This window comes from Passer montanus, unplaced genomic scaffold, assembly GCF_014805655.1.
Source record: "Passer montanus isolate IOZ18808 unplaced genomic scaffold, ASM1480565v1 scaffold13, whole genome shotgun sequence".
Taxonomy (NCBI): Eukaryota; Metazoa; Chordata; class Aves; order Passeriformes; family Passeridae; genus Passer; species Passer montanus.
The window spans coordinates 1,947,334-2,091,512 of record NW_024359832.1 but is presented as its reverse complement, the minus strand read 5'-3'; the positions used below and the strand labels follow the sequence as shown (position 1 = coordinate 2,091,512).

Sequence of the window (144,179 nt, the reverse complement as noted above, 5' to 3'; positions counted from 1 at the left end):
AATGTGGTTTGATAGTCTTAACAGGCAGATTTTACAGCCAGTGCAAAAACATATCACAGAGAAAAGGAATAAAAAGAAATTAAAGCTTCACACCTGTCTCTTTGAACACTATATTCTGTGACCTTGGGCTGCTGCTTTTTCATTCCTAGCATAACTTTCCAGACTATAACTTACCCTGTTAAATCTATAATTACTATAGCGACCACAAATAAAAGGTTTTGGTGCATGTAATCTTGAACTGAGCTCCGTTTTCTTTTTGAGCTTTGGTGCCTACATGTGCTGGGGTATGCATTGAGCTTTTGAGACAGGGAAGGGGAGATCATGGTAGGATTCTCTGTCATGTTTACATTGATATTCTTGCCTGCAGTTTGCTTTACATTGGGGTGCAATAGCAACAGTTAAACTTAAAGGTCACTCCGCGCAAAAAAAAAAACAAAAACAAAACAAAAAAAAAAAAAAAAACCAAAAAAACCCAGAAAAAATTCTAACCTAAGACATCAACCCTACCTGAGAATCCTGCAGTCTAAATGCACAAGACAAGCAGATTGGGAGGAAGAAAGCATGCTTGTTACTCACAGCATTTAGGAAATTTCTGAAGAATAAAATTTAAATCAGTGAAATGTCAGAACATTTTCTTGTTCTAAGGTATATTTGATCCATATTTTGCAAAGTGGTTGGAAATGTGGGGTATTTCTCCTCTCAGTCTCAGTTGATCCTGTGGAGTATCAATGGAGTGACACATTAAGTAAAACTGGTTTTCACAAGGCAGCAATGCTCAGATTAGCTTAAATAAATCCCCAGGTGAGCATCTGAAATAGCTCAGCTTGTCCCACCAGCGTTTTGATATTTACCAGTTCTGAATGTATTTCTTCCATGCCTGTTGATACTTACAGTATTAATATTTTACTGGGCTGGGCAAAGGTCACCTTGTTTGGTCTAAACTGCACTTGCAAGCTGCTGTCAGTAATGTGAAAAAAAATCCTGTCCTAACTTAGGAATGGTGCTGAAAACTCTGCTGTACATATAAGTCCACATTGAAACAGTTCTTTTGCTAGTGCAACTTATTTTAATTGGCAAAATAGTATGACATGAACTGATAGAAAGACTTTTTTTGGAACATAAGCTGACTTACAACAAGGAAGATGTACTGCTCTTATAAAACAAAATTAAATATTTTCAAACATAAACAGGGTTTGGAGGTCAAATGCATAAAGATGTCCAGCTACTCAACTCCACTGAAATTAGGCGGGGGAGTTGTTTAGCTCAGTTTCTGTCTACAAAGAAGCCGAAGAAGGCATGCCAAAGGTTATTTCTCCAACCACAAAATACTGGTAAGATAAAGATTGCAGCACACAATAGAAATTTAAGGACATTCATTAGGAGACCTTAAATCTTCTAACAACATCTGTTTTTTGAACTTGCAATATCCTTGCAGGATCCATTTATGTTTCTTTGCACCCTATTAAAGCATAACAAACTGAGTTTGCCTGATGGGAAGAATACTGTGGGTATCTGTGTAAATTTACCATAGTCCTGTTGATTCCTCTGCCTGTTCCTGCCCTAAGACTGCAGAAGCATTTACCCTTCTCTGTAACTGCAAGTCATGCTTCCTTCAGGGATGAATTTCAGGTAAAAACCTCACCCCCAAACCAGCATAAACCAGCAAACAGGGTAAGAAGAGGCAGTGCTTGTATGCTTGTAACTTTAAGTGTAGCTACGTGAGGATTAGTGGGCTGAGTGGAAATGCCACGTCTGCTGATTTCTGAATGCAGACAAGCATTTCCCCAGAATGGGCTCCTGCAGCCACATCTGGTTTGTCAGCCTTTTCACCAAAATTGCCTCCACACCTCGAGAGACTAAATAAACTCTAAACTAAGCAGGAAGGACTGAAATAGAGAAATGAGAGTAATCACGCACCGTGGCTAGGAAATCCTGGCTGAAGTTAGATCTGAGTTTATCCGATGACTCTCTGTTTTCAGTGTTCAAATGTAATTTAAATGGGGAAATGCAGGTACCTAAACACAATGCTTTTGGAGATGGCGGCAGTTGCTGGAGTCATCCAATGTGTTGGCAGCTTTGACACAGGATTTATGGCAGGATTTGTGCCCTGCTGGAGCAGCAGCTGCAAGCCAGACGGGCTTCTTGGAGCATCTAAAATGACATTAGACAGCTCTTCTTATATTTAGGCACCTGAATCTCTTTAAATGTTCCTTTCTTGGAAGTAAGTGTTTTAGCATCCATTCAATGCTACCTCTAAATTACAGGAATGGTACAGTTGTGTAATCAAATACAGAACAGAAAATTACTGAAAGAAGGGGCCTCAGGCAGTCTCAACATGTCTTCTTGCAAGTACGCATCTTGACACAGTCTGTAGGATATTGGATAATTTTCTGTAAAACCCACAATGCATTCAGTTTTTGGAAGGTCGATACTTATGCAAAACTTTCCACCTTTTAATTACTGTGTACCTTTCAGACTCTGAAGTGAATATGAAATTATTAATTTCCTCATGGCAAACTATTAATGAATACTAATGAACACAACTATACAGTGCCTTTCCCTGAAGAAAAAATTACCTCAGTTCCCAGTTTATTGTGGTAGACATGATGTCAAAATCTTAAAGTGGGAAAGGGAACAGACAGTGTGGGCAAAACACCTTGATACTCCACGTGGGTTGCATTCACATGGGTCTTGCTCAGAATACCCTGGGGTTCATAGATTAATACAAGCCTTGTCCAGTTAATGTGATTCACAGTTATATGCCACATGCTATTACAACAACTTAATGGTGGTTTCAAAAGGTGCTTTATGCCACATTATCCTAGGGAGGGGTACTGGTGGAAGGGGATGATAAAGTCCATTTAGTTACATTTACACTTGCAATGTAAGCAAATTAGGAGTGACGAGGCAAAATAGTGATATAAGAGTAAGGAGGGGAATAAATGATTCAGACGAGAGTAGGTAGGTAGGGAAAGGGGAGGACAGCAGATGAATTGCTGTGGAAATGCTTACTGCCCATTTCCACAGTCTGGACACACTGGAGGACTTTGTGGTGACACACACTGAAATGGTACAGAGAGAATGTTCTTAAGTGTAGAACAGTGCTCTGTTTAACCTCTGATTGGAATCTCTGTTTCCAATATTAAAATGATTAGTCCTAAAAGCCTAGCTTTGGGTCCAAAAACTGTCCTATACTTCATAGGCAGGGTGAGCCTCAGGGAAACTGGAGATGTTGAGGTGCAATCTCACAGCAGCAGCAGCAATGAATCAGCAGAGAGGGAACCTGAAGTGCCCACTCCTGGCAAAACAGGAAATCCTGCCTAGGATGGATGTTCCTGTGTTGTTGTCCTTGCTGCCACCAGCATGAGGGCTGGAGATAGTCTGCAAGCCCTGAGTGAACCCCGAGATGCCCCAAACATAGGGCCCAAGGATGGCAGACAAGCTTAGTACACACGTCTTAAATCCTTTGTAGACTCAGTCCCAGTCTTCTGGGCCACATTCAAGTGCCTCAGCTATAAGCCTGTCCTATTTGCCTGTAAACCAGTCTCCTTCATGATATGTCTTTACAGTATCTTTAGGGAATGAAATGGGCCCCAAGGGATTAAAAGAAAGTGTTGAAGAGACCAAGCATTAAAGTATGTGTGTAAATGAAGTCAAATGAAAGCTGCAAAAGAACTCTTAATTTTCCCATTTCCTAATTTGTCATAATGTGGTATTTGAAAGAAAAAAAAATCCATCTTCTGCTGTCACTCAAAGCCAAATCCAAACCACAGGAAAAAAAAATAATTCCATGACGTGACTCAGGCTTTACGCTTACCAGTGTGGTTGGAACATTTTTAGATCCATAGCAAGTCCTCTTCTGTTTCTACATTAAGGTGAAGGGTTTTGTCAGCCATCTGCACACCTCAGAGGCAGGAGGGCTGGAGGCTTTGCAAGGTGCCAGGGCCATTTACACCACCTGTAACCGTGCAGACAGAGAGAGACATCACAGATTGGTCTTGGAAATGTTCATGCTGCTTCCTGCTTTTAAAAAAGAACAGTGCTGGAGATGTATTTCCTGATGGCTTTTATCAGACTCCTCTTTAGAAGCTCAAAGAGCATACGAGTTCTTTAAAGCCACTGTGCATAGAGTTTGATACCTGCCTTAGCAATTTTTCACTTGGTCATGTGCTTCAGTGATTGCTGAGGATCTCCAGGGCTACTGCCAAGAGGACCTGGGAGCTAAACCACCTCCCAGTGCTTGCCTCAGCATCACGATATATATGAAATGATAGCTGCAGCTGCAAGGCTTGGCACGCACATCCCTGAGCAGTTGTGGGAACCCTTGATGTTAGGAGCTGAGCCAGCTTCCTCACCAGAGGCTGCAGCCTCACCATGGGGCTGCACATCCCTCTGGATCAAACTGCAGCCCTTTTGGTGGAGGAGGCTGAGCAAAGCCTGCTCCGGTCACCCTCTGCTCACGGTCAGTGTGGAGAGGTGGATGCACAATTCCCACCCAAAACAGGGTGGGGGTTTGAAGATAGAGATTCACTAGACTTGTACAAATAAAGTTCAGTTCCTTGCTGTCAGTTATGGATCTATTTAATCTAAAAGACAAAGTAGGAGAGGTTCTGTAGAAACTCGTTTTGGGCCTTTCCTGTGAAGTAGGGCTGTAGGCAACTTCTGGCAATTTATACATGACCACTGGGAAAATTGGCCCTGGCAAAAGCTGAATGTGGCTTTTGGCATATAAACTAGTAGATAAATAGGTAATAAAATCCAGTGGAAGGAAATTGGTGGTCTACTTGGTAAATCTTGAAATGTGGAAATTTTTAAAGGTGAAAGTGACTAATCACCAGAAAACCTTCTCAGAGGATTGGTGAAACCAAGCATAAGATTTTAAATTTCCTTTTTAGTCATGACTACCTGCTTTCTGAAAGGGATTCTTTAGTTCAAACTAAAAATTACTTTAAAACATCTGGTAGTTTGCTCTGGTAGGTTCCACAAGACACCAAGTCAGTTGATCAGAAGTGATCTTTGTTACCCTATGATTATTTCAGAAATGCACACTGCATACTTTATTATCTCTGCTGGGTTACAGACTAGCTGCTCTTTGCACCTTAAATGTTGCTGTGTGAACTCAGAGAGTGATTTGAATATAAGTATGCAAAATTGTGCTTGTATTTTCCTGGAAAATCTTTAGCACTTCCTTTTGAATATCCTTCCCTTAAGATAAAAGGCTATCAGCTGCCACTTATTACGTATAAATTCCACTCAGTTCTTGATAGTCAAAGTCTATCTCAATTACTGGCAATAGACGAGAATTTCTTCCTCTAAAAGAAGTCACAAAACTAATAGTGGAGAGCTCATGCCTTTAGGTTAAAAATGAGCAGACAGATTTCTAAATCTGATATGTTCCCCAACTTTGTAATTCTTCCTTAGACTGCAAAACTGAGCTATGTCTGTGAGCAAAGATGAACGTGTAATAGCTAAATTTGCTACAGATCAACTGATCAGACATCCATGTGTCATCATGTGAACCCATGAGGAATTTCCTGAGTAGGAAAGATACCATATCAAGCCACATTTATTATTTTGGTGAAATAGAAGTGTGATATATTTAGATACCTCCTTTTTTCCCCCCAGTAATGTAGTCCTGAATTTTATTATATGAAATGTCATTTTTATTTGCAACTGAGCTGATAAATTTTTATTTTTATTTTCTCTTTCTCCTTCAGTTCAAGTAATGGATTACTGCACATGCACAATCTCTGTTACTTAGCAAAATTGTACTTTATAATATTCGTAGTTCCATCTATAAAATTAAAGCAAACTCCATAATTTTGTGTGACATTTTTCATGACACTAATGAACAGCTGTACCACACCTGTTAATGTGTTAAATTCCACAGACCACACCTTCTCTCACATTAGAAACTGTCCTACTTATTTTCAGTCAGCCAGGTTTCCTTATCTACATCCAGTACAGTTCCAGGCCACGTGATAATTTCCATAGAGGTCTATGCATTATCTTTTTTTTTTTTTTTCATAGGACTGCTATTTACTTGAACCAAATGGTTAAAAAACAAATTGTAGCTCATGTTAGAGCACAGTTTAGGAAATAAACAATATCCACTGACCCCCTGGCTAATACGTGGCCATCATGGCTTATCAAAGAAAGTGCAAATTCCCAGCAGGCAGTACTAGCACAATCAGCTGATCATACTGGTTCTATTTGGTGTTGGTATACACCCCAATGCAGGACACACCATAGAAAGAAATGTCTAAACCATTTGATTAGTTTTCTTGCAGTCATGAAATTGCATTCAGAAATATACAAAGTTCCATCTTAAAACCCCTTTTCTCTTTCACATCAACTCAGTTGCTGGTAGAGGCTGTTGGAGAGCCTGTCTTTGCCAACGATCAGCTCTTCTTACTTCTTTTAGCATCTCCACTGGCCATCTTTGCCTAGCACAATTCAATGTGAATACTCTGATTGTTCCCATTTATTTTGTGTCACTTTGGTTCCTCAAAGGAAGTATGAGGAGGAAGTGAGGCGTGAGAAGGAACTTAAAGGGCAAACTCTGTTACAGATGTATCATAACACTTACGCATTGTTGGTCCAAGGTGCAAATATGAATATAGAGCATCATGGCATTCTGTGACAGCTGACACCACAAGGATAAAGAGCAGTTTACATGCTGCCAACTGCCAGACATCAGCTCTTTACTGTAACTGGGCTCTCCTTGTCACATTCCAAACAAACATTGCACCTAAGAGAGCACCTATTCTGCACCATGCCATATTGCTGTGTGGGGTAAAATGGCATGGAGGCATATTTTAAATCAACAGATTCCAGTTGGCTGCCCAGTAATGGGGCAGGCTGTTGGGTATGGTGAGATGTTGTCACCATTCCCAGCCCCAGGCCAGCAACACAGCGTGGGTGAGATACACAGCAGATATAGCAGGGTGTCCCAGCTGTGCTCAGAGACTCCATCCACTGCACTGCAGCATGAGAAGCAACAGGAGATTCCTGATTTCTTCATAAGTGCAAAAGAAAAGGATCAGAGTTGCCAAGGAGGCATCTCTCTATCCTCCCTACGTACCCTCAGATCTCCCCTTTCCTTCCTTCCTTCCTTGGACAACCCTGAACGACCATTCTGTTCACATCCCACGCTGAATTCCCTCCCAAGAAGAAGAGGTTGCAGAAGACAGTTTTGTCATCTTGGTACAGAAAGAATATACCACATCCAAGAGAGCTGCCCTCTTCACAGCTGGACTTTCTCCTCACTCTTGACAAAAAATATGTTTTCCCACCAATCCTACAGAAAACTTGTCCTTGACCACCTAGAGATACACTGGGAGTGGCTGCTGGCAAGGGTATCATACAGGGGCAGTACTGCTGAGGTTGTCTGTCTGTCCTCTATGTAGAAGAACAGGCTGCGGAAACTCTTCCACCCCTCAGAGCAGGCTGCAAAATCTCTTCTGCCCCTCTACCCCCCACATACTGCAGTAGGCATGACACAGGTACATCTAGAAGTCCATCCTGGAGGGCGAACTGCTGGAGTGAGAGGTGTTTTAGAGGAGAAAAAGCTGGAGGAGAGAGGCTAGGGGAACTGAGGCAGAAAAGGATCCTGTTTCTGTAGGGCTGACAGCACCTCCTGCCCGCTGGGTGACGGACCAGCAAGAGCCTGGAGAGGAGGTGTGAGGAGCAGCTCTTCCCCTGTTTCTCAGTTTGTAGCCTATGTTGCCTTCTAAAATTGTCTCCCTAGTAGACCTTAGGAGCTATGGACTACAGTGGTGCCCAGGATATGGAGTTTTTCCATTTAGTAATTCATGAATGTAATAAAAGTTGGATGAGAAGGCCACTCACTTCTCGATGGCCTTCTGTTTTTGCATGTGGCATGGATGCAGATTGTGTTCAAGAATATTTTGGGAAGCTAGTCCTTGATTTTTACTTTAACAGTTTTCTTCCATACATGTTGCTCTTTCTTTCATGCATCTGGGAAATCTTTTGCTGTGTTTTTTTAATATCCTTCACAAATCTGACTCAGCTTGACTTTTGGCAATACTCCTTTTATTGAACACAGATTTCTTTGCTGATCAAATGCTTTTGCAATACTTCTGAGCTCTCTGCTACTCTTCATGTGACTTCTGGGATGCTGACTCAGCTTGCTTAGTCTGGAGACCTTTCTGACAGATTTTCTGTTTCTGCTTGGGATATAAGTTGAAGATACTATGGCATTTTGGCTTTAATGCATTTCTTTCCATTCATGTCTTTTGTTTCTTCAGCTGTTAGAATTGATTTCATGACACAAAATTACCCTTTAGAAAATGAAAAACTTTAGTCTTCCAGTGAATTTAAGCAGAATCAAGTTGTAATAACAATAATAAACAATTTCATAACCAGAGAATATAGAGGATACTTTCTTCTTTTTTCTGAGAGCTTCTGTATTATATAAGCACCTTTCCAGAGCAAAATACTCCAGAGTCCCTTTCCTCCCTTCCTTCTTCCATTGCAAGTGGTCCAAGCTCCCCTGTGTTTTACTCAAGGGTGTGCCATGATCCTTTGCTTTTCACAGAAAATCCTGCCCATCAAAAATCCTGACAAAAAGCCAGCTGTCCCTTCCCTGGCTGTAAACTGTGAGATCTCTCATCTGCATGATGTCTCTTCATAACACATTTCCCAGCTGCAGGCTCCAGCTGCAATCCATACTTGCCTGCAGACCGGAGCCCCTTGGTCTTGGAGCACTGAGCTACAGGAGCTGCCTCGTTCCTCCCTGCAGGTCTCCAACCCAGACATACCCCTGCCCTGGCTTTTTCTGCTTGTTTACTGTAGTCCAGTCCAGTACAGCCAGGTACAGCTCTGAGGCAGGGCTGGAGCCAGGGCTGGGAAGCATTGAGGACAAGCACTCCAGCTGTAAGACAATGCTGAGGGCTCAGGACATTTTTATCTTATTTCCTGATGCATTTACTAAGTCCCAACGGAAGATTGTGATTCTGAGGATGATGTCTCATCATTAGCAAATTAGATGCTGTAATCTGCTTCTAAATGAATCTTCTTAGGGGGTATTACTCGGGGTCAGATTAAAATTAAGTGAGAGAAAGACTGATTAAAATGTAGGGTGAGCTTCCGTTTTCTGCTTCTAGCGGGTGCAACATGAAAACCTTGAAAGGGCAGAAGTATTCTTAAACCTTTTTTTTTTTTGTGGCCTACCCTGGAAGTGTCTCTGAATCTTGATGGCTCACAGATCCCATGGTGATGTGCATTTCCGTCTCTCTTCCGGGTGCCAGTGGGTGTCAGAGTGGGAGACCAGGTCTTCACTGCTGAATACAGCTGGTACTTTAACAGCTGCAGTAAACTCTTGTTCTGGGGGAGCAATCAGCAGGAGTCCTTCCCATACTTGTCTAGACATGGCAGGGTTGTGGGAACTTGGGCTAGCAAAGGGTTGTGGCTTACACTAGCAGTGTTTCCTTCAAAATACAGGATCCCAAGTTATATGCTTAGGGAGGAACAGCTCCAAATGTCTTCTTGGCCTAGATGTTCATTTGTTCAGTCCTACTCTGATTTCTGAGAGGGAAATAACCAAACCAGCAAACAAGAGTCTGTGAGAGACCAGTTGCACTTTACCAGGGACCCAGATTATCTGGTAGTGTTTAATTGCCATTTTTTTTGGTCCTTGCTTACATTAACCTTTATTTACCTTTTGTCATCTCAGATTAATTCTGTCCAGATTCAGATGTCATGCTGATGTCATTAGGGTAATATGGAGATCTGCAAATGGACCAATATAATGTACTTTGTTTTAATTTTTACTGAAATAAATGACTTAGCGAGCTACTATATATCAAAGCTTTGCTATGGCAGATCAAAACTGTCCTGTTAATTAGCTGCCATGTTAATTAACTGGACGTGTGTGAGCTGATGTTAGGTGCAGTCAAATAGCAGCGTATTTATTTTTCTCATGGTGTATAAATGGCATCACTGTTTTTAGTTTCTCATCTCAGAGCTGCTGCCTAATTTCATGACTGAACATGAAGGCTGTTTATGATGAATAGCGCTTTAAACTTTTCTGACATGCTCTCCTTTCTTCTTATTTTCCATCCAGAGCACCAGGTGCATGGGCTTTTTCTGCTCCATGCCCACTGCCTGCTCATGTGGCCCCAGTGCCACTGGATGGCCTCACAGAGTGTACCAAAGGGGAGCATCTCCAAATGCCTGAATACAGCCTCCTTTGCCCAAGGCACTCACCTCAGTGCTAAACTTTGCACAGAACAGTTTCAAGCTTGTGTTCCAGCTGCTAAAGCTCCTTGTAGTCTTGGTAACTGCAGGGGACATTGTCTCTCCTCGCGGCCGACTGGTCTGCACCGGGCTCTCCCGGCTGGTTACCACTGCTTTATTCAAAGCCCTCCTAATCTAATTAGGTGTCTCTTGTGAACACACTAACAACAAAGGCCACACATCCAGAACTATTATTTGATGCACTGAACAAAGTCCATTTGGTAATTTTTCTGTCAGGGCTTCTAATAGCCAAGCTCCATGTTTACTGCGTAATATATTTTAGGTTTTCATGCATGAGCCAATTCCTACTGGCGTCCATAAAAAGGCCCCTGCTGACATTTGGCTGGGGCTCAAGACCTACATCTTTATCAGAAGGCTTTGTTGTCTGCCAGCATTTTTGAGCCTAATGCACAAATACAGCCAAAAGCAGGGACAGCTGTGAGAACCATGCTAGTGAAACCAGACAGGTACATCCATAACCCAGCTTCAGTCTTTTTACCTGAATATCTGACACAACAGATTTTAGCCTTATCTTTGCAATATCTGAAAAACAGATTTAAAATCTGGCCAATTGTCTAGATATCACGACAAATTATCATTTATTTTCAGGCCAGAGACTAATGTTGTCACACTTAAGAAAAGACAAATTCTTAAACAATTTGTGTGTTGTCACTAGGTCTGAAGTGAGGCGTTAGAAAACAAAAGCAAGATCTTGCCAAGAAATGGTGATAGCTATTCAGGATGCAGTGTTTTATTCTCAGTTTGGTGGAAGTATTTATCTCCATTGGGAAGTGCTCAACAGCTTTTGACATTTCTGTTGCCTTTATTTATGAAGTTTTCTGTATCATAATCATGCATATACATACATAAAGTGCCCATAAGATGGGATCAGACATGAAACTAGCAGATGTAGAGGGTGTGTGTGTATAAGGGTGGGTGTGCTGTTGTGTGTTGGACATAAGTCTCTCTACAGCTCATTTTGAAGTATGAAAAAACACAGCACAGGGCTATCAACTATCAGGATAGGACAGGATGAGGGCAGTTTCAGATGAGCCTGTGCTCAGGGAAGTGGAGAACAAATGGAGTGGTCCAAGAGAGGCTGAACTCAAAAAGCAGAAAAGTAGTACTGGTTAATAATTTTAAACACATGAAGACCACTAAAAGCATAGTCACTGAACAAGTGGCTAGATAGTAAGGGTCCTATCTATTGTTAAAAGATAAAGAGGAAAGATAAAACTACTAGGCAGATACATTCAAAATCTTAAGAGAGAGGAGGAAATAAAGACTTTAGAAGGACACACTTTAGGAGAGTGCCAAATGAAGTCCAGAGTGGGCAGTTATATCCTGCCAGCTCTATGCAAAATGAATATAGCTTTGAAAAAAAGCTTGTTTCAGGTATTTTTTTAATCCTAGGTTTTTGTGAGTATATTGAAAAAGGCATTGGGAGAAAACATGCATGAAGCTTTCATGATCAGGTAATAAATGGTCCAGGATGAATTAATTCTGGTAAATGATTGGAAGGAGTTACGGATTGGCTCATCTTTGATTTCCACTGTTACAAAGTAAGAATTACTGCACAATTGTCAGTGGGATACATTAGTGAGAAAGGGAGAATTAACACCTCAAAAATGTTTTTCAGTTTCAACATCCTACTACATTTTAGCAGTGCTTTGGGATCCAGTGAGATAAAATGTGCTGTACAAATGTAGATGTGTCTTATTAAGTGTCTGCTAATTTTATTCAGGGAAATAACCCTTGCTGCTCTGAGTTCAGCAGAGATTTGCATAATCTCAGGTAAGTGAATCAAAAATGTCTTTTAAAAAGGAGACTCAACCCTAAAGAATTTAAAACTAGGAAGGACATTAAACTATTCAATTTAATCTGAATTTCTAGGTGATTTTCTTTATATTTTATCTTTCCAGGGGCATCTCAATGCAGCTGCGTGAAAGAAATGGAGGAGAGGGGAAGGTAAAAGACATAAACAAAACCCAGAACATTTGAAGGAGAAGTGGCATAAATGAAGATTGAAGAACTATGAAGTAAAAGAACACCTATGAGAAAAAGCATTTCTCAGTGAGTGTTTTAGTCTGTCACAGGGAAATTACATTTACAGTGTCACAGATAGATGGAGAATTTTTTTATATGCTAAAAATACAATCCTTGAGCTCCATTCTAATGCCATCTTTTTTTTTGCTTTGGAATGTTTTACATTTTTTTGAGCATAAATACACCTTGACCATTCTTCCAGGTTCTGCCTCTTTCTCTGAGATGTGTTGACTAACAACAATAAAAGTCAGAACACTGGAAAAAAACTTTGAAACCAAGTATGATACTCACCTTAACTTCACTGAAGCCAATATTTCATCCAGAGAGTAAGATTGTTGAACACAGCATAATCCTTCATATGCCCTGGGTGTTTCTGCCATCAACTAATTTCTTTGTATTGGTTTCTGCAAATTTTACAAATAACAAATACGAGCCATGAGAAGCCAGAAAAGAATTGTCTGGCTTCAAGTTTTTCTTCAATGGTCTTTTAGCCAAAAATCTCTCCAGAATTTGGGGTTTAGGTAAAGAAAGGCGTCCCTGTCTTGATGCTCAAAATAAGCAAGCCTGCTCTGTTGGGTTAGTTATTCCATCACTGACAAATACCTTCTTGACAACAAAATGCTGAGATTTCCCTTTTGCCTGTATTATTTTAAAAAGCATATGCAGGATGCACTGGGAAGCTGACTTCTGTCAACAACAGTAGTCACAACAAGCTCATTTTGAAAACCTTGGCCAATTTGCTTCCTGTCAACAACAGTAGTCACAACAAGTTTATTTTAAAAACCTTAGCCAATTGCTTCCTTACTCCAATCAGATAGGGCATTGGAGGCATTGAGAACTTACTTTTAATTCCCATTCCAAATTATTAATTGTCACTTTCCTGTCATTTGTCCTTGTGCCAGTGTTGTCATCTTACTTAAATAATTTTTAATTCTTTAATGACTGCCTGGTGATGAGCCATTTAACAGATACATACAGAGTGATTGTAACTCTATATTCTAGTCTAAACCACCCATGCTCTTTTTTTCTGTTCTTGTGAAATGAGAGCTCCACTTCTCCTTTCTTTTTAATGACCCTTTTTTGCCCTTCTTCCACCTGGAATTCATATTTTTGAGTATGAGCTTGTACAGAGTAGATGGGATTCTAACAGTCCCTTTACAATGGCACGCACACACCTCACAACTACAAGAAACACCGAGCTGATGTACCTCACAATTATGTCTTTATTTTCCTGACTGCCTTACATTGATTGATTGATTTCATCCTGTGATTGCCTAATACCCAGGACCTTTTTTCTCAGTCTCTTTACCCTGAAAGTTTTGTCTTTCCATGCCCAGTAACTTAATCAGGAATGACATGAGGTGTAAGCACACAGTGTGAAATCAGTGAGTTGGTTCCTTTCACACACATAACCTGCCAGTAATCCAAGTCTTGAGAGTTGAACCCAGCCTCAGAAGAAGCTCACCATAGAAGAATATCGAATCTTGTATTGTGGCTTCATCTCTCACAAAGATCAGACACATTTCCCATTTTCTGGAGTTGTACAAGGAGGAATCACACAACAGAAAATTTCTGTGATGGCTACTCCAGCTCTTCTTCCAGTCAGTGCAGCAGTGTCTCCTGATGCTTTTTTTTGATTGCACATAAAGTGTCTGGGGGGCTTCTTTGCAAGTGCTTGGTTATTCTGGCTCCTACTGTGCTAGACATGTAGCTCCACCAGGAGAACATCCATCTCCTGCACTTGCAAGCTTCCTTCCCCAGTGAAAGCCTCCTGTCCATCTAGCTTTGAGTAGTCTTGTCACTCACCCGTGTTTGTGGTTTTGGGTCCTAATGTAACTCCAAGAGGAGTTTGTTTTTATGACTGAAAAACACTTGTTATGGGAAACTGTAGGGATCAACCAGGTGTCACTTACCTTTCTCAAGGGAAGAAGCAGATTCCCTTTACTCAGAATGCTCTATCAAACCACATGTACCTAGACAGGTTTCACAAGACCATGAAGAACTGAACAGGATGTAGTATCAGGGTCTGCTGGTTATTTTAGAAGTTGTGCTGACACTCAACCTGCCATTGTGGAAGCCTGTGGCCGACTTTGGAGATGAATTCTGTCCTTAGACTAAGAAATAGGAGGGGGTTCTTGACTGTAAGACACTAGCAATGAGGTTGCTGTTTGTATGGATATCTCTGAGTCTGTTCACAGAGGTCAACCAAGTGCCTTACTTTGGGAGTGTTCACATTGTTTAAAACCACATACATGTAGTGCTTGCATGCTGTGCCTGTTAAAATCCCATGGCAGTGTCCCTGGGGCTGCAAGATACTTGGTTGCTCAAATATGTTTGAGAAGATTTCCTGTTATCATTCACCCTTGCTCCTGCTGTTTTGCCAACATGTTCTTAAGACACAGGAGGTTTCAGCTTTTAAAAAATTAAAGAAACCGTTATTAAATTTTGGAAAATGTCCAGCATCGCTTCTATGAATGTTATGTAGAGCAAGCCTCAGGAATCCAGTCCAATCCTAGTGTAAGTTAAGGGAAAGTCAGACCTAGCTGATGTACCAATGCAAAAACAAAACAGTAACTTGTAGTTAATGGCACACATGGTGAGGGTTGCAAAATATTGATGAAAAGGATAAGCTTGAGTTTCTTTAGCATAAATCTCGGTAAATGACAACCTTATCAGCCACAATCCAAAGCACAAATCTCAAAGGAATAGCTGCTGGTTTTTATAATATATTTTATTTATCCAGCCATTATAGGGACAGTAATGACAAAACAGAAATGATAATGCCTTCCACCTGCAGCAATGACAAGCATGAGTTAATGATAATGAATTTGATGGGAAGGCCATTTTGAAAGGAGCTTATGGATGGACAGGCCCATCTTGGGGCCCTTCCATCCATATGGAAAGATGGGGTCTAGAGTACCTTCCATATCAGAAATGAGTCCTCTGGTGTGGATTTTATATGATCAGATGTAGATAGCTACAATGAAAACACCTATGGCTGAGCTGGTTGTTGGAAGAAAATAATTACTTTGCATATATGAGCTTTTTTAATATTTAGGAAGATGTAAATAATGTTTCTGATCAATTACTCAAAAAAATCCCTGGTTTTACCAGTCAACTTTTAGGGGTTCCTAGACTGATGGCTAGAGGGAACAAACACATCTGTACTGGAGATATAAAGATACATGCACTCTCTGCTTGGTGAATAGTATGACCGTGGGACGTGTGCAAGCTCCTTCCACTGTTTCTGCTTCTCCTGCAAAAGGAGTGATGAGCTACAAGTCATCAGATACCACGACATAATTTATTAGTGTACTGTATCCAACATACTTTTCCATAACCCAGTAAGACAGTAATGTAAATTTTGTATTGGGGCGAAAGGAACAGACAATATGGGAAAGGCAAAAAGGAGTTTATGCAGCTTGAAATCAAAGCAGATCAACCGTATTTTGTGTTTAAGATGTGCACTTTTTCAAAGGATGTTATGCTTTTTTAAAACAGCATATTAGATGTAATTTAATTTAAGGAAATTGAGGTTAAAGATGTGACTCCACAGTACGTCAGGTTGCGTACTGCATGGAGAGGAAGTGCTGCACTGGGGTCACAGAACCATGTTCCTGGGTGGTGGTGTCAGTGCAAATCTACCATAAAACTTGCAGGGAAAGATCAAGTTACTCTCCTGCAGCACAAATCACAGAAACAGTCACACTCTTCAGCAGGCCAACTGTTACACTGAAGTCCAAAAGCACAGGTATCGAAGGTATTGCAACTTCTTGGGATTTGTAGTGCCTATCTCCATAAAGCAGCAGAGGCAAAAGAACACACATGTCCTACCAAAAGCATGTCATTAAGTGCTAATGGGAAAAGCAACTCACCACAAGAGAAATCCATACTGAAAAATACTGACTGCAGCTGAACAAGGGCACCTACACATACATGATTTGGGCATTGGGGAAGCTACTATACTGTGAACAAACCTAAGAGAAAATGAAACAGTTTTTTCTTTTCTCTCATTTGTTACAGATGCAGCAGGTAATGAAAGATACTTGTCTCTGAGCATGTAGTTTACTTTCCTTGCCTCGTTTTCCTTTTTCCCTGGATTTCCACTACATTTCAGAGTATATTTCTTCAAAACACAGCAATATTGGAGAAGTGTCCCTTGAAACTTTAAGCATAGAAAGAGAAGTGGGATTTTTTTGTACTGCTGAAATGGCACCACCTCAAAGTCAGATCATCAGTCAAAAAAGAGATGCTGCCCTTGCAAGAACAACATTGCAAGGGAGTCTTGGCAAAACTTGTTTCAGATGGTGAACAAACAGGTCTCCTATCAGCTGAACACACTCACTTGTCAGGAATGGACCAGCAGCAGAAGCAGGTGCTTGCAAACAGGGAGTATGGTGCCAAATCTTACCACAAAAAAAAAAAAAATTCAACAACAAAAAATTATAAAAATCTTCATACTGAGAGAAAAACAGTTGCTATAAAGAAAAAGAAGTGATGTTGAGAGGACACTGTCTTTGAGTTCCCAGTACCAGAAAAGCAGTGACATGTTTCTGACCAATGGTGTGCTTGATTACACAGGACAAACATTACCTATTCCCAAGTGCTACAGAGACATGAGGACCAAACTGACCCCAGCAGCCTCTGCCCCAGAAGTCGGGGTTCACCCACATGTCCATAGGCAGGACTGAGGCTTCACCAGGGGTACCACTCCAGTTGTTCCATCAACCCCAGAAGGTGAGAATGGCCTCATTTTTTGTGCTGTATGTGCTGAGGAAGCAACACCCAAACTGAGGGATTGCAAATAATCAGCTAAAAAATGACAAACAACCACTGATCTACCAGGAGCTATAAAATTAGGGCTCCTGTTTGTTATCCTCTTCTTTTCTACTCTTTGAGGATTACTGTACATGCACAGCCCATATTTGAGCTTTTATCTACAGCCATTAGGATTAGAACTTTTCTTTTTTAATGAATGCTGAGATTCTAACATAATGACAAGAGCTGTGGAAAGCATCAAATATCATGAGACACGTGAAAAACATCTTAAGTTGGCAGTACTGCACATAAAAAGAAACAGCTCTTGTCTTACAGAGCTACAGTCTAAACACAAGACAAAGAGTAGTAGAAAGTAGCACTACCACAATTTTACAGATACAGCAAGATTAAGGAAAAAATTTGTCAAAGGGGAAACTGAGGAAAAATCTGACACGTCTGTTTTTAGAGCCTTGGTAATAAGGATACATTTCTTCTTCACTATACAGCCTACAACTTAATTTTCATGGGGAAAATAAAATATTTTGCATGTTGCCAGAGGATTATGTTTTCCTTCCTAAAACAGGCAAATTAGGCTATTGTTGTGACAAATCATACTAACATATTGCTTCAGCAGGCCATAAGCTTTGCAAATAGAATTTGCTGTGCTCTGGCATATCTGTATTTTTCAATGAAATGAATGAAAACAAAGTTATGGCACCCATAAAAAGCAACTTTGAAATATATTCAGTGAGGATTTCTTGTGTTATTTGTGCAAGTTTATGTATGTGTGCAAAAGCAAACAAAATCTCATCCCCTGCAATTCCTCAAAGCATCAGGAAAGTGACAGACTGTGACACCTCTCCTTGCATTGCTCTGCAGAATATTATCACAGCACTGACCACAGAATTTCATGTAGTAAACAAATTTTACCCATCAAAGTGATGGCATCAGTTTTACTACAGGGTTAATTTGCTTCTGTTTGACAGATTATTTTAATCAGAAACCTAGCCAGTTCTCAGCTGTAGCTTATTCTGACAGTCAGTGCCAACAGAGCGTTCCTTCAAGTTGTGGGCACATTGATTGTGGTGGTTATGAGATGAGCTGAAGCCATACTCACTTGTTCTCGATTATTTAATGAGTCATTGAAATTAATAACTGCCATCTTCTTATCTTGCATTACAGTTGAGAAACACACTGGTTTTAGCCAAAAATAAGTTGAAAAGCTGGTTGTTTTGTTATTGGATCTGCTGCACTTGTGCACCGTGTAGTTGTCACTCAGTTCCCAGAATTTTACTGTCTTTGTGTTCTTTAAAAATTTCCCAGTATCCAGAGGCTATTTCATAAATACTAGATCATACCTTGTTTCAAGTTAATGGAAGTGTATGCATCTGTGCTAGTATTAACATAATTCAATTAATCATATTTAAATCTATTTGCTGGTATTTGCATGAAATAATGAATTGATTAACATGGCAGCATATGCTTTATTCATAAATTATTGACTTAAAAAATAAAACCAATACTGAAGGGAGACTTTGAAGCTTTAATTCAGTAAAAATGTCTGAGCATTTTATTGAATAACAATCTTGCAATAAAACTATTGAATCAAATACAACCTAACTCTAATTATACTGTAGCCCTTCATGACATGTGTAATTCTGGATTTGGTTGCATTCTGACCCTCTTCCACTGAAGGTTTTATTTTAAACATTAAATGATGAGTGTGTGAACTAAAACAATGCAATAATTACTTTGTGCTGCTTACCTTGTTCACATTGAAAAAATTGTGTTTTAGCGAATGGGGTGCCTGTGTCAGAGCCTGTGCTGTGGTGTATGAAATGCAGGGAATCTCCACTCCACCAGAAGCTTGGCCTGGGTGACACAAAGTCTCCTTTGATGTCTTCATTCAGGGGAATGTGATATTTTGAAATAGTCCATTGCCATATCTTTCCTTCATGTACTATCCTGCATGAGCAGGACTCATGGCTCCACTCCAGAGCCTCTGACAAAAGCATGTAGAGAAAGACTTTCAAAAATGATGGAGCACTTTTAAGTCCTTACTGAAGCTGGCTTTGTCTTTCTTTTTACATTTACTGGATAAGTACTTCTGAAAATGGTCTCCTCAGTTGCCATAGAAAAGTGCCATAAAAAATGCCCCACAGGTAAAGATAAGTTTATACCAGTGTTCACTTGCCCTCCCAATTTGTTCAGCCCATAGCTATTCCCTCCTCCCTGTCCCCTGTACACACAGCAATACTCTGGTTAGCCAGGAAATCTCATTGATACAAGTAGGCCAAAGAACTCACTTCCCTCAAGTTGTCAATCTGATTGATTTTCATTTCAGTGTCTACTGACACTGGACAAGGAATCTAGTGGAAGTCATTACCTCTGTGGTCTGACAGACAGAGAAATGCTTTCTGCAGCGGATCATCCCAGCCCTCCGAGGCAGCATGTATGGCACCAGAACTCACTCTGAATTTCTCACTCCACTTTACAGCTGGGGAGATCTCAGCACTTCTGTGGCTGATGGCATTGGCACAGCCCCATGGACAGCATCAGCTGGCAGCCAGGCACCCTCTCCTTCCCAAGTGCAGTGCTTTCCCACACCTGCAGCATCTATGCTAACATTTTTCCATGTCAGACTGCAGGTTGGATGTTTCCATCTTCAAGGTGTCCTGGTTCTGGCAGTGGGAGTAGCTTAGACGGGGCTGCTGCAGTGGCTGTTGTCAGATGTCTCCACGCTGTGTGCTGAAATGACATCTCGTCATCACATGCAGACAGGAAGCAGCAAGCAGGCGAGAAAGAAAATACAACAGAAAGTATTTCTCTGTCTGCCAAGGGAACAGTCCATGCACAAAATCCTGGCTGTTAAAAAGGCAGACAGCAGTGTCAGTAAATGATAGCTTTGGATTTTTAGTGCCATCTTCTTACCCAAATTTTTATTGCATATCTATTAACTAATAACATGTAGTTGAATGCAAATGTCATGTGAATATGTTTATAGGTTTCCACCAGTTTCCTCTTTCTAAACATTATAATATTTTTACTTTTATTTATGCATCTACATTTTAGCTACCTCTATCACACTCAAAGTACATCATAGCTTTTCTCTGTTTTTCAACAGATATATATTTTTAAAAAATAGGTACATTAAAAATCATCCCTTTTTTACAAGTGAAATAAAAATTCTTCTCCATTTATGTTTCACCCCTGGATCTAAATTCACACATTCCTCTTTTGCTCTTAAAAAAAAAAATAAATTCATAAATTTATTTGGTGGCAGTTGTAGTAAACTGTAGCACTTTAGAAAAGACCTTCTGTGTTTTCTTTTAACATGGTTCCTGTTCCCAGTAAGATTTATGCAGAGGCTAAAAAGAAAATCACGCTTTTTTTTTTTTGTTAAAATTTCCCTCTGATTTAAGCACTAAAGTGTTCATAGCCTGGAAACTTCTGAAAAATGAAAATCTCATGAGTTTTATCCAATTTACAGCCTTCCAAAAATGTTAGTATTTTTTTTAAGCAGCCACTTTTGAAAAAAAAACAACACCACCAAAATATCTGTGTAAAACTCCATTTTCCTGATGAAAAAGACTTGGAAGTTATGCTTTCACATGCTTATCCAGTTCCTCAGGCACATTAGAAAATTATTCCCTTTAGAGAGAAACACTGAAGGTTTGGGACAGGAATAAGCAATCCCACTGCAGAATACATTCAATGTGCTGGGGCTCAAGACTTTTCTCTAAGGAACACTTTGTGGTTTATGTTGCTTTCTTCTCTATCTCTACTCTTTATCTCCCTCATTTTATTTCAAGATTTATTTGAAGAGGATGTTTTAATCCCAAATAGATTTGTTTTGGTTTTTTGGGTTTTTTGCGGTGGGGGGGGAGGTGTTTTAGGAATAAGCAATCCCATTGCAGAATACACTCAATGTGCTGAGGCTCAAGACTTTTCTCTAAGGAACGCTTTGGGTGTTATGTTGCTTTCTTCTCTATCTCTACTCTCTATCTCCCTCATTTTATTTCAAGATTTATTTGAAGAGGATGTTTTAATCCCAAATAGATTCGTTTTGGTTTTTTGGGGTTTTTTTTGGGGGGAGGTGTTTTATTTTTTTTGGTGGTGTGGGCACAGTTCTCTTTCAGCTCCAGCTGGAAGACAGAAAATGCCATTTTGTTTAACACAGAGACATTCAGACATGATGAACACCCTAAGCTGGTGTCTGGCCAGGGAGCAAATCTGCAGCAGCAGCCATGCAGCACAGCAAGAGTGAGCCGCAAAGTAAATCAGTTCGGGCAGAGGACCTGATGTTTGTGATATGCAAGCTTTGGAAGGTTTCACTTCAGATTAGCTGTAGTAGTACCATGCTTTCGTGGATGGATGAACACCCTAAGCTGGTGTCTGGCCAGGGAGCAAATCTGCAGCAGCAGCCATGCAGCACAGCAAGAGTGAGCCGCAAAGTAAATCAGTTCGGGCAGAGGACCTGATGTTTGTGATATGCAAGCTTTCACTTCAGATTAGCTGTAGTAGTACCATCCCTTTCATGGATAGAAGAGTGCTCCTGATCTGCAGTGTCTGGTTTAGGTTAATCCCAGAAGAACCTAACTTGTGTTTTCCAACAGTGCTAAACTGGGACATGCAGTTGAAAAGGACTCCTGATCCAAACAGAAACACTAGTGAAGATCCATCCTGAGCTGCCCTGGGTTATACCTCAATGCAGAATTACTGGGACCACCAGAGGAGTCTGGATAGAATAGATTATTTTACTCATTTCAGTGATCCTGGGAAAAAGCACTCTCTCCTCCAAATTAAACGGTGCCTCTCTTCCTAGAGTTCATTAATACACAAGTGTAGCTCTGTTAGTGGCCACTTTCTTATGCAAGGAAAGATCCTTAGCAAACAGTGGTTTGTCTCCATCTCCAGTCTCCAGAGATACTCATAGGAAGCTGATATAAGGTGCCCAAGTACCTTTGTAGATCTCAGCACCCTTTGGCTGATGTTAGGTGCTGGCAGGCAGTGGTTAGAAAACTAGAGATGTAACCAACCCTAAATCTGGGCTTTTCAGACTCATTAAAAGTAAAATAATTTCCCGCCTTCATGGTGGTAACTCCCAGTCAAGGAGCAGAGCCTTTTAAGGCACCTTTGATCCACTGTGTCCATTTGACTGTATTTCATGGAGTCATCCACAGCAGGAAACAAAGGTATCGGCTAGTGAGAACTCTCAGCTGAGACTGAGGGGGTGATTGCTACACCCACAGGTTAATTAAATACAAATGCAATAAGACCATTTTCATTCTACATTAGAAAGTCCACACAGGATGAACTATAACTCATCTACTTTTCCAAATTTACAGGTCTGGTGAGTTTGGATCAATGTAAACCCAACATCTCTATAAATGCATGCACACAGGCTTTCTCCCATCCTCTTCAGTGAGACTGTGCTCATGCTAATTTCCTCTGCTTTCTCTGGCAGTGGGGAAATGCAGCCATTCTGCCACAAATTAAATGAATCCTTCACAGATAAGATAGTCATTGGAGCTTCCTGCATAGAGCCCGAAATTTTCATCCTGTTTAATAATCAGACACTGTAAAATGGCATTTTAAATGTATTCACAGCTTTCAAACATCTGGTGCATACTGCTGGTGTGCAGCAGATGACTAACTTGTATTTATTTTTGAGCATAATGTCATAGACTATTTAAGAGAGAATATATGAGAAAGAATATCCCAAAGAAAGGCTTATTTGAACTTACCTGCCACTGCCTTTACTCATTTGTTGGAACAGCATTTGCATATTTGCATAACTTGAGTTGCTTAGCAGTGATCAAAGCCATCACTATCCTGCTATCATTAGGTTTTTATGCCATTTATCCATTTGCATGGGTGAGCAATATGGGTATTACCTTTTCCTGTGTTTCAAAATTATTAGCAGAGGAGAGAAGGTTTTGTCAGAAGTGTTCAGTCTTTTTGGAACCCTTTCTATAGGTTTTGGCTAAGAAATCGGAATATTTATTTAAATTTTACAGTCTCAATCTAAAGATGAAATTTCTGATGATGTAGAGTTTCTGCAAAAGTAGTAGTACCATGTCATCTCCCTTTATTTTAATAACTTGTCTTCAGCAATGGTCAGTCTCATTACAAAAATATATTTTAGTTTGACAAGGTTTTGCTTTCTATAAACCAATTTTGATTTGAAACAGCTTTCTTTCTATCCTTAAAATCAAGTCCTAAACTCACAATTCAACATTTTGTTTTGCTTCCAAATAGTTCTGATATGCTTGTAATATCCAAGCTTCCTGCTACGGGTTTTTAAAATACTGACATGCCATTGACTTTCTTCCAGTCTTCTGGACACTGCTGGAAGTTTTCCGGTATGCGGAAAATCACCATCTTTGCTCCTTGGTTAGCTGTCTTAAAAATCACAGGTGCAGGTTATCCAGACCTGCTGATTTAAAATGTTTAATCTTTGTAGATGCTGTTCAACATCATCTAGATCCATGCTTGGAATGACAGTCTACAGAGGGAGTTGCGATGTAATCAGATTTTAAGTAGCACAAATTTGAAGACACACTGGCCCAAAAGGCTTTACCAGAGGCAGCCGTGTTTCAAGATAAAAAGCTTAGTGGTATTTCTCAGAGCTTAGACTAGGCTGGTACACTGACCTACAGAATGTATATATACATCTCAAAATCTAGCTGGTCCTTCATTTTTATAAATAAGTAAGGCTTTTGATGTAGGAGATGAAAAAAAAAAATCTTGTGAACACGAAATGGTTTAGTGCCTGAAGCTAAAGGAAGCCTTGGACAACTACTTGGAGAAACCAGAGGTATTTTTCTGTCATAAAATGTGAACTGTGATGGTGAGGAACACTAATCCTTATCTCAGCATGTATAATGAACTTGCTGTGGAAGAGGAAAGCCTACTTGACTTCTGTCAGAGTATTATTAAGAACTCTCTTGGCAGTACTTTCTATGAAGATTAGCCATGTATGAGTTATGTCCCCAGTGTACCTGACACAAAGCTCTGTCTCCCCTGGCACATTATCCAGCTGCCTACCAGCAAAGCAGTGACTTTGAGCAGGCATAGATGAACAATTTCAAATGTTGTGATTTGGAGAGGGTACCTCACTTTTACAAACTGTTTTTGATGGTGGTATGTTTTCACCTTCTCTTCCTGCTCGTCATGGCAGGTTCTCCTAGTTCTGGCCAGGACAGTGCTAATTTTTGCAGTAGGGAGGAAGGGGCATAGGTAGGATCTGGAGGTTATTCTGTACCATCTCACTCATTTTCTGGGGACAGGGGACAGGGTAGCCTGGTGGAAGGAGTAGCCAGTTGTTGGTGAGAACTCAACGCGTGAACCGTTCATTTCTTGTACATGCTTTTATTAGTATTGTTGCTGTAACTCTTTATATTCTTATCTCATTGCTCTTTCCAGTAATTTTTTCTTTTCTAAACCCAAGATATTTACCTTTTGTGCCTCCAATTTGCCTTTTCATCCCACCACAGGAGGCGGGGAGAAGGGAGCAAGGGAGCAGTGCATGGTTTGGGTTGTGTCAGTGGGAACACTAAACTGGAAAATGCCATTCCTAAATCAGGATGCAGGTGTATTTTCCTACAAGAGAATGTAGAAAATTGCACATGGCTCTCTTTACCTCTCCAGCCAGACCTCTATTTCCAACATAACATGAGAGTCAGCACGTGTCCAGAACAAGACATGTCCAGGTTTCCAGACTGAGATAAACACTCTTACAATCCAGCATGTCAACAGATAACACCCCACTTTCACCACACACACACACACACACACACTGTTTTATTTGCAAGCAAATACAGGGAGTTTAGTAAGTATATGGGTTTAAACACTACTCTAGACAGTCAACACTTTGATGACGCCACAGTTTATGGTAAGAAAAATAAAGATGGCTCTGGGTCACAGTTCAGGCAGTGCTAAATCTTACATACTCTTGATGGTTTTCTAGTTGCATGTGGTTTACCCATACTTAACACTGGGCATTATGTGCTGTGTACAACAACCATCCCCCCCCCCAGAATGACTCCTTTCAACATTTGAGGCAAGACATCTGACTTAGAAATTTCCCAGCATGCAGGTCTTTGGCACAGTGTTTGCCTTTGAAGTGAAAGAAAATTGCAGCTGACAGAGAATGCTTTGATGAAACAGTTTCTCATGAGAAAATGTGGATTCATAAACATGGAAAATTTTCATGGAAACACATGAGGCAAGAAGATAGCTTAGAGTGAGGATACATTCTGTGGTACAGGGAAACTCCCACAATGGTTGAAGTGTTGGCTGGGATGGGAGGGCTTTTAGGTTTTTTAGGTAGTATTCTCAAGTGCATCTCAGGCAGTAAATATGCTCAGGCACAGTCAGTGCAGTCAAGTGGTCATTCAGTGCTTGAAAATGGCAGTTAAAGTATCAGATGGAAAGTTATTCAGCACAGAATTGGCTTTAGGTGTTGTTGATCAGCAGTGGGTAAATTTGTGGGTCTCACAGCTGAAGTCTAGTAAGGGTATTATTGAGCATTTCCCATAGCTAAGTTGTTGTCCCCATGGTGTCTAGAAAAAATTGTCATGTCAGGGAGTGTTTGTCACCTGTTAGAAAGCAGCAATGCATTCCTTGTCTATGTTTGCAAGTCCTTCAATCACACATCACACCAAAAAGGCTGCATGTTACGGACCTGAAGACCATCAACCAGAATCACTGGAGGAAAGGTGTTCATGGAAAGACCTACAAATTAACAGCACCAAAGGTGCTGTGGAAAGCAAGGTGGGTAGAAGGGTCTTTGGATTTTGTCTTGCTCATCAAAACAAGTTTCTCCTCCAGCCAGGCTGCTGTCATACATGCTGGCTCAGCCCATGAGCTGCTTAGTTGTAGCCATAGAGGTGGCTCAGCATCAGAAGCACAGCCAGGACTGCACCAGAGCAAATGAGACTATTTGAAAGTCTAGCAGACGGCTGAATGACCTCGGTAGCTGAGTTTGGTTCTGTCCTGCCAGCCCTGGGTGCAGATGCAGCTAGAGTGTGACTGCTAGCTGGCAAGCCCACAGGCATCTGTGCAATGAGATCCTTCTGATAAATACTAGAGCCACAGAAAAGTCCATCTGCAAAGCTCTCCTCCAAGCCTTTTATCAATTATAATCAAAATAGGAAGCACCCAAGGGTGCACATTTGTGGAATCATGATTATAACAAGTCTTAGGCCTCATAAAACAGGCATAAAGCATATTGGTAAATTTTCTCATGGTTGGCTTTTATTCACATGAGATCTCACTGCTGAACAAACTTCAAATGAATACTAATAAACGTCTGTCCACATCTGAAAATCCATTGGTCACGGCAAACTCTCATTTCCTGAGATATGTCTATTGCCTGAGATGTTCCTGAGCAACATCCCTAATCTAAGCAGCCTGAGTTGGCTCACAGTGATGTTTCCAGGTGGGCAGAGGGAATGCAGCTTCATGTCCAGCCCCACCAAATTTGTCCTAAATCTTAACGATGGGCTCTCAGATAAGCTTAAAAAACTGAGCTGCTTCTGGAGGTCAAAAAGTCAGTCCCCAGACTCAGGAAGAGTTGACCCTTTTGGTCTCGGGGCCGTACAAAACAAGGGCAAAAGTATTGTCCTCCTGACAGCTTCCTTTCCTCTTTTTTTTTTTTTTTTTTTCCCTAAGAGGATGCCTGTTTAAGAACACAGTTTGTTTTCTCACCTCCCAAGACAAGGCAATTAGCCTTCTTTAGGTAAAGCCCCTTTAACTGGAAGCAGTTAACGTCAATCATTGTAACACTGTTAGAAGCCACCTTGCCTTTACCTGGCATTGGGAATTCTGTCACAGCCTGTACCAGAATGGACTGCTCACAATCCTTATAACTTCTTGCCTCACTTATTTACATTACAGAAGGGACTGAATAATTCTGAAAACTTTTCAAAGATGAGGAATATCCCCTTTATTTGCTGAAGTTGTGACTACTGTGCTGCAATGTATCACTGTCCAATACAGTGACACCTGAAAATACATATCTAATTTGATATACGTTCATAATAAAATGTATTTAACTAGAAAGACATATGTGTCTGAAGGTATACTTGCTATTGGAAGAACATCTGAGCCTTATTGCCACCGGCTCTAGAAATGCAGAAAATGCTCAACAGTCCAGTGACACAATTTTTTTTTTTTTTTTTTTTTTTTTTTTTTCCCGTAAGAGGATGCCGTTTAAGAACACAGTTTGTTTTCTCACCTCCCAAGACAAGGCAATTAGCCTTCTTTAGGTAAAGCCCCTTTAACTGGAAGCAGTTAACGTCAATCATTGTAACACTGTTAGAAGCCACCTTGCCTTTACCTGGCATTGGGAATTCTGTCACAGCCTGTACCAGAATGGACTGCTCACAATCCTTATAACTTCTTGCCTCACTTATTTACATTACAGAAGGGACTGAATAATTCTGAAAACTTTTCAAAGATGAGGAATATCCCCTTTATTTGCTGAAGTTGTGACTACTGTGCTGCAATGTATCACTGTCCAATACAGTGACACCTGAAAATACATATCTAATTTGATATACGTTCATAATAAAATGTATTTAACTAGAAAGACATATGTGTCTGAAGGTATACTTGCTATTGGAAGAACATCTGAGCCTTATTGCCACCGGCTCTAGAAATGCAGAAAATGCTCAACAGTCCAGTGACACAATATTGATTAATAATACCTGCATTTCTAAAGTACCTTTAGTATACTTCAAAGGGGGTTGCTGTAAAGGCTCTTCCTTTGAAAATTAGGGCTTCTCTTCCATCATGCAGACTGGAATAGAGGGGAGCATGTCTAAATACTTGGCACCCTATGCATAAAACTTATTTATTTATACTAATCATAAATGGTATCAAAAAGAATTCTATGCAATTAAAACAGGATCAAGCAAAGGAATCTGGCGTAGTGGATTTTGAAGCAGCAAAGAAAATTAATGGAAAAAAGCTGCATGTCTGTCAGGGAGCTAAAGACACTCCAAATAATAGAATCCTGGCAAGCCTAGAACTCCCAAGGGGTCAGGCAATATTGATCTGGCCGAATTTCATCATATAGGAAACCTTACTGGGCTGTACATCTTGAACAGTTGCAGAGCTGATAACATTTTCTAAGACTTGAGTTCTCATGTCTGGACCACAGCTCTATGAACAAAGATTTACTGTGTTTTGGAAAGTTTTTCCCATGGAGGACGAAAGGCTTTCTGGTTGTGAAAACTTTATAGATGTCCAGTTCGGTTATGCTTAAGGCTCACATTTTTTAAATTGCATAGCAATTTTTATGGCCAAGCTATTATAAATTAATTTTAAGAGCAAGGCTTTTCAAAGCACTGTATCAAATGTTGTTGCTGGTTTTAATTTGAATAACCCCTACCATGTTTTTTTCAGTTGCTAATTTATCAAAAGAATTAAGAGCCAACAAAGAAAAGCTATCAGGTCTCTCAAGCAAGATTTCATCTTTATGAGAAAATGCATGCATAAGTTTCATTCTTATTAAACACTTGTGAGCATCCAAAGATAATGAAAATTAGGCTATGTCTTCCTGATTTCAGATGTGTAACTCAGAGGCGAAAGGCGCTTTGAGGATGTATCAGAGGGAGACTAGATCTGTGAGCTTGACATTAATCGTATTTTTCATGTCATGCTTCACGCCTGCTGTATTGCTACATTATTTGCATTACGCAGTAAGCCTCAGTCATAAACAAATATATCTGAAAATCTGTATTGTGAAGGTTCAAGAACTGCTTGAAGACATAGCTCATACTGCAACACTTAAGTACATTGAAAACTGCTGGTAATTGCAGAAAACATTTTGAACTTTTTGGTAATCTCACTTTCCCCCCATCTTTTCACTTTCCCTTCTCTTTGATTGAAACACTTAATATTTTAGAGATAATATTTTTGCATTCTGCAAAAACTTATTATGAAGTTTTCCTACCAAACTAGGTTTGCTGGAAACATACAACATAGGCAAAGGAAAAGTTAAATTACAATCTGAATCCAAATACAACAGGTAGTGCCTGAGGAAGCTGTGAATGCCAGCAGGATCTTCCCCAGCACATTATGATGCTGGACATGTTTGAATCAGAAGTTCAGTGCCTTTTCCAGACAAGTGGAGGAGAAAGGTAACTTTAAGTTTCTTTAGGAATGAATACTTCTGGAGGAATTAGATGCTGCAGAATCAAGATGCCCCAGATGTATGACCTCTTAATTGGAAGGAAAATATAGGAATTCAGAAGCAAACCAAGCTTTTCTCAGGTCCTGTGTTATGCTGGACTTGGGGCTTGGTACTTTGCTGACAAGATCCAGAGAGCCAGAGGTCAGCCTTGAACAGCATCACATGCATCTACCAGAGCTGCAGCTGCAAGAAGGGTTTTTGGAAAGAGTCCCTCCTCAGTTTTTTCTTTCTAGGACTTCTGTCTTTCAAAACATGGCCTTTTTGGTGCAGGAGTTACTAGAAAAATGAGAGAAGACCCTACATGGTTCCCACGTACAAAGTATTGCCACCTCACCATGTATGCATCTCTACCAAGGGCAGTGGCCACTGGCTCATCTCGCTAAAGAGACACTGTAAAATTTAAATCAATTTGAGCAAGGGACATAAAAGCAATGTGCCTGCCCACAGGCTCCACGATCACATCTGGAGAAAAAGATGCAATTATTAGCTTCCTTTATTCCAACCTTTCACCAGGGGTATCAAAGGCCAGGACAAATAATCAGCAAGCCATCTACAGGACAGCGCTGCTTTCCAAGCTCGAGTGAGCTCGCAGCAGTGCTTTGCAGGGTCACCAAACCTGGCAGAAACTCAGCTGTTTATGCTAATATTTGGGCTTGCAGCAGGATTCCCATGGGGAAGCTCCCTCAGCTCTGTCATATGATAGTACCAATGAAACAAAAGCTGCTGTAGTGCATCAGCAGGAACAGCAGCTGCTAGAATAGCGATTTCTATAATCTGACATCAGTTTTAGTAAACTTTGTCTGTCTAATGTGCCCAGTGGGATTTTACAGAGGTTAAACCCTTCTCACACAAAACTGCAGCCTTGGGCTTTGCTTGCAATTAAAAAAAGTGGGACTAATGTAATATTTTTCTGACTGCCTCCTAAACATGTGAGCAGAAATTGCACCAGATACAGGTCTGTATTAGTATGATTGTAATTTTATTATGTTAATAAATTTGTTTTGGTTCTTTTCATCCAATTTGTGTGTTACCACTTTAAAATGTGTGCTATTAGTAGGCAACTTAATCTTTAGCACATTATCCATGAGATTTAAACACAATGCATGCTCTCTTAAGTTTGGTTATATCTTCTGTGACATTTATATTTACTTTCCCTTTTTCCTATGATGATAAGTTAAAGATGCCCTCAAGCATTTTTAGTTTATATCTGTGTATTTGTTTCCATGGAATTACACATTTCATGTTGCACAAAAATATGCTTATCTGGAGTCTGGGTTTTTGTTTCTTTTTATCTTGCAGATATCAATAAAACCAAATCTCTCTGTTTCTCTTCTAGGTTAATAAAAAAAAAAAAAAGTAATTCTCTTCCTGTTAATGAATGTTATTAGTGATGTTTTCAGTTTCCCAATTTAATAGTCACCTCCTGTGTTGACAACTCTTTCTTTCTTCACAGAACAAGGACACAAAGCATCTCATATAGGGAGAGCCTATGACAGATTGCCCCTTCACTAATGGGGGCTCCAGATATATGACTGAAACATTTACAGCAGAAATGGATTGCCTAGACCTAAGTTTTTCCCACTTCAAAGCCTGAGGGTGACCAGATCAATTCACAAATACATCTTTCTTCTTTCATTTCCTTACTGTGTCATCATCATGTGAAAGTCTTTAAGGGTTAGATCAGAAATAATTAGGAAATTTTTATTTATAATGGAGTATAGAAGGCGAAGGGAAGAAAAAAAAAAAAGAAAAGAAAAGATGAAAGAGACCAAAAGGAAACTGGGGGAAGTCCCAGTAAGTCTGCTTAATAGATAGGAAACAGGTCAAACAAAGAAAGTAATTTGTGTGTGTCTGGGAGAGATTTCCTAGGGTTAGCTGAGATGCTATTTCCTTGGCATATTAGAAAAAGTGGGATTTACTTTCTCCTCCTTGGATGCTCACAGTCTGGGTGGGGAGCAGAATCTCACATTCAGCTCAGTGCAGCATCCCATCCTGAACGCCTGCAGAGATGTTCCTAATTATCAAAAGTTGAAATAACTACTCACTATTTTAGCTTTCAGAAGTCATTATTGTCAGTGAGGCAGTGTGACAGGAGAAGGGGCTGGAGAGGTGGATGGGAGGGTAGGAATGAGAAAGGATAGGCTGGAAACAAAAAAATTACAATAACATGAGGCAAGGGGTGAAGAAGGAATTCTTAGCTCATAATCATCAGTGACATCAAAGTCTGAGCTCAGGTCATGCCCCACCAAGGAGCATGGCTCTCCATGACAGAGGTGGGAAAAGACATCTTCCTGCAGCAGGAGCTGTGGCGACCCAGTGCAAGGCAAGAGAGAGCTCAATGACCTTGTGAGTCTCCCCATGAGCCATGGAGAGTATTAAAGGTAGAGATCTAAGACTATGGTTTTAGACTTTGAATATTTGACTCTTTCTACAGTTAACCAAGCACGCTCATATGCCTCTCATTTAGCTCAAAGCCAGACTTTAATCAACACTGGCATCAAAGTTCCAGATACTACAGTCTTCCCCTGGGTCACAGGTAATGCTCCAGTTCTTTACTATTATCTGGGAGAGGAATTTTACACTTAGTCTTCTTGCATGCTGAGCATCGTTCTGAAGACAATACATCTCCAGGGCTGCAATTCTGTCCTGAGCTATCCGTGGCTAAAAAATCTGCACAATTTCTTGAGGATTTCAGTTAAATGAAGTTAAACCTTTCTGCGCCAAATGGGTGTAAAAACTGCAGTGCTGGTTGCAGGAAGAGCCACTGGTCATACACTATTAGTATGTCTACAAAATTGATAAAAAGTTGCTTAAAAAAACTTCCTATTTTGCCATGGGCTTTATTCTCAGAGAACAAAGATATGTATGAAGAAATGGCAAAGGTGTATGTATGTAAATTATATATATATATATATATATGCAGTGTGTGTCTCTTTAAAGGTGTACTGCAATGGAATTTAGGCCCAGCATGTAGTTGGAACATTGGTCTATTTACAAACTTAATATTCTATAAGGAAAATATACTTGTTGCATATTTTCTGCATACTGTTTCCATGTGTAAAACAGAATGTCACTTCTGTGCTAGCTCTCTTGGTTCATGCTCATAATCACAGCTTTAGCTGGGTCCAAAACTTTTGATGAAATAATGATGTCAAGGAGGAGTCAATAATACACAGCTCTCAAAAACACAGTCAGGCTTGCAAATGCTGCTGGGACGACAAAATTGTTTTTGGTATTGCTGCTTCTCTTCAGAAAACTGGAACAAGCTCTAGTGGGAAATCACTTTATTTTGGTGCAAGCAGTGATTCTTCATGAGGGTTTGCCAGGATTTCTTTAGAAATAAAAGCCCGCTTCTAACGTAGACAGAGACTTTGCAGTTGATTTTTTCTTTCTTTTTTTGGCAGAGATGTCTTACAATTCCACGTTGTATTTGCATGTCTTGACTCTAATGACATTCTAGTTAAAAGTAAAAACATTTCTGTTGCCTGGTTTGATTTAGCTCTGAAATTAGATACAGTTTGTTTTAAAAAGAACTTTTAATTGTAGCTCAAAATAGAGTGAAATGGCATAAAAACTGATGTCACGGTCCAAAAATACTATTCTATTTTGAACATCTAAAAGATGTCTGGTGTTATAAATGTTCAGATTATCATAAAAGTAAAAGAGAATCAGAAGAAAACTGAAAGTGCTCTTTTATAGATTGGGAAAATCTATAATTTGCGTAACAAAAAGATGCCCTCTAAAGATATGCTTGCTGTCAAAACTGAGATACTGTTGCATACTTGTTTAAAAAGGAGTTAGCAAATATTTTCCTTTTCATCCAGCTGCAGTCAATCAAATAGTGCAAGCAGGACATGAATGAATTAAAGTTGTTTGTGGGAAATACAACATGTAAATTGAGCATTTTGTTCCTCAGAATGTACCCAGGTCTACCAGCAACTTGTGCACAAAGAGTTTGTTTCCTTTTGAAACACAACAGTGCAGAGCTTCCCGAGTTCAGACCCTTGCTGCCACTGCAGAAAAGGTAATCCCATACTATCTCTGACTACTTGGGGAGCCTTCTCCACCCCCTCACCACCTCTTGCCCCAAAGTGCACACTGCCTGATGATGCTCCACAACTGGACAATAGATTCAGTGCAGATGAACTCAGAAGAGCATTCCCTGTCTGCCCTTTAGTTTGTCTGTGAAAAAGGAGATGCAATTTATCTCAAACATCTTCTGCAGAAGGAAATTAAATCTATATGAAACCACAGCCTAGCTAAAGAAGCTGAAAACAAGCAGTGGTCAGAATTTGCCAGTGCTAGGAAACAACAAAGACCTAGAATACAACTGCTGGGGCTGCAGCACACAGTGCTCCTCATCGACAGTGATGTAAATTTAATCAACCCTGTTCTCTACCTCCCTTTTTGTATTACAGTAATACTTCAGCTCAGCTAGTTCCCTGCCTAGATCCACAATGTGGCCCCACAGAGCTCTGCCTAGCACAAGGCAGGGGAGACAGGCAAGTCACAGACAAGGCAGCAGCAGCTTACTGACACCCAGCTATGCCCTGTCTCACTGGGTTACAAGCTCCCCTAGGGAACTGTGGCAGCGTGCACCAGTGGAGGAATTTACCTACAAAAAGAGTTGCTAGGCTTGCTGCCTCCATCAGGACATTCTGTTCAACCCACATCCCTGTAAATGGAAGGATGACTGTCAGGTAAGGTACTTTGGAAAGTACAGTGGGATGTTTCAGTGACAATGTGGCCCCACAGAGCTCTGCCTAGCACAAGGCAGGGGAGATGGGCAAGTCACAGACAAGGCAGCAGCAGCTTACTGACACCCAGCTATGCCCTGTCTCACTGGGTTACAAGCTCTCCTAGGGAACTGTAGCAGCGTGCACCAGTGGAGAAATTTACCTACAAAAAGAGTTGCTAGGCTTGCTGCCTCCATCAGGACATTCTGTTCAACACACATCCCTGTTAATGGAAGGACGACTGTCAGGTAAGGTACTTTGGGAAGTACAGTGGGATGTTTCAGTAGGAGAGGGCATCTGCAACCCGCAGTCTTTGTGCTGTGTTGGTTTTGATGCATAGAAAGCAGAGCAGCTGCAGAGAGGAGTATGTGTCACCCAGCTGAGGAGGCCCTCTGGAAAAGCCATGAGGCATACTGGAAATGAATGTAACACACTAGAGATGCTCAGAAAATGTTCTGGGAGGCTAATACCTAGCTACATTGCCCTCACTAGCCACAGAACACAAAGAAGATCAGTACATTTTATAGCTGGACACAGCATGGCACAGAGAAACTTCACCAAATTTCTCCAGTGGGGCAGGGCAAGTGGGGTCCAAAATCCCACTGCACAACCTGCATTTGCAGGTTCCTTTTTTTCCCACTCAGCAAGGAGACTTGCAGACCTGTTTAAGACTGTGCTGGCCACAGCTAAAAACAGCAAAGGGCTATGAAATGTAGCTGGTAGTGATAAAGATCTGGACAGATCTCTGCTTGTAACTGAGTCTCCATGTCCAAAGATTTGGTTTCTTTTGATTTAGATTTATTTGCAGGGAAAATTCATTGCTTGTATTTGTCCACTTTATTGGTTTTTAGACATTTAAAGGAAATGCCTGTTAACCTTTGGACTAAACAGCATATGCAACTTTCACATAATTTAAGCCACCTCAAAGTGAGATATCTGTCTAGACCAGTTGTCTACATTCCCTTTGAGGAGGAGAAAGACATCTCCAAAGGACAGTTCATCCCACCTGCAACAGGGTGGGTGACTGTCACTCCAGAGGTGCCTGCATTTCTGCACTAGATATAGACAGAAACAAGTTGTGTAGTTTAGACACAGGTGAATCTTAGCCACAGCTAGCTCATTTCAGTAGAGATCCTGCCTTAAGTAACAAAGAGAAGCAAAACTCAATGAGCTTTGAATCAATGACATTTTATCCGCTGTAGCTGACCACAGAGCAATATGACATAAATACAAAACAAATATGATGCTGAATTGATTTTTGCCTTTTTTCTTTTATATATTTTCTATATTCTTTACACATGTATTTGTAGCTCTGTAGCCTATCATACTATTAGTAGCTAGCATTTTACCTATTCTAGCAGACAGAAAGAAAAGATAAATTCCCCAGTGGCTCCAAGGTTAGATTCTCAGGGAAGGTTGAAACTAGCTCTCTGAGACACATTTTTATAAACAAAGATAAGTGCCTATCTAAAAGAGGGGGAATTCAAAGATAAAAATTGTATATGAGTTATGCTATGGGTGCATCTTCGGCCTTTTCCACCCGAATTGTGCACCTAAGGATCCTTATAAAGGTAAGCCTTTTTTATCATCTCACTGTGCCTGGCTCATGATTTTAGGACCAGCAAAAAGGCATCAAATGGACAGTTGATTTTCTGATCCAGGATCCTCTTATTGCTTTGAACGTAGGCTGCAGTTTTCTCCTGTACAGCAACTGATAGTATAACTTTTGTTAATTAGCCAAAGTATAACTTTTGTTAATTAGCCAAACTAACCCAAGGACTGTGATGTGTTGCTAGTTCTGGATATACTCAGTGTTTATTTGCAGGATTCCTGAAGTGATTGGAAAGCAACTTGACATGTTCATGTTCTTCCAGGCTTTTAAGGGTCAAAATGACATATCCTTGATCATATGATTATGTTAGAGAAACCAAGAAATCATCTGTTAAAGAAGATGAAAGAAAACTTCTAAATATTGTTTACATTTTGTGCATGTTTCTGCTTATCAGCTGAACAGTGGCTGTGCAGTGAGGATTATTAACATGGCATCAAAGTTCTACAGATAAAAATGTCCCAAGACTTGGCCACAGGTTGAGACTCTGACTCAGATTCAGCTAACAGCCCCTCTTAAATTTGCCTTTGAAAGGAGCTACCCTACCGTGTTATTTTGATTTCTTGTCACTGTCATAAATCCAGGGCATGTTGTCATAAACCATTGAGTGAGCATTTGCCACAGCCACATCCTAATTGCTATACTAATTTCATCTCCAAAGCCCCAACCCAAATGATCCACTTCTGACACAGGAACTTGAGCAAAATCTGGGAGGGAACTGCCGCCTGCTCTCTGAGGTGTAGCAAGAAAAGCAAGCAGTTCCTGGGCTGACATCTGTGTTAACAATGGGCCACATGCAGGCTGTACAGGGAGAGCTGGTAACACACCCGAGATCATGCATTTCACAGATTGTACCTATTACTGACACCTTGTATGACATTTAATGCAAAGATAAATAGAGGCAGCAGCCATTTGGACTGGGCACAAAACAATCAGCCAGCCAACCAAAGGCAAGGGAAACAGCTCCAAGACAACCAAAATAACCACTCCTCGGAGGAGCTGAGTGCTGCTTTCCATTGTTTCAACCACCCTGACTATTTAGGTGTGCACCTACAATGGGAAAATCACCTGCAAGGATCTTCACACCCAGCTTCAGATGGAGGAATTATGGCATTTACTTTGGTATTTTGGCTCCAGTAGAAAAAACCTGTTTGCTTGTATGAGATGCTACCTTTAGCAGCAAGCCAGTGTAATTTCCTTCTCACTGCTTGTTCTCATTGCTTTTCCTCCTTCAGTTTGGCAGTAGACTTTTTCACAAAGCCACACAGTAAACCAGATCACAAACTAGATTAGGGTGTAAAGTAGCCTTTTCTGTGGTTCCTCAAAATATCTGTGACAGCAAAACAAAGAGCTAGCAGGTTAAAGTGCCTCAAAAGGGGACAGAAATAGGGCAAGAAAGGTCAGGAACTTCCTAAGCCTATTTCATGGCCAGTTTCTCACAAAGCAATGTAACAAACACAGGTCTGAATGACACAGGAGTAGTTTTGGATGGACACAGACACAAAAACCATGCTATCAGCTGTGGAAACCCATCCCAGTGGATGCACCTCCCCTCAGCAAGAAAGGCCTGGAGGGGTAATGGGCTCACAGGATGCAAAGCTGACATTTACATTTGCATTATTTCCAACAAGGAGCAGATGGCAAAGGCATGCTCTGTAATTTCCATCTGAACCCTAAAGAATCCATAACCTCCATTTTAGTTGGACACTTCCAGGTCCTAAATCAGTGCTGTGTGCTGCCAGGTGACAACAGCTCCCTCCTCAAAGGCAGCTGCCTTTCAGCAGGGGATGGCTGTACAGGCAGTTAATTAGGGACCCTGGCTTTCAGATATAAATGTCTGTAAGATTTATAACAGGCAAGAGTGAAATCACGGCTTTTCCACTGCAGGTACAAAAGGCTGGTGAGATCTGAAAATACAACTTGGTACAGATGCTGGAGGCCACCTCCTAAGAGGTGAGTGTGGGAACCTATACACAATTTGTAGCTTGGCAGGGTGTCCACAACTGGGATCAGGGGTTTTCCAGCAGTGCTCTCGAATTCAGAAGCAGAAACAACACACAAGAGGGAACCAACTTAAAATACCATGACAAAAACAGATATGGTCTTCAGAATTTTTCTGCACTAATGCAGATATTGCATATCAGACAGATTTGTAGGGGAAAATGTTTAGAAATATCTAGATAAATTGAAGACCTAAGTAACCATCATTTTAATGTCAACTCCCTAGAAGAACTGAGATAAAATAGGAAAAGGATCACAGAAAACATATCCTGAAACTCATTTGTCTGAATTTGAGCATACTGAATTGATATGCCCTAGTAAACATCCTTAAACTCAGAAGAGGAGGAGGAAAAATGATGAGTAGCCATCCTATTTAACAGAATATCCAAATTCAAAAGTGGTCTAAATCTAGATGACTTCATTATAATGAAATCATATACAATTCCTGTCTTACAGGGACAAATACCATTTTTACTGCTGAGCATCTTCAATAACTGTTTTTTTCCTTCTGGTTATCCAGACAAACTAAGTCATCAAAATGCAAATTTATCAAGGTGCAATCCCTTGGTGCAGGCCTTTCCAAGTGCTGGTAAGCAAGCATTCATTGTGGAGCAAAGTGTCTGCAAAAGCTCACTTATGCTGCATAATGGGCTGCTGGCTGAAATTTCCATCTCTTTGCACCATCCCATTTTGAAAACTCTTATCAAAAAGACTGAAAAACCTTCTACAGGTGAAAAAAAGAGAGGACTGGATGACAAATGGGCATGACCTTCTTAATGAGGAGGCATTTTTGACAGCCCTCAACTCTACCAGTGTTGTGTATGTCTACCAGCTGTGGGCATGGGGTTTATAACATATACTGCATTCACAAACATACAGAGCTGAAAAAAAAAAATACCTCAAAGCCTCTGGCAGTACAAGATAGCTGTAGGAAAATGGAATAAGACTGATAGGAAAATAATCTCTTGGAGACTTTTGGTTACCAAGAACTGTGAAGGCAGATAGTAATAAAAGCCTAAATGCATACATAGCTGCTGTGTGGTCCCCTAAGACACCACAGCACTGCCTTGGTAAGGGTCAGCTACTCCAGAGAGAAGGGCAACAGCATTTACAGCATTTTAATTTAATAGGGATTACTCAAAAAACTTGCAAGTGCAGAAGTGAGAGGCAAATTTAGCTCTGTGGATACTTTACCCATCTGTAGCAAGCTGCAAGGATAGCTTTCATACTGGGAGTTACCCTCCCAAAGATGGAGATGCTAACTAATAAGTGTCTTGCTCTCGAATTAGTTCAGCTGCCCATAGTCATCCTGGGAACTGAACAAAACTGAGCAGAAACTGAGACAAGCTTTGTGGAGAGGTAGTCAAGAAGACCAGGCTTCTGGGTCTTTCCATGAAAAATAGCAAATGGGTCACATGTGCAGTCTGTTTAATATTCTAAGAACTGTCTTCTCTCAAATAAATACCAGCTGCTTTTAAGGCCAAGCACTGATATCCTTGTTCCAGACAAGGTGGTAGCATTGTGACAAATCCACCTTGCTTTGTACAAGGGGACAGGCAGAGCAGGCACTGCAGATGGGACGAGCATAGAGCAGGAGGCTCATATGATGCTCTTCTGACAGAGGCTGAAGGCTCCACAACACACACGTGAGAGCAGCACTAACTGGGGGAGTCAAAACAGGCTGCTTGCCCATAAAGTACAACCCAAGTTAGTAACAAGTTTTAATGCTGAATATGGGGAAACTGACACATTTCTTCAAACTACACAAAGCTATGAGCAAAATGGTACTGAAAGAGCTTTGAAGATACTTTGCAGGGAGAAATTGTATCCAAAAAGGAGTCAAGCAATTTATGATACACCTAAAGAATGCTAAATTAAAACAGGTACTTCGAGAAAGATAGTTTGAGAAGCAAGGTAACAAAAAAGACATGATAAAAATCCAAGCTTTTTAGTTCATCTACTCAGGCAACACAGGCAAGAGAAATACCCTCTTCTCCACACTGTGTTTTTGACATATATTATCTCAATCAAGGCAGTACCTTTGCTTTTGTTTTAGTTCTCTTCTTATTTGATCTCCAGATTTATAAGCAAAACAGTGCAATTTAGCAAATATGTCAAAGCAGTCAACTGGATCTCATGTGGCTTTAATCACCTCAGACAAAAATGCCTGACAAGCCGCTCTCTAGCCATTTATTTAGCTTGCAGACATGGCAAAGCACTGTAAGAAAACACAGAAGGACTCTTTATAAACCGCAAAGCAAAGTTAGTTCTTGTCACGAGATTCAGAGCCTGGATATGGTTTCAGCAGCCAAGGCATTAATATCCTGTGGGGAGCAGGCAGACAGGCAAGGACAAGGTCTCTGGGTCTGCAGCCCAGAGCAGACCCAAAGCTGCTGTACATGAGCAGGCCAGGGAAGAATGGATAGGGCAGCAAGCTGGGAAAGAAGAATACATTTGAGGAAGCCACATCAGCTGTTTCTCCACAATAATTTTGATATGCTCAACTTGTGAAAAAAAAACAAACCAAACAACAACCCAGCAACAAAATTAAGTAAGACAAAACAACACTTGAAAAGACCTAGGTTGCTGCACGGAGTCAATTCTCAACAGTGGCCTGTGCAAATAAAGCTGCAAGTGATAAAGGCAAGAACTACACTTGGCAGTTCATAAAGACAAATCTCTTTTCTCAGTAAGATTGCAGGCTAAACTAACAAAAAAATACTATCAAGAAGATTAGAGCCTTTATATTCTACTTAAGCTTGGACTGATAACACGGTGTTTACAATAGTGTGCTATGCATGTGATAATACGAGATGTCTTCAAAGCCAGCATATATTTCAAGCTTCAATGACGACCATTTCTAGGCTCTCATTGACTAGGCTCTCAATGACTAGGATTTCTAGGCTCTCATTGACATTCAATGCTGGAAAAATGTTCAATTAGCTAGGATGGCAATACTGGTTTAAGATCACAGGCACAATGGGATTTAGTGAGTATTCTCCACAATTGGATTAAAAGGGAATAAGATACACCTCTCACTTTAGTAATACTGAATGGATTCAGTTTGAAGATTCATATTCCAGGGGAATGAGACAAAGGTGTCCACTTTATCTGAATTTATTTTAGTGTCATCCCTCTAATAATAATACACGTTTCATCAGTTAAACTGCATGGAGACATTATAATCCTGCCATCTACAGATGAAGTCTTAAGACATGTGCCTATCAAATGCTACCAGTTTTCTCCACTTACCCACCCTAACATGTCAGTGTGAAGAACAGAAGACTAGAGATTAATTTAAAAAAGCAATGGGATATCCCAAAATCTCAAGGTCTCCAGAAAACAGGTCCAGCTGGATTATACCTTCCTGCACCAACAGTTTAGACCAGCAGACTTCACACACACTTTTTTTTTTTTTTTTTTTAATGAATAAAACAAGAGGCTGAGAAAATTCACAGCTATAGTTTTGTTGATTAGGATCAAGACACAGCAGAGTGCTGAGTATATATTTTTGCACAGTGGTCATATGACATCCCTAACAGTCACTCTTCAGAAATGATGTTTTAGATGAATGCACAGGGCAGAAATTGAACCACTTTTTACTTTTTAAAAGCCTAACAAACTTTTATGCCTGTGATTAGATAGGTTTTACAGCAACACTGGTAAATCAATATGTGTTTCAAACTCTCGTAATTTCTCAAAGCCTTCAGGAATCACAGAGGAGTTAATTCTGGAGCTGTCTGGCTTGCTGGGGCTGCCAGTTTATATGAAAGAGCCATGTTCCAGCCTAAAGTCTGTCAATCTGCAATTTAGGAAAAAGAAACTACAGCCTTGTAGAAAAAGTTGTTATCATGGGCTATCAGGAAGGATTCTAGCCAGCATTGATTGGCTGTATCAGAAGAGTATTTCCTCTCTTCTCAATAGATACATTTTGTCATAGATAAAAAGATTCTAAGATTATTTATGCTGTAAAAAAGGTTTTCATAGCTCTGACAAATAAATTGTTTTAAACCATCAAACTTGCTCATTTCCAAATGCATTCCCATTCAGATATAGAAATGACAAGCCCTTCTTTAGAGCTGCAGTTTTTTTATGACATTAGCTTAATCTTACCAATATTATTGACCTATTCAATGTTTACTTCAGCAAGCATTCCCATGGATATCTAAAAGCAATATTTTGAATTGACTTTTCAAAGGAGCTCGTCCACAAATTTTAAATCACTTTCAGGCTTTCAAGCTGAAGTGAACTTTTCAAATATAATTTCACATATTTTTCCAAGCTTATCACTCTTATCTCCAAATCTGTATCGTGTCCAAAGGCTGTAGATTTCTCTTGTCTCTCTCTTCATTCTATACTCTCCCAAATGTCAACCTTCAGTTGTCAAACTGAAGAGAGGAACACGCGAGGCTGGCTGCAAAGCCAAAGAAGAACCTTTCTGGTTTATGCTCACATATTTTGGACAAAGGTAGGCAAAAGACCTAAGAGAAACCTCCATTGCTTAAGAAACTTTCTTTTGCTTCTATAATGCAAACAGGATATAGTCAAGAGAACTTACAGCATTCAGTGCAATACACTGGAAAGGGCAACTGCATTTATCATTATAATTATTAAAAACATATGAAGGGGCAAGGTTAAAAGCAATTCACCTTTGTTTCGCGCTTACTGTTGCTATTTATAGTCAGTCAAAGCACGTGGAGAATACTGTTGCCACTTTGATTTTGAGATCTAACATTGAGCTAATGTTTGTGAAAATGAGGCATATGATGCAGAGCCACGCGGAGTTCGGATTCATGTGATCAGGGATGTGCAGGACCTAAAGGCAGGCCACTAACTGAAGGAGCACTAATCAAGGAGAACAGGGAAAAACCTGCCACAATAACAACATCACATGTTCCTTGATAATGCTTTAGTGAAAACCTCTTACAGTATACAGTGCCCTGCCTTTGCATTTTTAAGAAATTAAACGCTCCAAGTGTTTACATTAAAAAATTCCAGCTTACTTTTTTTTTCTCCTACAGAAACAAAATCCAGAGACACCCGGAAAATGAGGGGGACACAAATTAAATATTTCAGTAAATTTTTCCTCCCTAAGATTAATTTGATGAGGCTAGCACCTAGTAAGAAACATGATTTTATAATGTTATTTGATTTGGAAATTGTTGGTGTGCTAACAAAAAGTATTCCATTTTGCAGCAGAGGAAGGATTCACCTATCAAAAGAGACTGGCTGTCAGAGATGAAAGAGAGTAAAGAAATGGAAAGAGCCATTTTAAACATGTAAGACAAGACTTTCATCTCATACTGGACCATGTGGGACAGCGCTATTAACCTTGGGAAAAAATCTGACAGGAGTGAAAAAGAAAGGAAGATGAAGGAAAAAAAAGGGAATATTTTACCTTCAATAATTTTTCTGATCTGTACCGACACATTTCAAGAAGTCTACATTTATATTTTTTCAGGGGTGAAAGTTTTGCCATATGTCCTCTACATATTTCTGTACATCCAGAAGTGTTGTTACGGGTTTTGTGACAGTCCCTGTGTCCTTTGCCCACCTGCCTGTTCAGGTGCTGCCTGTGGATACCTTGTGCAGAGCATGGCTGGTGAATGCATGCATGACTCCTTTGCCTGGGTCACTTGTATACCTTTCTTCCACCTCAACAGTGTGTGACACTGACTGCCAAAGCAGTGTTAAAGCTAGACATTTGTGTAGCTTGGGTTATTTCTGCCTGCAGAGCAGCTCCACTCCAGTTCTGCAGCTACAGAAGTGAGTGCTCCCAGATCCTTGCAGTGGTCTCATCGGCGCTTAAAAAACCCCCTCTGCGGGATTCCACAACCCCTTCTCGCAACGCATTTGTAGTCTAAATCCTCCTTGCTCTTTGCTATTGCCTTCCTTACATTTAAGCGATTTTTTCCCCCTGAGAACTAAATGGGTAACTTTTTATCTTGCCCTTGAGGAACATGAAAAACAATCGCTCACAATCCTTTTCTTAAGGACCCTTTCCACGTTTAAGCTCCTTGTCAGTTTTCTCGTTTCCATACCAAACCAGCCACATCTTTCAAGTCTTCGCTTTGTGCCACAGCAGACACTTTTAAGTCTCACTCGAGGTGCCCTGGCCCTCAATAGGTGGTGGACCACAGTGGGCGGAATCGATCTCAGCAGTGGGAGCCAGGGCGGAGGCGATACCTTTGGTGCCTCCACAATCTGCTGTAACACCCCAGGAGCGATCAGTCAGGATTTCAAAGCTAGGCAAATGGCTCTGTACCTGCCCTTTAAGGGATGCTCTCCCCGTTTCCAGCTCCCGTGCCCAGCCCGGCCGCTCCCCCCCCACCTTTCTCCGGTCCACGTTCCACTCGGGCTTACGCAGCCCCGATGCCTCGTGTGCTCGGCACGGCAGAATGCTGCCCGTGAGGAGAGCGAGCTCTCCCCCACGACAGCACTGCGCGCACATTCAGCCACGGGGCTCTGTCCTTTTTTCTCACACCACTGTGTTCAGGGGCTTTAGGGCGAGCCCAAGGGAGGCACCCGGAGCGCTGCCCTTCCCGGGGGCGGGGGAGCTGCTCACCTGCGCCCATCCCCGCGGCGGGGCGGGGGCGCGGGGCGGGGCCGGCTCTACTCCGCTCCCTCCCGCGGGGGCTCGGGCATCTCCGCGCCGGGCGCTGCGAGCGGCGGCCGCGCCGGGATGGAGGGCGCGATCCTCGCCCGGGAGCTGGCGCACACCGTGCTGCTGCTGCTGAGCCTCTTCCCCGCAGGTGGGAGCCGCGGGCGCGGGCGGGCGCGGAGCCCCGCGGGGCCGGGGTCCGAGCGGGCGGCGGCAGGGAAAACTTCGGCGCTGGCGGCCCCTTGCACGGGGCAGCGCCGCGCCGGGGGTCGGGCGGCAGCCCGGGTGTGCCCGGCATCGCCCCGCGCTGCCCTTGTGGGACGCCCCGCCGGGGAAATAAAGTCCTTTGTTTGCCGTGCGCGGCTATCCGGGGCTGGCAGAGGGGCCGGCAGGGAACCCCTCCACCCCCCTCCGCCTCCCGGGCCGGGCTGTTTTGGCAATAAACTCTCCGGGGATCAGTACAAAATGTCCCCGCGGTTGAGTGCTCGTTGAACAATGGGCAGGAGCGAGCGGCCGGCGGCAGGTGTCCGCGCTGTGCCGCGGGGCAGCCTCCCGGCGGGCGGCCGGGCTCGCTGCGCTCGGCGCCCGCCCTGCCCCGGCTGCGGGGCTCGCCGCGGGACGGGGCACCAGGGCTCGTCTCCGGCGGCACTGACGGACCTTCGCGGTGGAGGAGGGCGATAGGAGCCTTTCAGGCCTTTGGGGGTCAGCTGGTGCTAAAACTTCGATGTGTTGTTGGCTCCCGTCCACTCCTTTCTAAAAAGGGAGTTTATTTGCGTGACCCCTGAGCCCTGGAGCACGGGTCTAAGGGTTTCAATACTGTATGGCTGCAGACCTGGGCGGCTTCCCACAGGCTTTCAGAGCCGCCGCGCATCTCTTTTCGAGGTTTGTGGGCTTAGGAGGCGTTTGACTGTGTCCAGGGAAGGTGCTGGAAAGGAGGTCGCTGCTAACCTGGGGAGGAATTTGGCCCTGGGCACTGAAGTCTGACAGGAGATAACGTGAAAGGTTCTTTCGCTGCTTATCTAAGAACGAGCTGAGGATCCAGGGAAGCGATGCACAGCGATAGGTGTTTAACGTCTGCTGCCACCAGCAGAGAGGAGCCTTGCAGAGCACCCTGTGTGACACAGACGGGCAGGGTTCCACCAGCCTCTGCCCAGGCGAGCAAATACCACTAAAACACCAGAAACCAACAGTAGTGACAATTTACACTTTTGTGTTGTAAACATTTTAGGATGCCTTGATGGTTTTGTCTAGGTAACTTTTTGTGTTTGCTGCCTTTTGTTTATTGGTGATCTGAGTAAGTGTGGTATCTGGCAATTTGGGCTTTCCTATTTAGAAGTACTCACATAAGGCTGCAAAATGCTTTGGCCAGAGGAGTGGAAAAGTCTCCTACCAATGAGTTATTCCTAGAAAGAAATTTTTTAAATGTTGAAATAGTTAATACCTGCCAACTTTCTTTACTTCATGAATTTCTTGCCTGCACTTTAAAGTTACCTTTCTTTAGTTTAACTGCCCTTAAGGAAAGCTTGGGAAACAGTTCACACTGGCAGCATGTCCTGGAATACAGAGGTGCAATTTCTAGAGTACTGGAGAACCAAGGAGAATCTTTCCCATTATCATTCTTTTCCTTCTGGGTTTGTACACTTACTTCTGGGAGACTTCAGGGACACATCAGGCAAAAATTTGTGTGAACAAAACCCCACCATGTTGTAAGAAATAACTTGGTACTTTAAAAGACAGCTGTCCTTTAGTATGTATGTGCATCATCTGTGTATCACACAGATGTAGGAGTATTCTGGGCTGGTTTTGTGGTGCTGGGCGAGGTATCATTGTGATGGTTCGAGTACTGGCAGCAGCATAGGAACATCAGAAGTGACAGGCAGGACAGAGCTGATGTGCTGTTCTGGATTGCTCCAGAGCTAGTTTGACCCTGTGCTACTTTGGTTTTTCCTCAGTGTAGACACTTGGCTGAGATGATCTCCCTGTTGAGACCTATCCTGTTTATCAGTATACAGGTTTATAATAAGTATCGTTTTTTGGCTGTTAGTCAAGAGCGTCTTCCTTTGGTTGCAAGCTGGGAAGGAGGATGTAGAAAACAGCTCAGTGTAGCTTCTCAAAGGGTAAAACATTCATGTTTTCTGTCCATAGTCCCTTCCTACTTTTTGTTTTTCTTGCAAACTAACATGCTTCCATACTTCCTTCCATTTGGACTTGCCTCATCCTCATTTTGATGCAATATTCTGGAATGATCTTTTCTTCTCCTGTCCTCCCTCAAGGCTTGCTTTGTCCCAATCATCCAGTACTCTGCCAGAGTCCCTTGTGTTTCCATCCTGCAGTCATGAAAGACTGGACATGGTTCCCTTCAGCATCCATCCATCAATGCAACCTTTTTTTTTCCCCCCCCACAATCAGCTGCACAGTAATAGGAGACTCTCCCTGTGCCCAGAGGGAAGAATGTCTGTTTTCATGATGCTCCCTGCTACCTGTCAGCCATAAGGCAGGAAGCTTGAAGGAGGAAGATTGAATTTGATGATGATTCTGATTGCTGTCATTCAGTCATTGCCTTGACCCTCCTCAAGCCATCTGAGCATCCTGCCCTCCCTACTCCCATTTCCATCTCTGCTCTCTCCTTCTCCTCCCTCCCCTGTGGCAGTGCAGAGTCTCCTGTGAAGAAATGTAGCCTAAGGCCACTGCCAGGAGCAGAATGGAAATGTCAAAGATTGCTCAATATTCAACTCTTTTTTCCTTGCACTGCCACTGGGAACCTTTTCCCTGCAAGTGTGTGAGTGATTTTTGTTCAGGCTTTATTATAAAGAATGTGACAAATTTGGCAAGAAGTGAGACTCCCATTTACATCCTGTTTAAATACCATTCATAGAGACTGAAGGCATTTCCATGTGCTTATTTTGCCAGAGAGAGCCTCTTGTCAACAGATGACTGCAGCTGTAGTACTGTTGGTTGTATTGGCTCTCCGTGGGCTTTCCATCTCGCTCCAGCTCTCCCAGTGATTGTCCAAACAGTAACGCTTCTGTGCAGGTGCCTGAACTAAGCAAAGGATCCTGAGTCACCTCCAGAAGGGACGTGCTGCACCAGGATACAGGTGGATTGGAAGGGATATGTCTTTAGCACATGTAAATGTGAGCTAGGACAGGTCTTGGGAGAAACATTTGAGTCATATTCCAGTCACTAGGAGGTTCTCCTAGTGAAGCTTGTCCTTTTCGCTCTCTGGTCTCTTCTGAGAGACAAATGGTATCTCTACAGTATTTGGATTTCTGTCTGAACTATAATTTGTTGTAACTGCAAGCTATTAGAAAGATTTTTAAGGACTATCTGGAGCTGCCAAACTAAATGCCAAATACTAGGCATTTGTAGTTTGAAGGAAAGCTGCTTTCTAGTCTGAACAGTAAACAGTCTGATGGAATCTGAAGGTAAGGAACAACAATTTCTGGATAAAACAAGAACCATGCATCAAAGAGTTTCAACAACATATATGTTTATCTACAATACACAATGACTGATATAATCTCATATCAGTCTTGTAGAAGAGAGGCAGTAATTGCTCAAGGTTAAGCCACTTTTCAGCTTTTTTTTTTTCTGTCCACGAAGATGAATGCCATTGCAGAGATCAAGTGTTACACATTGTCTTGCTCTATGGATGTGACACATGATTTTACAGATGTTGTTTTCTTTTTCATCTAGTACAAACATCTTCCAGGATTTTGACTCATTTCCTTAAGTCTCTTTCAGCTGTTCAGAGAATGGCTAGAGGAAATGAGGTCTGATATCCTAATGCATTGCATTTATTGTAAGTACCCTCTCACTTTAAGTATATAACTTTACCTTTCTAAAGTTTCTGAATGTCTTTCTGACTGTTCCCATGCACAAGAAACAAGTTGCAGATGTTTCTGTCCCTTGGTAACTCAGCTTCCCTAGTTGAGGCTTCTCAGCTGTAACAGAGCTTAAGGTGTTCATTGTAACTTTAGGCGGCAGAGAAGAACTGATGCTGTGGTGTCTAAGGAAAGTGTGTTACATCTTTTGGTCATTTATTTAAAAAAATGTGAAGAGAATGCACACATAGAAATTATGAGAACTTGGAATAAAAGGAATTTTTAAATTACTAGTATTCTTCTATATTACTGTGTTCTATATGCTTGTCTTTTTCAGTGACTTTGAGGAAATTAGAAGTTTTTTTTTCCAACAGGACCCTGTTTGACAATGAATCCTGCAAACAGTCATAAATGAACGTAATTTTACGCGTGTGAGCAGTCTCCTTGGCTGGCTGCCAAACCTAATGACAACTGAAGTGTATTGTTTGTCCACTGGCCAAGATTGCTGCCGTTAGTGATAAAAGCCTAAGGAGAGTGTAAACATCTGTGTTTGAGGGGAGAACGTGACTCCTGTTTTCTAGGGGATACCAATTAGAAAGCTCAGTAAATGTTATTTTCTCAGTGGATTTCCTCTTGGGGATTATATTGATTTATTCTGAAAACACCGGTTTTTAGATTTAATGGATTTTTAATGATATTTTTCACGTTGCAAAAGATTTTTTTTTTTTTACAGCATGTCAGGCTCTTGACTTTACCAGCAAAGAGACATGTAAATAACAGAAAAATTTCTAATGTTGCTACCATGCTATGCAACTTATGGGCTGCTCCATAGGGATCATTTCTTGAAATTGAACTAAAATGAAGCATCACTGGGTAACATTAGGAGCTACAGGGTTTTTACTCACTGGGGGAGCTGACTGCATTCAATGCCTGTAATTTTAAATGTCATCTTGGCAGTTGAATCTGTAATCACATAACACAATCAAATATCTGATATGGAGAAGAATTCTCTGGTCAACTAGATACTGGCAGTTGTAAATCTAAGTGATAAAGAGGATGCATGGGCTGATTTAAGTTAAGAAGAGATGAAAACTGTGGCAGGCAAATGTGAAAATCAGAGAGATGCACCTCTACAGATTCTTTGGAAGCATAGCAAATAGCAGGTTAGTCCTACATCTCCTACTTTTCCTGTCAGTCGCTGTGTTAAGCTAGGCAGTGCTCCTCTGCTCGTGCTGGGTACCTGTCCTCCCCATGAGGGACCAGAGGGCTGGAGCAAGTCTCCTGTGAAGACAGCCTGAGAGAGCTGGGGATGTTCAGTCTGGAGAAGAGAAGGCTAGAGTGGATTTGTTTTACAGAAAGGCATTGTGCAAAAGCCACAGAGGAAAAAGAAATCAAGCTTGGTTGATTATAACCTGTCATTCAGAGCCTGCATGCTTTGAAGGGGTGGAAAATCCCAGTGAGCTGTGTAATAGAAATGTTTTGGGTGTTCACATAGCTAGGCCATTCAGAACTAACCAGATTCCTGCTGACAGGTATCGTGAGATTTAAAACTCTTGCTCTTGGCTCTCTTACTTAATCTGTTCTTTGTGCAGGAGTTAATGGCTTCACTGGATGTCACATGTTGAAGGTTTTGTCTGCAGGCCTCAGGACTGGAAACTTCATTCTTTGCTGCATGAAATCTGACTTTCTCATGCATTCATCTTCTTCCTGCAGCTGGGTTTCTAAGAGACAAGGCAAGGCTTCGGAAGCTCCCATAGAACTGTGTAAGGCTGGAGGAGACCTGCAGAGATCTGGTCTGTCCCCAGCTCTTCCTTGTAGTCAGATGGAGCAGATCTCCCCACAGAGACTTTCGTTCTAACTTGCTCTAAGGCAGATTTGTGCTGCAGACTCTTACCACCTGTTTTTTCTAGTAAATAAGTATTAAAGGTCAAAAGCTTCTTCTGATACCTAATCTCCCTTGCTGGTTGCTTAACTCCAGCCTTTTATTCTCCTGGTCTTTTGGATATATGAACTACTCATCAATATCCTTTTTATAATAATAATTTACACTTTGATGATATAAACCCTTCGGCTTCTCTTTTCTGTGATAAACCTTTTCAGACATTTTCTTTTGGAATGTCTTTTGTAACTCCTTCTCCTCCTGCTCTTCTCAGCCCTCTCAGACTTGTTTGCATTTCTTCCAGATATGATGTGTGAAACTGATACCTGACTGCAGATGAGAAATGCAGTGTTTCCAGGTTCAATAAAATGGTCACCTCCCCCTGTACTATGTGCTTCAATTTGATTCAAAGCATTGTAAATCTGATTTTAATCATGATTTAAATCAGCCAACAGTAAGCCTCATTTTAACTGTTTTGCATTTGTACTTAATCATTTTGCAAAGAAAGGTTTAACCTCCTTTATTACCATTGAGATAGAGTTTTAATTAAATATAGCCTTTGCAGTTAATGTTATACTTACTTTGATTAATCACTGTGCCTGTATTTAAGCAATTATGTAGCTTGTTATATATACACTGATCCTGATTCTTCATGTGTATGTTTTAGTATGAAAATAGAAAATGTTGACATTTCTTGTATTAGATAATTGATTTTTGCTGATGATTTGCATCGATTACAATGACGGAAACAAGAATTCTGAAATGTTCTTCCGTTAGATAAAAAATAGCACCACATAGAAGCCAGCCAATTCAGAAGAAAAAACTCATTGAGAAATGTTTTGAAAAAGGAATTAATGCCTGAAAGGCCTATCTGTAGTCAAAAGTGGTGGCTTCTAATCACTATGCTACAAAAATTTTAGAACTAGTCCATGTCATTCTCTCCTTATTCTTAGAATAGCAATGGAAAGAAACATTCATGGTTTTTTTCAGCTCCAGATCAGTCACTCCTCTTTGAATGGACTAGTTGCTTAATTGAGTTGTACTGAATGAACTGAAATAAAATATTTTCTCTGCACCTGCTAGGAAACTCCACATGTCAAAGGCGGGTTTGTTGCTGCAGCACAACCTGCCTGAAGGTGCTCAGGGGCTGACTTTGATGAATCCAGTAGTTATCTTTAAAATGTTGACAGGAAATTTACAGCTTGAATAAATTTTTGCTTTTATTTTTTAATGATTAGAGGAGCTGTAAATTTAAATTTACATTGCTGTATTTTCAAAATCACTCTTGTGTACTTTACCTTTTAAAACGAAAATTATAAAAATGCCGTGGTTTTACTTTTTCATGTAATATTAAATTAAATATGCAGCTTAATAGAGTATTATTACCTGAAATGGTTCTGGTTTTATGCTTTGTATACAATTCTGTGCTAGGACTTGATTCTGAAGCATTCATTTTTTGCTGCTCAGTGACTGGCTGATTCTCTTTTTCACTTTTGATGCTTGCTTGCTGTTGTCTATATCATGGAACTGCTTTCTGGGTGAGCATAACTTTTATACTTTGAAAAAAAAATTATGTCACCTTCCACAAAATAAAAGCTTCCTCCCATTAGTGTTCATTTTAACACAAGCTGTTAAAGTTTCCTATTCCATAGCATGTCTGACTTCCAGGTATTATACATAAAATTGCTGACTTTGCAGTAGCATTAATGTTATCATACCTAGGATTTGAGGTATGCAGAACAATAAAAGAGGTCAAATGGAAGGAGCAGAAGTAAGCCCTGTGTTTCTGGTCTCCTCCTATAAGCTAGATGTATTCAGAAGAGATGCTGGAATGGGATTCCCTGTTTAAGCAGGCACTCAGGCTGCACTCACATTAAGTAATCCTATGTGTATCTTTCCTGGAGCAGGAAGATGGACTACTTTTCAGTAAGCAGTTAACCATATATATGCAATGTATATGCAGTTTCTGATAAGGCTTATAACTAAACTAGAAAATAAAATACAATTTAAAAGCAAAAACTACAAGTTGGACTTCTGTGATGTTGGAGAATTATTTATTGCCAGAAGACTGAGGAAATGAAGCTGAATTGTCAGAAATATATCCAAGTCTCTATATTCAAAGCACTTCTAAGACAATATCAGTGACAGATGTTGCTGGGTGTTGGTATGATTGTCTGAGGTGAAATTTTTCACCTGAGGATGTTCTGAGAAATGTGCCAGTGACTCCCCCAGAAACTGTCCCAGTCATAGTTTAAGAAGGCATATAAAAAGATACAGATCTAATATACTGGGTACCTTAGTAAAAAAATCACTTATTAGATTTGGAATTGTCTGTAAAACAATGCTTTTACAATATTTTTTTACCAACATCTTAATAGAAAAGTTTAAGTATTTTTTAGACAAGGGAAATCTTAAGTTCTTGCAGGCTTATAAAAAAATCTCTGAATAGGTACACTTAATTTATAAGGGCAGATGTGGAAATATCCTAAAACCCGCCTCTTAAATCCTGGATCCTGTGCCAAGTGCCTGTATGGCATGATGCAATGACTTCTATGTTTGTAACACAACTATATAAATACTCTATCTTATTATTGTACCCAGAATTTTTCTCATTAATCTGTCAGTTCTTTCAGTGAAGGAAAAGAGAATACAAAGTATTATGGACATAAAAGATAGCTGTGTCTTTTCTGCAAAATTTGGTGAACATGTTAATCTGAAAGTCTTGTTTATTGCTGTAATCTTCTAGGAAAATGTACTGAACTAAATATCTAGAGAAAGTAAAAAGCAGTGTTCCTCTTTGTGGTATTTAATGTGGTCCATCATAAGAGCAGTGATAACATAATTATGCAATTATTGGTATATTTTCCCCTCTGGAGGCCTTATGTAGATGATTACCAGTGCACCTTTTAATGAAATTGCTACTATTTGATAAAATTACTGCCAAGACTTGAAATAATTAGAATTCGCATTGCCAAAAGTCTTACATCTCCTTCCTCAGTTGAGCCTTTTCCAAATAGGCATTAATTCAGATTGCAAAGCGATTTACTGTTCTCCAGTTTTCTCGTTTCTCTTCATTAAAATTACCTTTTCACTGCATTTCGGAAAACATGCTTTCAAGCCTATGTTGCTCATTACAAGGAACATTCGTTCAAAATGGAAGTTGAAAGACAGTGCACCTTTTAATGTAAATGTCAGCAAAGAGAAGTGAGAAGAAAGAGCCATTAAAGGAATAGATGGGGCGCATGACAGCTGAATATGAATACACTATGCATTAGTGTGCTTTTTCATTCCTTCTAATCATTCTCCATACTTACTTCATAATTTGTTTATTTATGTGTCTAACAGCTGACAAAACTAACCGTGGGGACAGCTGGTTAATAAGTAATTTTGGAAATTAGAGGAAAGAAGGCAATAATTCAGTAGGAGTAAGAATCAGTCTAAATGTATAAATCTCTATGTTGACAAGTGCTGTGGCATATAGTTGCTCTTTTTTTTTTTTTGCAAATCTACTTGTGTGTGTACATACATACATCTTGAGCTGTACTCTGTGTTTGTCTTGGAATAAGAATTATCAGCTAGTTGTTGTAAGCATAGACCATTCTAGTTTAAAAAAAAAAAGCATGGCGGGTCAGTCATGCATTGGGTTTGGTTTTATTCATTAATACATTGCCTGTAGATTCCTTCCATGGTGGGAAGTTTAGGTAGAAGAGACCACAGTGTGTCAATGTAGTATAATGAAATGAATTAATCACCTAGTGTAGGTTGTCACACATAGTGGTTCAAGATAAGTGACTGGGCTACCGTGGTACATGTGATACTCCTTCAAAAAACAAACCCCAAAACAACAGAAGAAGCCCCAAAGCCATGACTTCTCAAAAAAGGAGGATCTGGAGCGGTACCGTACTCAGCCTTGGAAAGAAACATGGTGTTTGATCCTGCTGTACCCATTTAGTATGTGTGCTAAATTAGAATTATATTCAGCTACATGTCTGCCTTTGACAAATGGCTCTATTTGCAGAGTGAGGGATGCCTGTCAGAAAGGGCAAGCTGCTCAGCAGGCAGGAACAATAGCCTGTGTGCATGGCTGGATTTTCCTTACTCCAGCAAGGGAAGTAAAGCCAGCAGGGAAGAGGAAGGTGTATCTCTTGTCTCTGGAAGGTGCAGTTCCTTCCCCCAGTCCCTGGCCTTGAGCGAGTGTTGCACTTGCATGCACTGGGGAGCTCTCACATGGTTGTGGAGGTCATGTGAGGAATTTACTCTGCTAAGCCTGCTTCTGAAGCGCTGAAGCAAAGTGCTCTTAGCTACATCACTAATTGGTGTGACAAGACCCCCTGCAGGAGGACCTGCTGGCTTCCACCCACAAGCCAGGGATTGTCCCAGGTGCTCATGTTTGTCCTGCCTGAAGATTCTGTGAATGTTTCGCATGGAGATTGGGATGTACTCTATAAATTGGGTCTATAGAGCTGGCTGGATTTGGCTTCTTGCTACCTGTCTCCGATAATGACTCTTCCTGAGTCACCACACCTTGTTCTGGGGGGTGCTTATAACCTCTCTCCAGGTGTAGCTGGGTGTCCCCTCAGTCTCTTGAGTGCTTTTCTCTGAAAGTGCTAATTATTTCAACCAAGTGCCTCTTACTTGTTCTGTAAAGTGCCCTGCCAGGGCATGAGGTGTGTCATGGGGCAGGTCCATGTAGGTGCAAGCCCAGACTATGGAGCTCAAAGGTTACTATGGGGCCTCACTGCAAAGGGGGGGTGCCTCACAGCCACAACCTCTGTAGTTCCTCATGCTCATGCCTCCACAGATGATAAAGACAACCTTTGTTCTAACCTCCTGCCACTTCCTCTCTTGGGTTTGCCATGGGTGGGAATCAGCTGGCTGGTTCCACACTTGCTCTTTGTGTGGGAGATCTTCATTTCTCCTTGATGCTGTTTGCAGATGGAGTCAGCTTGGCTGTGCCTTTGAGTGCTGTGCTGGTGAGCTCCCGCCTCCTGCTCTCCACAGTGCCCTTCCTCTGCCCCCTTCTCTTTGAGGGTGAGGGGGCAAGCAGGGCTGCCTGGGAAGACAGGGGTTGCCCTCATGCAGCTGGGTAAAAGTCAAAGCTCTCATTAATCCTCTACACTGGTCTGCTGCTTCATAATATATAGCTTCCAAGAATCCAAAACTTCAGAATGAGCACAAGCTCGTGAGCTCTTTGTTTCTGCTTGGAAAACACGGCATTGAAGAGTCTGTTGGTCAGTAGATAGCACCTACCCTGGAGATGGGTTAGAAACAAACCGCTTGGTTCTGCAGGGAAGCCTAATCAGCCTAGACTTAAGAATGTGTCCAGTGACAGATAATTCTTCAGTCTCTGAAAAGAATTTGGGGCAGAGGAGACAGTCAGCAAGGATTTGTGTTGTTCAGATATGCTGAGAGTCCGTAACACTTGCAGGGACAATCAACCCTGTGTTGAGTATTTTTTGGTCTCTGTCTTTAAGGAAGACACTACTGTTGGTGTTGGTATGGATGATTTCTTTTGCTAGCCACCTTCACCCCCACAGCCTGGCTGAAACAGGGTCTGATGTAGCTTTCAGATCAAATAATTTAAAACTGACATTTGCCATTGCTAAACTTTTCATCTAGCATAAGGGAGAGTGTCTGTTTAGTGAAGTGGAACAAAACAAGTAAGCATATGATACCATCTCTCCTTTGAAAAATCTGGGAGATTTTATACATTAGAGTAAATTCAGGTTGTTTCAGTGCAATTAACATGAAAGTTTGACACTTTATATTTTTCCTTGGGGCATAAAATGGCAAGACAAAGAAAATGTAATTGAAAGGATCTTACATTCATGTCCATCATAGCATATGTCAACTGTCATAGTGGCTTTAACAAATAAGAAACAGGGTTGGAAAGGTGATTTCCTCAATTAGACCTGTGTGTAAATACTCTAGAGAGGATTGAGCAGGCTTCTGGCTAGGACCTCTGCACTTGTGTAAAAGAGGTGGTTTTGCTTCTGCTCTTCTTTTAGACCTACAGGGGACTTGTGTGTCTGAAAACACATTCATTTTTTCCAGCAGTGCTGAAAGAGGATATTACTTCGCTGCAAGCCATGTCTTGCTGATATCCCTGGACCATTGCATCTACAACAGTGCCACTACTTTAACTGATAAAGCATATCTCTTGTTTCTGCTCTCTTATGCTGTTGTAGATGAAAAACCACGGTGGCTGAGGTCTGTGTGATAGCCCTTGAAATGAAGCCAGTGCCCAGAATGTACAGGCACTGAAAAAAATACTCTCTCCAATTGTATCCAAGCCCCACAATCTTACACAAAAATTGTGGACATTTTGTCTCTTGAAGTTTAGCTCCTCTGTGCATTTATGATAGAAAAACGTTAACTGCTTTAGAAATCATGGTCAGGATCAGGTCATGGTCAGGTCGCTGTTTTTCGTTGTGCAGTGTTTGTACAGCTTAAATGATGATGACTTTGAAGGTTATGGACAACTGCAAGAGGAAAAGGCAGATGCTCAGAAGAGCCTGCCGTGCCCTTGCAATGTGTCCCAGCCCTTGGCGAGGCAGGGTGAGGGATTTGCCCTTGCTGAGCAGCAGTGAACTTGTTGGCAGGACGCTGCCAGTCCCGTAGGCTTGGCAGAAAGGCTGGTACTGGATGTGAGCAGGTTGTGACTGCTCTGGGAAGCAGCACTGTGCCTCTGCCCTGGGAGATGTTCAACACAACTTGAAAGTGGAAGGGCGTGGGATAAGGCACAGGGTTTTTTGTTTTATTTTTCTTTGGAAGCAATCTGTTGTGTTATAGAGCTGCCACAAACTTCTTGTTCCTTTTAATGTTTAGATAAGAGTTGAAAGAGGAAGTGGTCACAGAGACACTAACCTGTTGGCCTAAGGTTGTGCAGGAAATCTGTGGCAGCGCTGGGAATAAAATCCACAGTGTTTGACTCCTCATCTTATTCCATGGCAGTCCCACATCCTTTGTTTGCTTGGCAGCTGGGGACGGTTTCCAGTTGCTTGTGAGCTGGATGTGGACTTGCACCTGATGTGCTCTTCCATGCTACAGCAGCGTTGTGCTGAGGCTGAAAAGCTCCAGCATAAACTGTATTTTTTTCCCAGGATGGTTCACTCCTTAGCCAGAGCTTTTGTTGTTTGCACATCCCTTAATTGTTACAGGAACATTCTGCTGTCCTTAATCATATCCCTGCAATTTGACCTGCATTTCCTATCGGTATTATCTAGAGCTGTTTGATTTTCTAATTCCTCCAGCTTGGTTTTCCAGATGTTCCTTCTGCATGCAGAATTCACAACTGCTGTACTCCTCCTCTTTCCTCCCTCTCCCTTCATTTTAATATATTTATATATTCTTTTTTTCAGTAACACAGCCTTGTTCTCAAGTGATTGTTCCCAGCATCGTAGTTTTTAACCCAAGTTTTTTATATTACAAAGATAAGTTAGGGTTGTGGAAATTAAGCTCTTCAGCTGTAGGGCTCAAATTTAATACATCCAAAATGGAACTTGGGCTGTCCAACTCTGAGCTTATTAGTTTATTTTAGTTTCCAACTCTGAGCTTATTAGTTTATTTTAGTTTTTCTTAAAAATGTGACTTATTTGCCATTATCAGTGTATTTTTGTTAGCGTGTGGTAACTACACACTCTAGTTGCCCTTGAGGACACCTCTAGAGGGTTATCCAGAATCCCAGTGTGGTACTCTGGCTGTGCAGTGTGTGGGGAATGTTGAATGTGTCACGGTGGGATCCACAGTCTGTGACCAACAGTGGGATCATCAGCACCACTTGAGACCATAGGACTCATATGATCAGAAGCAGGTTTCCTCTCTTCTTGTCCTGAGTTGTTCCTGTGGTCAGGTGGGCCTCAGTGAGATGGGGACACTGAACTGAATATTGAAGTAGTATTCCACCTCCTTTTCAAAGGTGTGAAGAGGTGGAGAGAGGGTGGGGGCATGCCCAGGTGTGGGGTAGATGCATACCCACACCTGGAAAACTTCATAGCAGTGGGTTCCTGCATCCCATTGCTCAGAAAGTTTACAGTCCTGCTAGTGGGTGGTAAAGCAGCCATGATCCCATGTGGGATCGTGAACAGAGCTCTGGGAGGGGACAGCAGACACTGTATCCCACAGGGCTTGGCACTTTGAAATCCCTACTACCCCTAGCATATATACTGCCAACACAACTGATTCCTGAATTATAGATCTTGGTGCTGTGGCTGTGATTACATGGTTGATGTTACTGGAGTCCATAAGAGTAACAGGGGCCTAGAAAGAGCCCCATCTCTTGGGTGCCATGCAAATGGAGCAGTCTCAGACATGAGTCCGAGAAAAGATGAGCAGATGGACACATACTGTGGGGATTAGTGCATGGGATTACAAGTTGTTAGTTAAACTCTCAGATTTCTGTCACTTAATTATTCCTCTAAAAAGAAGATACAGAGTCATTCTCATCTTTCTAAACATCATTTTAATTCTCTTTTTAAAGACAGATGATATTTTGGTGTGTAATATGAAGCAAATCTAATAGTCATTGTGTTTACAACCGGTTGTCCCTACACTGTCATAGTTTTTTTGAAGAGACATTATTTTCAGAAGGCAAGAGAAAAAAACCCTTTACACTCTGGGAATCCTTTGCACAAGGCATTATTGAATTTGTAAGTTGTTTTGCTGAGAATTCATAGACTGCACAAAAGGAACCATAGCAAAATAATCTTGAAATATGAGTGATACTTCACCACATTGTGCTAGTTTCCTCATTTTTTTTTCACCTCTGCTACATAGATATTTCTTGTGCCTCTGGACAGGTCAGGCTGTGTTGTTTACTACCTTTAAAAACTTACCCATAACTTGCTGGATAGTCCTGCTAGTAACTGTTCAAAGACTCAAACTCCTAACTGGAATGGATAGGATGAGGGCTAGGGAAAAGAGTAGATAAGAGTCATAAGAACTCCATAAGAATATGAAATTACTCTTTTCTAATCTTTCTGGCAATTACTTTTTGTGGGATACTGTTTTATCTGTTCAGTCATGTGAGTGTATGTAGGGGATTAGTGGAACTCATGGAAAAATTCTGGTAGTGCTGGAAAAACATGCACTAGTGGACTTGTCTGTTGGGTTTATCACTGGTAAATCTTCTGGAGGGAGATGGGGACAGAACAAGGGCTTCGTCCAAAACCCAGACCAAAAAGTAATTAGTCTGTGCAGGTGGTCTGGCCATCCTTTGCTTCCTACTCTGTGGTGGATTTGTCAGGAAGAGGAGCAGTTACCTGACCTGGTCTTAATCCCATATATACCTTAAGAACCACTAAAGCTGTGAGATGAGTGAATTAAGTCTGGAGTGTATAACCTCATCCCAAGTAATTATCCGATTGTTTTTCCTGAACGTCTGTTGTTATCTGTGTGGGTAGGGAAACTCAGCCTCTGAATGGAGCTGCAGAGTGTGTTGTTGCATGCAAGTGGAGTTGGGTTTTGAGAAGTGTTCCCCCTGGCTGAGGCATGGCTGTTACACATCCAGTCTGTGCTGTGCATCTGAGGGATATGGTGGTATTTGTAGGACTATTGAGCTGGCCTTCATAAGGGAAGGGTTTGTTACTGCAGAACCTGTCAGCATTTACACACAACACAGTGATGTGTATGGTTTGACAAATCCATCCTTAGGAGGTCAATTATGACATTAATCTTTACACTGCTACCTTTAATGGGTCCATTTTTCCTTTGCAAACCTGTTGGTGCTACCTTACACTTGACCTTGCCACAGCCTGTGCCCTAGGGTTGGATGCTTACGTGGGTTTGGGAAGGAGAAGCCTGATGTCTGTCTGCCGGTTGTCTGGGCAGTTTGGAGCCTGCACTTGCCCTGTGTGTCATTATTGGGCTGGGGAAATACCCAGGAGGGAAGTGAAGGGAGCAGTTCAGCCAGCCAGGCTGGCTTGGCATTTCCTCGTGGGCAAGTAAATGAGTTTGTTCTCCGTGTAGCTCTGGACACTTGGAATGAAGCCACCTCTTGCTGCAGCTGAGGCTGGTGCCGAAAGAGGGGGAGCACAGCTGGGGCCAGCAGGCTCTGTGCTCATCCCCGCTGCCTGCGCCGTGCCAGGCCCTGGGAGCTGAGGCCAGGCCACAGCAGCACGTCACCTTGTGCTGGTGAGGGGGGCTGCCCTGTGGCGTGGTGAGGGCACACACACGCTGGTGTTTGCTGCATGGCAGGGTCTCTGTGACCTGCCCAGGACTGTGCTCCTTGAGACACTGGGCAGTGGGGGCCATGCCAGTCCAGCACCTCCCTGGCAGGGCCCAAGCTGAGACCTTGCTGGCTGCAGGCGTGGAGTGATGACAGTGAAGGTTGTCCACATCTGTGGTGTTGCATTTTAGTTAAATGGTATGAAATGTTCCCCCCCTAGAAAACGTACAGTTTATCCCAAGCCTGTGGTCCTGCGCTGAAGTCTCATGTATCTGTAATCCCATTGGCCCAAGTCTTACTCTGTGCCCACGACAGTGAAGGTTGTCCACATCTGTGGTGTTGCATTGTAGTTGAATGGTATGAAATATCCCCCACCACCTCGAAAATGTACGGTTTATCCCAAGCCTGTGGTCCCGCACTGAAGTCTCACGTATCTGTAATCCCATTGGCCCAAGTCTTACTTTGCGCCCACTTTGAATCTCCCTGTTAACCCGTGCAAGGCAGACCAAACTCTCTCTTGGCCCTTCCCTCCTTAGGCTTTCCCCCAAGTTCGCCCTCTCTCTCCCCCTCCCTCCCCCTTCCCCCTCAGTAGCCATGCTGCTCCGGGGGGTGGGATCCCCAATAAACCCTCATCTAATTAGCACCCTCAGAAGCTGTGTGGAGTCTCTTTGCCTGCCTGCTGCCACCAGCCAACACTCAGCTTAGGGGGGACTCCTCAGGAAGCCCCCCCAACCAAACTGCAACACACATCTGCTTTCTCGATCCTCCCTGGCTCGTCATTAAGATAGTGCCAGGATAGCTATACCACACCACACTTCTGCACTTTTATATAGCTCGTGTGATTTGTCACCTGAGCTGCCCTGTGGTCTGCGGGGAGCAAGCAAAGTAGTCTTCCAAAGAGGTCCCCATGAAGGACCTGTTGTTCAGGAGCCCTTCTCAGAGGTCTTTGCCCTCTGTCTTCTCACGCTAGAAGTTCCTGGCTCTGATCTGAGGGATTTGAAAATCAGAGGTCTTCTTGCCTGCTGTCAGGCACCGCTTTGCCCAGTGCAAAGGATTTTTCGAACTTTCCTGTTCCACTGCTGGCTGGGACTTGTTCTTCTGAGATCTTGGACTTCACTCTTCATGTCTGAGCTACTGTACCACAGCTTAGACACACACCTGCACTTTGAGGTAGCAGATCTGAGATTAAAAGTTGCTTTTTTCTGCCTTTTTCTGGCAATTTTTATTTCTAGGATGGTTGTTTATGCATTCAGTCATGGAAGCATATATGCAGGATTAGTAGATCTCATGTGGAAAATTGCTTGGTGACACTGGAACAATCAGTGCAAGTTGAGTTTAACACTGATAAATTCTAATTCCAAGGAGGGCTCCTTTCAGACTACAAACAAACAAAGTAATTAGTCTGTGCAGGTGGTCTGGCCATCCTTTGCTTCCTACTCTGTGGTGGATTTGTCAGGAAGAGGAGCAGTTACCTGACCTGGTCTTAATCCCATATATACCTTAAGAACCACTAAAGCTGTGAGATGAGTGAATTAAGTCTGGAGTGTATAACCTCATCCCAAGTAATTATCCGATTGTTTTTCCTGAACGTCTGTTGTTATCTGTGTGGGTAGGGAAACTCAGCCTCTGAATGGAGCTGCAGAGTGTGTTGTTGCATGCAAGTAGCATTTTCACTGGCGTGACTCTGCTACTACACACGAATGTTGTACAGTTTTGTACAACTGTGTGGCACGGGCAAACAGCACAGCTACTATGAGCTAAGGATTACTCGTAGCACTGAAGAGCTACTCTGAAAGGGGAAGGGTTTGTTAATGCAAGATCACCTCAATACTTGCCTGTGTTCTTCTGATATTCAAGTAGGTCCAAAACAGTGAGGATTTCTCTGGATTTTTGACTATGAACTCCATTTTTGTAGGCTCACTAAGACTTTGAGATCATGGGTATGCTAACTCAGCAACCCCCTGATTGGCTTGCCCTAACAGTAGAGCCAGGGAAGCCTAAATGAGCTCCTTTCTCTGTGTAGACAGTTGGGAAGTGGTTGGGAACTGTGAACTGGGGCTGCTAATTTTACAGAAGTTTATTTTGTGAGAACATTTAAAACATTGTGTTAGGGTGTGTTCAGTGAAAAGGAAGCTAAATAGTCAATTAGAACAGCTTTGGTGACTGGGAGATTGGTGCTTCAGTGAAACTAATTTGGTAGCATTGGGATGGAAACGTGAAGAACATTTTGCATGGTTTTTTATGTAAGAAATGTTGAATTGGCACTTCAGGTAAAGAAACAAGCAAGTATGGAAAGCATGTTCTGATGCCTTCATTAAACTGGACACTTCTAATTCAAGAGTATGAGTGGAGCATCTGAATATATGAGAGATCAGTTATAAAAAGATAACTGTTGAGCAAGGAAACTTTAGTTCTTGGCAACATACTGAGTAAATGACAAAGAATGATTAAAAGTGCTGCCATGTAGGATCAGACTCATATGTTCTTGAATTTAATTTTTAAATAGCTTGGGTCTGTTCCCATTCAAAAGCCAAAACATTGCAGAAAGTGATGCATCTGAAACTTTACTTTCCAAAGGTTTTTTAGAGGCCAGTTTCCACCTGCACTGCTATTTTCTCTGTGTGCCAAAGGTATTACAAGCCAAAAGGTGTCTGTAGAATTGCACAGTGCCATTGCAGCTTAGTATTTTTAAGAAAGAAATCCAAAACATTAGTTGCACATATACAGCTATAAATAATAATTTAACTGCTGGAAAAAGCAGAGTGTTGTATTTACAGACATTCTATTTTGTGCTTTTTTTTTTCCAGGTGGTGCACTGTCCCATGTACAGGTTGTGAATAAAGGGAAGGATTTAAGGCTGACGTGCAATGAGGACGGACCTGTGACTTGGAATTTCCAGAACTCAGACCCATCGGCAAAAGCAAAGAGTTCCAACGACAAAGAGTGGTACATCAAAAATGCAACAGTCAGAGACATAGGCAGATACACATGCAGAAGCAAAGGGAGTATTGTCTCCTCTTACTATGTTTTTGTTAAAGGTAAATATCAATGAAGGCATTATTTGTGTTTCTCACCCCTCCCCTTCCCCATCGCCACTCCCAAAATAATAGGACAATAAATGTTGGAGGATGGGCTGAATTTGAAGTACAGCAGGAGAACAAAATCTGGTAGAATAAATCTTCCTCCCTGTCCAGTAGGAAGAAACCTCATTCTCTGCTTTGCTTGCAATGGCCTTTGTCACCAGCACAAAGTTCTGGATGAGTTCCTCTTTACATCCCCATTAATTTTGTGGTAAAGCTTATCCAAGCTCCCTTTCTAGATACTACCTAAGTGACCTGATTCTGTTGTATGAGTCAGTTATACAGTGAAGAAGCAAGAAATGCGTAGAAATGTCTTTTTAATTCTATGCCATCCATCAGTGGGGAGTCATGTAAAGTTTGGTCCCAAGCTTTTAATTTACTGAAGCAGTCAGCCTAAAGGATTTGGTCTTTTGAGACTGTGCTCCCAGGCCTAAGCCAGCAAACATTGATGATTCCTCTGCCTTCAGCTTCTGACCTACCTTGTGACTGATCAGAAATGTCTCAGGGAAAAAAGTGCTTCTGCTCTGACACATTTCTCAATTCTTTATTGCTCTTCTTTGTGCAGTGTTTTCTTCAGATTTCTTCTCTGCTGATCTATGCTGCATCAGCTGCCCCAGAGCTCACAGTTTACCATGCCTAGCACTTTCCCAGGAAAACAGTTATTTTGCTTCTCCTTCACGTAGCTCTGGTGGCCTTCCTAAACTGTTGATGGAAAAAAGTCCTACGGCATCATTCTTGAAGACAGCATTCCTTGACCAGCAGGGGTTGTCTCAAAGAGCCCCTTCTGGACGCTGCTAGTCCTTTGAGAATTACTGCAAGGTTGTTCTCCAAGATGAGGATACCAGCACAGCAAAGCACAGCACAGGTTATTTTCATGAAGGAAGATGTCTGGCACAGCAGCCACACAATTTAAAAAGTGCTCCTTTAACTGCTCCTAAGTTCTCCAAATATTCATGCAGCTACCATGGATAAGTTTTCTTGACTTTCTGTTTTTCTCTGAGACTGTGACTAAAGGAAATCTGACATGTATTTTACCTACATGCGGTAAACAATCTTCACTTTACCTACCCTGATTGTTTTTCCGGAAGGTTATGGTAATTATCTCAGACAGCTATGATCATAGAGATGTTTTTGCCTTCCTTTACATGAGTGACTCCTTCATGACTCCTTCACTTCAGGATTGCAGGCAGCTCTCCTGAGCATGCTTACCAAAGCATCAGTGAAGTTTTGTGGCCCTCATGCAACACATTATTATCTTTTTTTCTCAGTTGTGTGCAAAACGTGCAGCCTTAACTTTGTCAAGTTCCTGGCAGTGAAATAAGTATGTTTGTGAGGTTGACCATCATTTTGCATCAGGCATGGTTTAATGATCTCTTACCTCACCTGTAAGATGCTGCCATATGCTCTGCTGCTTGTGGGGTTGCCACAAACACCCCATTATACTCTTCTGCTTGTAAAGTGGAGTGAAGAGAGAACAGGACCAAGAACCTCGATCCTACATAGTGACACCTAAAATGGTGGCATCTGTTGATATCTTATGTTCTTCTAAACATACTAAATCAAAATTTCTTCTGTTTCTGTGACCCAGAATGACCCAGCGTTGACAGACTGTGGATGTGTACCTGCTTCACCTTTCTCTTTTGGCAGAAAGTACCTGTGTTGTATCTAAAAAGCATATTTTTTCCTGATCCAAACAAGCCTAGTTCAGACGTCTGCATAAGAGAGAACAGTCTCTTAATTTTGATCTCAAGTTTTTGAGATGGAAGCACTGATAAGCACTGTCATATCTTGTGTTGGAAACCTGTGGTATGTCCAGAAGGCAGGTACAACCCAAGATGTCCATGGGGTAGAAGGTCAAGAAAGGAAGAACATGACCATGAGCAGCCTTGTTTGTGTCTGGATACAGTATAAGAAGTCCTTTCATGTCTTCTTACTCTGCTGTTCCCTTCCAGATGGGGATTGAGGATGCAAGGGGAGCACCTCAGCAATTCTGCTTGCTGCAGTCAAGGCCTTGCCTGCAATTTCAGCTGTTAGTGAAACAGGTCTTTGTTCCTGCTATTTTCAAAAATTTCTTTCTTTTTTTTTGGTAGTTGCTGGGAGCCATACTTTCTGCCTAAGGAAGGTATCTTGGTTCAGTCCGTACTGGAGAAAGAGGGACTGAGTAGAAAGCGATCTGTTATGTCTGTTAGCAGGGATATTTAGATGAGCACTTTTAATCTATCCTCTTCCTGCTCAGAAGTGACAGCCTATCATAGCATTTCTTTTAAGATTTCTGTGTGCAAAATGTCAGATTTTCATTCTGTTCAGAAATTATTTTGGTTTTTTTTTAATTTCTTAGTAGTCCCCATCCTCTAATTCTAAACTGATGCTTCAAAACCTGTAGTTTGTGGAGGCTTTCTTGGGTGGTAATATCAAATTCAGCTAAAGCTGCACCCTCATGCTAGGCTAGAAACCAGACAGTAACTTCTCTGTTACTGATGTAGTGAATTGCTTACATAAACATCCCATTTTCAGTCTGGTACTTCTTGTCTTAAACCAAATGCACATTGTCCATCATCTTAAACAAATTCTCTCAGTCTTCCTCGGTAAGCCATGGTTTGTTGATCTCTAATCATTCAAGTTGTAAGCATGTTTGCAAAAAAGAAAGAAAACTTTTATCTCTGTTTTTGTTTTTCAAATTCATTCTACTCTGTAGAGAGGGCAGATGGAATCTCAAACTTTACAGAGTGTTTGTCATCACACATTCCTTTATTTGTGTGTTTGCCTGCTTCTTACCATTTCAAGGTCATGACATATGGCATGGCTTAGGCTTGGACATAGGCTTCAACTTTGGTTGTGGAAGTATTTAAAGTACTATATGTTTGTGTGCTGTGGTTGGCTGAGATGAAATGCTATAGGAAAATTACCTTGTGAAAGATTGCATGATTATTTTTCAATCAGATGTGCTGTTTGTATGCCCAGTTTTTCTTCTAAGGAGGCTAAAAATAATCTCTGCTTTCAGGGAGTGGAGAGAAAGAGAGAAGTTGTTTGCTGCTTCCTCTGGTAGCAATGTGTGTTCATTTAGATTATGTATTTTACAGAAGTGAAAACCATAATTTAGGTGCTTTTCAACTTCCATTTGCTCATAAATTTCTTTCAAATCCTCCCGTGGGCATGAAACCTTACAGCCCTGCCACTAGCTAAAAGCAAATTACTTCTAGTGGTCTGTGAAAATCTGTTTACTGTTGTGGGGATATTTTGGACCTAAACAAGGCAAAAAATGCCCTCCATCTCCAAATAAAAAAGCAGTAAGATTATTTTTAGTGCACATGATTCTTTAGTGTATATGGTATTAAATGCTACTGCACGTCTTCTGTCGTGCTGCTCTTTTAGGAGAAAATTTTATCTCTCTTGGTAAATATGAATTAGGCAATACTCAGTTTTACTGGCTGAAAGTAAAACTTCCTTTGACAAGTGCCCAGTTGTAGAGTTAGGATAATCAGAAGTTCCTGTGCCAGCTTGTCTGACAGATCTTTGTGTTTCTTCACAGATCCAAATGTGCTCTTCCTTGTTGATTCTCTGATCTATGGAAAAGAAGACAGTGACATCCTGCTAGTGTGCCCACTAACAGATCCAAATGTTACGAATTTCACACTGAAAAAATGTGATGGCAAACCTCTCCCCAAAAATATGACGTTCATACCCAATCCCCAGAAAGGCATTGTTATAAAGAACGTACAGAGGTCGTTCAAGGGCTGCTACCAGTGCTTGGCCAAACACAATGGAGTTCAGAAGATATCAGAGAAGATTTTCTTGAATGTGAGACCAGGTAACACAGGATGTTTGCCTTCTTCTACCTGATTCACAGGAGGTATAGAGAAGAGCTGTGAAGCCCCACTTCTGTCCAAAGGAAAGTGGTGAGCTTAGAAAGCTTGTTTTGGGCAACTTGTGTCAAGACACAGATTGATCTTGTGACACTTAGCTTGTGGCTCTGCTCAGAAGGTTTGGCCATGATGAGCTTTATTTTCTGTTCCTGGTGGTTTCCAGGCATTTTTTTCATCATTATAAGACATGTGGTTATGCTGTTAAATTTTGAGGGCAAACCAGCATCCTGAGGTTTGTACAGGTTTATGCAGGCAAAATTATTTCAGTGCCTGACTCCTGTGTCTGTTGCACACAAGTGACAGTAGAAGAAACTGATAAATGGCGTTGATGAATAGAGGTTTGGTGGAGATGCAGAGCTTGTGGAAGGAGAAGGTCTTTGTCTTCATATTATTGAGTGAGGATGGTCACAACAGCAGCCCAGATGTGCACAGATGATGATGGGGAGTGCATTGTGGCTGAGCTGCTACATGCTACATGCTACGCTTGGCAAACCTGTTGGTGCTACCTTACACTTGACCTTGCCACAGCCTGTGCCCTAGGGTTGGATGCTTACGTGGGTTTGGGAAGGAGAAGCCTGATGTCTGTCTGCCGGTTGTCTGGGCAGTTTGGAGCCTGCACTTGCCCTGTGTGTCATTATTGGGCTGGGGAAATACCCAGGAGGGAAGTGAAGGGAGCAGTTCAGCCAGCCAGGCTGGCTTGGCATTTCCTCGTGGGCAAGTAAATGAGTTTGTTCTCCGTGTAGCTCTGGACACTTGGAATGAAGCCACCTCTTGCTGCAGCTGAGGCTGGTGCCGAAAGAGGGGGAGCACAGCTGGGGCCAGCAGGCTCTGTGCTCATCCCCGCTGCCTGCGCCGTGCCAGGCCCTGGGAGCTGAGGCCAGGCCACAGCAGCACGTCACCTTGTGCTGGTGAGGGGGGCTGCCCTGTGGCGTGGTGAGGGCACACACACGCTGGTGTTTGCTGCATGGCAGGGTCTCTGTGACCTGCCCATTCTATTTGGAGGTGGGGCAAGAGGTTGGGAACTGGGGACCATCTCAAGAGTGAGTTTATTTTGGCAACTTTAAGTCTTTTTTTTCTGTTGATTTGGAAATTTGGCATTGTCACTCTCCATATTGTAATTACTGTGCTGTAGAGTTTGATCCTTACTGAGTTCATCAAGTAAACCTCTCACTTTCTCCTTGGCTCAGCATTTAAATGCATTGGAGATGCTTTGGTGGGTAATGATTTTGTAGTTATAACCACAGCACTCAGGCCCTCAGATGTGAGCTTCTGGTACAGAAAGACTGAAGAGACGTCCATGAAACAGGGAGCTGTGCAGGAGGACTGAAACACACAGCAGCTATGATAGCACAGGGTGTGTTTATGTACAGCCCTTCTCAAAACAATGAGGGGCTTTATGGACTTAGGGCTTTTTTTGGGATGTCCGGAGATGTTTCTGGCAGATGAGAACACAGAATGCCTTCTGCATTGGCATCCTTCTGTCACTTGGGTACTGCTGAGTGCTGAGGGGGACTTTTGTGTGAGCCTTTATATCTAAAGAGAGCAAACATGTTTCTTTGCTCTCTTCTGTAGCTTCTTTCAGCAACATGAGGAAAACGTTATTGTTAAAGTACGAATGGCTGAGAAGCATGGGGTTTTCCTAAGCTTTGTACAATTTACCTAAGATAACTACAAAAGTTGTGTCAGAGGCAGAAGAAGAGTCTGGAAGACCTTGTCTGATACATACTACATTCACAGTCTGTCTTCCTGTGTAAAAGCCCTAGAGCAAAGTTAACTGGAGTTTAATAAAAGAGGAAAATTTGAAGAAAGGATAAAGAAAATAGAAAAGCAAACCATGAGGGAAACAGAGGAAGAGTTGAAGAGCTTTGCAGAAGCAGGAGACACATAGTCCTCCGATTCACCTGACTGTGGACAAAAGACATCCTGAAGCAGAACAGGGTACAGCTACCCCATGTCTGTATGTCACCACCTGCTTCTTGGGTGACAAACTGTGAGCCACCGCTGTAAGCAGAGGTTGTGGTGCTTTCAGGCACAGGTGTGCAGAATTCCTTAAGCTGTACCTCTCCTTCTTAGGCTGTCCATCAGGAGCTTTTCAGGGACCTGTCAGACAGCACTTTCTGTTTGCTGTAATGTTTTGTAATTAAAATCTGCAGTTAGTGCTGGGCTGCTGTTCTTCAGTGACTGATCCTCACCGTGTTTTCAGTTCCAGAGTGCTACTTTTTAATCACTGTCACAAAATTAATCGTCTCATTGATGGTTCAACATCATTCAGGTTTCTTCATGCAAGTTGCTATGCTCTAACAAGTATTATCTAACTTTTAAGTGTAATTTGAAGCAAGGTTGAAGCAGAAATGTGCTTGTTGTAAATGAACAAGTGTGTAATATGTTAAAAATTTTGAATACATCTCAGAGCCTTGATTTTATTGGAAAGTTAATTAATGACTGTTGATTTTTATCCCCCCCGGAAGAGCTGAGACTAATGAAAAGTAATAAACTTCAAAATTGTTTTCCAGTTCACAAAACTCTTCCTGTCGTCACCTTATCAAAAAGCTATGAGCTTCTCAAAGAAGGGGAAGAATTTGAAGTTACATGCATAATCACGGATGTGGACAGCAGTGTACAGGCTAGTTGGATTTCTCACAAAAGTGAGGTAAATTCTTTTAATTCTGTCATGTGTACCTCAGTACACAGACTCTCTGTAGACATTCACATGCTTGTTTTGGGTACCTGATGCTGTGTTGATTTGGATTTGTTGCATTTGCAAAGATTCAGTATCCCACAGACTGGTGAAAGGGTAGCAACTGTCCTGGGACCTTGAGGATAGCTGGGAGGAAAAGCATCTGCATGGGTTTCTCTTCCCAAAAAGAAATTAAAGTTAGGCTCTTCAATGTGAAGTTTAGGTGACCTCTGTTGGGCTTCCTAAATACGGAAGCGTGGAGTGCCTACACATCACATTGCAATCAATGGGAGCCGCAAATATCAACACATGGACTGCAAATTACATATTCTAGTTGTTATCATTAACAGTAAAATACCTGCTAATTAGCATGGGGTTGTGCGTGACAGGAATAGTAGTAGGCATTCATAGGAATGATTAATTCATTTAAATTACATGGTGTGCCTCACTAACTGGAAAAGCTCTGAAAAATGAACCAGTGAACTGGCTTCTGTCTGCCAGTGATAGATGAAGTTACTGACTGGCATCACCAAGTTATATTATTGAGTGGCTCAGTGCTCCAGGAGTTTGATACTGGCAGTGCAGCTATTCTGCAGAAAAGGGACAGAGAGATCCCCTTCCCTGGTAAGCCAGTGTGCTGCCAGCTGTGCCTTTGAAATGAGCAGCAAGCATTGGGTTGTTCTTGAGAATGCTCCTTGATCTTCTGGGTGTACCTTGAAATTTAAATTAATTAAAAGCCCTTGTGAAGACTTCTTAGTAACTCCTACCATATACTTTCCCATGCTAATTGACTGATCTTTTACTGCTAATGTTAGTGACTAGAATACGTAATTCTCAGCCCATGTATATGGAAGACTCCTGTGGTATTTGGATAAATCACATCTCCTCGGGCACATAACAAACAGGAGTCCTGTTCCTGGGGCTGGGCATGCTGTGCTTAGCAAATCCACCAGCTCTGGCAAAGCTGTTCTTGCGAAGTGCTTGCTGCTCCAGAAATCCCACCCCACAGCTCTGAATGTTGAGAAGGTCTCAGTGACATGAAGGTGGCTTGGGAGACGCAGATCTGCTTTCGTTCCTGTTCAGGACCTTCATCTGAGAATTTCATTTCTTCTCTCATTCCCCTCCCTTTCCTGTGTTACAGACTGATGGAATTGAGGCCTTCCCTTCATTTTTTTGTGCTTTATAACTTTTTATTTAATGTGTAAAAGCCACAAGGAAAGTATTTTCCCAATAAGTTTGACTTTCTTGTCCTTTCTAGTAAACTGTAGGAGCTGCTGTCTTTGAAATACTGACTATAAAATTAAATTTTGTATTGAAAGAGAATGCATAAATTTCATCTTCAAGTAGATTCAGAATTACATTTTGTCCTGAATAGATGAGAGAAAAAAAAACCAAAATGCTTTGTCCATGTATCTGAAGTTATCGTCACTTTGGAAAATTAGGAGACTGGCTATTAGCAAGCACATCCATACTGAATTTACTTCTCTTGTGATTATTATAAGTCAAGAGGAATCAAAATGGCATTTAGAAACTTTAATTTGTCTAGAAGCTCTTGGAACATCCAAGAATTGCAATAATTCAATTAGAAAATCATAAGAAGTCCAGGTCTGCATTTGGTTTAATCAGTGTAAATTTTATCAGTCTTTCCAGCCATACCGAAAGTTCTCAGACAGACTAAAGTCAGTATCTCAAAGCATTTATTTTTTCTGTGCATATTCAAGAGAATGAAGTTTCCAGTTTCCTTTAAGATTAATTTATATTGCTGTGGACCAAGAATCAGAGTGGGTACCAGTGGGAGGATGCTGTGTATAGCCTGCTACCAGCAGGGCTCTTTGCAGCATGCCTGCAATCAGGAGATGCTGTGACCTTGGACATAGTGCAACATGATTAAAATGAAGCCCCAGGATGTTAAATCCTCTCTTGTGATTTGCTGGGAAGCATTGCAACCATTAGAGAGTTGCTGAACTTCAGGCATCATTTTAGGGGTGAACCACACTTCTGAGATTCAAAGACTTCATGCAAGAGCTTCAGCCTTCTGAGCATTAGGAAAGCCAGGACTCAGTGGTCATTTTGCATCAAGCATTACAATTAAAAGTGCTGTTTGTGCAAATAAAACTTTCAGTTGGTTATTCACCCTCTCACCAATACTCACCTTAGTGTTGGAAATCAAGCCTGAATGAGCTGTGTCTGACCTTGGGCACAACAGCCTTGTCATCAGGTAATAGGTACATTTAAAGAAGCTAGAGGTCTAGCTCTTTTTGTCTTGGGTTGGTCTCCTCCATTTGCCTTTCTTGGGGCAGGTGAACATAGTCCCAAATTCACCCCACCCCATGTCCCTCCACATTCTTGCCTGAGAAGGGAGCTTGAGGAAGAAAAAAAAAAAAAGAAGGAGGGGAGGGTATAGGACTTAGGAGAGGACATTATCTCCCAAAAGCAGCTGATCACACACTTGTTTTGCATGGAGAGATTCTAGTGACAGGTTTGTGTGCTGGCTTACTATTCCGGTTTAAAGTTATGAATATTAATATGGCAAAGTTATAATTACTTCTATTTTTAATTTATCTAGGAAAGATGATGCATACACAGTGTTTTAGATGTTAATTGTTTTTTTACCGACAGGCTGTTACAACCAAAAGCAGAAATTTGGGTGATTATGGATACGAAAGGAAATTAACATTGAACATCCGTTCAGTGGGAGTTAATGATTCTGGAGAATTCACATGCCAAGCAGAAAACTCTTTTGGAAAAACCAATGCCACAGTAACCTTGAAAGCTCTAGGTAAATACTTCTTATAGAAATCTTAACATTTCTAAGAGCAGGAGATGAAAAGTGAGAACACTGGGGAGTCTTGCTTTCCTTCTCTCTCCTTTTCCCCAAACCTCAGCAAGTTAAGTTGGTTTTCTGTAAAGGTTGTTGCTGACTGGTACAATATGGGATAGCTCAGGAAGTTGTGGTATGTATGACTGCTTTAATTTCTATAACCCTTTGCTTGTTATTGGAAAGTGATACTAGAACAACCACCCAACAGTGTTTCTGTCCCTCTGGTTTGTCTCATCCTTCTGGTTTAATCTAAAATTTAAACCTGTTTTGACAAAGAAACTAGTTTATCTGCTCCTGGTACTGTCCCTATGCCCAAGTGATTTGGCAGCACAAGGGCAAAGCACATGTTCAGTATCTGCCTTCCAAGCATGGGGAATCTCACTGACGGTGTGTCAGTGGTTTTTATGTACAAGCCGTAGTTGTACCTCTATTTAAAATAATGCTCTGAGCAACATCGTGGTGCACAAAGACAGCATGAAATTGTTCCAGAGGTGACCCGTTTGTTAAAGCCACTATCCATCACTTCTACATGTTTTGGATCATGTCCCTAAACAGTGAGCAAACTCCCTTCCTCCTCTTGTTTAATAACAGATGTGTTTAGAGTCTGCTATATATTAACTTGGGTGACACACAGTGCCTTTTGAATTTTAAAGCTGCTGAAACCTACTCATTTGATAAATTGAGTACAATTAAGGACATATTGGTATAGTTAATAAGATCATTCTGGTCTGTGTAGTTGCTACTCCTGTTTCAGTTCCATTCAAGGGTGTAGTAACTAAGGGAAGTGTAGCCTGGATTCTTTTTTTCCTTTTCAAATCCGTTTTTCTGTTGCACAGACACACACTCCAGCCACACTGCTTGTTTTGCTTTCCCTGGTAACGTAAAGAAAACAGAAGTGTTTGACCTGTGTGGGTCAGACCTTCAGCAAACAGACAGAGGTTTGAGTGCCCTTAACCTTGCTGTGCTGGTTGAGGGGGTAGGGCTCACAATGAAAGGGATGTTTTCCTCATTTTTTTACAGGAGAGACTACATTCATATGTAAAAGATGAAACAGTGTGAAGTATGAAAGAAAATCTTCTCCCCAAGGGGATCAATGTGAAAGCTTTTATTATAAGAGGAGGGAAGTTCTTCACTACAGAAATTCTTAGTACTACTACATATGCAAATGTAGCTTTAAAAAGGATTGACTTTGGAAAGTCTGGGGTTTAAAATAAAGCATGGAATTATAAAAAGTAGGAAATAAAATTTTTCTTTAGTAAAATATAAAGTTTGTATTTAATAAAAAATGCCAGAGAAAAGGTGGAGTCTTTCCTTTCTGAGATAGTTTTCTCTCTCCACCCTCTCAAATTTGACTTAAATAAGCTTCAACTTTTGGATACCTTTCACTATTTATTGTCAAACTGACTATATTTACCTGAACTGTGCCAGCTCCCAGGTTCCTGGGAAGTGGTGCATGGTGTGTGCATAGAGATCTGGGATTGCAATAGATACTAAATCACTGTGGCTTTAACATTAGCCAGAAGTTTTACAAGAAATAATGTGTATTTATTTTGTAAAATTCCTAATTGCTTTTTCTATCAGGTGATGTAACTGTAGAAGGTACTAGAACTGCATTACAGGGACTGATAGCATTATAATAAAATTTTATTTGATGGGAGTTGAGTCTGATTTTGAATATAGCTTGCGTAGGAATCCTGTGTTTATACAGAAAACTGAAAAAAGCACTGCCAAGGAACTGCAAACCTTCAGTTTCCAGATTTGAAATTTTTTCCTGTTTTCTAATGATGGAGACCATTTTAGAGCATACCTGCCTGCTGTGAATTTACTTCATCCTTTCTTCTTCAAAGCATCTGTCAAGCGCTCTGGCAGATCCATATGCTTTCACCAAGCCCCACTGGCTCTGGCTTTCCCAAGCTCGGGTGCCCAGCTGGCCACGGCAGTTTGATTACTAGAAAGTGGGAAGAAGCAGAGCTCTGAGATTGACTTTAGGTCTAAATTCAAGCTCTCAGTAAATGTGTTTCCTTGTAATTGCAATCTGCCTGTCAAACTGATGATTCCCTTATGAATTTCTGTAATAGGACTAAAAACTTGTCTTTTTAAAGTGAATCCTCAATCTGACGAGTTTATTAATGAAATTAAAACCACTACAGCAAGGATGTTGTTAGACATGATATTTTGGAACGGAATTGTGCAGTGATAAATGGTATCTGCCAAATGAAAGATTAAGACCCAGCAGCAGATGTACAGAAATGCCTTAGTTTAAGATGATTGGTATCCAGGCCTGTGGACTTAGCACATATTTCTCTAATTACAGCTTTTAATAGCTTCATTTGTAATGTTGTTCTTAATTACACTTGACAAAGAAGCCTCTAATACTCTAATATACTGTAATAAATGATTTTAGTGTGCTTTTCTCATAATGTTTCTTTCTCACCAGACAGTTAGCAAGTCAATTTTTTTGAAAAATAGAAATACCTGAGTAGAGTCAAACACATGCTTGCATTTTTCCAAATGCTTATAGAAGGTATTTGTCACCAGAAGATGGAATTATTGGTGCTAAGGCACTCAAGGCTGTTTCAAGTTCTGTGCCTCATGCTATATGTGGCTAGTAATGTTAGTTTTGGCAGGTGAGGGTTTAAGTACTGCTTTGCAGATGAGGTCTCCTGTTTCACATTTTGATGTTTGATCACTGATCTTGAAGTCATGTGAGTGTGGTTAGAGTACTCACAAACTTCTAAATGGCCCTGAAATTGTTTTTCTTCTCCTCTTACGACCGTCAGCTAAAGGATTTATCCGTTTGTTTGCAACAATGAATACCACAATAGATATAAATGCAGGACAAAATGGAAACTTAACGGTTGAATATGAGGCATATCCAAAACCTAAGGAAGAAGTCTGGATGTACATGAATGAAACATTGCAGAATTCCTCAGACCATGATGTCAAGTTCAAGACTGTGGGCAATAACAGGTAATGTGCGTGGCTGTAGTGTCGATTTCACTGTGGAACAGCAGACTAGGGTCTGCTCTGGGAAGAGGAAAGTGGGGATGGTGAGAAAACTGTGACTATAAAAGATGTAGCACGTGTGGCTTGCTACAGTAACTGGTGCAGTCTGCCGACCTACATTTGGAATAGCATCGAGCTAGCCGCACCATCTGAGGACCAGCATGCTGTTTACTCACGACTCCCCTCCATTCCTGTCCAATAAGCAATAAAGAGAATTAAGGCTGGTTGTGTGCAGAAACTCTCTTCACTGCCACAGCAGATCCCAGTGCTCTGGAAAAAAGCTTATACTTTTATTTCTACTGGGCACTGTTCTCTCCTGATCCCTTGTCTTCCAAAAATCCAGTGAAGCACCTAGAACATGTGGCCTAGGTTGAGAGTCTGTGTTCCTTCCTCCGTGAGAAGAGGAGCAGGTGGTGATGCATGCATGGTCTGAGCCTGCGGCTCAGCTGCCACGCAGGCACACATCTGGGTGTTAGAAGTGGCCAAACTTCTGGATGTTGGAAGTGCAATGGCAATCCTAATGTAAGATAGGAGTGTTTGCATGGATGATGTCTGCAGAAAATTCCGTCCTTATTTTTCATGCAGCAGTTGCCTGTTCAGAGCAAGTTGTGTGTCTTAAGTAATGCTTAAATTTTTTCTTTGCAGTTACACAAGTGAACTTCACCTTACACGATTAAAAGGAACAGAAGGAGGCATTTACACATTTTTTGTGTCCAACTCTGATGCCAGCTCCTCTGTAACATTTAATGTCTATGTGAAAAGTAAGTAAAGTGAACAGTCTGAAATATTTCATTATCATAGTCATTGTATTTTATACAACATAATGTATGCACAAGATGTCACAGTGTGGTTCAGCATATGAGAGGCTTTCTGAAGTGAAGCACATGCTGGAAAACTAAATGTCAAGATATAAAAGTGCAGAGTACTCACACAAATCCACCTACTATCCAGCATGACCTTATATTCTAGCGAATGTATTCCAGAGATTACCAGAGAGCAGCTAGGTTGTTTATGCAGAAAAAACCTGCAGCACCTGGAAACATGGTCGCAAAAATAAGTATGTATCATAAACCTTTTATAATTTGAGGTGGAGCAGGATACACAGGGATTATAATTTGCATTTTTGGCAACCAAGTTAAGCTTTTAATTGTCCTTAATTTGTTTGAGTTGGATGCAGAGTTTGAAAGCTTGTCAGAATTACTCACATTTAGATGCCTTTTGGCATCTAAGTACTTCTGTATAATAGTATAAATCACCATTGTTTTAAAGAAATCTGCATAGCTTTACAAATGTGTTTGTTGTCATCTTTGGGACATGCTTATTAAGACAGAGCACTGGCCTCAGTTCCAAATAGCATTCTTCAAGACAAAAGCTAAATTTCAAAATTAATTCACTGAAACCTTCAGAAAACCCTGTGCTTAGCAGAACCATCCTCTTAGAGCATTTCATGTGCTCAGCTGACAGATACTGGCTGCTGCTAAAGGCCAGGCTTAAGGAAAATTAAACCAAGAGGGACTTTGAGACCAGCAGGAGGAACTGTATTGAAAGTAAGTGAATGTGCTGCAAATGCAGTTTTGTGTTGCTGCTGTGCTTTAGCAGCGTGTCCTTTTTCAGGCATAGTTTTATGCAGAGGGTTGTCAAGACTTCCACAAATGCATCAAATCCTTGCTGTTAATTTCTGAATTCTTCTCATTTATCATTGAAGATCAACATTTGTAGCATCTCTATTAGCAGTGATGTAGTTTGGATCTAGAAATATCACTGGACTCCTTTCAGAACATGGTATTTCTTCCTTCATCTATGAATGTTGACACTTGCATTGTACCTTCTATGTACCTTTCCTAGCTCTGATTTCTGAGATAAGGGTACTGGTGACTCAGATGTCCTTTGTCTCAGTGAGTGAGCATGGGTCACAGTCATGAGGGATACTTCTAGTGTTTAAAAGATTAATGGAGCAAAATGTTGAGCCAGAAGTTTTAATCTCTCTGAAGGAATGAGAGAAATTGCAGGTTGCTTATAGTCTGGGCACAAGAACTAAAAAACCACTGTCTCACAGTTTTGGCATCATCAGGTGTCTGTTCTCAATGCAGATCTCCATGTTGCCTCTTTTGAGGCATGTGCTACCTAATAAAAGCTGAAAATCCCTGTGGCTCATGGTTAGGAAACCAGACCAGGAAGAGAGAACAGAGAAGTGGAATGAACAAGGCAAGAGGGAACATAGACATTTCTGTTCTTCTGAATGGCTTGTCCCTACAACTGGCAGCATTCCAGTCTGTTTCCTTCTTTCTTCAACTACTGGTCTTGTAAGAGCAGTCTTGGGATGCTGTGAGGACACTTAAGCAGTCTCATAGAGCCCACACTATCCTGCACTGTGGCCCTGAATGGATTGCAGTCGTGGCTGAAACAATTGGATTTGATGCACTTGACTCAGAAAGTTTCTTTTGGCATTTTGACTAAGCTCCTGTAAACATTTTTTCATTTTGAAAAAGAGAGATTAATAGATTGTTCTTTCTAGGTTTTTTTTTTTAACAACAACAACCCCTAGAAAAGGGGTTTTTGCTGGCTCTAAGCTCCTGTAAACATTTTTTCATTTTGAAAAAGAGAGATTAATAGATTGGTCTTTCTAGGGGTTGTTTTTAACAACAACAACCCCTAGAAAAGGAGTTTTCGCTGGCATGTAAAATGCTCATCATTTAGCTGTGAAACACAAACTGCATGACAATGTACCATATTATTTGACATAGGAGAGTAACTGCCAAAGGTGAGTCATATGTGGGTGGGTCAGATCCTGAGCTAATGGTGTATCCTCACCTGACATTGTTGTCAGGGATTTTGCATAAATTGCTTAGATGTAGCTTGTGATGTTTACATGTCTGGCTTGGGCATGTAATCAGTAGAAAATAATCAAACAGGTAAAACAGGATTCATAATCAGGAGAATGTCTTCACATAAACAAATACTGATTCTGAAGCATTTGCTAAAAGACATGACAAACCCAGTGCAGAAGTACTTGACTTGGATTTCAACATATTTAGCAATTGCATATGCTAATCTGAAACAATACTAAATTGCTTTTAAAATAGTGTAGTAATTCATAATAAATGTATAGAGGTAAGCAGCTCTAAAATTAGGAGCCAAAAAGAAAATTACAGCTTGACAAGCAGCATACTGTACTCAATTACAATTAAGAAATCTCCAGAGTGGCAAAGTATTGTGTATCTAGCAATTAACTAGAAACTGAATTTAGTGCAAAATAATATCTCAGCTTAATTATAGTCAACAAAATACTATCTTTGTAGTTAGTGCTCCTGCTGCAAAGAGAAAACTGGTCATGGTAATATAGATCCCATGAAGCCAAGCTCACTTGTTTTCCTGTCATTGGACTATGCAGTGAACAATGAAGAATCACCATTATATTGTAAAAAGATTTGTTGCAATCCAGAAAATGTAGATCCAGCAGGAAAAAAACTCTCTTTTTGTCTGGGATGACTGACAATACCTATTAAGTGTTACTTTTTAGACATTTACTTCAATAACAATGAAGGGAAATTGGCAATAGAAAGCAATTAAACACAGAATTTCGTTATACAGAACATTGAATTAAAATAGGAGTGACCTCTTATAAGTCATCTTTGTTACATTCAAAATCAACATTAATAAAAGCTGAAAAGCAATTAATAAACTTAGTGAAATTAGAAGTTTAAGACATTTAATGCCTGATTACAGGAGGCAGTATGTATATATGCTGAGCAATGTAATAAAATGTTAAATATTTAAGGGGTTAAAGTCAGAACAGTTAGCAACATCTAGTCATTAGGAGTCTGATAGCAGGAGGGGTAATTAGGCAGTGCAAGTCATAGAATCTAGCACAGTAACATCCTTTTTAAAAAGAAGATGCGTGGTGACAGCTTGGCATCTGTTTGTGAAAGCCAGTCCGTGTTTGCTCCAGCATCTCCTGAAGTACCTACACTGGTGGTTGAGGAATGTGCTCTGGCTGCCAGCAAGGGCTGCGGGTGCTGAGACGCGTGGCCTGAGCTGGCAAAGGAGCAGCCGGTGGTGATTGCAGTAGCAGCCGTCTCAGTCCCCTTGGGTACTGCTGTGGGGCTCTTTGCTGCCTCAAGTGAAATGCATCCCTTAATATCTCTGAGCCAGAGAGGCTTGGGAGCCCTCAGTGCTGGTGGGGAGAGGCTGATCGTGCTAATTGCCACATCAAAATGCTTCACTAGGCACATGACAGCAGAGCTGCTCGTAGGTCAGCACTTCTCAGAGGCTGCTGCAGCTCAGCTTCCCGTGGCAGCAAGGCTGGACCACTCTGCCTGGGCTGCATAGCCTCTCATCTCCTCACTCTGGCAGGGTGAGTCCATCTGGGCTCGTGGCCACGTAGACAGGCTTTTATTGCGCTGGGTTTTTACAGTGGAAAGAGCCTAACTAATATGGGCATTTTCATCTCCCTCACTCAGCTTCAGTACAGGGAGACCAACTCTGGCCCAGTATTTTTCCATGGCTTAATGCACAGATGCCTCTTATGACTTCTGAGTTCTCTCATTTCTTGAGTTACATTGTGCTGTAATGTTGCCTAAAACACAGCATATACCTAAACAACTAGCACATGGGTTGTAGTTTGGCTAATTACAATTCCACAATCCAGCCATTTTGATTGGAATTTCAGAAATGTGAATTACATGTGTTCTGTGAGCACTGAGGCTGGGAGAGATGCTGTGTACTCTCAGAAAGTTCCTCACCAAGTGAGTAATGCTGAAAATCAGTCTCAACATTTTGCAACAATGTTTGGTTCTTGGTATTTTGTATAAAACACAACATGCGGATTTAGAAATGAAGGAACATTCGGTTCCTGTAACATGAGTCACGAGGAGGTGGTATGTGATTGAGAATATACGTGTGCTTTGTTGACTCTAATTTAATCAGAGAGTAGAATATCTATTAAAAACTAACGCTGCGCAGTCTTTGTACATGGGTTTCATCTGAAATAAATCTGTGTTTTCCCACTGTAGCCTATACAGCTTCACTACTTTCTAGAATTAGGAGTTCATCTTACATTTCTGTAAAGCCATAGTAACTGATAATGGGCTCTTAACTTGTATCTGTCAGGTGAGCAGAATCATTGCAATGTAGTCTTTCATAGTTTCTTTCATTAACTTCTGTTTGGGTGATTTTGCAAGGAAGCTAAGGTTGTTAAGGGAAGTAAGGTTTCAGTTTCATCAGGAAAAAAACCTTGCTGTGTTGGTGGTACTCTTGGCTGAAGCCTATGACATTAGACTAATGACTCTGAAGTCCACCTGACTGCACTGGTTTCCTGCCTGACTGCACTGGTTCCTGGGGCTTCTAAACCAACTGCAGGACTAACTCCTGTGCAGGATGTGACAGAAGGCATTGGCTGCATTAATTGCTTTCTAAAGTAACAGAGCAATCACGAATTCTCATTTGGAAAGCTAGTATGTTCAGCCCAGTGTTGGCTTCCTCTACCTGCAATGTTTCAGAGAATCAGGCAGTTGGGCAGTTCAGTATCTTAGAGGGATGTATGTCCTCTGTTGGGAGGTCTGCACTGATTGCCTTGCATTGTAGTTCCTTTCCTGGCTGCAGTGGTAATACTGAATGCACAGGGCAGATGTAAGAAGGATGTGGTTTGACAGATTTAGTACACTTTTAACTGGGGAGAAACTGTCCTTTTTACAGATGGGTAAAGTCATGCTGTGCAGGAATGGGAACTTTACTGTTGTTCCAAGGACACACTTTGGGTTGTTTAAGCTCTTAGCTTTGGTGGTTTAGGATCTTTCATCAAATCAGATACTCAGGGGAGACAAGGTATTCTTCTAATGTCCAGCCCAAGCATTCAGTGTAAGAGCTAATATTTTCACAGATGTTAGATTTTTTGCAGGACACCAGTTCAGACCCAGACATCCTTGAGCATAAGAGGGTCTTGCTCACCTGAGTGATTCCATGGATTATGAGGCACACAGGTTGCTGGTGTGAAGAGCAAACAGCAGTGTACATTCTGTGTTGCCCTAGTGAATGACTATTGCTTTTCTTTATTACAGCAAAGCCTGAGATTCTCACTCTGGATATACTTAGCAATGGTGTTCTCCAGTGTGTAGCAGCTGGATTCCCAGCCCCTACCATATACTGGTATTTTTGCCCAGGAACTGAGCAGAGGTAAGTTAAGTAAACAAGAGTCTCCAAAGGTTGTTTTAGGTGCAACACATCCAATTGCTAATTACAAAATAATAAAATGAAATTACTTGATAATAGTTACATTCAAATGTTGCATTGTGATTTTCATCCTTTTTGGCATTGCATTATTTGCAGTATTTTGTGGGAATGCAGGGATACATTTCATTTTTCTCCTTTGTATTCTGACCTTGAAAGGGGAATAACCAACGCTTTCGCTGTGTAAAAGCCAAAGTTTCTGCTGCAAGCTAGCTATGGCTTTTATCAGCTTGGCCCCAAATGGCACATGTTCTATATGCAATTTCACAGAATGGCAATCACAGAATCACTTGCGAATATGGCTGTTATCATTTGTTTTATTGTGTGGTGAAGTAATTTTTCCAGACATAATGTAATTAGATTTCTGTTCACATGAAACGTATGACAAGTAAACAAGTCCAGTGTTATGAATGAAGTTGGATGTTTTTAAAACCAGGTGTTTCTAAGAAGATTGTAGAGTTTCACTGTGAAGTGAGTGAGCATTTGTGAAGCAAGTTTTAAGGTTTGACTTCCCCCATGGTTATAGACATCATACTAGCAATTAATGGGTCTCCTTCCCACCGCTGTAATTTAAATTTGTTTTATACCTAAATAAAACTATTGTGGCTAAAATTTATGTCAAAATAATTGATATTTCCTTAATGGTTTCAAATAGTACCTTTTTCAAAATCTTAAATGTGTGCTCATGTAGTAAATGTGTGACGTATGAAGGAGAAGTAACATCTTGAGAGAAAAGAACTGGCTATTTTCTGACTGCATATAAGCTTAATGGTGTTTATGTATATCATGAACTTCTTTTGTGCTGTGATAAGATGATGTTTGGGGAACATTTTCAGAAGTGGGTGAGAGACAACTGCTTGACAATTAAATCAAAAATGTATGTTGAATGGTATAAAACCCATAGAGAAGTTACAGACCTGTAGGTCTGTCTAACCAAAAGCAAATGCAAAGACATCGTGGTCTCCAGTTGGGCCAGTCTAAGTGTGTGTATCCATTTCTCCCACTACATACAAGACCATGAGTCACCATGAGGAGGCTGTTTCAGGGTTAAGATCTGCAGCTGAATCCCTTTGTTGACTGGAGTTGTTCAGTTCTCTGTTGGTCTGGCACTTAAGGTAGCAATCCATTGCAGGTAACTGTTAGTATTGTCTCTCCAGGTGTTTTGATTCACCAACACTGTCCCCCATGGATGTCAAGATTGGTTACACCAATTCATCAGCGCCGTCGTTTGAACGAGTCCTGGTTGAAAGCACCATTAATGCCAGCATGTTCAGGAGCACCGGCACCGTGTGCTGTGAGGCCTCCAGCAATGGGGACAGGAGCTCTGCTTTCTTCAACTTTGCTATTAAAGGTAACGTCCACAAAATGTGGGTGGTGTGTGGCTCTTTCTGGAAAAGGATTTTAAGTGGTTTAGCTGTAAGAAGGTTTGCAGTACTGTGGCTGATCACATGATAACATACTACATTGCATGTTCTGCCTTTAAATTAAAGTGTTGCTTTAATTTTTCAATTACTATTTTGGTACTGTCTTTTTATGGCACCTGTTCTGCAGTGCAGTAGGTACGTGGGTTTCTTTTGTCTGTGCAGCACAGAGGAAAACCACCTACAGCATTACCCTGGCTTTCCCCCCCTCTCTGCCTTTTGTTTTCCTGTTTTTCTGTTTTGACTATTTAGGCCATCACTTTTTTTTCAAAGAAAGATTGCATTTTATTTTAGGTTTTTACAATGTCTCAGGAAAAATGCGGTCTCCAACTTGCCCGGAGCCCAAGTGTCCTGCTGCTATAAAAGAAGTAACAACAACATACTGCAAAAGGGCTTATGAGTTTTGTAGTGGTATTTGTAGGTTTGTGGGGGAGAAGAAAAACCCACTAGAACATAGATGATTTGAAATGTGTTTGTAAAGCTGTGCTCATCTTTGCAAAACCAAATGTTCTGCTTCTTTTTTTTTTCTATTACACCCAGATATGACATACAAACAAATACGCCAGATCTGGGGCAGATGGGTTGTAGTAGAATGATATTTCTTCACTACTTGGCACAATCTCTCCTTGTAAAGACTGTGCTGTAGTGATCATACTTCGGTGGGGGGCAAAGGGGTGGAGAAGAAACTGGAGCTTCAGATAAAAGCTTCTTTCTTTAACCTAACTTGATTGAGATCATGCAAACCCTTTGCATTAACTGATCTTAGTGCCAAACCTCCTGAATTAATGAAGCTGAGACTCCGAAGGCATCAAACTGCATGGTTTCTGTGCCAGCTCCATCTCCCACAGCTCATTCAGGAAAGACATTCTGGTACACTTGAAGCACATCTAGGAAAGTCAAAACCCCAAACTGTATTTCACAAGGAAGAGACAAGGAAAGGTTTTCACCTGCATCTTTTTAATTTAGTTTTTCTTGTTCAGTATTTTTAGGAGAATTCTCTGTTTCTTTTCAGAGCAAATCCGTACACATACCCTTTTCACCCCTTTACTAACTGCATTTGGAGTTGCTGCAGGACTGATGTGCATCATAGTCATGATCCTGGTGTACATATATTTGCAGGTAAAATTAGAAACACCTTTTCCTGAATTAAAAAAGTCTGTGAGCTACTTGTTGAGTCTTCAGTAGTAACAGCCATTCTCTTTCTTTTCCAGAAACCCAAGTATGAAGTTCAGTGGAAAGTGGTTGAAGAAATAAATGGAAACAACTATGTTTACATAGATCCCACGCAACTTCCTTATGATCACAAATGGGAATTTCCTAGAAACCGTTTGAGTTTTGGTTAGTTTAGATTTATTTAACTTCATCTGCAAGGTGGAACCTTCAGGTCTCATATGAGACTTTGGTCAAACACAGCAGGGTTTTGTCACAAAGATGTTGCGCAACAATGCAGATAGTGATAATTGCTCATTCTTGCCTTGGGACAAAAGGCAAGCAGGCATGTCTGCAATAGCTTCCTTGATATAAAAAAATAAAATGTTGAGCCCTACAGGAGGAAGTACTCAAAGTTGTTACAGAGTATTTTGTTTGCTTTATTAGGTAAAACCCTTGGTGCTGGAGCTTTTGGGAAAGTTGTTGAAGCCACTGCTTATGGTTTATTTAAGTCTGATGCTGCTATGACGGTAGCAGTAAAGATGTTGAAAAGTAAGTTGCTGTAGTATACTACACCATGATTTCTCTTTCCCATCTGGTTGGTGTGTTACGTTCTGAGCGCTGTGCTTTGCCTTGCAGCGAGTGCCCATTTAACGGAGAGAGAGGCCTTGATGTCAGAGCTCAAAGTGCTGAGTTACCTTGGAAACCACATTAATATCGTGAATCTGCTTGGAGCTTGCACTATTGGAGGTGGGGTTATCTACAGATTACTGATTATTTCTGTTCTTTTTTAATTGCCAGGAGGATGAACTTTTTGAGGAAGAATCCAAGGTGCAGCTCTAAGTGTAGAAATGATACATTTAATCTTAAAATTGTACATTTCATGCTTAGGTTGCAGATCGTCATGATTATCACCTGTGATTTACTGAATATAGATTTTAGGCTCATTGTAAAACCAGTAGTAAGACCAGTGTGGCTGCAGCTAAACAGGAAGGTTTCTTTTATTCTCTTTCTTGTGAACCGTTGGGTGCTTTCTTCTTGAGAGATGACAAAATGTATGGTATAAATTTTGACCTCCACCACACTGTTCCTCATTAATGAGAACTGGTTCCTTGTTGGTATCCAAGGTGAAGTCAACAAGCTTGTCTTGTCTAGTCTTCCAGCCTTCTGTTTAAACTATAAGTGTATCTGTTAAGGCTACACTAAAAGTACAAATTCTCAGCAGCAGAAAGTTGAGAAAAGTAATTTTCCAAAAGAAGCATTGCACAACCATAATGTTTTATATTTAGTATTAACTTCATAAGTTTTTTTTCTTACACAATAAAACTACAAAACTTACAGCTACAAAACCTCCTGAAGTGTCAATAGACTGATAGAAACCTATATTTTTAATTTGTATACATTTTAATATGAAAGATGGTATTGATTCTTACACATTTTTCAAAGAAAAGGAGCTTGTAAAATTCATCATTTTAGACAAAGGCAAAGCATTTCTCACAATTAATGATTTAAAAATAAGATTAAAAAATTTTGTTCAAGCATCCAGCTAAGTCGATTCACTGGCCCGAATGCATGTCTCTCTCAGTGGAAAAAAATGTGATGTCTGTAAGAAAATCACACCACAAACACTTCTTTTGCTATTGTGAAAACTATACTTTTTAACTGCAGAAAAATGAAAATAAACCAGTGAGGTTAGGAAATGATGGTAGAGAGTAAACTCAGAGATGAAATAACATACATTGTAATTACATATTCAAGGTCCATAGCTGGACTCAAAAGACATATATTTGATCTATAAACATCCATGCTGAAGATGACTTGATTCCTTTTTCTGATTTCATTTTAATATTCTAAGACCTTGTGCAATGTAGTTTTCTGTCACAGCAGGCTGTTCTGTTTGAATGATTTTTCCTATTATACTGCAGAATATAACACTCTACATCATTTCCAAAACATTACTGAAGGAGTGTGAAGCTCTACTGTAAACAGAAGTGAATCAAAAGGATTAATGTTTGAAGCTTGAGTTACTCTTAACGTTGGAACAAATAACTTCCTTCAGGAAGTGAGCAAAATCAAACAGATGTGTCTGGCCAGAAACATTATCACATGAAAAAAGAGAAAAAGACTTATTTGTTTAATTTTTATACAATGCAATGCTGTTGAGGGGCTGAACATTAATTGGGACACAGCTTTAGCTGGACCATAGTTGTTCATCTGTGAAAGGGAAGATGCTGGGTTACTTTTCTGTAACTTTTCAAGTCTAGACAGTGCTAGACAGTGTGATTTTTTTAATAGTCCAGCCTGTGTGCTTCACTGAATGCTAGCTTTATGTAGGATTTTCTGCTTTAAAAACAATGCTCACCAGCTTTTCAAACCTTACATACTTCTGCAGGTCCCACTCTGGTCATTACAGAATATTGCTGTTATGGTGATCTTTTAAATTTTCTGAGACGGAAACGAGATTCATTTATTTGTCCAAAACATGAAGAACATGCAGATGCAGCTGTTTATGAGAACCTTTTGCATCAGTCAGAGCCTGCAGCGTAAGTATGACCTGCTGTAATGTGCTTGTGTTTTTAGAAGATTGGGAAGGAAGAGAAATCAAAGTTTATTAGGGATAAGAGGTGTGGAGAAACATTTAATGCAGCAGGCTTTGAAGATTCTCAGCTGCACAAGAAAACAATTTAATTAAGAGGCTATTTGTTCAGGGGGTGGTTTATTCTAACAGTGTCATTATATACAGAGTGGATTGTATGCAGTCTTTGTTTACGTTCTTTATCAAATTTTCTGCCGTTATTTCATGCACCTCCTTGGCTCCAATTTTTGTACATATTTGTGTTTGTTGTTAGTAAACTTTGGTAGTGCTTATTTTGGAGTTCTAATGGCAATTTCCCCAGTGTCAGGCCGTTAATACCCTGAGTTCTCTCAAATTCTTACCTTCAGAAATTACTTTTTAAAAAATCAAACCGGTGTCTTAAAATGTCAGCAGCAGGCTGCCACTGGCAGCTCACTGCATTTTGTGGTGAAGCAACCTGTGTCATGATTCTGAGATTGCTCTTGTACTTAATTCTCCTGTATATTTTTAACTGCTGTGTTTTATATACCATCCCAGAGTTCTTTCCAAGGGCGTTTCCAAGCAGATTTCCTTCCGTTTGCAAAGTGAGAGACAGCTTACCAAAACCTAGGGGCTATTAAAATACCTGCCCGTGCTAAATTTTAGTCTTTTTATTGCCCCAGTGGGCCCATTACTTTGTGTTGGCAGTCACGACAGGAGCAGGCTGACCCAAGGAGCTGGAATAGTTCTTTATCCCAGCAAGGCATAGTACTGGTGAAGCGGTTTGTGCCATGGCAATAAATGGGTAGCTGGGGATGCCCCAAAGAGGTTGGGACCACTGGGGTGGTGAACGTAGGGCTGTGATTTGCCATTGGAGGTGTGCCCTCTGTTCAGTGAAGGGATCTTGCTGTTTAAGCATATTGAGTTATTGTAAATTGAGTTACAAACTGCAAATTGTAAATTGAGTTATTAACAGCATAGTATTTACAAGATTCTTGGGTTAGTATTTACTGCTGCTGAATATGTCAGATGTGTTCCTGGTGGTAGCTAAAGCTATTGGTGATCTCATTGCTCCTTCCCATGTTAGCTCTGTGGCTGCATTTATTGTTCTTAAACTAAACAGATGTTTCAGGCTAAGGAAGTATAAGAATTCTAATGGTAATGAAGTGAAAAATGCCAAAGTACATCCATCATTTCTAAAGGTGCCTAACTGTATATTTATAAACCCTATAGTATGAAAATCTGTACATTGAAATGTAGCAATAAGAAAATTACAATAGAAATAGCAATAAGAAAAAGAAATAGCAAAAAGAAAATTTAAACTTAAAAGGATCTAGCAGATGGCTGTCCCAAGCCTTGGCTGATTTTTTGAAATACATATGAATCCCCTATGGAACTTGGGAATTTCTGAATTTAACATTTTTTACCATTTTTCTTCTGCATTTCAATTGCCAATTGAGCTGCTGAAATAGTGTGGTAGAATTTGGCCTAAGCAGAAAAAGGAAGCACTAAACAGATCCTGTGAAACATCTGGATGTTCATATAAAGAGAATGAAGTGTGTATAAACAGTATTTATGTGAATGGTTTTGTTTGCTCACCTGAGCCAAACTCCAAACTTTGAGGTGTACCATTAACTGTGCCAACAAACCTCTTTTTCTGTACAGGCATTTCCTCTTTTTTTTTTTACACACCCATGAATTTCCAGTGAACTGATCATCTGTAAGTCGATTATTCAGAAGGTTGATCTGATGTTGGTTTTTTGTTTGGATAGCTTTTGAGACCTTTTTCACTAAACTATGTTTCTTTTGTTCTGCTGCCTCTACAGTGATGTTGCCAATGAGTACATGGACATGAAACCAGGAGTGTCATATGCAGTCCCACCAAAGGCTGACAAAAAACGACCTGTGAAGTCTGGTGAGTTCAGTGACAAGGAATTCTCTTTGCTGATGGGAGTGCAGGAAGACAGGCTTCATGGATTTGCTCAGTTTTAGCATATTTGTCTTTTCTGAATGGGGATACTTAAAACTTAGTAATTGATGTTAGAAGGATTGAAAAAACAATATGCTCAATTACAGTGTCCTGTATTTCTTCACACTTAAATGGAGTATAAGGATTATTTTTTACTTTTTGCTGATGGGCTATTTATGTGATTCTAGACTAGTACTTACTAAAATTACTGTTTTGTTTAATGTCAAAACAACTCTACGTGATTTCTCCATGATTACACTTGCTTAACTCAAAAGCTGTTGTTGTTTACGTTGTGTAGGATCCTACACTGATCAGGATGTTACCCTTTCGATGCCAGAAGATGATGATCTTGCTTTAGATGTAGAAGATCTCCTAAGCTTTTCTTACCAGGTGGCAAAGGGCATGAGCTTCCTTGCCTCCAAAAACGTAAGTTAAGAATTTTTCAGACATGGACAGAATCAGTAGATTTTTTTTTGTCACTTTCAGTGTTTTAAAGTGATCTATGTGCTTAAATGCTGAATACTTCTATATTCTTTTCTACAAACATTGCAAACTGATAGGCTCCCTCTCATACTGAAGCTTTATGTGGTGTTGGAGTTATGTACTGTGCTTACTGGCCAAAAGAGATGTTTTATATCCCCTAAAACAGAGGTTAGTGTGAAGCAGTGTTACTGTATATCCGCTGCTGAGTGTAGTAGAATCAGTGCAGAGGTATCTATTTGCATGAGTTTTAAACAACGTTGCACTTGCTGCTTCTCTCGTGCAGAGTATTGCCTTAAATGGGGGAGATACCACATTGTGTGCTCTTTTTTTAAGCATGGCTTAATTCACAGGAGATGTCTTGATTTTTAGTTTTCTGGAAAGATAAGATCAGCTGAGAGACCCACAAAAAATCTTCAATGGCTACACTGAACATAATAGGCATTCCTCTGGGTTTCATAGGAGAGGTATTGCATAAAAGAAGGAGAGTTATAACGAAGTCTTAAGCACAGCATAATTAGTATCTCCCTGTGGTTATTCTTGCATTTTATTGCAAAAGTGCCATTTAACATGTAAACATTATAATTAATGTAGCTACTACAGATGCACCTTAAATAAAGTGCAAAACCAAAGTTAGGCAATTCAAGGAAAGGAAGACAATCCTGGAGTCCTGTGTTACTACTGGGAGATGTATCTTGAATTCTGCTCCGAGGAAAGTGCACATTAAAACTTGCTTTTGCACTTGTTTTTTTTTTCTCCCACTGTTCCTTCTTCCAAACCAAAGCATAAGCTTCCCTTTAGTTTATTTTTCATCTGTCAACACATTCAAAACAGGCTTGACATGTAAACATATCATATTACAGATGATACACAGATTCACCACACTCCTGCATCCTTCACTGTTGAGGACATGCAGTGCTTAGCACATGCATCTTGTATTTCTTCTGTTTTCCTAAAGAGTAGCCCCTGGATCCACTATGTGTTATTCCTGGTGACTTTTTCTTTACAGTGCTTCCATTTTTACAGACACAGTGGCATAAAATAGCAAAGGCAGTAAAGACTGTAACATCACCTGACCTTGAGGATGGGAAGTAATGTGTAGTATTGCTTTGGCAGCGCTGCATTAACACCTATATCACAGAATGAAATTGCAGTGCACTAATGTGTTACTGGTCCTCTTCAGTTGTTGTATACTTACGTTCTTTTGGCTCCAGCAGTTAAATAGTTAATGCAGACTTCTGTGGGCTGGTAGATAAGGTGCCTCAGATTGCCTCACATCCTTGAGGCAGGAGGGTTCATGAAGACCAGCACGAAGAGTGCCCAGCTGCTCTTCCACAACTTGTCAGGGCTGTGCAGGAGTCGGGATAGGAGCTTGTTCTGGGAGGCAACTGCCTTAAGCACTCGGTGCCTTCATCAGAGCTTCCTCCCTTGGACAAAGTCTCTATTCAATGCAGACTGCACTGATTCTGGAGGAACAAGGCAGAGCCATACTGACTCTTGGCCATTCCTTTGTCTTACTGCTTCAGTGCTGTATGACAGCTTTACATATGCAAAGTGCAGAATGTGTACAGAGGTGAACGAGAGTCTACCAAAACAATGGATCTACTAAAAATTGTTCCTTGTGTAACCATGCTAAAGGGACAGAGATTAAGTTACTTGTGCAATCTGCAGTTACTTTCTCAGCTTGATTTTCATAACTTTTGATATTTTAGATCATTTTTGGTTAGAAGTTCCAAAAGTTCTGTATTTCAAAGAAAAAAAGAAAAATTGAACTGTCTTCAGTTTTTTTTTTAGACAGCTGTGGCCTGCATGGTAAATACCATCAGTAAAGATGAAGCTTAATACTCTCCTTTCAGATGAAAGAAGAAATCATTTTGTTAGAAAGTCACCTCCATTCTCTAACAAGCACACATGGGCTCCACAGTTTTATACAAAGAAACACAGCTGCTGGGAAACTCAGGCACCCTTCTGGAGCTGCAGTTACCAGCACATGCCCACTTCTAAAGTAAAACCTGGAATATAAGGTGGTTAGGTCACTGAATGCATGACCATCTGAAAGATACTGGCATGTGGGAATTTCCACTATTTTAAAATACTTAAGTCTGCTTTAGCTCTTGTAGGTACTTAATAATTCAGCTTTTCCAGATGAGTATTTCTGTTACAGGATTCGGTTTCTGTGTGTGTATGATTTGAAGTTGTTACCATAATTTCTTCTATTTTCAGATTTTCAACACTTTTATATCAACGAAAATAGCTAATTAATAGAATATTGGGAATATTTTGGAAACAAACCACATTTTCCCCTCTATTTTATCCTGTATTAGGAAACAAGCCAGTGATGATTTTGATAAATCAGAAAACAGTACATTAAATTTTAGCTGAGAATGTGAAACACTGCAAGATTCAATGACTGTGACTGGTATTTTCTAAACTAAATGCATAGACAACCTTATTTCTGTGGATTGATGTAATTATTGTAAAGATACAAGATTAGAATGTTTGCTCATCTGAGTAAGCTTATTAGCACATGGCTTCATTGTGATTTACGGCTTGCCTTAAAATGCATAATACAGTAAGTTACATAGCTAAGTAAACATGTAACCAAGCCTGTTAGGGACATTATCAACTAGTTTTGTTTGTTTGTCTATTATTTAGTGCATTCATAGGGATCTAGCTGCAAGAAATATTCTTCTAACTCACGGTCGAATTACAAAAATCTGTGACTTTGGCCTGGCAAGAGATATAAGGAATGACTCAAATTACGTGGTCAAAGGAAATGTAAGTATACATGATACTTACTACACTTGTTTTAAGTTAGGCAAGTTCCTGTTGTCTTGATGTGCAAATAAAAGGTTTTTTTAGTTAGATGGAAATCTGGATTTTCCAGTTCTGGTATATACATATATATATATATCCGTGTTGGCTAGAAGGGGAAATTTCTGACATAGATGTGTGTGCTGACAAAATCCTTGGTTTATACTTGTTTTACTGGAAAATATGTGCTCATAGCTGAATGTGTGTTGTAGTGGAAGAAGTGTTTTTGCTGCACCAATGTAATGTCCATGTCCAATGTCCATTTATTATACATGAATGTACTCAAAGGTACTGCTCTGTAAGTAATTGCTAGTTTTGACATGGAAATACTCTAATACCCCAGTCCTAAATTTTGGAATTATTTGGAAGCATTTTCCCTGGGCATTGCACTATTTGTCCATTATTGAAATAGCTTATTTTAAAAATATCTAAATAATCAGGGTTTTGCAGCTTCTCCTTTTCTGTAAGGGAGCACTCAGATAATGAAAACTGAAGTGTGAATTTACTGATTAGAGCATCAATGGGAGGCAAAAACATCTTGGTTTTCTCTGATTCAATAGAGACATCCTACCCTCATATGTGTAACAAACACAGCTTTAGCTTGCAGCTATAGTTCAAACCCTGTAACAGGGCTGGAACAAGACACTATATTTTGATGAGGAAAGTTTAAAACCTCCCATGTAGAAGAGCACCGACCTCACAAGTACCTATTAAACCTCTGGAGGGGTACAAAGGCACTTTGAAGTGGTGCAGATTACCTTGGCAGCACTTGCAGTCCCCTTTAAAGTGCCAGTGTAGTAAAAAGAACCCTACTACAAAAGAAAATCGAGCTTCTCTGTGGTTAAGCTGGGTAAGTGTTTATGGAGTATAGGTATTTTGCATCTCAAACTGATTTATGCTGCCTGGCTTAGTCTGTGTCAGATTAGGTGCAGCCAGCTGCTGCCTTCAGAGTACATATGCTTTCACTTGCACAGTTTTTAAAGGAGAAGATCCCTGTTCAGCATGGCAGCCCTTGTGCCCAGTTCAGTTTAGGGCTCCATGATCTTAATGATGAGGGGCTGGTCATTTCTTAGGGGCTTGACAACACATGAACTAAAGCTTGCCTGTCCTGGCTTTGGCAAACTGATAAAGAGAGAAAATGCCACACCTGAGCATCTCTCACCAAAGGGGTTTGCCACTCAGTTAACTTCAGTCAATCCATGGTACCTCAGGTATGACACAACTCTGCTGCTGTGCTGTTACCCAGCAGGCCTTGATGCCTCAGGTACCTACAGCATCCTTATTTTAGCCTGTGAGACAGACAGGTTTATTGGTTTTCTTCAAAACAATGTCAGTACCAACCACTGGTTGCCTAGAAGTTCAGGTTAGGGAGCAATAGGACCTAAAATAATCAGGGAATGCCTGCTGTGACAAAATATTGAGTAAGGTTTAGTGTAACCAAGCTATTGTCAGGCTCAGGGTCAGGTCAAGAGCTGCCTGATCATACAGGGTCATGGGAGTAGGAAATTTAGACCAGCTACTTAGGAGGGAAGTGTGCAATTAAGTTTTATTTGTCTAGGTTATCCTTTAAGTTTCCTGAGTTCATAGAATCACAGAATCATAGAATGGTTAGGGTTGTAAGGACCTTCTAAGATCATCTAGTCCCCTCTGCCATGGGCAAGGACATCTTCCACTAGGTCAGGTTGCTTAGAGCGCCATCCAGTCTGACCTTGAACATCTCCAGTGCTGGAAATGTTGCCCAGATGAAGTATCCACAATCTCTCTGGACTACCTGTTCCATGTCTCACTGTCCTCATCATATTTTTTTTCATTGCTTCCAATCTAAATCCACGCCCTTTCAGTTTAAAAGCACTTTTCCTTGTTCAGTGATCACAGGCCCCAATAAAAAGTCTCACTCCCTCTTTGTTATAAGTCCTCTTTTAATAAGCCACAGTGAGGTCTCCTCTTCTCCAGACTGAATAACCCTAGCTCTCTCAAACTTTTTTCACATGAGAAGTGTTCAAGCCCTCTGATCATTGAAAGAAAGAGGTCTGGTTTATTCCAAAGCAGGAAGAGTGTTTAGGACAGAGGTCTGACCAGCTCCTACAATCAGACAAGGAAAGGGCAAACCAGGGAGAGAAAGGTGGAAGCAAATGCGAAGGCTTCCTGTGTCCTTTCTTCTGCCTCAGTTAGCATTCATAAAGGATGTTTCTATTCCCACAGAAACCTACAAAAATTTACAGAATTATAGAATTGTTCAGGTGGTAAAAGACCTTTGAGATCATTCACTCCAACTGGTAACCCAGCATTACCAAGTCCCTTAAACCGTTCGTGTAAGCCCCACATGTAACATGTCTTTTAAATATGTCCAGGGATGGTGACTCCATCACTTCCCCACGCAGCCTATTCCATTGCTTGACAGCCCTTTTGATGAAGAATTTTTCCTAATATCCAGTCCAAACCTCCCCTGGCACAAATTCAAGGCCATTTTCTGTGATCCTGTCACTTGCTGTGTAGAAGAGACAGATCCCCACCTTGCTACAGCGCCTTTTGGGTAGCTGCAGAGAGCATTAATGTGTCCCCCAGCCTCTTTTTCTTTGGGATAAACAACCCCAGGTCCCTCAGCTGCTCCCTGTAGGGGTCTATGTTCCACACTCTTCATTACCTTTGTTGCCCTTTGGAAACACTCCAGTACCTAAATGTCAGTGTTGTAGTGAGGGGCTCAGAACTGGACACAAGATTTGAGATGCAGCTTCACCAGTGCTGAGTACAGAGGGACAGTCACTGGCCACACTATGACTGATACAGGCCAGGATGCCATTGGCCTTCTTGGCCACCTGGGCACTCATTAGCTTATGTTCAGCCACTGTCACCAGCACCCCCAGGTCCTTTTCTGCTTTCCAGCCACTCATGTCCCAGCCTGTAGCAAGGCATAGGGTTTTTGGGACCCAAGGACAGGTTCCACCTCTTGGCCTTTTTGAACCTCATACAGTTGGTTTGGCTCATCAATCCAGTTTGTCCAGATACCTCTGTAGAGCCTTCCTGCCCTCCAGCACATCAACACTTCTGCCCAAAATATACATATTAATATATATTACTTTAATTTGAATTTAATTTTTTCTGCTGATAGACTGAGGAGTTAATGCAGATGTATTGACTAAAACCTTGAAGCATTTCAACCATGTGAATCTTATTTGGCTGCCCGTGCCAGCCAGTCCAGCAAAGTAGACTTGTTTACGTGCTTAAGGAACCAAGCATCACTTATGTTACTATCCTCTGACTTCCTGATATCCTTTATTAACTAGACAGAAGGAGTCAAAGAGTATTCAGAAAATCAGAGTGCAAGGAACAGTATTAGCTTGGTAGACCCACAGAAAGATGGATCACTAGCAATGCAGCACTTAGACACTCTAAAACGTTAAAAGTTTCTTTTTTGGTTGGGTACTTCTTGCTTTTAAAAATATTTAATGCACATAAAAAACCCAGAACAAGTAGATTTTACCTTGTCAATTCTTTATTCCCTATGTCCATTGTTTTAATTTATTCCCTCTTCCCTGGAAAGGCTCGTCTTCCCGTGAAGTGGATGGCACCTGAAAGTATTTTCAATTGTGTCTACACCTTTGAGAGTGATGTCTGGTCTTACGGGATATTGCTTTGGGAGCTCTTTTCTTTAGGTAAGCTCCTTCAAGATGTGTACTTCATATCTGCTTCATTTTGGGGTTTACTGTAGATGCAGAAATCATGTTGCTCACCTGCTCTCTCAACAGGAAGCAGCCCCTATCCAGGGATACCTGTGGACTCCAAGTTCTATAAAATGATCAAAGAAGGGTACAGGATGTTCAGCCCTGAGTGTGCACCACCTGAAATGTAAGTGAGCAACCAGCACCTCCAATCATCCAAACATCAGTAAAGATCTGAAGAAAGGGAAGCTTCTGTTCTTGCACTAAGGCTCATTGCACTGCTCCATTGTAATTTCTTGAAGTTCTTCTCATGTTTTAAATAATTCATGTACTCTCTAACTGGCAGAATACACGCCTGTGTTGTTACAAGCAATGAAATACGCTCAAGCCTTGTGCCATCTGATCACTTTGTCATGGCACCTGCTCTCTGTCAATAAATTATTGACAGATCACAGAACATAATTAAACATTTTTACTTCAGATAAAGAAGTCAGTGAGATGTATCACCAGACTGTACAGCATCTGCATTTGTGCTGTACTTCCTGACAGCAAGAGGACTGGCTACTGATCTTCTTTATGAGACATGCCTAATTCAGTATTTTGTAAGTGGATTGGCATTTAACAAACTGTCAAAGAACAATGTGTCCAGAGCCTCCCATTAGTGGTGAGTTCTCTGTTGTCACAAACACAGGTGTTAGCAGCACCATTCCTGTTCTTAAAGTCATTTAAAGATGTGACACTTTTGTTTCAAATAATAATGCAGGAGAGATAAAAGCTCTTAAGGATTTCTTCATGAGCGGTACTTAATTTTGGTATCTTTACAGGTATGACATAATGAAGAGTTGCTGGGATGCTGATCCCTTACAGAGACCCACATTTAAACAAATTGTACAGATGATAGAGCAGCAGCTTTCAGATAGTGCCCCCCGGGTAAGTTATGGACTAAGCAGTTTCAGGCAGGTTGTTACACTAGAGCTGTGAGAAGGACAGCCCAGGCACTGCATTTCTAGTACTACTTATGTAGCTTTGCAGCATCAGTCTGGGTAGTAGGAATGATGTTTGGGCTGTTCCATTAGACAGTATCTATCTAGGCCCATACCCAAAATTTATTAGCTGCAGAACATTTTTTGCATTACTGATGTGTCTCACTCACAATAGACCTGTCACAACAATTTTGATGTTACAAAATGCAGTGGTACTGCATAAATTCATCTTATCCTAAACTATGAACAATTCTGTTAATCTGGGAAGCATCTCAGAAATAAAGTATAATTAGTTTTTATTAGGAAAACCATTGGATGAAGGGGAGGAGCCTTTGTCACTCTTCTGTATCTTCTCACTTCCTTCCCCTAATACCATTTACCAAACCTTGGAGGTACGTTGGGACAAATTGTGTGTGCTGCTCTTTTCAACCATTCCATAGTGAAAGCTTATTCTGAGCAGCAACTGGAAAAAACAGTCCAAAGACAAACTGGAGGCACATCCTAAACTTGGATTTTCTCTCTCCATAACTTTGTGTTTTACTAGGGTTTACAAAAGTATGTTTAAACCTGATTTAAAAATAAAGCTTCCTTTTACCTTCTGGATGCCTCGTTTGGGCAGAGAGTACATGGCTTCCTGACAATTTGAGAAAAGAGGAAACTGAAAGCTGCTGGTGTTCGATTGCATCCTGTAGTGTATTTTTGGCAGGTGCAGGCATTACTAAAACAAAAGCAAGAATCTGTAGGAATTATTAGTGAGATTTCTGGGGGAGCTTAGTAATAACCTGAGCTAATTTTTTTTTTTTTTTTGAGCTCAGCTGAAATTTGGCATGCAGTTGGTAGCTACAGTGTTTTTAGTAACTGAGATTGCGCTTCATGATTCTTTAAAATAGTGGTTAAGGCCAAGACCTTTTGACACTGTTTTGATTTGCAAAGAAACTCCTGAGCTGGAACCCTTCCACTGCAGTGTATAGTACACAGTGGGAAAAGGCTAAGAAAGGAATGCTTTTCAAGAATCTGTGAAGGGAGCAGTCTGCAGAGTATTAACACCAGTCTTCGGCTTCTGCAGGTTTATGCCAACTTCTCAACCCCACCTTCCAGTCAAGGAAATGCTCCAGATCACTCGGTGAGGATTAACTCCGTGGGCAGCAGCGCTTCCTCGACTCAGCCTCTCCTGGTACGCGAAGATGTTTGAGTGGCATGTGAAAAAGAGGAGATCAGACGTGTTAGCTGTTTGTATTGTGCAGGGGCTGAGAGAGGGACAACTTCAGTAATTTCTCTTTCTTTTACTCATTACTACCACTGTGTAGCTGAAACGTTGTTGTAATACTGTCCTTTACCATGCACTGTTATACATAAACTTAATCTGCTGAGCACGGTTACAGGCATCATTGCAGTGTTAATTGAAGCTGTATATATTTTGCTATATTGTGTGTATTTGCAGTAGAGAGCCAGATGTGAAAGAAAAAAAAACATCCGACAGAAGAAATCCTAAGCCAGGGTGTGGAATTAGATGACTGTAGATCAAACCAAATCTGCAGTGATTCGTCTCTGGATCTGTGCCTGGAATGCATACAGTCATTTTCTAGTTAATCTTGTTTTTCTGAATTTATTAAATAAACAACTGTTAAGTTAATGGTTTTGTAAACCCCTTTCCACATCCAGCCAAGCTTGAAAGGCTTTCCCAGTCAGGTACTCTAGTTTGGAGGCCAGTGAGGGTGCTGTATTTACCTGGGAAAAAGAGGTGAAGGAACCAAGACCCTTCCAAAGCTGATCAGCACAGCTAGAAACCCTCCTGGGAGCTCTGGGATTTAAACCAGAGAAGGGAGGAAGAGCATGGATTTTTATTTCCCACCTGTGCTGTCACCCCTGCAGACCAGTTGCACTGTTTCCATGGATATATTCACTACTTCCCACTGGTGCATCCCGGCAGCTTCATGTGCCAGGGTGAAGCTGCCCATTGCTGGGTCTCACTCCACCATGGAGCCTGAGCTGCTTCTGTGGCCCTCTGCCTGGGGTGCCCAAAGACTTTGACATTTGTTTTGCTAATAGTTGCATCTAAAAGTGTTCACCAAAGATAGGTGGGCCCTGCCAAATTGGTCAAAAAAGAGGAGGAAGGCTGCTTCCAGTAAACTGTGTGTCTGGAGAGGAGGCCGTTTAACGAGTCATCTTATCTAAGGGAGACCAGAGAAAAATAATGGTCCCCTGGGGGCCCTTTCTTTATCTTGTCCTACCCAGGTGAATCTTTCCCACAGGCAGTCTTGGATAGTGTTAACTGGAAAGGGATAGTGTTAACTTGGATAGTGTTAACTCCTCCACCCCAAGTTGTTTATCTGGTAGTCTGGAGATGATAATGAAGAATAGTCTTAACTGAGACTATTATAAATGGCATAAAAGAAAGAATCCTTTCATTCTTCTTTGAAAGAACTGAAGCTTGGGGGTCAGCATCTGTTGAGCCCAGGGTTGTGTTTAAAAGTGTTTTCTAACCCCTTTTCTTCCCACCAGGAGCACTGCTGGTTCTCTTTTTCCTTTGTTTCTGACTCATAAAAATAAGTAAAGGTGATGAGAGAAGTATTTCTCAGAGGCAGAGTACTACTTGAGTACCTATTTATTTACAATGCACTTAAGCACTCTGTTACTTACTTTACCAGGATTTTGGTTGAGTTTACATGCAATTCAGATGTGTAACTAACTGCCCAAATACAAGGTAATTGTAAATACACACGCTGGTGGTATATTTTGGGTTACATTGAATGCCGCGCTCCTTCTCTGACTGTGCATTTGGTTTATTGTTACAGGAATCCGTCTTTCAGAGTTAAATAAAAAAATTAGCCATTTGCACTGAACTTACTTAGGCTGTTGCACCTTTCCAAAGTTAGCCATTTGTTTGGATGCACTCTTATGCATACTAGTTGTTGAGCATTTTCAGTTTAATGCTATAAAAGCTCTTTAGTAACGTGTTGGCTTTTGGAGCAACTGTAGACAAACTAGTTGTTATAGATGTCTCGGTACTTTACAGACACTTAGCTGAAAGAGGTTTGGGTTTTTTCGTTAATGAAATTTATATTTTTATAATTTGGGGGGGTTGAAACTTATTTTGCAATGGCTTGGTGTTTTGAATGGGTTTATGCATTGTTTTTGTAAATATGGAAATGTAGCAATAATGTCCTTTTGACTATTCTCAGTCCTTGAGTCTCAAAAATATTTTTTTATATATATATATATGCAAAAACTATATGTATAAATATGTAAGTGTTTGAAAGTTTATGAAACACTTATGGATATGTTGCTCAGTTGTAGAATTGCAGTTAAGAAATGTTCAAATAAATCTGTAAATACATATTCAAGTGTTAACTATGTGTATTATGTTAAAACTGAATATTTTCATGTTAGTCTTAATAAATTCCTGGGTTGAAGCAAAACCTCAGTGTCTGGCCAAACACAAGTCAAGTTGGGCATTCTGAAACACTTTTGCAAATACATGCAAAAAAATTTTATTTGCTATGGAAGTTCTTTACCTGTGAATATGTGGGACAAATACTTGAAAATTCCAATGCAGCTTTGTTTTGGAAGAAAATTGCAGTTAGAAGATTGATCTTGTAGACTGTTGGTGCAGTCTGTATGTCATGAGTAGTATTTAAAATTAAGATCTCTATTTCCTTAGTATTGCTAAGGAAATGGTTGCAGAGGCAGTTGGAGCCACTCAAAGGCTGCAGTGATGCTAAATATTCCCCCTTGCTTAAAAAAATGTACGTGCTCTTGTCCCCTCTTTGAGGCTGGCACGAGAACTCTTGCTGGGCTGGCTGAGTGCAGCACTGCTGGGAGGCAGCAGGAGATACCTCCAGGGTCGTAAAGGGAAAGCTGCCCTTGAGCAGGTACTCTGTGTCTTAGTGGGAAACTCTCTGATGTAGTTACTCCAGGTTTGAAATCTATGTCTCCCCTGCTCACACTTTTTCCTGTGCTGCCTAAGGTTTGGCCTGGTTGGTATGTGATTTAATAGTAGTTACAGAGCCTATAAGTCTCTAGAATTACCCTACTAAAACCCTTCCTAACTTATATGAGAGATAGGCCTCAACCATTTTGGTCCTTAAACATTCCTGTTCTGTCAGCAGACCACCTTGAAAAGCTCCCTTTCTTCAGCTTCCTTTGTATAACAGCTTCCTTTTTTTTTTTTTTTTTTTCTTTTTTCTTCCACACAGGTCTTCACTTTGCCTGTTAAAACTAATTAAGGAAATTATAACCTAGTTTTGTCAGGAGCCATGAAGTACAAGCTTTGTGACAATTGGCATTGTCATTGTTTTTAATAATGCTTCATAAAATACCAAGATGGTGTCTGATTGGAACCATTTTTTCCTATCTTGTCCACCCCCATATTCAAGCAGAGTAGAGTTCATACTGAGGGATTCCTGCAGCCAAATAATTTGTGAATTCTCATTTAGCATAGCCAAAGGATCTATTTTATGTATTTATTTGGTTAGTACATCATTAATTTTATTTTCCTGAAATGTTTCCCATTCTGAAACACCCTAGGATATTACATCTCTGTTTTCTGAAAAAAAATCTTGCTCCTATTTTCTTACTACAAAGCTTGCAGTGATTACCACTTCCATTGCTGCTCATGGTCCAGCAGCCCATTTCCTTCTGAATTGTTTTATTGCCAGTTCTAAGCAATAGGTTTTGTGGAAAAGCACATACTGACATTTAATATGTCTATTATCTGCCCTTCAAAGCATTGTTGTACCCAGCTATAAAGAGCAACCAGCACCATGTTGTCAGCATGGACCATCAGCAACATGGACTATCATGGACCAAGTGTCTGAAGGGAGAGTGCAGAACACTGGTTCAGGCTCTCCGCAGTGGTGCCCAGTGACAGGAAGGACCAGAGGCACTGGGCACAAATGGAAATGTGTAAGTGTCCCTCAACATCAGGAAACACCTTTTTTTTTACTGTAAAGGTGCATAAGCACTGGCATGGATTGTCCCAGAGATTATGACGTTTCTGTGCTGGGAGATAATGAAAAACCATGTGGACACAGTCCCAGGCAAGGGGCTCTAGGTGTCCCTCCTTAAGTGGGGAGTTGGGCCAGATGACCTGCCTTACAACCTCAACCCTTCTGTGATTTTGCAGTCAGCCAAGGGCACTTTGGAGAATCTCAGCTGTAACATGCACGTGGTCAGAAGTAAAAAGGAAAATCCCTCCCTTGCACTGAACGTTGAGAGTGACTTGTCCTCTGTTCCCTTTACTAGCTAGAAAAAAAAATACTTGCAGGCTTTGCGGGAGAGAAGAGGAAAGATCATGGAAACACTAGGGTGTGCATGGAGTTAGTGATCAGTATCATACGTATCACCAACACATATTTTTGTTTCTGGTTCTTCTTTACATCTCTACATAGGTCTTTGGGAAGGCAAATGGAGACATGTTCGTGGGCTAAGCCACCAGGGAATAACCATTCACACCCTGGACTAAAATGTTCACACTGATCACTGGAGAAGCTGGACAACAGCATCCTTAATTCTAGGTGTAGGCTGAAACCCAGAAAGTGAAATGTTTCCCTCTTTCTGTATGTGGATTAGGGAGCTTCCTACTTGTCCTGTAGGGAGGTCTGAGTCTCAGTAGAGGAGAAGGAACAGTTGCACAGACTTTTTAGCTTCTGGTTTAGAACCTAAGTTGTAGCAAAAATGTGATAATATATTCTGCAGTTCAGTTGTGGCTTACAGAAACTTCTGTAACTATGAGTAATGGTTAAACATGACCTTCAATTGCCATGTTTCCTGTGCACTAATTTCTTAGAAGATTATGCTGTAACTAGTAATTTTCTGTCCAGAAATTGCTCTGAAGCTATGTTTCCTGAAAGATTGTCCATATTTCTTAAATTGATTATCATTCACTCTTCTTGGTGAGAATCATTATCTGTCAGTTGCCAGCCAGGCAGCAGAGATTATTTACTAGCAGCAGTAGCTCCAGCCACTTGATTTTTCTGTCTGTACCCTAGAAATCATTTTAGCTAGGTTGTGACAGGCAGCAGAAACCAGTATAGCCCAAAGGGCCTGCTGGGCTTTGTGCGTGCGCTGCCCCAGGCAGGCGCTGTCAGCAGCATCAGATAAGGGCTTTGCATGGCACATTTAGTGCTATCCAGCCATCAGGTCCCCACACGGGAAGGCACATCGTGTAGCTTCCCTCACAGACCACTAAACATCAGCACAAGTTACCCCCAGGACTTTCTCCAGCTGTAGAAAGTGCCAAATTTGTACATTTTGCGATGCAGGCGTGCCAGTGGCTGGCTGCTCTCCTGCGAATTATACCGCACATATTTTTAACGGGTTCAAGTACCATTACTGGGCAGGGGGCCTTGCTCTTAACGTGTGGTTGTGGGTGGAGCTGGTGTGGCCATCAGAACCCTTCTCTATGGCCTAAAGGGTGCCCACTTAGAGAGAGAGCTCCTTTCCTCCCCTCTGGGGGGGTTTCCTGGCAACAGAGCCTTTCTGTGCATGTGCTGCATGTGCTGTTACTGCCAAGGCGTGTGTCCTTCTGGTACTTTTCCATTTGATAATCAAATGGCAGATTCATAACCCACAGTTCGAGAAATGAAACTAAACAATGTTGAAGCATTAATATTTTAAAATTAAATCAGTTCCTCACAGCAGTGTAATAAAAAAGGGCAATTACAACCTCACAGATGCTGGTTTTGGCATTTTCTCTTTTGAATTAAAATAGCAAAGCCGATTCAAACTTATTTATGAGATTAAAGCATATTTGTATTTTCCCCTTCAGCCATTCAAAAGCTGTTTACATTTTTCTTCTTTTGCTAGGATTAAACACTAGCTAGTTACTTCCAGAAATTAGCACTATTTGAAATTTCCTATATTCTTGTGTAACATATTTTGGGTTTTAAGTCACTGGTCGATAGGATGTCTCTGAGCAAAGGACCCAGGGAAGGTCTTGGACTAGAAACAACAGATCAAAAGTAGCAAATGCTGCACCAAAAGCAGTAAGCAGTTGCACAGCCCCTGCTGTCTGGGGACAGTCTGGAATTGCTGCATTGCTAAGAGAAGCAGAAGCCCATCAAGCCTCTTGCTCTGGTACAAGCACATGGGTAAGGCTGGCTGCAGCAGAAGAAATGTTGGCCTTATTCCTTCAGAAGTCAGGCATGTAAAGCTTTCCTCTCTAATCCTGGTGTTTGCAAAGCTTCTCTTTTGAAGGAACAGGGAGAAATGACTTGTGTAATACATTTTAGCTATTCAGTCTCAGAACACTGATGCTAAAAAGGGTAGTAGTGGTAAGGAATTAAGTGAATTTTACAGTACCTTCTCTTTTAATAATGAAAATAAATGTTTGTAGAGGATGTTTGTCAGCATCCTTTGTACTATATTGATGAAATAAATTAAGTAGGATAAAATCTGATAGCCTCACTACAAGCAGTTATCTAAATTTGAATTTTTATTTTTTTTTTCTTTTAGAGCTTCTAGCATTATGGGGCATGGAGAAAATAGAAAAATATGGGCAGTACCCCTCCCTCCCCAGGAAATTAATAGAATACAAGGACTATAATTACCTTTTAGAAGTTTATTGTTAAACTACTGGAGACTTCAGAGGCCTGGGGCAATACCAGGGAATTCCTGAGCCTGGTGGTGGGGAGTTGCCATTCAGAAGTAGAGCGCTGGGTTACAGGGAGGCAGCTCCCTCAGGAGCCAGAGGACATGGCTGACCTTGCTGCATCCCATCCAGCCATTGACTGTCAGCTCCTGAGAGATTTCCTAGCATTTGTCAGACCCCTTTGAATGGCAGCAGTTGTTTTAGAGTTTCACATGTAAGGTTGCAGGAAAAAGAACCAAGCTGATTTGATTTTGGTCACTTGAGTGGAAGAAAAAAGCAAAACCTTTTTTTTCATCAAAAAAACATTCTTTCAAGATTCCTCCATTGACTGCAAGTAGTGTTGCACTGCCTGCACTCTGCTGTGTGGCTCCTTCTGGGAGGCACCAGCAGGACCAGGGCATCAAGAGCAGTGGGATTCCACCACAGGGCTGAGCATCCCCACCAGTGCTCACCAGACAGCTTCTCTGTGGAGCCACATATGGCAGGCACTTCCAGGGTAAAGAAGAACATCTGCACTGTATCTCATTGGCCCTTGCAAAGATGCCACCAGCACTTGGTAGGGAGCAGGAATATCTCTAGCACTGAGAGGAGTTAACCCAGAGGATTTGCTTCCCAGGTAGTCTCTGTTACTCTGTCAATTAATCCCAGCAGGAAGCTTCTTTACAGCCTCTGCCCCAAAGAGCTGGAATTAAAAAAAAATAAAATTAGGATCTTTTATCCTTCTTTGGTTTTGGTGGTTTTCTCTGTTTGTTTGGGGGGTTTGGTTGGGGTTTTTTTTATTGGTTTGTTGGTTGGTTTGCTTTGATTTTTTTATTGCTTCTTTATAAAGTTGCCTTGCCACCCACAGCTCTTGCTGGGTTCCCTATTTTTGACTTTTCTGTGAAGGAGTACAATACTGGAGAAGATCCTGGTTTAGGCAAGCTGCTCCTCCATCAGGAGGAGGCTCAGCTCTCTCGTTGGGATGCGTGTGTTGTGTAGGGCTGTAGCTGCAGCAAGCACTGTCCCGCAGGCAAACACCCTGCCAGGGCAGACAGCTTGTTTGACCCAAGCCCCTCTGGCCTCTTCTTTGAACAGCTTTAGGAACAAATCTGCTTTTAATCATCTTTGTAAGCTATTGTTGCAATTGCGTAGGATCCTGAGGCCGTGTGATAGTCATGTGTGTCTATCACCACCCCAGCTCTTTTCCAATCACAAGTAATAGATTGATCCACTTCCTTGGGATCAGAGCGGCGCTGTCAGCTCTGCCCTGAGCAATGCCTGCATGAACAGCCATGTGACAGTGGTTTGGATGTGCTCTTGTCATTTGTGCAAAGCAAAGAGCATTCCCCCCTGCATGGAAGGAGGGGAGGGAAGGGAGGGCCAAAGAAGAGCCATGTTTTGTCATATTTTTCATGGCAGTAAAATAATTCACACTGAAGATATGTCTGCTTCATTACACTTTGCCCTTAGTTCCGAGTTAGAGAGAGAAAAATTCGGGTCTTGATAGGAACTCAAAATATTTTGCATTATACATTACAGGATCATCAGTAATGCAGTTACAAATGATGAAGAAAATATTTGTTAACCAGTTGGAAAGTAAGAATTTCAATGCTTTAATTTACCATCTAGTAACTGGACAGTCCAAGGAACCACTTACGTGATAAGAGAAATATTTTCAGAAATAAAATCACCAAGGATGTTTTCTGGCCTGATGCCCACACGTCTTGTCAAGCAACACACGTGGCTGGTGTCACCAGCCCAGAGAGCGCGTGCAGATTCATCATCTTGTCAAGATTTTTCTTCTGATATCAAAAGCCTCTCAGAAGCAGAGCCTGATTTATGCCCAAGCCCATGGATATGCACAAATTAAAACTGAGGACAAGTATCTGCACACCTTGCCTGCCTGTCCAAGCCTTCTCCTTCCAGTCAAGAACAGATAGGAAGAAGTTGTAGTTTTATATTTGTGTGCAGCCAGTTCTAGAGCAAAGATGGCACAGAGAACCACAGACCCCTCTTGTGCTGTGCTATGAGATAGTTACAGTCATATGATGAGCTATCTAGATAGTTTGGCACCCGAATTGTAATCTGTGGTTTCATACAAGCCTAGCCACAGCAATACCTACAAATATGGTTAAAGCTGATCTACAGCGTATCAGCTGGAGAAGAAAATGTTTCTGCTCCTTTGCACAAGGAACTTGAACAAAAACTGTTTTGTTTCTCCTCCATGACAAATAAACAGCCTCTGGGGCTCAGTGGAAGTTTTAGAAAACAGGCTAAAACCAGCTTGCCTACACTGAAGCATTATTATCCTCTCGCATATCTTTTCCTCCAGTAAAAACTGAAGAGCTCAACCATCAAGTAAATAGTTATTTTAAATTAAAAAGAGTAATTTTTATGGTGACAGATTAAACATGAATTGCACATTAGCACACATTTTTCTAGGTTCAAATTAATATCAAAATATGATACTGCTCAATGCATCAAGAAGTGGGAAGGAGAGGAGGCAAGAAAGCCAAGTTTTGTGGTGTCAGAGCTGACTGGCTGGGCTGAGCCTCTCAGGGGGCACTTGTACCTGCTGTGAAATCCAGTGTAGATGGAGGTCATTCCTTCAGTGGGAAGGCCAGGACAAACTTTTTGCAAACTGGCATGAAAGGGGAAGGCAAGACAGCAGCAGCTTGCAGGAGTGAGGAGCCCTGCAGTAAGGCTGAGCTGTAAGAGGCATCCTGAGAATGTGGTGTCAGACACCCACCAAAGACCCCAAATGTGGGGAGATCCAGCATCAAAGCTGCTCATCTACAGAAAGCTAATCTGTTTCCCTGGAAAATTATTTCTGGTTTTTGGCACTGCAGTCTTGGACAACAGCTCCATCACCTGCTTCAGGAGAGGTTGGAAACAAGTGGTCCATCACCTGCACCTCGGGAATAGCTGCCTTATGGCAGGGATGTATCTTCTTAGCCCAAAGCAATGACCACTATTTGGTACTCTGCACCACAAGGCTGGATATTTCTTCTAATTTTCCATCCTGCCCAGTGTCATGGTGAATATTTGTGATGAATCTCTTCCACTACATTTCTTTTTTAAGAGCCTGAAAGTAAGAAAAGCTTTCTGCAAATTAAAACAAGTCAAATATTTCTCTACTTCCCAGAGCAGTGTTGTGCAGACTTGATGCAGTTGGTAATGAAGTTCCAGGTCATTTCTTATTTTGGGTACCATCTGCTGCAATGGGAAATAACAACCAAGTGTATTTTATAAACACCATATGAATACGGTTCATTTTGTCTAATAAAGTCCAAAACCTCTCTTCTAAGTATATGCTGAACTTGAAAAGACCATTCCTGAACATCCGTAGAGCTTCAGAAAGTCTATCACTTCCAAGCAGACAGACTCAATATCACTCTTTTGAAATAGATGCTAGCATTTTACCCCATTTAAGTGTAGAAAGCAGGCTCTACAGGGCTCCTGTGACAGCCAGCTCTACGTCTATGCATCATGACTTATGCATATTATGCATATTATGACATGACTATGCATGGCAGGCTAACCATGGAGACTTTACAAGAGGAAGAAATACTTTGGAATTTGCATTATTCTTTCACCTACACTTTAGGTGCAGCATTTTTAGTCTTACTGTCAAGAGGCCTTTTGTCATGAAAAAAATCTGATTATTTTTGACAAGTCTCTCAAGAAAACTATTTTACCAAGTGCCTGCAGATGCAACTTGCTAAACTAACTGTTTGCTTCTGAGGATACTCATTGTTACCAGGATAGCTCCTGCCAACTCATCTTCTTCATGACATCCTCACCAGTGCATTCCAAGACCCACCTGCAGTCGTTGCGCAGCTGCTCTTCTCCTCTGTGCCTACCACAGAAGTATGTGGGAAGAAGTATACAGAAAGTATAAAAGTAGATAGGCTAAATGTGTGGAAGGAATGGATTCTGTGCTATTTTGTCCACGCAATCTGAGCAAGCTCCTGAAGCAGTCTGGCACAGGCACCACCGTCAGACACACAGCTCCCTTGGGAGGCACTCCACAGGGTTGATGGCACCCAGCTCCACTGCCTGGAGGAGTTGCTCCCAGGACAGGGAGAGAGAGCAATTTGGGGTAATTGCCCAACTAATTTTGGCTGGAAGGAAAAAGTCTTCCTGCCAGAGAAATAGTTTAACTACTGGCAGCAACATAGTATGTAACTTCCAGTTTTGTTTGTTCTTCAGCCGTAATTAATTTACTACTTTGTAAAATTCTGCATCATAAATTATGAAATATATTAAATAAGCCCAGGTCTAATACTGATGCTTGTGCCATTCCATTAAGGGCTTTATTGAAACAGAGGTAGTTCCCAGTGTGTTTTGTTTAAAGAAGGTTTCAGTTCATGCTTAGGCACCACATAAACCAGCATCTGGTTCTTGAGTAGGATTTTGCACTACATGGTAAGAAGAACCAGCTGAAATGAAAAATATCATAGCTATTGCCTCCCAGTTTGCTCCCTAATCTGCATTTGCCTGTTGTTCAGGGAACAGCGACCTGTGGCTGTGATTGGAGGTAGATCACTCAAGGAATATTTTTTAACCATATTAATTGTACTCTAAGATTCCAAATCAGATAGAGAATGACTGCAAAATTACACCTTAAATGAGGTGGTTAATAACCATGTAGAATGCCTCTACTTTTCTTTTATTTAAGCTTATCTTCCAAGATCTAGCATTTTTATTGGAGTCTTTCCCATGCCCTCATGGGCAGAGGCAGTACAAGGAGGAGGCAATGCCACCAGGCTGGGACAGATGCCCACAGGAGAAGGGGTGAGAGTGTCTCCCCATTGCTTCCCACAAGAAATATACAGAGTAATTTCTGAGCACTGACCTCTTCCACACTGAGCACAGATTGTCTTTTTGATGCCCTTATCTTTAGTCTGCATGCCATGACCAGCTGTACCTTATGGGATGTTTTCTTCTGCTTTTCCAGCCCAAGTTCCTGTTTAAAAACAGGTCTTAAGTAGTCTATCACTAACCAGATTGGCCACTTCTTTCTTCTATTTTCCTCTTCAGTGAGACATTTTATTTCAATGTTTTATTTGCAAAACTAACCATAGAAAAGATCATTCTCCCTCTTTTAGTCTCAGACATTACTTCATCTAATTGCAGCACCCTGAATGAGGATCTGATATGTGGGATTGAGTAGTGGGGAGCCCATTTGCCCTACTGGTCACATGTGGTCACAGCTCGCTTCCTAATTGCCTCCTACTTCAGGCCTGGCCATAGTGACAGTGTGAACAAGGGAGAAGACAACGTACCCACATCTTTGTGCAAAATCACAGAATCACTAGGTTGGAAGAGACCTTCAAGACCATCAAGTCCAACCCATGCCCTAATACCTCAACTAAACCATGGCACCATGGCCACATCGAGTCTTATTTTAACACATCCAGGGATGGTGACTCCACCATCTCCCTGGGCAGGCCATTCCAGAACTTTGTCACTCTTTCTACAAAAAACATTTTCCTAATTTCCCACCTATATTTTCCTTGATGCAGTTTAAGACTGTGTCCTCTGGTTCTGTCAGTTGCTGCCTGGAGAAAGAGACCAACCCCCACCTGACTACAACCACCCTTCAGGAAGTTGTAGGGAGTGAAATAAAACAATTCGTTGTTTAATAAAAAGTAGCTGGCAAAACCAAGAACAGGAGTTTTCAGAATTCAGTAAAAAAATCAGCAGTCTATGGTGAGATTTCCAAATAGCCTCCTCCTTGGGGCAGCAATGCCTGCAAGTGAGAGACTCAGCTTCCCAAGGTGACATGCTAGCCATGCTGCCCCTTGGCATGAGAGTGGATGCCCTCTCTGTTCAGGCTTTGCCCACCACCACCATGCTCTCCTTGACACTCTTGCTGAGTGGCACCCCACCAGAGGTGGGAAAGCTCCTTTTGCAGGGAGCTTTGCTCTTGAATGTGAAGAGTAAAAGGATACCTATGCACTTAGTAAGAAAGCTGGTCTGCACAGACTGTGAACTGGGACCTTCACGAAGCCTTGGTCATAGTGGTACTGGCAAAGGGCAGCAAATCAAGATGGAAAAGCTAAAAGGTTGAGATGAAGGATGATGATCCCTTATTAATTACCATCATGGCAAAGAAGACGATGTGGAGACATGGCTTCGTGGTGATCTTGGTAGTGCTGGTTTAATGGTTGGACTAGATAGTCTTGAAGGTCTTTTTCAGTCTAAATGACTCTGAGTCTATGAAGTTGGTGGAAACAGTCTGTTCAAAGTTTCATTTTCTTAAAATTTTTGCTCTTATAATTTTTTTTTTTTACTATTCTTTTATCCCTAGATGTATGTTGGATTGGTTCCATTTTGGAGGCCAGGTTTTGCATAGTCTGTTACTTTCCAAAGCATTACCCACCCAAACAGATTTTCAAATGCATTTGAGCCTAGCCAAGATCACAGCTTTCATTTATTAACTTTTCTTTAGTAATTTATTTACTTATATGTATTTGTTTTCCTTTATTTACATATCCATGTATTTATTTAATGAAATAGGCACACATTTAAAAAAAACTTACCTAAAGTACTGTTATTTTGGGGCATAGAAGCAGAATCAAAATTTAAAAGCAAGGTTTGAAAGACAGCACATGTTTTTGCATGTGTGTGTGTGTGAATGTGAGCTCTCTGGGTTCGTATTTTGTCTGGATTGGAAGGGTGTGACGCTAATTGCAGTGTGCTGAGTTCTTTTGAACATGGGCTTTGTGTGTGGATTTCCCCCTCCTGAGTATAAGACTATTTAGGCTGCATGTATTTTTAAAGTAAAATTAGATATCTGTGGAAGATTTACAGTAATTCACTTTCAATTTAGGGCTGTTTTTTGAACCAGAACAAATAGCTGAGCATCTGTTACCCTGAAAATGTTACAAAATGCAGTCACCAGGCAAAAATCAAGCATCTCTGAAAATGATTATTTTGGCTACATAATCAAGCAAGCAATTACTGCATTATCTACAAAGTATGATCATACATTATTAATACATTTTCAGAGAAAAAGGTTTCAGTAAATGCAGTTTTTCTGGCTTTTATGATACTCAAGACCCAGACGTAATTCTAGCTGACTGAAAATACTTCATGGCTTTTTCATTTCCCAGTTTAAGGTGCAGTTTGGTTGGACACGAGAGACAGTGAGGAGGGAGCAGGAAGAACAGAAGGATATGGACATTTGTGTAAGTGATTACAGACATCCTTCCTATGTGTCATGCGTATCCAAAGCCAGAGAGCCAATTTTCCAGTGGAAAAGGATTTAATAAATGCAAACAGTATAGTGTGCTGTGCTATATACAGGACTTTGTATTTACATGTTCAGATATACAACCAGGAAGGCATTTTTCACTGAGCACCAGAGTTTCATGTGATACAGAAAGAATGTTTTCAGAGCTGAGAGAAGAGCCCAAGATAAGTGCTCACTGACCTTTGATTTTCTAGGCTGCCATGACTTTACAAACTAATTCCCATCTTCAAAAGCATCTTAAAGTGGGATTAATTTCCGTTAATTTTGGCTGTCTGAACGTTAGGCATCCTAGCCAATCTCCTGCCCCGGTTTATTTCTGCAGCCAGCAGAGAGACTGTTTCACCTGTCTTGGATGCTTACTCTGTGACAGGATGAATCACTCAAGCTTACAAAGAAGGCATTTATACTGCTGAGGCTGTGGGAGGTGAATCTGTTAAACATTAACAGTTTCAGTCAGTTTGTAAATGACTTTTGGAAATGGAAATTAGTTTTCCAATTGACTTGGGGAACCGAGTGCTACCTCAGCCCTGACATGACAGAGCTGTACATTCTTACTGAGCTGCACACCATAACCTAATGTTACCAGCTAGAACAGAAAGATTCACAACCTAGTTTTGGACAGGTTCTCTCTGGATCCTGCTCTAATTCCTTTTCTAAAAGATGGCTGAAAGTGTATCCTGAAATGTCACCAGGAAATACTTTTGCCTTATGGAGAAACAGCCCAGGTTGCTTGGGAACTCATCTGTCAAGACTGTTTTAAAGATAAAGAAAACATAAGTGAGACCTAGCTGGGAAAGATCTGCTCAGAACTTGTGCTAGTGCCAAGAAGTCTTCTAGAAGGAAGTTGGTATAGAGGGGGGTGTGTGGGGGCGTGTGTGTGTGTGAAAACATTGGCAGGCAAGCAGGCATCACAATAATTAGTTATACAAATTACCACTAATGGGTGGCAGCACCGAATGCCATGGGATAAATTTATCCTTGGCATGAAGAGGAGTAATTAATCCAAAATGCACCCTTGTGATATAGGTAAGTATTACTATTACCCCAGTTTGACAGATGCAGAGAGGAGCTGTTTTGCCCTTGGCAATTCAGTTTTCCAGAAGACTGACTAAGATAATTTATGGTGGAGGATTACGTTATGCTCTTTAGATGACATTTCTTATAGCATTGCAACACTACCCCATAAAGAAATGCATGGGGTAGTCAGAGATTTTGGAAGCTGATCTACAGCCAGAAAATTCAGCAAGCAGGTTCATGTTGGGGTGATCTGGAAAACCTCTAAATATACAACACAGCAGTGTTTATGCTGGCACACATGCGTCAGTAAGGAAAACTTGCTTTCCAGCAATGGAAACTTTCTGAGTGTCTTTTTTCCTTTGAAAATTCACACTTTCAGTACATAAACAACAGCACTGCTCAGCTTTCGAGGTTTTCCATAAAACAGTCCCTGATTGGGCTATAGGTCTTTCCCTGCAGCATGTAAATCATCCTAATGCAGTGCTTGAGCCTGCTCCCCTCCCCAGTTCATTTGCTGGTAAAGACTTGATGACCATCAGCTCAAAGAGTTCTGCTGCACACTGGTAAATCCCCCAAGCAAAGGAACATTTTAGTCACTCCTTCAAAGATGTGCTATCCATAGCATGAGGAGACTTCAACCGTATACCATATGTTTAGCATATAAAGGTTTCAACACATAGCAAGTCACAGCTGGACAGACAGATTGCATCTGAATTTCCTCCATACTGATCTGTAAAGCCCACAAGCTATTTGCATTTCCCGTATGTTTTCATTCACTGCAAATAATTTTGATAATAAAAATCAAAATCTACTAGGACACAGAAATCTAGCTTTCTTGACTGAGAATGAAGCTTTGGAATAAATGACAAGCAATCTTGATTGGCTGGAATTTAAGCAATACTTTGGGCATATGCTTCTAATACTATGTTGGGGAAAAGAAAAGCATCTTATTACAAGACAAAATCACAATCAGATTGAATTATGGTTGTACGATGTTTACTTCATTACACAGGGAAAGAATTGAAAACATCTATATTTCTTAAGCCTATTTCAGCTTTTAATTGTTGAGTCAAGGAGTTCATCCCTTAAATTTTGTACTTCCATAACTATATTTAAAAAATGTTAAAAATACAAATTTCTGGTTTCTTTTCTCAGAGAACTGTTGCTTGGGATCATTATAAAATTCTCAAAGGAAAATAATATTTCAATGCTTTCTTAATTTTGAAACTCCAGATACAGGACACCAGTTTTTTGAACTAACGTGCATTAGGAAAAATGTTTTACCAAAAATTATTTGAGACACCACAAGAGACAGCTCATCATAACATTCTCATGAGTACATTCCCTTCTGTGAAGTATATAGTCACCTTCATGTGCAATGCAAAAAAGTTTTAAGTTAGTCTTTGGAGAAATCTTAGGAGCTGTGAGCATTTAGATAAATATTAAAATATATTAAAATAAAATGCCTTTTTAAACATATAGGTATCCTAGCAACCTAAACCCTGGCATTAAACATTTGGACAAATGCCCATGTCTAAAAACACTGTCCCTAGGCAATGCCCCCTGCCTGCTAGGCTCTCCTCTGTGCTCAGAAGGGCAGAGAGGTGCAAGTTCAGGCTGGGGCAGATTAGTGTGATGAACAAGCACCAGGGACCACTGGAGATGCACCTGCTGGCCCCGTGAAACTCGTGGTTGCCAGCAGGAGTGCCCAGGCTGTCTCCTGTGAGCAGCAAGGGAGGAACTGGTGCCCAGAGACCACACCAGGCTTCAGAGATAAAGCTATCCCTAAAATTTCTCCTTAAATGAGCTGGAAATGAGGCTTTATGTGCCAGTTATGAGCACCTGACAGAAAGCAGCCAGGCTTTCCCCATCTCCAGCTGGGGTGTCACTGCCATCTGCTTTCCAGGGCAAGGTAAAAGAGCCCTGTGGTGAGAGTCTGAGCACCAAAAGGTAGCCCAGCTTTGGCTTCTGTGATCCCCTCTCTGAACTCCCTTAAATCCCAGGGAACAGAGCCACTAGAGTGCCATTTCTGTCCCTTTCTGAGTCTCTGTGGTCCATGTGTGGGACATTTTGCAGCCTGCAATATCAAAGACTCCAAAAATGTTCACTTTCCATCCATGTTCAGAAAAAGGCAGGATGCAAATCATTCAAATGCCTTCAGAAACCCTTGGGAGCAAAATAATGTAGAGTGACTGCTATTCTCATGGAGGCAGTGGTTGTCACTCGGGTGAAAGTTTGAGCAGTGAGGAAAGAATAAAGGTCTAAAATGTCTGGTAAAGAGAATTACAAGAGATTTCAAACCGAGAAAAACAGCGTAGAAATTGGATAAATATCTCTTCTCAAGATGATACCCCACCACTGAGAAAATCACCGCCACACCGCGCTCTGTCGAGCGCATTTGTGCGCGCACACACACGCACACATGTGTACACAGGGAGAGAGGAAGAAGAGAACCCGCCGAAGCAGGCGGTTTCAGTTTAGCCCCATTGCAACACGTAGGTGGTTTGTTGTATTTTTGTCTGGCTGGGAAGGAAGCAAACGGCCCTCACTGGGAGAGCGCTGGGGCTGCGTGTCCCGCGGGCCGCAGATGCTCAGGAAGCCGAGGCCCTGGCGCAGCTTCTGCATAGGAAGCGCTGCCCTGCCCGAGCCCCCGAGCCCCTGCCCGCCAACCCCCGCCGCTTATCTAAGGTACGGCGGCTTCCCCCCAGTGTGCCAACCTGCTGCTGTTTGTTGCATAACAAAGCGGTTGCATAAGAGGATCTTAAGAAAGGATCAAATAATTAACAGTGAATAACTGCCACCGCGTGTTTTGACAATCTGAACCCGGACAATGGTTAGGGGCAAAATAAAGCAGCACGAGAGAATCTGTTTCCTGAAACGGCGCACGGCTGATTTAAATCCAGTGTCATTTTTTCCAGCTTAAGACTCAGCCTTAATTAGTTCAGACCAAACCAGCTGGGGCTTAATCATTAGCCTATTTATCTAATGTTGGTTGTCTTTCACAAACCCAAGGGAAAGCACAGATCCTTGCTCTTGTGACCTCTTGCACATCTTCTGGGCTCTGGCCCAGCACAGCCTGATGTGCCCTGGTGTCATCCCTCACCACAGGACCAAAGTGATTCTTAGCTGGTCCACTGTGAATTATTGCACGACTTGGCCAAGTACAACTTTCTACACAGAAAGAGATACAGAAACTTGCCCAGGAGGGATAAATGGCATCAGGAGGGTCTCCCACTGAAGCAACTGCAGAAAAGAGCTCCCTTGTAGCTGCTAAGAGCATGTATGAACAAGGGACATTTTAAAGAAAACCTTGTTTTGCAGGTAAAGTACCATGGAGGGGGGGGATGAGCAAGCAAAGATTCTCTGTGAGTCCCCACCCAGATAACAGAACTGGAGACAATTTTTTTTGTTGTTTGAATGGAGGGGGGGGATGAGCAAGCAAAGATTCTCTGTGAGTCCCCACACAGATAACAGAACTGGAGACAATTTCTTTTTTTTTTTTTATCCTAACTTCTGTGAGAGAGAATAATATTCCCAAACTCGATTGGGTTTTTTTTGTTTTGTTTTTTTTTTGTTTTTGTTGTTGTTGTTCACTTGTATCACCATACGCTAACTTCTGTAAGAGAGAGATTAATATCCCCAAACTTTGTGAAATTAGGCAGGTGAGTTTGCAGGCAGTCACAGAGTTAGAAACCCTAGAATAGATAACAAATTGGAAGTAAGATACCTCATACATGGGCATTCATAAAGACTTATCCACTACCACGTTACAATAACTTTTATTTGCAAACTAAAAAAGGATTTCTTATTGAAGAAAGGGATCTAAGTCCTTGGACAAGGAGCTTTAGCTCACAGTTCTTGATAAGCACTGCCAACTTACAGCACAAAGGAGAAACACTCTTTTCTGGTAATGAATTCCTAGTCTTTGGATGGGATGGTCAATGAGGCATATTGGTAGGAGCCTGAAACGGCACTACCTGGGAACTCAAGTATCAGTCAAGAGCCTCCTGACCTTGTCATTGTGTGTTACTCATAACATTTAGCACCTGAAGCACTGGCAGAGGATAAGCAGAGGTTTGGGAGCCTTCTTCAGCCTTTTGGCAAGGGCAGGGATAACTCTATCAAAAACGTTTGCAGGATACTGCCCTTGCCTCAGTGCAAGGTGGCAGACACGTGCCAGGGTGCTGGGCAGGATGAGGATTCCTTCCTTGGTATCCTAAGGCAGTGCTCAGGCATATAAAGAAAATTATCTGTTATTATTCATCATCCATAATAAAATGGTATTAAGTCAGAATCTGCTATTAACTCTTTAGTTAGACTTAGATTCTTCCAGCATGAGTTACATGCTAATGCAAAATGCATTACGCTTTTATGGCAAAATCCCACTAACTGCACCAAGAGGTTAATTAAACTGGAGAGAAAAAAAAAATAAAAAGAGGCTTTTAGAATGAATTATTCAGAAGGTCATTAACAATGAGGCACACATAAGAAGCATGATACTTAGAAATCCTAAATGTAAACACGCATTCCTGGATTAATATGAGATTAAGAAGATAAAGAGAAGTTGTGTTGCTACTAACAATTGTTAAACAGCAGAGTTAGCCTGCATGCTTTTAAGAACCACTTAAATGAGAACATTTCTGGTACAGAGGACTATGGAGTGTGAGATGGATGCTCTAAGGGGAGCAGTATCAAACCTCAGAAGTCTCCCTCATTCTGTCACTTGGGTTTCTCTTTGTCATGGACCTCCTTGTCCCTGCTTCAGGTAGCACAGGTTGGGCACAGTGACTGCAAATCCATCCTAACTCTTCTGACACCAAATCACCAAGTGCCACGCTCCCTTACACACCTGGCAGAGCTGTTGTGTTGGGGTGTGAGCGGTCAGTGCCTGCTTTGCTGACCACTGATCCCTGGCTGTGCAGGCTCAGAGGTTCTCACAGCCCAGTGGCAGTGACTGCTCCTCAGCGGAGAAAACAAAAACTTATGGAGCCCAGGTTTTCTTGGAGGAGGCAAAAAAAGTGGCAGTAGCCCTCTGCTGCCTTAGCCCCAGCATGGGCATGGCTCTAACAATGGGCCATTCTTCTTTCTTCCCATTCATGTGTCTGCTCTCAGAGATGAATTTGACCAAAGCTGGCCAGCTTAACTCTACACCAGCCCAAATCCCACGGTGTGTGAGTCACCTCCTGAGCTGTCAGATGTATGAGAAGCCTCAAACACAGATGCTTTTTCTCTGAGAAGACTTTGCTTGATGAATGCTGTGGTGATCAGCATATTCACCAAGACAGGCCCTTGCAATATTTTCTGAATGCTGAACAGTGAATGCTTTCTTTGTCTCCCAGTATGAAGCTACAGTGCAGCCACTGGTATTTTCAGCTACACAACTGCCATTTTACACTTTGAAGAAACAAAAAATGGATGAAATAATTTGAGCTTTCTGGGCCTGAGTCTCATAGTTAGCAAGTCTTCCCTGGGGCAATAAAAAGTGAGGCTATATATGCTATATAATATAAATTATACTTAGGCTGAATTTGTGGTCCCTTTATACAGTCAGAAAGATATAAAAATGTACATGAGCATTAGGCTCCCAGTCTAGATTACATCTATTTAATTCAAGGGGACCAAAGGAGTTTGCAGTGATCAAACATGGTGCTTATCTCTGGCTCTGTGAGACCCTTTGTCTTAAGCTCTCTTGAGGTGCAGTCTGCAGATCATTTTAAGAGGGGGGATAGGAATAATGCTATATTACCATCCCAGCCTGGGGCTGTACTCTGCTACTCTTCCCCCTCTATGCTTAATAGAAGGATTTGATAATGCAAACTCTTCAGTGTAATTTCTTTTCATTATTAATCATCTATTCCTTTACCTTAAAAGTAACTCCTTTTATTCCTTTACCTTAAAAGTAACTCGCTTGTATTTTCATTGAGAAATGGCTACTGTAAGGATGTAACATCCTACTTTCCTCAAGCCATCTCAAATATTTGAAAATAAATACTGCAAAACATTCACTTGAATTCTTCTCAACAGACTGGATTTCAGGTTGAAGAGCAAATAGAGAACAAGGCTTGGGGATGCCTTGTCCCAATGCAGTCGTTCAAAATAACAAATGTTTTGCAAGCTCAAGGATGTATGTCAAGTCTCTGCCACAGTGAAGGGGCATTCTTGGAAGGTCAGCTGCTCTCATGAGATGTTTGCTGTGATCCTCCCTCTTAAGTGGATTGACATGGGCATTTCTTCAGCCTGCATTTGGCCTGGATAAAGAGCCAGAGGTATAAATTTGTAGGGGAAGCTTGAACCCAGTGTTTCATGAGGTTTCACAAAATATATAATCCACACAAGAATAATTTCCTACAACCAGAGAAATACCCACTTCTCCATGAAGACAGAAACATGACCTTTAAGTTTTGAAGAGTCTTTCTTTCTGATCACCTTTTCTGATTTCATTTTTAACTTGCAAGTTGGTGTTTGAAGCTAGCTAATTCACAGTCTCTGATACCATAACCAACATTGTCACCTGAGAGGCGAACCACTAAGTGCCAAATAACAACCTTGGAAAGCAGGCCCTTTGCTCCTGAGTTCAGCCTGCTTTGCTGATGGTGGCCACACTGGCTGGGCAGCTGCTGCTGTGGAGCTGACAGGCTGCAGTGACTGAGCATCCTGTGCAGGGTCCAGCCACACAGAGGCCAGCTGGGCACGCTGAGCTGCACTGGGGGCATGCACGGGCACTCAGAGTGAAGGGAGGCTTTATGGGGGGCATTTCAGTGGCTGCTGACTGGGCTTCTCCCAGGGCAGTTGGAGGAGGGGCAACAGGGCACTGCCAAGCACTTTGTAGATTTGCAAGAGAAAATGGTGGGTGGGGCAAAAGGGAACTGAGGTGTGGATGATCTTCCCTAAAGCTACCTCCCTCCCCATAGCCCTCACTTTGCATGAACAAAGTGCTTGCTTTGCCCCACCAAAACCTGCACCTCAGAGCTATTTCTGAAAAGGAGCTTGTCTCGTCTGCCAGCCTCCCTGTGTGCTGCCCAACCATTCCTCCATCAGCTCTTGCTGCCTCCCACCTCACCCCACAGATTGCCAAATGCATCCCACTTTTACAGAGTTCCCCCCTCAAATTCTCTGACAGGAAGAACTGCTGATTCACACACACCACCCTGGTCCTCAAAAGCATTTCCTCCATGCCATGAACAGCCAGAAAACTCACATAGAAAATTTTAGGAGCATTCTGACATCTCAGGTATCACTGGTTTTACTTATCTTAATTCAGAAATCTTTGCCTAATGTGGTGGGTACCTTCAGTCTGTGCAATACTTCTGCCTTAATCCTTGTGACCATAGTCTTAAGATTTCATGGTCTAGCAAGGCAGGGCACAAAGCAGTCCATGAAAATATGCCCCAGGATTTTATTTTTTTTTCTGAAGGGCAGAGTCATCTACATACCCTGCTATTGTGGCTTTAAGTGCAGATGTCTCACAAATGTGCAGAATTTTTTCACTCTTCCTCCAAAAGAAAAAAAGAAAGTGACACGACATGTGCTGTGTGCCAGGGTTTGTTTTACAGGAGAGGATAGGATACGTGCCAGGACAAGGTGTCACCATTTAACTTACTTTCCTGAATATTCAGATGAAGCTGGTGGCACATCAGCTCCCTGCTTGCTCTTGGCATCGAGCTGTCCTGCTCGGTAGCTCCCCATCTTCTGCTCGTTGGCTGCCGAGTTCTCTAAGCTCATTTGTCCCCTCAAGACGGTGTGAGCCACACTCTCACTGTTTTTTCTTTTTTTCTGTTGAGATGTGAAATCTTAAAATGAGATCTTAATAGAGTTAAAAAATCTGTTAGCTATTCTTTTTCACTTGTGTCTACTTCTAGCGTGGCACAGTAGCTGCACTAAGGCTTCTATGCCTCCTTACACTACCAGCTCTCCCCGTGGTTGTGGGGATGAAGGAGAGTGATGGAAGAAGTGCTGAAATTCAGCTCCTGAAAGAGAGTTTTGGTTGTTCTTACGGGAAGACAGTGCAGTTTGCAGGCAAAGTGAGATGGATTTACCTCACGCTTCCAAAGTTTCTTTCCAGATGAGTCAGTCATGTCATGCAGAGCAGTGGACGCCGAATGCACTTGAACACAATTGAGAGTGGTGTAATTGTCTCCAAACTCTTTGGGTGTGCCATGTAACAGCCACAGTTGCACAGGTGGCAAAGCAGGAAGTTAATCAGGGAGAGGTGGAAGTGTTGGGTGAGAGTGCTGGAGGGCAGGAATGATTTGCAGAGGGATCTGGGCAGGCTGGATTGATGGACTGAGGCTAATGCTATGAGGTTCAACAAGGCCAAGTGTTGGGTCAGTCTTGGGGCAGAGTGGCTGGAAAGCTGCCCTGTGAAAAGTACCTGTGTGTGAAAAGTCCACAGTGGCTGAACATGAGCCAACATTGTCCAGGTTGTCAGAAGGATCTTCTACCCTCATGTGGGATCTGCAATTCCTAACCTGTTTCTGGAAGATCTTTTCTAACCTGTCCTTAAATGCTCCAGGATGGCATTTCCACAGCCTCCCACAACAATACTACAGTACTTGACTCATGGGCAGAAAGTGAAGAAAACATTTTCCTGTTTCTTTTGCTACAGCTTCTTGTTCTAATCACAAGGCATCTGGAAAATTGTAGGGTTTTGGTACCTTTTGAAATGATCACTTATTTGGCTTTTGTTTGCCATTTAACTAAGATCAGCAAAAAATCCTCTGTGAAGGTGTACTGTTAAAACCAGTGTGCACATGCAGCCATAGAGTCCTCACAACCTGGAGGTAGGGGCTTACTGCTTTTCAAAATCTGAGCTCTGTCTCAGAGTGAAGTTCCTGCTATTTCTGCATTAATTTGTCTGCTTTGGTTTTGCTATTCAGACTGGTGATCTGTCTGAGACGGCTTTTGGAGAAAAAAACAGGCACATGACCACTGAACCCCTCCTGTGCAGCAGCAATTCTTGCTCAGCTGACAGGTTGGTGGTGTGCTGGGAGTGCAGAGGAAGGGGGAGAATATCTGGCCACAGGTTGCAGTGCCTGCTCCTTGTCTGAAAAATAAAATTGTGGAGAGCACACGAGCCAAAGGACTTCTGAAGCTGTGGGCTTTCAGGATGCCTTGAAGGAGCCTGTAGCTTGTTTCTCCTCAGACTATCACCAATGTGAGTCTAGAATGACTTTGAAAGAAATTTTACTTTGCTATGATCTGGGTCTTATAATACTGAATGTCCTTATTGTTAAATGGACATCTGTGATTTCACAATAAATGGAGACACATGAAGGTCTAATACTACTGGATATTCATAAGAATAATGAAAAGAGGTGTCCAGTGCATTGCAGAAGAAAAGACAGAAGCTTCTCTTCCTCTGTTTCAGTATTTATCACTAAATCAGATGTGTTTGAGTCATGTGAAAGCAACTTGCTGGGCAAGATGTAGCATCTACAAAGAAATAGCACATGACCCTGTACATAGGGTCAACATCACAACACGCAAAGAACACCCCCCAGAATATATGTTGATATAATTCTGGCATTTCTGGCCTTTCACATGAGTGGCATGAGGCAGGAGATTGTCTTCTTTATAATGCCATTTAAACATGGCAGGGTTATGTGTGTGAAAGTAAGCTGTCATTTCAATGCAGGAGAGCAAGAGGTTTTATTGAAGGACATCATCCTTTTGCAGTAAGGCAAGCAAACAATTCATCTCTTCTTCCAGACTGTTCAGAAAGTGACTCCCACATTGGAAAATAGCATTCCCAAACTCCTTGAAATTCCACAGTCTTTAAAACTACTGAAAACAGATATTAAAAATACAGCTCTTGAATAGCCCCAGTAAAAACTTACACTATGGGCTAGAATGAATTTAGAGACTAAAATCAAGACTTCAAATTTTGGAAGAGTGGAAAAAAATCACCTTGAAACATAAGTATCATGGTAATTGGTAATTATGGCATGAAGTCAATGCAGGTGGAACAGGAAAACCTAAAAATGCACTAGTAAGTGAATTCACTAATGAGTTCCTTTTTCCCAGGAACTACAACTCCAAGGAAAAAAAAAAAAAAGTAACTCATGTACTAGAAGATTCACAATAAAGTTGGTGGGGGTTTTTACATTACTTATGATGGTGGATATCTGCACTTTAGACTCCACTACACACTGGAGTAAATTGATTTTTAATAACCATCTCCTGTTTACCCCCTATTTCTCATATACCCAAGTGACAGGAGCATTAAAATGGCAATATCTTGTTATATTCCAACCTCACACTCTGCTGAAGCAGAGCTTGCAGTTGTAGCTGTTTGGGAAGTGCTGCACAAAATTAAGCCTCTGGGCTGTTTGTTGCACACAAGCCTCCCAAAGCTGATATAATACTTCCAAGCTTGAGAGAGGGTGGGAGCCAAGAGGGATATGCAGTGTCTTCATAAATATTTCAGTTCATGTTTACATAGTATACAACTTTGCAAATAACACATAAAACATTTTTGAAAAATCTTTGAAACAGAAACCTTCAGGTAGTATGCATTGATGTTTTCTTCATGACAACCTCCTCCTCCTCCTTCTCCTCCCCTCTGCTGAGATCACAGATGTCAAATACAAGATCTTAATACACTATTTACATTCCTGTGCTTTAACACAGAGACACAGACTTTTCCAGGAACTGAGTTCCTTAGCTTCTTGAGTCTCAGACAACATGTCCATCCAAGGATCCTGTTCATGTACCTTTCCAGAGGACATCCTTCTTACCAGGGGCTGCAGGGCAGGGTCTTCCAGGGGAGGTTTTGCTGGAGACTGGAGAATGCTGAGTAAGCAATCAGGCACAAGTGCCTGCACAGGGATTTTGCTAGGAGAATTTAACTCCTTCCAGTCTTTTCTGAATTCCTGAAAGAAAGGTAAGAGAAAAAGTGAAGAGTTGCTGTCTTGGTCCATCTGAAGAACCACCTTCAGGCTCATGTATGCCACAAGACAGAGTGAAGATCTATTAATGACACCATGAGGCAGAAACACAGAAAAATCTGCTCTCAACCCTTCTGATCATGAGTAAGAAATCTGAATCAAAGCCACACAGAAGTCCTAAGCCCTGTCCTGCATATTTTCACAGATTTTTTTTTTTTTTATGTGCTGATGCCATTAGATAAAAGAGGACAAGGCACATTAATAGGAGTTAGAAAGGCTCTGTTCTACTTGGGACTGGGCCTGTAGCAGAGATGTGAATAAGCTGTGTACTATAGGAAAGCTACTGAGCATTTTTGATTCCTGCTTTTCCTCTTCAGAGCATGCCTTGCATTTGGCTATTTTTACAAAACCCTGTTTTAAAAATAGCTGATTTCCTTCCTGACCAGGACACATAAATGACATTTATTGGCAATCCTGTATGCTTTACATTTTGTTTCTCTAGTCACACTATCAAATAGATGTGTAAGTATAGGGTGGCAGGGCAGTCACTTCCAGAGAATGCATATTTGTGTTTCTGAAAACCCATTTGTTCGGGTGTCAATACATTAACTTCTCTGTTAACAATACCTATTCATAAATAAAATACTGTTCATAAATATCTATACAAACAATTGCATTAAGGTAGATGAAAAGAATGTAAGCATGGTTGATTGAATTGTGAATCCCTGGGGAAAGAATTTTCCATCCATTACCCAGTTCTACCCACTCAATACTTTGAGAAGCATGTATCAGTGGACATGGTAGTGCTACACAACTTGCCCTCCTGTCACACGCTGCACTATCAGCACCCTCTGACCACCATTCCCTAGCCTGATTTAGCAGTATCCATGCAGCAGGCTATGAGCAAGCTCCAGTACAATCCCACACCCAGTATTAGCACCAACTGACCTCTGTCCAGGACCTTCCAGGCTCATTTGTTTTGTGGTCACAGGAGGATGCACTCACTATGTCACTTAAAGTGTGGTCCTCAGCTTTACAGGGCTGGTTTGAATAGGGGCTTCTCTCTGGAATGCCAGACTCCCTGTGGTACAACTCCATTTATCTGCTCAGGGTCACCAGCGTGTTCAATGTTTGATGCCTCTGTGCAGAACTGGAGCCATCCATTCAGCATGGTCCCAGCACCACCAGCTGTGGTGGGAATGAGAACTCTTACAGGGAGGTCCTGACTGTCCTGTTAGGAAGCTTTATGTTTTCTCTAGACTGGAAGACTTGTTCAGTCTGAGCACATATAAACTCCATGATTTTAAATTCCTATACACTGGTCTCAGCCAGAAGTGATTATTAAAACCACTCATCTTGATTCTTGATCACTGTGGTTACTTTGCACTTTTTGACCCTCAAATGAAGCGTGCATACTGTGCTTGTGTTCATACCCAGCTGTTAGCTGTTGTTTGACTGCTGGGATGGTAAGATAGTTGAGAAGGAGGATGAGCTGAACGATAGCATCGAGGTCAGTAGTGAGGTGTCACTTTGGTTTTGATTAACTTGCAGAGCAACACAAGCTTGGTGCCCCAACCCAGAGAGCTTGTAACTAACTCAAGTTCAGGCCAGACACAAACCATGTTTAAAATTTGAGAGAAGGGGAAACAAGTGTAGCTGTTCCTTAAACTCGTGTATATACCTTTGACAGTTTCTAAAGTAAATTTCCATCACAGAATAGACTCTCTATAACTTAAAATCTGTGAAAAGGTAGCATCTAGCCTTGGCAGAGCAGTGCAAATCTGCACTATTCTAACATTAGATTTCTCATTAAAAAACTGACACATACCAAGAAATTTAAGCATCCACAATGGATATTGTTTACTTGTTTTCAGCATTTTAGGAGCAACAGGGAATTGTGATGGATTCAGTACAATTTGAATAAAAAAGCTAGATGAAGCCTCACAGGCCTTTCAGACTGATAGCTAATCTCTGTGAAAAGGGCTATGAAATGAAATTATAGTTTCAGGGCTAGTTCCATTTGCTTATTTAACCCAAAAGCCTTGTTAATGCCTATTAAAATGAAATCCAGTGAACAACAGCCTCTCATGTTTATGGGCTGTCAAGTTAATTTCCATAGAGCTGCGGCATCTTCATTGTCATTGTTGACCAAGGGTTAATTCACTGCAGGAAAAAGTGCGACAAAATACATCACTTTAATCCCTTTCTTCTTCTAAGATGAAGCAGTAGGAAAGGAAAAGTAACAACTGGGAAAATGTTAAGATCCGGAATTTTTTATATAAACTTGTCAGCCATTCCTGACGTCTTCTGTAATAAACACTCGACAATAAACAGTGAGGACTTTTCTTAAATCTCCATAGCATAACAACTTTCAGAGGAAAAAGAAGACCTGTTCAAAGACTTTTTCTGAATGCATTTGCATTTCCAGGCTTTGTTGTATTATCTACGTAAAATGAAGCAGTTGCTCTTTCACCATTAACTCTTTACAGAATACTCCTCAGCACCAAAGCAGAGTCCTGTGCTGGTCATAGCAGAATTTGGAAACTGTGGTGTGTGACTGGTAAAATCCTGACTTTTTGGGAGCTTTGTATCACAATTGTCCCAAACTGTGAGAGTCTGCACTTTATTCATTTCTTTCATCCCTGCAGTCTTTTTCTCCAACATTGCTGAACTTTTTACTGAACTGAGGCTCTCCATAAGCTGGTATTTGTGAAACTCCTGGCATTCCTTATCCATTCCATAGTCCTAGCATTACACACCCAGCCATCCTCTCCTATACCAAATCTCGTCATACACCATATAGCCTTAGCCACTGAGTGGTTTCCAAGTCCATTTCCTACCAAATAAAAGGCAAAGGATCTCTACACCAATATTTACTTTTTCTATATTATCTGAGACAGGCTGCTAATGCTCACCTCACTTTTGCTCCAAATAAACCAAATGAATGAATGAAACGTTCAGAGGCACAGATGTTTTCAGAATAAGATGGGGCACTTGGTTCACACAATTGTTCTGCCTTTTTTTTGTTGTTTTCCTGCATGGTTGTTTCCTGTGGAGTGTAGGATATATTAACTTGCAGCCGCAGAGTACTTGAAACGCATCTACTGGATCAGCCTAGTGCATCAGTGAAAGATGGCTAACAGTCTTCCTTTTCCTGTGCAGCTGTTGTTTGCAGAAAGGGATAATTTTTAAGTTGATTTATTTACCTTAGCCTTTTCCCCCCCCTTCTTTTCTTAATCAGTGATCATCAGCACACTAATTGTTACTAGTAGCTTTGAAACAATGAGTAAACCTCATTGATACAATTAGGAATTTAATAGAAAAACATCCTTGAAATGCAGGTGGAAGGCTAAGGACTTTGTCTTCAGAAATGTTGATATCACAGAGTTCCTAGTAAAAAAAACCCAAAAAACAAAGGTCCATATATTCAGGTAGAAGAACCTAGGAAGTCCTCATCTTGGTTTTTTAATATAATGGACAACATTTATGTATGGTTTTCATGGTTTTAGTAAATTGCTATTTGCTGTAAATTATTCCTGCTCTGATTTGACAGTCCACTGTGCTAGGAGAGAGTGGTCTCCACCAGCAAGGTCCCTTGGTTGCAGAAGGTGGGCTCAGGATCCCCAGAGCTGTCCAGAGAGGGCACAGAAACCATCAGGATAGATATCACTGCTGCCTCAGTCCCGAGAACCAGCAGCTGCAAGGACAACGCTGGCATTTCACACCAGATCAAACTTTTTGCCTTCGAGGTCAGGAGCGCTTAACCTTGTTCCTGTGTGTGAAACAGCTCTCTCCAGCGCTGCCTCCAGCCGCAGCACAGAGCTCAGGGTCAGGCACAGCCCCACATCCCACCTGCACAGCCCCTATTTTCCATTTACTGATGCTTCCTGCAAAGCTCCTCTATCATATTCACCGCTTTGGTTTTTTTAGGTTTTTTTTTCTCTTTCTGTCTTACTGGTGGAGGCTGCCTCTCTGTGGCAAGATCTTGCATGGAAGGTGGTTCTGCAAAATCCTCCTGGCTGTGGCTTGTGAAACGTGCAAGGGCATCAGTGCACTCTTGGGACAGTTTTCATGAGCTCCCAACAAAACACTGGAAAGCACCTAGGAATCTCTTCGTTGTGCTTTGAGGAGCTGAGGGCTTTCATGCTTCCATGGACTGCCCTGCAGTGTCATAGAAATTAGAGGAATTAGAGAAATCAGAGAAAGTATTGGCTTGGAAGGGACCTGAAAGATCATTTAGTTCCAACCCCCATTCCTATGGGGAATAGAAAACTGGTAAGAAGTTTTTTTGGCAGACTGAGATCACAAAACATATTTGTGCTCTAAGGAGGGATGGGGCCTTATTCCTTCACCCACAACTGCTCATCTCACTAGCAGAAAATTTCAGAAGAAGTAGACCATACAAGGGTCAACATTTTGTTATTGCAATAGAAACCCTCTCCTCTAACCAAAGCATTTTTTGTTTTTAACATAAAAACATTTAATATTTGGACTTACAGGATTGAATTTGTCTATAAACAGAAATGAATCAACTTTCCACTGAAGTGTCTTGCATGGGAAAGTGCCCAAACAAGAAGATGAAAGGGCTTCTGAGGAAAGGCACGTGTTACTCTGTCAGTGCCACACCACTTCTTGACCACTGGCCTCAGGGGCTTCTGCAGAGAGCAGGGTACCATGACCATGGCTCCTGGGCAGACCATGCACTTTCTCTCTAGAACAGTAATTATCAAACTACAGACACTGATAGTTATTGGGTTGGGCCTGGGAGAGAGGTGAGAGAGCAGGCTCAGACAAGAAAATTGTATTTCTGCTCCTGCTTTTTAATGCTGCAGGTTGACCATTATTGGCATGATATAGGAACCCAAAGTGTTAGCTCCTCCCACAAGCCAGATTTTGTAATTTCAAAAGGAAAAAATAAATTGAAATTAAGTTGATTCTCTTCTAATAATGAGTGGTCACTGCTCTGTGGCCCTTAAAAAGCAGGGCTGTCTGCAGCACAGCAGGCACGAGGACTTGGCAGGAGCCACCAGGGCCCTTTATCTGTTTTCCCCTTTCAGAAGGAGGAAAGCTGCTGTTTTTCCTTTTCCTGTTTCTTTGCTTGGGGAAATTGTTGCTTCCCTCAAGATTTACATCCTGACCTATGTAAATCTTTGAACTGCTCTCTTTAGCATTTCCCTTAGGGAGGCTTCTTGCTGAGAAACAAGGCTTCAGGAGCATGGGATAGCATTATTTATACATCTGACATTAGTAACCTATGAGGCAGTATTCATCAAAGAATTGCTTAGGTTTGTCCCTGCTAGAGTCACACAATGTTGCTCACAATATGAGGTGATTTTCCTTAATTAAATCTCTTGCTACTCTTTAGAACAACAGCCTAAATATGCTAATGTTGTCTGTCTGATTCCACTTGCTTTTTAAAACAGGAATCATCCAGAACTGAATATTGGTTTAGGTATTCTTCTCATTGTATGATTTTTTTTGCATGTTTGTTTGTTTGTTTTAAAGCAGGGCAAAAATTCCCTATATCTGAGAAAAAATGCAAAAAAGAATCTTTGTTATTAGTCTGTGACCATGGAGTATCTCTGCTTCAGGTCTTGTACAGGTCCTGCAGTCAACAGCACCAGAAAGGAAAGGAAGGCGACTCCTGAAAAAGGGCAGCAAAGGTTCCTGCTTACCTCTAAAAGCCCTGTGAAAGGAAGGTGCAAAGAAGGGTGAGCTTCAATCAGTAAGGAACTAAGATTCCTAATCCTCTCAGTCAGCAGTGGAGAAATTATCTCTTTCTGAAAATCTTTTGCTTTGGCGCTGTTTTGGTTATTTCTAATACCATCTCCTTAATTACTCTTGTAGCAGTTGTACCTGGTCACCTTGAGGAAGCATTGGACCACGTTCACCTTGCCCAGCACTGGCCATCCACCCCAGCAGCAGCTGCCTGCATCTGCACTTCATGTCGAGGTGCCCATCCTGCCAGAGTTTGTCAGCTGAGATGTTGTAATCCACCTGGGCAAATCTAGTCAACTGCTTCAGGCAAGAGTAATGGCTTTCTACATTTCATTAACTCTGATGACTCTAAAGGGTGCTTAGCTGCCAAGCTGGAATGTAGATGTTCCTCAGAGGCTCCTAAAGTCAGGATAAAAGTCATCACTCTTTTATTATGCTGTTGTATACAACAACCACCTAACTGCTGACTGAAGCATTTCAAAATCTGAGCCTCTAGTCTGCTGTATTTACTGAATTTCATTAAAATACTTGAGGATTGTTTGTTTGCTTAAAAAATACTGAAGACAGCACAAAATTCACCAAACAGATCAAGCTGGCAATGTAGGAGAGGCAGTGGTATGCAGAGTGGAGGCAGAATGCCTCACTGCCAGTTTCAACAGTTCTATTTTAGATGTACAAAATATGCTACAGCGTGGAGGAAGGTTGTGAAGGTCTCCTAGGGCTTGTGTTTATCACTTTGCTGCAGAGTGGCAGCTGAAAATCTCCAGAAGAATGGCAGTGAAACACACTTCCAATAATTCTCTATTAGTTCAGAGAGACTCGGGGCTCTGGTTACCCATGCTTGTTCAGAAACAATCAATTCAGTGTTTTGGAAGAAGGGAGTTCCCACTCTGTGGGGCTGTTGGCATTGCTTGAAAGACAAAAGACGCTGTTTCCCATGTGCTGGACTTTTTACTAAAAATGAGCAATGATTTGCCACCAGGTCCTCTCTCTTGCTATCAACCCCAAACCCCACAGAGAACAAGGGCAAAAGACTATAGTCTATTGTTTCCTTTTCATGGAAAGAAGGGAGTTCCCACTCTGTGGGGCTGTTGGCATTGCTTGAAAGACAAAAGACGCTGTTTCCCATGTGCTGGACTTTTTACTAAAAATGAGCAATGATTTGCCACCAGGTCCTCTCTCTTACTATCAACCCCAAACCCCAAAGAGAACAAGGGCAAAACACTAGTCCATTGTTTCCTTTTCATGGGAAATGGGACCTTTCCATCAGCTAAACAGCATTTGAACATCTCACATGACCTAATCAGTCTTTCTTGCATCATGTGGCTGTGATGCAGCCTTCAGGTGCAGAGGAGGACCTTTCCATCAGCTAAACAGCATTTGAACATCTCACATGACCTAATCAGACTTTCTTGCATCATGTGGCTGTGACCCAGCCTTCAGGTGCAGAGAGAAAAGAGCAATCTGTACCTCAGGAACACATCCAGGGGAGCAAGTTGCCATCCTGGTTACACCAGCTCAGTTCTCTTTGCAGAGGTGAACGACTCTGGAATGAAAATGTGCCTCAGTGAGAAGAGATGAAGAGAGATCACTCACTGCCACTGGTGGCTCTCTAAGGACATTAGGTGGACCAAACAGTTTTGCTTGGAAGCCAAATGTGATTCCCAGGAAACTCTGGCATCCACTGTGGTGAGACCTGGCTCTTAGAGGCTGGTAGAAAGAGCAGACAGATCAAGCACAGCCTGACTTTTTGCAGAGGTAGGAACTTGGCCCCATATAGAGTGGGGGTTTTTCTTCTTAAAGTAATCTCCAGTTAATGTAATTGTTGATTCCTAGATAGCTAACGCATATAAAAGCTAGACAAATATTTTATTTTTAAAAATTATGTCTTTTTGTAGAATAGCAGAGAAAGAAACAGATGTTTTATATACTGCAGAGGATCTAGCATCTTCTACTCACCAGCAATAATAAGTGGAGCTCATACTCTATGAGTAAGAGCTCCCCTTTGCAGTGTCACCATCTGTTTCATATTTCCACTTTTCCCCTGGGACACCCCATTTTGTCCTAGCATCTGGACACAATAGAGTCCCAAAAGACAGCAGGCAGTGCTCTGCTGTGCCTGGTTCTGCAGTGTTTGTATTTACTTACATTCTGCTCAGTATCTACTTACTGGTAGACCGAGCTGTACCAAGAACAGCTGGCTTCATTAGATGACTTGTCTCTCTGCAGAGATACTCATTTTTGTCTCTTTCCATCTCCCAATGACTGATTTTCATGGAACATATAGAAATTTCATATCCTTGGGACTGCTAGTCTTCCATCCAACCTGCCTAGCAGGTTCAGAAATTACTAGTGGGAGACAGACAGTATGATCACACACACTATCTTTCCTAGCAAACCAGCCTAAAAATAAACCATCTCAATGGAAATCCAAGGTTGCCCACATCCTGTTGAGTGCTTTTGAAATTCTGTCGTGTTTGTTATCGATCCTAAACAGAAGCATGGGTGATAAATGCCTTTCTTTATCTAACATGGATATTCACATGTCTAGGTAGCAATATTCGTCCTATCATCAGTCCCTTTCAGGCTGTCATTTACATTTGCCTCTGTTCTTGGATAGCAGCTTGTCTGCCATTTATTTCTTCATCACTTCCAAAGTACATCACTGAAATCTAGCTAGAGTTGAGTATCCTCAAAGAGCATCCCTTTGAGGTCCTGTCTTTTGTGGGATAGACCAGCCTGTCTTTTGTGGGTCATATTGGATAACACATACCACCACAAATACAAATGAAACACAGAATCAGTAACCAAATCCCATACAGTCAAATCTGGTTTTGAAATAAGGAAACTTTCTGGCCGCAAGGTTTTATTTCCTTTTTTTACTTGTTAATTAATGGACCCAGAAAAAACATCTACACAAACACTTTCTTTTGACCTGGAGAAGTATTTTGGTCACAAAGTAAAAATACACCTACATTTAGCTGACCTGCTCTTCAGCTAATCTGGCAAATGACACAGTTTTAGTCCACCTCTGAAATAGTTGCTATCTTGTATCCAGGGACCTGAAACTTTTAGTAGAAAATGTGCATGTTTATATACAATTCACATATAGTGTTCCTGACCCAGAGGGCCAGCCAGAACTGAAGATGATATTTCCCATTAGATCCTCTTTTTCTGATCAACCTGCACTGGGACATTGCTTGCTGTGCTCTGGGTTGTCTGCATCCCTTCAGACTGTCTCTTCCCTACCTGAGGTGGTCACCCAAGCTCAGCACCAGGTTTGTCATTTGTAAGGCACAGGCATCCCTCGTGCTGCCCTAAAGCTGCACTAACAGAGCCTTGGCTGAAGCAGTGTCCAGTGCTGCCACACCTCTGGGAGGGGGAGTAAGACACAGAGACAGGTCAGGAGGAAGCAAGAAAGCATGGCAGAGAGGTCCCACAAACAGCCCCAGACAGGAAAGTCTGTGAGAAAGACACTTGCTGTGCACAGAGAAAAAGCAGAAGAGGAAGCACATCCACCAGCAGGCAAATTATACAACAAAGACAGCACTGGTCAAATGCCTCCTTTTTTTCCAACAAAGGACAAAAAGAAGCCACCTAAACTTGCAAGAAACAACCTGAACCTAGCGTTGAGAGCAAACTTCCCTAGGGAAAATGAGCATCCACAGGGGAAAGGCTGGCCAGAGAGAATATAAATTCCTACCTTTGGAATAGAATGTTTTGGATGTTTTTAGGGATGGCACAGATGAAAATTTACTAGGGCTAGCTGTGGCATAATTGACCCTTAGGTATTGCAGAGGATTCGATAAAAGACTATTGGTGAGATCCATCCCTATATTCCCTCGGTTTGTGTTCCTTCATCTTTTCTATCCTAGGGAAGAAACAAATACAGAAAGTTGGATTTGTGTATATAGCATAGTTCTTTCATGCTGAATTTCTAAAGACTGAAAATAAAAGGAAAATAAAAGAAGGTAATGCAGAGAACAAAAAGAGGCCTGAGAAACAGTGATAAAATCTTTAAGATATGGAATGACAACACATTCAAGGAATTAAAGAGTAAATGGAAAGAAATTATGTACGTGAGAACCGTGTTCATCCGACACTAGATGGCTCTGCAACCCCGAGGAAAGCTTGCCTTGCTGGATAGCCTTCTTGTGACTTAGGGAAATAAAAGCAACAAAGGGAAGCAATGGTGGTGAGAATGCTTCCAGTCTGTCTTTACAATAAAGAGGAGCAACACAGCAACTGCAGGTCTTCTAGATTAAGGAGTTCAATTATGCCACTCTATTTTGATTGTATGTACTTTGTGCTTCATAACAGCCTTTAAAATACTTTATTCAAGGTTATTGGATGCAGTGTGTAAAAGTATGCATTGCATTGCTACATAAGCAATATAAAGTTTGATTACTTCAAGTATGTGAGAAAACAGGGTTTAACTCCTAACATAAGGATATGGACCTGCTGGAGCAATCCCGGAGGAGGCCACAAAAATGAACAGAGAACTGGAGCACATCTCTGTTAAGGCAGGATGAGAGAGTTGGGGATATTCATCCTGGAGAGGAGAAGACTCCAAAAAGGCCCTGTAGCAGCCTTCCAGTAATTAAAGGGAGCCTAAATGAAAAATTGAGAGGGACATCTGACAAGAACATGTAGGAGTAAGACAAGGGATAATGGCTTCAAATAGAAAGAAGGTAAGCTTAGATCAAATATTAGAAAGAAGTTCACTGTGAGGGTGGTCATTCACTTGCAGTGGTTGCCCAGAGAAAATGTGGATGCCCCATCTGTGGAAGTGTTCACAGACAGGGCAGCCTGATCCAGTGGAAAATGTCCCTTATCCCAGTAAGGGGGGTGGAACCAGATCATTTTTAACATCCCTTTTAATTCAAACCATTCTGTGATTCTATGATTTTATGACCATGTGGATCTTACAACATGGTTCCTTATAGTACTGGCACATTGAAACATTGTAGTAAGAATCAGTAATTTAATATCAGGTAGGCCAATTCTACAGAAAGACAGTACAAGAAAACCAGGAGATCTGAAAGCAGTTTGGGTTTAGGGAAGTTAAAAACTTGTCGTTGATACAAATTTTTTTAAACAACAAACAATGTAAAATATACATGTTAATTACAAATTATTGTGCATGAAAAATAATTACAAAATATTTATATGCATTTTCTTATTAAGCTTTTTACTTATATCAGGGCTGCAGAAGAAGATCCACTGAAGTAAGAGTTTTCTATAATATGTTATAAAGCATCAGTACTCAGAAAAAGCATTAGCAGGAGGGTAATTTAGTTTATAAGGATTTGGTTCCACATAGCACATAGTCTGTCCTTCTTATTTTGGAATGCTATATTAAGCTACTAAAAGGTTCCTTAGATTTTTGTCACTTTGCACTTATCTTTCTGTATTTTTGTTGGTCTCCTAGCAGGGAACTACACTTTATCAATCCATCCAAACCATTGTTTCTGGGGAAGGTCAGAAGGTTCCTTTTCTTCTATTCTTCCTTTATCACTCTGAAAGCTGTCACTGGCTTCCTTTCAATTTATGCATCATATATATATATATCTTCATTTTCTAATTTTTAGGGGCTTATCTACTGTTTCTCTATGCATCATAGTTATGAAAAGAAATTACACAACCTTGCACAAATGGTTTATTTTTTAGAAGCTTATTAAAGCTCATAATGCAAATATTTGATAATAACATTAATTACATGCCTGAGTGGAACCTGAATATTTTTTTTAATATTATGATTTACAAAGTTGTTTCATTGCACTCCTTAGACATCTGGTTGAGAGAGAAACGTTTCTTCACACTGTGAGGTTTGAAATCTGTATGATAGCCATATCCAAGTGGAGTTTATCTTAGTTTTATTCCTATTACCTGTTGCATTCTAAAATATCTATTAGTGATGACATAATTAAAAAAGACTTTTGATGCTGTGTGTCAGAGTGAAGAAATGTGAAATAAAAGTCCATGAGGAGTCTCTGTGAAGAAGATGTTTCTGAGAGGGCAGAGGCACTGGAGGTGAGGCAGGAGATGAGTGTTTGTAGTGGTATGAGGCTGTTATGACTTCTCCAGAGTCCCTTCACACCTCTGAATATGTACATTTGAGTATACAGGCTCAAAGATCGAAGCCAGTGCCTTTTTTCCATGGGCTGAACACAACCCAACAGACAAGAGGAAGGAAAGGCCCTGCTCTACTGCCTTGAGCTCAGCTGGCTCAGTATCCTGGAGTACCATAGTAATTATTGTGCATGAAAAATAATCCTGATCTGTAGCAACCCCAGAGGTTCAGTGCAAAGTCTGAAGGCATATGAGAGGGAGAAGCAGCAGGGACCATTTCTTCCTGTGCAAGGCAGAGATAAGGGTAATGTACAGATCTGTCTTCACATTTTATGACAGATATTGCAGTTCATGAGAAAAGTGCAGAAGAGGGAAGCAGTAAAAGAGGGAGAATAGAAAAATGAAGAGTGGTTTGATTACACTGAATTTACCTTGACAAGGAAAAGAAAATTAACTTCCAGAGACAGAACAAGATCTGGCAGCTGGAAGCCAAAGCCATACGTGTCTGATCTCAGTGCTTGATCAAGGGCAATTCTCTGGTGAATTCTCCACCTCTTGTTGACTCCATCCGAGTGCTGGACCTCTTCCAGAAACTGCTGAGGCAGGAGCACTCTCAGGAGAATAACTGGTCATGCAGAAAGAATGGAGGTGAACATGCTTCATGCTTCATGACAGATCCTTGTTTGTCTGGGCTGTGCCAAGGGATGCTGTGGGTGAGAGGGAGAACCCCAGCATCCCCAGAGGCAGATGGCACATCATATCCCATCTGCATGGCTGCACAAATCCTCACATTGGTCATCTCCTGAGTCCATCCAAACACTACTCAGTGAAACCTGAGGTTCTCATACATGTATCAAACCATTACAGTGAAATAATGACCCTCTCTGGATGAGCAGTAAAGCCAGGCTGTTTACAAAAGAGTTGTGGAAGGTCCTTGAGGCATTGTAGCCCCTGCCTCCCACACAGCAGGCAGGAGAGCCAGCTGGGTAGAGGTGACATGTCTGACCAGGAGCCTGAGCTGGAGTGGTGGTGGATTGTCCCTCTCCAGACTGCTGGCACAGTGCACAGCGCTCCCCACTCTGCGTGGTGAAGGAGCCTGGAGCCTGACAGGAAGGGGAGCCTCTCCCATAGTCTGGACTAGATAGTTTAAAATTTTCTTTTGAGTATGTAGAAGCTGTTACTAACTGGGTCTTTTCTCCTCTTGGGCTTTTTTGAGCACAATTTCCCCAGCAACTCTGCATTTGAGAGCTGAGCCAGCTGCAGGTCCAGCTGAAGGCCAAATGGCCAGGACAGACCTCATTCTGTGCTGAGAGTTGAGGGAAAAGAAACGCAGCAGGTTTGTTCTGAGTCAGGCTGTTCAAATAAAGCTGCATGAGCTTTCACACTTTATACTATTTGTTATGATGTTTTCCAAAATGAACCGCAGATGTTTTACTTTGCTGAGATTTTTGTTCCTGGTTGAGTCACCTATTATCCAGGCCACATCTGGGCAGCTCAAACAGGAGTCTCAATGAAGAAGTCTCAGAAAGAAAGTCAATATTTTATTTGATTTTTAGATAATCCTCTGTACATACCTAAAAACATAATGAAATAAACATGATTTCTACTAATGACATGGTGTAAAATGTTGGGAACAATGAATCCTATTCAAACTGCTGGTGTTTCCCATCACTTAAATTGAATCAACAAGGATGAGTTAGGATTAAATTTTGTCTATAACTTGCAGCTTTTCTTGAAATATTCTCTTCTGATTACAACATGGGAGTAGAGGAGATTGAAAAATTTCTGAGAAACCTTAGATGTTAACTGAATGTCTTCAGCCCTCTTGAGCAAATGGGATCCAATGAAGCACATCAAACTGGAAATATAATGTAAAATGTTAATATGTTGGCAAATGGCCTTGGACATCTAAAAAAATGCCAAATGTCACAGCATTTTTTCTCCTTTCGAAAAAAAAATCATATATTCTGTAACAAAACATGTCAACAGGTTATGGCAATATCCTTTGGGGTTGATATTGATGTGCAGGGAAAAAAGACAAATGATCTGGCAAGAATTAATGTAACCCAGTCAGTAGTCTCCTGAGTCCTTCCTAGAAAAGAGAACAGAGACCTGGCTATAGATAACATTTTGAACGTAGTAGATGTCAGTCCATTTGAAACAAATGTTCCCATCCAAACAAATCCCTGTGATTTTTTACTGAGTGCTTCATTTGGTTTATTGTTTTCAAAGAGTTGCGTAATAATACATTCATATCCTCAGAATACATGGTATAGTTTTAACCGAGCATTGTCCTTGGAAAGTTTTCAAAGTGGTTCTGTATATTTGCAATATCTGTAGTTAGCACACTCAAGTCAGAGTGATTCATTTCCTGCCCAGTGGCCACTTGTCATTTTATGCTTTTTTTTTTTTTTCCCCTGGCCGTATCTTTACAAATATAATGGAAAAATCACTACTTGCAGATAATGAAAGTGAAGGAATTAAAAATTAAGGCATACAGCAGAGAATGTCAGCCACAGAAACTCGTTTCCAAATGCCAGTGCAGACCAGCATTTTGTATTAAATAGCTGTGATAAGTGTCTACATGCTTCCAGTTAGACAGTCAGTAATTTGAAATCTGCTAGAACCTTGGGTTACTTCTCCAGTGTAAGTCCCTGAGTGATGAAAAGAAAAAAAAGTCCATTTTAGTATCTCTAGTCATCAGTAATTTTTCTTTGAAGGTGCAGCCTCTCTAGAGATTGTCAGGTATTATTCCAATAGGCGAGGTCTGAGGAATCAAGCTTTACTTGTGACATCTTTCTTGGATCACCAAGTCCAGAGTCTGCCAAAACCAGGTCCATGATAATGAAGTAAACTTTATTATATGTTGGATTACCTCCCTAAATTTGGTCTATTTCTACTGAAGAAAAACATAAAGAATCCATTGGGCTCCTCTTGTCAGTCAGGTCAAAGCAGCTGCTGGCAAAACAGGACTGCACAGAAGGCTCTAGCCAAAACATTTATGTATTTCTATGGCTCACATCCTATGTTCTATGTTTGTCCTAGGAAGTGACCTAGCAATGCCAAGGGCCACTGGGAGAAAAGGAGCAGAAAGGCAAAAGGCAAAATTAATACTGATACACTACACTATTAATTAGGCACTAATTAATAGAGATACAGTAGCAGTAGACAGTGAAGTGTCACTGCCCTCAGAAAGAGTTGACTGGAAGAGTCATACTCTTGTGGAAGGGCTTTTCAGTACAAAATCTGATCTTTTTTCCATTTGAATTCAGGAAAATCCAGGAAGACGAGGCAATGCATCTCTGAGAGAATCCAAGATTATATCTGATCCCTGATTCTATCCCCTGACTTTATCTTCTTGGGAAGATCTGATCTTCCAATAGCATAAGCTAGTGTCAAGAACTGTGACTAGTTAGTTTAATGTGGAAAGAGAACTCCTGAAACATGAACAAGCAGATAGTAGAAGTTCTCACATACCTTAAAGTTGGTCCATGATGTATGAATTTAAAGAATCTGTTTAGCACAGTTTCAAACAGAATTTTAAGGCTTTGCAAAAATAGCATCTGAAAGGTATTTTGCCTGGGATGCATTTTTTTAAAGCTTGAATAAAATCAACCATCTCCTAGAGAAATGGGAAATCCACCTTGCAACACTCACAGCTTGGAAAAACAAGGACAGCAGCCTGCCTGACATGGAGTAGAAATTTAGAGGCACTGGGAAGCCTCTGCCCAACTTGGCTCTTGCTAGCAGAAAGGAGTTCCTACAAGGACTCAAGAAACAAACACAGACATTTCCCAAAAGAAACCAGACACTTTGCAGGATATTGTAGAAGTCATCCACAACAATAAAGGGTCAGATCAGGTTTTTTATCATTATGACTGGTTTTTAATCTGTTTCTAACCATAGAAAGGGGAGAGACTGAATTATCCAGCTCCAGATACTGCAAAGATCAGAATCACAGGATGGGCAAGGCTGGCAGGAACCTCTGGAGATCACCCAGCCTAACTCTTCATCTCAGGCTATTTTGTTCACAGCCATGCCCAGTCAGATTTTGAATATCTCCAAAGATGGAGAGTCCACAGCTTCTGTGGCAACTTGTGCAAGTGTGCAGTCACCCTAGCAATAAAAAAGTGTTTCCAGTGTTTCAGTTTGTGTTCTCTCTCCACTGGGTACAACTGAGAAATGCCTGACTCCCTCTTCTTTATTCCTTCCCCTCAGATATGTACACACACAGCTAAGACTCCACCTAGACTTCTCTGGGCTGAATGAAGAGTCTCAGCTCTCTCTGTTTTCCCTCATTCGAGAGATATTCCAGTTCCTTAATTGTCTTTGCAGCCCTTTGTAGCCAGACTCACTCCAGTATATCCATATGCTTTTCAAACTGGTGAGCCCAGAACTGGACCCAGCACTCCAGATCTGTCTCACCAATGATGAGTAGAGAGGTAAGATTCCCTCTTCAGCCTGCTGGAGATGGTCTTCCTATTACAGTCCAGGAAGTTGTTGAGCATCTAGACTGCAAGAGCTTATGCCCATCTCATGTTCAACTTGGCGTCCACCAGGACCCTCAAGGCCACCTCTGCCTGATTTCCAGACCTTAAGTCCCCAGCCTGTACTGGTGTCTGGGGTTACTCTTCACAAAGTGAAGGACTCTGCATTTCCCCTTGCTGAACTTTATGAGGATCCTGCCAGTCCATTCTTCTGGCCTGTCCAGGTCCCACTGCATGGCACCACAATGATCTGGTATATCAACCACCCCTCCTGATGAGTACTGCCTTCAAACTTGCTGGGTGTGTGCTCTGTCCCATGATCTAGGTCATTACTGAAGTTGTTAAACCTGCTATTCTCTATTCATTGTTGGTTTTGGGAGATTTACAGAAGCAGGAGTGCCTGTCAATGCCCTTGCATGAATGGTGCTTCCCTCGCCATGTGGCAGAATATTCTGAGCCACCTGGACTGGGGACAGACCATCAGTGATGGCCTGGAGACAGCCAGCAGTATGAACAGCCCAGGGGAACAGCTGGGAGTGGAGACAAAGGCATGGGGGCTTAGGGCTGGCAGGAAAATGGACAACTCCACCTGAGCTGCTGGAGGACCACCAAAGTCACGTATTCAGAGCGGGTAAGAAAGCTAGCAAGGATTTCCAGGATAAACTGGCAATGAACCAACTCACAGGTCTTTCAGCTGGTCTTCAGTTTGTGGACCAAGGTCAGTGGAGGGATGCCAGATGACTGTGAATGGCTCTGGAATTTGCCATATTACTTACATTTTCTGTTGTAGTGCGTCAGAAAAGGAAGCAGGTGCTAGCAAGGAAGATGGCTGCAGATCATTATGAGCCTAATGACTCCAGCTCTGTGTCTTGCTGAAAGTCAGCAGCTCTGGTGTGACTCATGACAAAGCATGAAGGACCAGAAAACAATTTAACTCAGTTCGCAATGGCGACAATTTTGTTTCAAAACTAATTAAATGGTCAGACAGAAGAGGATGGAGCAACACAAACACAGATCACTCTGAAGTGGACACTGAGGTAGTATATGAGTGTATGAAAATCAGTTTTATGGTTAAGTCTGGGTGCATAAATAACAATTGTAGGCTTTTCAATATTGAGTACACATTGCGTAAGATTAGCAAACAGTGTAGTCACAAGATAAAACTTCAATGATTTTCTGAAGACTGAGGGATTCTGACTGGAGCTAAAAATCAGACATCTTGTTCCTCAGTGAAGAGGTAAACTCAAATGTCCATTTGGACTCATTACAGCTTCTGAATTTGCAGTAAAGAACTGGAGTAGTATAACACACAGACAAATCCAAACATGCTTGTTTTTAAAAGTGGTTTGTGGGACATTTGGGCATTTTTCAGCAAAAGCAGTTAACAGCTTTCAGGAAGTTATAGGATCCTCTCATGGAGAAAGGTACTTTGCAAAGTAAAATCAGGGAACTATCAAGCTGCATCTTGACTGGCTTTACTGACTGAAGTTCTTGTCAAATTAAAACAAGGAATCTGATTTTCTCATAGACATTCATAATCCAGCATAAACAATCAGCTCCATCATTGGATTTTCCCACCCGTTGTCTGACCATCTACACGAGTACCTGCTGTACATGCAGCTATGTGTATAAATATTTCTCTTTGCTCCCCTGGCACCTCCAGACTGTACTGCAGGTGCCACAGAGGAAAAAGCCTGCAGAAGTCTCTCTAACACACCTCACTCTCTGCCTGTTGCAGCAGTCTGGACAAGAATTTGAAAAGGATGTCCTTGCTGTTTCAAGTTTCACCACCAGAGCAAACCTGGGCTGTGTTTACTCTGCTTTTTGCTGTGTGAAAAAAACATTGTTTATCACTGATCTCAGCTGGAGCCATTTGATGGTTTCTTTTTGAGCTCACTTTGCTTCCAATTCAATAAGAACTAAAAATAATAACATGGATAATCTAATTGCAGATCAGTAGATATCCTGCTGCTCTCGGTCTCAGAACATGCATCCCACGTACACTGGATGCACACACAGTGCACGAGCTTTCTAGCAGCAGCAGCTCTTCACCTAGGACAAGGGTGACTTTTGTGAACCATAAAGCCTACCAATGTTACCCTGCCCAGTTGATATAGTGCAGAGGCTTTCTTAAAATAAACAGCAAATGTTGATATCTCCCTGTGATTGCATACCACAGCCAAAGAGGGAAAAAATGTTTAAACCCTTGAATTTCATACTCTCTGAAGAAATCTCAGATAAAAGAAAACAGGAAATCATTTGTAATATTAAAAATAGATTGCTTCCTGGAAGTAACAACCATGATGTTCTTGTTGATTTTTTTTCATGTTAAGTGACACATACAGAAGCAGAGCCAGTCAGATCATACTTTTATTTCAAATTCACCTGAAATACAAAATTTGTATGGTCAATTTAAAACAGTATTTTGATTTTTTAATATTTTTATGTTATAATTTTTTATTTAAAATATATTATTGTAGGCTGTGATGTGAAAGACTGACTTCAGAGCCCCCAGAGAAGCATCCTAACCTTAAATGTCATAAGTAAGTTGAATAAATATTCTGTACTGTTACCTCAGTTTTGGTAGGTGTTGTGGGTAAAAACTAAATATTAGAGCAGAAAAATTGTTACAAAGATAAATATTCTGAATAACATTAAAAATCCTACTAAAACCCTTGTCATAGGCATTCTGAGTTTCAGTGGCAACTTGAAGCACATTGTACCTTGCTGCCCTGTTGATCCCTGAAATACAGACTAATTCCCCATGAAATTAACTGTTTATACACACTTAAGTTGTGTCCCCATGTTTTGCCTTGGATAAACAATGGCCAAAGTGGTTTATGTGCTCTGGGTGTTTTCCTTCTGAAAGGTGATTCCTAAAACAACTTCAATCAAAAGACGTGCAAAGATGAATGATGATTTTCTTCTTCCAAGGCTCTTTCAACCCTTGTTTAGGGTGCCTTTCTTCAGTCAGGCTCAGGTTTATTATGAATGAGTCCCTGGTTTCTTACTATTAATTGCAAATTTTTTATTCGTCAAGGATCCTTAGTTTTACTGTGTAAATATTACACCTCAAGATTAGGTCATTGCCAGTCATCTTGTTAACTGGATAAACCCAGTGCCTTATTTTAAAAGCATGCAACTTAATTCCAGGACAGATGAGTGTTGATGGCATCCAAACAATGATAGCAAAATTAGTTTGTCCACGTGCAACCCTTATCCTATAAGTGCTTGGGCATGGCTTGGTGTTGAACCTTGTCCCCCCAAGCACATCCCACTTCACCTCTGTTGGCTCCTGGGGTTTGTCCCTGCTGGTTAGGATGTGAAGCCCTGACAGCCAGAGTGAGCTCCATCCTGGTCACACTTCTCAGGTAATTTGCTACAAGTGCTGTGTGGAAATAGATAATAAAGGCAAAAGAAATAGAGAATTCCAACTACCCAAACTGGCTGGACGACAGAGTAAGACACTCTCTCGTAATTTTTATCTCTTTCCAAGCCTGATCTCTTCCCAAGATCTGACTATAGCATGCAGCTTGGCCAACTCAAAAAGTCATCCTTCACACCACTTATTTTTCACTCCTTTTCACTGCACTCTTCCAGTGTCTGAGGGTAGCAGGGCCAGTTGGGCAGAAACATATCTGCTACCCTGCCTAGTCATCTTTACCTGTTCTCACTTCATTCAGGAGGTGATGGGCATCATTTTCCCAGGCCAATTGTCTTCATCCCTGAGCCCACAATTGATAACTTCTCACCTCACTCACCAGGGAGAGAAAAGGGAATGTTCAAACACAAATTCAAACTCCATTATCTCCCTGCAAATGTGAGTTGGGTTATTGCAAAACTTCTCTCCTCTTATGCTCCCTCATAAAATCTTGAAACCTTAATCAAAATAAATCAAAATTACCACTAAGAGTAAAAACACCACAGGAACTTGACTTAGATGATCAGATAAATGCAAGCTAATAGGAGCAGAAGGAGAAGAAATTGTGTTTACCTAGTGAGGAATGCAGTGTTTGGAAATATCTTAAAGTGCTTACAAAGCACATCATTCCTTTTAAGGATGGATTCATAGAACATCAACACCTGATGCAAAAATAAGACCCTATTTTTTTTTTTTTTGAGAAACTCACTGAATGCTTTGACAAGGGGCTCTAGCATAGCCTCTAAACCATGAAGCAGAAAAAGATGCAGGACACCTTGGTCCTTCGTAGGTCTTTGTGGAAGGTTCCTGCTAGCTCTTTCCTCCATCATCTCAGGATCTTCCTTGGTATGAATTTCCCCAGCAATTCTATCCAACGCATCTGTCTATTATATCTCAAATTCCCTGTGACACGACTACATTTGAATGTACTTGTGAATTTTGTGTCCTGTGATTATTTGACT

General features: G+C 41.3%; 1 protein-coding gene across 1 annotated transcript; it reads left to right on the top strand.

Moving 5' to 3' along the window:
* The first annotated feature begins 44,173 nt into the window (after window positions 1-44,173).
* KIT (KIT proto-oncogene, receptor tyrosine kinase) lies at window positions 44,174-100,180 on the top strand. The gene is made up of 21 exons (XM_039699089.1): window positions 44,174-44,367; window positions 62,892-63,122; window positions 66,694-66,972; window positions 69,541-69,677; window positions 72,324-72,483; window positions 75,306-75,495; window positions 76,177-76,292; window positions 81,588-81,702; window positions 82,914-83,107; window positions 84,190-84,296; window positions 84,389-84,515; window positions 84,774-84,878; window positions 84,966-85,076; window positions 86,719-86,869; window positions 88,707-88,795; window positions 89,148-89,275; window positions 91,985-92,107; window positions 95,685-95,796; window positions 95,890-95,989; window positions 96,627-96,732; window positions 97,852-100,180. The coding sequence occupies exons 1-21, from the start codon at window positions 44,298-44,300 to the stop codon at window positions 97,975-97,977; spliced, it is 2,877 nt and encodes a 958-aa protein (XP_039555023.1). The 5' UTR covers window positions 44,174-44,297; the 3' UTR covers window positions 97,978-100,180.
* The last annotated feature ends 43,999 nt before the right edge of the window (window positions 100,181-144,179 follow it).

Bases quoted from the DNA above. Each gene is read 5' to 3' on its own strand.
- KIT (XM_039699089.1), top strand. From the start codon at position 44,298: ATGGAGGGCGCGATCCTCGCCCGGGAGCTGGCGCACACCGTGCTGCTG. The intron at 44,368-62,891 runs GTGGGAGCCGCG...TTTTTTTTCCAG, and splicing joins GCTGAGCCTCTTCCCCGCAG to GTGGTGCACTGTCCCATGTA. The intron at 83,108-84,189 runs GTAACGTCCACA...GTTTCTTTTCAG, and splicing joins CTTCAACTTTGCTATTAAAG to AGCAAATCCGTACACATACC.